General features: G+C 52.7%; 5 protein-coding genes and 1 non-coding gene across 8 annotated transcripts; 2 read left to right on the top strand and 4 right to left on the bottom strand.

Moving 5' to 3' along the window:
• Nucleotides 1-7,036: 7,036 nt before the first annotated feature.
• On the bottom strand, nt 7,037-14,277 carry LOC127059792 (C-type lectin domain family 2 member H-like). 2 transcript variants are annotated; one of them, XM_050976563.1, is made up of 6 exons: nt 13,729-14,277; nt 8,879-9,265; nt 8,404-8,502; nt 8,117-8,301; nt 7,816-7,916; nt 7,037-7,725 (listed from the first exon to the last, which is right to left on the bottom strand). In XM_050976563.1, the coding sequence occupies exons 2-6, from the start codon at nt 9,195-9,197 to the stop codon at nt 7,608-7,610; spliced, it is 822 nt and encodes a 273-aa protein (XP_050832520.1). In that variant the 5' UTR covers nt 9,198-9,265; nt 13,729-14,277; the 3' UTR covers nt 7,037-7,607. The 2 variants fall into 2 exon arrangements, with proteins under 2 accessions (XP_050832520.1, XP_050832519.1); XM_050976562.1 differs by lacking the exon at nt 13,729-14,277 and adding an exon at nt 10,101-11,664.
• A 1,348-nt stretch (nt 14,278-15,625) lies between these two features.
• LOC103823743 (microsomal triglyceride transfer protein-like) lies at nt 15,626-35,324 on the top strand. The gene is made up of 20 exons (XM_050976426.1): nt 15,626-15,666; nt 23,736-23,800; nt 24,972-24,974; nt 25,758-25,936; nt 27,233-27,376; nt 27,848-27,955; nt 28,482-28,598; nt 29,416-29,555; nt 29,633-29,786; nt 29,950-30,107; nt 30,318-30,483; nt 30,858-30,965; nt 31,080-31,292; nt 31,390-31,604; nt 32,178-32,275; nt 32,972-33,093; nt 33,411-33,638; nt 33,935-34,059; nt 34,259-34,429; nt 34,982-35,324. Exons 1-20 carry the CDS (start codon nt 15,626-15,628, stop codon nt 35,127-35,129), a joined length of 2,703 nt encoding a protein of 900 aa, XP_050832383.1. The 3' UTR covers nt 35,130-35,324.
• A 3,948-nt stretch (nt 35,325-39,272) lies between these two features.
• Nucleotides 39,273-71,910, bottom strand: ADAMTS14 (ADAM metallopeptidase with thrombospondin type 1 motif 14). Of its 2 annotated transcripts, XM_030241340.2 has the most exons (22): nt 71,798-71,910; nt 70,999-71,417; nt 64,197-64,353; nt 63,330-63,526; nt 55,941-56,024; nt 53,774-53,930; nt 50,802-50,907; nt 50,551-50,694; nt 49,841-49,973; nt 49,606-49,719; nt 49,283-49,431; nt 48,492-48,667; nt 47,165-47,298; nt 46,183-46,306; nt 45,993-46,073; nt 45,676-45,839; nt 45,100-45,265; nt 44,277-44,409; nt 43,927-44,134; nt 43,260-43,386; nt 42,732-42,842; nt 39,273-42,232 (listed from the first exon to the last, which is right to left on the bottom strand). In XM_030241340.2, exons 1-22 carry the CDS (start codon nt 71,868-71,870, stop codon nt 41,907-41,909), a joined length of 3,483 nt encoding a protein of 1,160 aa, XP_030097200.2. In that variant the 5' UTR covers nt 71,871-71,910; the 3' UTR covers nt 39,273-41,906. The 2 variants fall into 2 exon arrangements, with proteins under 2 accessions (XP_030097200.2, XP_050832517.1); XM_050976560.1 differs by lacking the exon at nt 71,798-71,910 and having other exon boundaries at nt 70,999-71,710.
• A 13,130-nt stretch (nt 71,911-85,040) lies between these two features.
• PALD1 (phosphatase domain containing paladin 1) lies at nt 85,041-108,263 on the bottom strand. Its single transcript, XM_050976561.1, has 20 exons — nt 108,140-108,263; nt 101,103-101,302; nt 100,871-100,973; nt 100,500-100,679; nt 100,256-100,420; nt 100,007-100,167; nt 99,791-99,866; nt 99,038-99,186; nt 98,857-98,953; nt 98,630-98,734; nt 96,182-96,277; nt 95,495-95,629; nt 93,804-93,920; nt 93,109-93,288; nt 92,425-92,622; nt 92,014-92,154; nt 91,363-91,434; nt 91,114-91,254; nt 87,467-87,622; nt 85,041-85,339 (listed from the first exon to the last, which is right to left on the bottom strand). The coding sequence occupies exons 2-20, from the start codon at nt 101,288-101,290 to the stop codon at nt 85,190-85,192; spliced, it is 2,610 nt and encodes an 869-aa protein (XP_050832518.1). The 5' UTR covers nt 101,291-101,302; nt 108,140-108,263; the 3' UTR covers nt 85,041-85,189.
• Nucleotides 108,264-110,717: 2,454 nt separating this feature from the next.
• On the bottom strand, nt 110,718-114,057 carry EIF4EBP2 (eukaryotic translation initiation factor 4E binding protein 2). Its single transcript, XM_050976422.1, has 3 exons — nt 113,870-114,057; nt 113,024-113,200; nt 110,718-112,941 (listed from the first exon to the last, which is right to left on the bottom strand). The coding sequence occupies exons 1-3, from the start codon at nt 114,006-114,008 to the stop codon at nt 112,910-112,912; spliced, it is 348 nt and encodes a 115-aa protein (XP_050832379.1). The 5' UTR covers nt 114,009-114,057; the 3' UTR covers nt 110,718-112,909.
• Nucleotides 114,058-114,143: 86 nt separating this feature from the next.
• On the top strand, nt 114,144-114,215 carry TRNAE-UUC (transfer RNA glutamic acid (anticodon UUC)). The gene has a single exon. It is a non-coding gene; the product is annotated as a tRNA-Glu (tRNA).
• The last annotated feature ends 516 nt before the right edge of the window (nt 114,216-114,731 follow it).

Here is a 114,731-nt window from a genome sequence, read left to right on the forward strand (position 1 = left end):
GTAGTAGTAGTAGTAGTTGTTGTTGCTATTATAGATATTGATTTTTAAATTAATATTGATATTAATATTTATAATAATATTTATATTGATATCAATATTTATATTGATCAATATTGATATTATATTGATATTAATATTGATATTGATATATAATTAATATCATTAAATACTGAATCAATATTACTATTAATTATAGTAATTTTCACATATCAATAATATATAATTAATATATTACTATATCATACTCTATTACTCTGTTAATATTATATTTTAAATTATATTACTATTATATATTGATTATTTATGTTAATATTGATAGTATTAAATATAATAATAGTAATAGTAATAAAAAGTCGCTGGTTATTGTTGTTGTTGTTGTTATTGCTATTATTGATATTGATAACAATATTGATATTGATCTAGATATTGATACATGTATATAATTAATATTATTAAATATTGGATCACTATTACTATTAATTACTAATTATTATTACGGAAAAATTAATGTATTAATAATAATTTAATAATATATTATTAATATATTAATATAGAATAATAGATTACTATATTAATATCATATTTTAAATTATATTACTATTTAACGTTGATTAATTATTTATGTTAATATCGACATTATTAAATATAATAATAGTAATAGTACTCATAAGTCGCTGGTAATTATTAATCATAATTATAATTATAATTATAATCATAATCATAACCACCCCCTCCCAACTTCCTTCCCGCAGGGTCCCCAGCCATGCCCCATTCCCCTCCAAACCCTTCTGGGACCCCCAAAATCCCCCCAGTGCCACCCTGGACTCTTCCAGAGCCACTTTGCGACCCCCACCCAGTGTCAGGCCACGCCCGCACCCCCAAATATCGGGGGGGGGCCCAGCGGACGCGACCCCCCAGTCCCTGCACCCTCCGATCCCAGCTTGTCCCCTCGCTCCAGGACCTCATAGCCGGTGGTGGCACTGGCTTGGGGACACGGGGGAGGCGACAGGAAGAAGCCAAAGCATCTCTGCCCGCTGGGGCTGGCCCGGTGTACCACCCGAGCTTCCTGCCCCCGCCACAGCCCGACAGCACCGGGGGAGCCACCCCGGGGAGGGGACCGAGGGGACCTGGGGACAGCGGGGGTTTGTTTCCTCTGCTCTGGCTTCCTCTCCAGACCATGGAAAAGCGGCTGCTGCCCGCGGGGGAAAAGACAGGGAGGACTGAGAGAGGGAAAAACAAAACTGTCAGCCGCTTAAAATGGAAAAAATTAAAGATCAGAATGCTCGTCCTGATCTCTGAGAGATGAGAGACAATAAATTGCTGCTGAAAGAGGCATAAAAGGCCGGGAATCGATCCATGAAGTGATGTGGGGACCTCTCCAAAAGGTGGGGGAAACCCCCAAAAGTGGGGAGACCCTCTGGAAAAAAGTGGGAATCCCCCAAAAAGTTTGGGGACCCCCTCAAGCTGGGGACTCCCACCCCAAAGCAGCAGGGTTGTCGTAGCATCCCTCGGGACTGGACTCCACGGAGAGCAGCAGGTGGGAAAATCCTCGGGCTTGGCTCCCCGGAGGGGTCTGGACAAGTATTTAATTAATTTTCGGACAGGTTCTAGAATTTTGGAAGGATTTTTGGGGGGTGTTTGGCATCTTCGAGTGAGAATTGGGGGGTGCCAAGGTGAGGATGGAGTCAGAGCTCGGGGGAACGGCGACAGTCTGGGGTGAAATTTGTTAAAATTTAAGGGATTCGTGAAATGGATCAATCGGTACATTTCCAGATGTATCTGAAAACGGACACATCGTTTTGCAGAGCTCACGGCCCGGCTCTCCCAGCCCTGTGCATGGAGTGGCACCACCTCAGAGAGAAGCCCTGGGGCCTCACCTCTCCTCCCTGCTAATTAGGAGGCGTTTATTAAGCTAATTAATCGCTGTGTCGTCGTCCTTGGTCCTCTGCACAGGCCAGCACGGGCTCAGAGGCTGCGGGTGCCAAAGGGGGGATAACGCCTCCTAAAATTGGGAATATCCGAGGATTTCTCCCAGACAAAAGCTGCCAGGACCGAAGGCTGTGGCTGGCCTTGAACTCCCGGGGACCGTCTCTAAAGTGCCACAGGGGACATTACAGGGACACGGGGAGACACGGGGGGGAGCACAGGGGACGTGGGCAGGGTCACTGGGGACCATCAGTCTCAAGTTCCACCCCTCCGGCTGGATCTCGGTTCACCCCGGCACCAAAACACCCCTTAAAATACAACGTTTCTCCCTCCCTCTTCCCAAGGTTCGCCCCAAAAGTGCAATTCCCCAAGTTATTTTTAGGTTTTATTTGGTTTTTTTAGGTCGATTTCTCTCCTACATCGCCCGCCTCGGGGAGACTTTCACGGCCTGCGGCTCTGCCCATCCCCGGGAGATGCTGGATCCACGGGAATTGGGATTTTTTTCCTGTATTAACGCTGGTTTTGGGGTGCAACGGAGGCTCAGATCTGGATTGATTCTTTCTGGCAGATCCACTGCAGCCTCGTGTTGCAGCCCTGAGGGCTGATCCCATTTCCCTTGAGCGTTCCACAGGATCCCTTCCCGAGCTCCAGGCTGATACTGCGGGTGGTAGGAAGGAGCCCGTGTCACCCCTCGGGGGGCCCTCGGGAACAGTGGGGTGCCCTTGGGGACAATGAGGTGCCCTGGGGACAATGGGGTGCCCCTGGGGACAATGGGGTGCCCTCCCGACCCCCAGCGCTCACTGCTCCTGGTTGAGGTCGGAGCCGTTCTCCCACGTCCAGTCCGTCCCGGCCACAGGCACCGAGAGACCGATCCAGAAGTGCCGAGTGGGATTCTGCAGGCTTTCATTTAAGAATTCCTGGCCCGGGAAAGGAGAAGTGATGGCGCTGTTTTGGTCACCCCAAAACTGGCTCTGTCCTCAGCCCGGATCTGAGCCCCACCCGTGTCCCCCGCACTCTGCCACGGGCAGCCGGGTAGGCTGAGTTCAGGATTTTGGGAAGCCCCTCACCCTTCCATGGGTGTCTCCAGCCCCTCCGGCAGCAGCAGCCCCCCGGGGGCAGCTCCATCCCACATCCCCAGCGCCATCATTCCCTTCACCAGCTCATCCTGATCCCAGGGCATCAGCAGCTCGGACCCCCGATCCCTGCAGTCCTCCCGGCTCCTGTTCCAAGGGTTCATTCATCCCGTCGGAAATCCAGTAGCACTTGGCCCCGAGCAGCCTCCAGCCCACGGCGCACAGCCGGCACCCCTCGCTCTCTGCGGGCACACGGGCGGGTCCCGGCGGCTGAGGCAGCGCTGCAGGACCGGAGGGCATCTCCGGCTTCTCTTTCTCGGGGGGAGGCCCTAAGGAGCCCCTCGGGGGCTGCGTTACCTCGGGGAGGGCACAGGACCCTCCGCATCTCCCTGAGGATGCCGTCCCAGTGAGAACGGGCAATTCCCAGAGAGGCGTCCTCGTAACCTGCGGTCTCCTTGGACTGCAACAGCTGTACCACACACCAGGACACTGCGGGAGGGGGATGCCGAGACCGGTCAGGGAAACCGGGGGATGGAAGGGGTGCCCGGAGCCCTCTGCCACCCCGCAGACTCACGGCAGAGCACGAGGGACAATGCTAGGGCAGCCGACAGGACCACGAGGAGGCGGCGGGGACAGCAGGGGGATGCTGCGGGGATCCTCTGGGATCCTTGATAGCCAGATCCTGCTGCTGGGGAAGGGATATGGAAAAAAAGAGCGGGCTCGGGAGCACCCGTCGCCTCCCCGAATCACCAGAACTCCAGGCAGGAAGTCCTGGGGCAAAGCAACTCAGTGAGACCCCCCTGCACAGAGGAACGAGGAGTTGGGTGACTCCAAAGACCCCCTCTGCTCCATCTTTTGGGGTCACAGCTCGAGGGGATGGGACAGCAGACAACCGCAGCATCAAGAAAAGCCCCCCAGACCTACCTCCCTCGAGCTGTGCCTCAGTTTCCCCCCCCGGGCAGCTCTTGGCGATTCCTGGGTGCCTTCAGCTCGCACCCGCCTCTCTCCAGTTCCTCTCCCCCAAAGATCGGGGGGCCCAGCGGACACGACCCCCCAGTACCTGCACCCTGCCGGGGTGGGCATCTCCCCGCAGAGCCCCTCTTGTCCCCTCGCTCTAAGATCACGTAGCCGTTCTCGTCCTCCATGCGACGGCAAAGCCCGGGGGACACAGGATGGGGACACGGGGGTGGTGGCACTGGGTTGGGGACACGGGGGAGGGGACAGGAAGCCAAAACATCTCTGCCCGCTGCCGCTGGCCCGGTGTGGTGCGAGCTGGCGGCGGGGCCGGAGCTTCCTGTCCCCACCACAGCCTGACAGCGACTGGGGGGACTCACCTCGGGGAGGGGACCGAGGGGCTGGGGACAGCGGGGTTCGTCTCCAGAAGCAGGAAAATCGACATACGGGGCTGCTGCCCACGGGGGAAAGGACAAGGAGCTACTGCGAGAGAAAAAAAACCCTCAGGCCCCTAAAATGGTAAAAATAAGAGATGAAAATGTTCGTCCTGTGCCGCGCCCGCCGGATCCAGCAGGGCTGGAAGCTCTTTCAGTGTCGCGAGGCAGCGGCCACTGCTGGTGCAGGATCTTTGTGACATTTTACACCATTCTCTGTGTAATGCCAGCCTTTCCCGTGCCGCTCCTTCAGCGCCACGACGGTCCCTCGGTGCGGCTCTTCCAGTGACACGGAGACCCTCTCTAGGCGCGGCTCGTCTGTCGCACTCCATCCTGTCCTATTTAATTTCGTTCCCCACGGGTGCGTTCCTCACTCGGGGCCATGGGTGGCTTCCCCAGCTCCCCGGCGCCTCCCTGCTGCCCTCCCCGCTGCCCTCCGGAGGTCGGACACCGCAGCCAGGCCAAGCCCCGTCTTCCCAACTTGGAGATTGCCCCCCCGGAGATTTTCACACTCCTTCCCGGCACTAAATGGAGCTTCCCCCCACCCTCTAAGGGGTGTACAGCAGCCCCAGGGGTGACCAGTGAGGAGGGGGAAGTGCCCCCAGTCTCTCCCTAGTGCCCCCAAAAAAGGGGGGTTACAAGGAGAAAAGGGAATTAAATTGAGGAAAACGCCTTTTCCGTAATTGTCTGGGGTTGAATTGTGGAGGATCCCCCTTCACCTACGATTTGAGGGGTCTCATTTGAAGCAAAACACACCTTCATGATTTTCAGTGTCTCAGTTGACTGGGAAACACAGTTTTCCAGTATTTTCATGTTTAAATGGAAGGAGAAACCTTTAGGGTGCTGTTCCATGGGTTTGAACTGAGGGAAAGAGCCCCATTTTCATCATCTCAAGGTTAAAATTGAGGGCAAACACTGCTGTCCCTGGTCTGAAAGGGCTTCCCTTGAGAGGAACCTCCTGATGTGCCTGTGTTAAGATCCCACTGCAATATGCAGATCACTTCCAGAATGAAACATGAAGTGCCCCCCTCTTCCACCCCCCATTCTTTTCAGCAAAAAGCCTTCCCAGGACCCTGAGCTGCATCACCACCCCTTACTGTGCTGTCTTTAGAAAACAAGCTCAGCAATCAGAAGGTTCATGCACTAATAAAAATACTGTATGGTTAGTGGGCCAAGGGATGTAGAGATGGGTTTCCCAAGCCCTTTCCCGTTTCTTTCTGGGGGAAGCCGTGCTCCACCTCCCCTCCTGCATGGCCCTTTAAGTAACTTGAGCCTCCAGGCTGCAAATCCCAGTCTACAACCAAAAGGATGGAGAAGCTGTTTCCTCCCTTCCCCCTTCTGGGTCTTTTCTTTTGAAAGCAACTGTCTTCTATCCTGTGATGGGACAAGAGAGATCTCGGTAAGACAGAGCAGCGCTCTGAGCATCCCCCTCCCGTATCAGGACAAATGAGCAGTTTCTCCTCCCCTCGGTGCTTCTGGCTGCTCTTTTCCTTCCAGCTTTCCTCTCCTCCCGCCGGCCTTTGGCGAACCTCAGCTGATTTCCAAACCCTCCGTGGCTGCTGGGGGTTGGTACGAAGGTTTAATTATTTGCATTCCCTTGGGTAAGGCGGGGACAGGGAGAAGGTCGGGCCCCACTGCCCGGCACTGCTGACCTTGGCACTTTTGCTGTGCAGTCCCTTCTCTCCCACCCCCTCCCTTCCCTGCCTCCTGCCCGGCTCCCGGAGCCCACCATGGATCCACAGGCACTTTGGGGATGCTTCTGCCTGCTTTGCTTTTCCCTCCTGAGAGCAGCAAAAGGTAAGAGAGGCTTTGGGCTGGTTCAGGTCCAATGACTCCACGGGGTCTGGATGCCCAGAGAGGTGAGATGCTCATCCCAGCATCTGTCCTCCGAGTCTGCAGCCGAGGGAACAGGGACTGGCAAACTGTCAGGGCATTTGGGGATGGCTGGCTCATTACCAGGAGGGGCACAGGACAACACCTGAGCTCCACCAGTGGAGGGCAGAGAAGGAGCTGACTGACAAAACTTCGGGAGGGGCTGAGGGTAGAGCATCCATTTTGTAATCGAGCACGTGGCTGATAGTTCCAGAGACGCTCGGTGCTGTAATTTTTCCTTATTCAGTCCATTGCTGTATTTTTTTGTTAAGGTTTAATAAACCTTTAAAATTTTAAAACTGAGGGTTATTTCTTTCAAGGACAGTACAAAATTCTCACCTTCAGACCAGTTTGTGATGATTTCTAAGAGTCCAGGACAATTTGGATTTCCAATTGAGCTTGTTGTAGAATGTTATAAATAACAAATATAGCTATTGGCTTCTGCATTAATGTATTAACTTTTGTTTTGCACGTTATTACTGATCACAGAAATCCTGATACAGTACAAATTGTAATTACTGCTTTTGATATAGTATAACCTGCCAGTTTACGAATGCACCATATAGCTTTTATAAACAGAGGTGTAATAGACACTACCTTAGACTGTAGCACAATAGAGAATGGAATGTTGAAATGATTGTTTCATGTAACTAACTCAGAAAATGGTGTAAAATAATTGATTTCCCATATTTGGGGACAGTCTTATCTAGAAGACAAGATCACAGAAACATAAACAAGAGAACTGAGAAAAAATAATTTATTAACCCTCATTATCAGGGAAAGAAAATAAAAGAAGACAGAACCACAAGGAAAACTAAAATGTATTAGTTTAACTGAGAAGATGGCATGAAGACAAGTCAAAGGTTAAAACAAAAAAAAAGAACATATTAAAGCAATCTTTGTTTATGTATAAGCTCTTTGAATGTTTGAATATGTATGTTTGAATATGTATAAACTCTATCAGTATGTATGTAGCCCTATAATGAAACAGTATTTGAAGAACATAGTTTAGCTAATTATACGCAAATAGCCAAGCATCACATTGCAGGATTTTATCCCTGCGCTGTGATGCTTGCTATTTTATCAAATTTTAAATAATGAGCTGTGTTTCTCAAATATAAGAAGTACAATGCCCTCACTCCAGGCAGCATCGGTGGCAGGATGGATTGCAGAGACTTTTCCTTTGCAGCCCCAGCCCAGCGCTGGCACTGGGGATGAAGAGGCACTGAGGTGACCCTGAGAGGAAGTGCAAGGCACAGGGTGCAGCTGAGGAAGGGCAGCCCGGTGCTGGGCTCAGAGGTGAAGCTGGCACTGCCCAGCGTGGAGAAGGTCCTTTCTGCAGCCCCTGTTACAGGGGAGCTTGGGCCTTGCTGCAGACATACGGCCGCTCAGTGGAGCAGAACTCACTCCTGAATCTTTTCCTGTCAGCCAGGTACACACAGTCGGAATTGCCGAGGACAGGAACCCTGCAGGGAGGAGCAGAGCCAGCGCCGGTTGCCAGGGGAACACCTTGTGTCCCTGTCCCCCCAGGCCCTGCCCGGCTCCCCGGCACTCACCGGGAGCTGTAGCTGCTGCCGTCCTCCCACTGCAGGCGCTCGCCCCGTCTGCGCAGCCCGAGCCAGAAATCGCCGTTCCCGCGGAGGCGGAAGAGCAAATCCTGCCCAGGAGAGAGGAGTGGGAGCTGCCCCGGCCCCTCGGGGGGACACGTGCCCGGGGCTGCCCCCGCCCGCCGAGGCTCCTTCCCTGCAAGGCCCCGGCCCGGGGCTGCAGCCCCGGCCCTACGAGCACCGAGCCCGGCCCCGGAGCACCCCCAGGCTCCCCTCAGCCACCCCACACCGCCCACAGCCCCTCACTCACCATGGCCTCCTCATCCTTGGCAATGGCCAGGGAGGCATTGAGCTGGGAGCAGCGTTCCTGAGCCTGCTCCCAGGTGCTGTAATCCCTTGAGAAGTAGTAGCAGACCCCATTGTGCCCAAGCCAGCCATGGGGACAGCCCAGAACACACTGTGGAGTCTCAGGTGTAACTGGAACCTGTGGTGCTGCTGCAGGGGAAAGAGGAGAAGGTCTGAGCATTCCCCTCTGCAGGGAGCAGGGAGCCCGCTCTGCCCCGAGGGGCTGGGCCCAGGCTGCTGCCCCTCCCTTACCTGACTGCACAGCCAAGGCCACCCCCAAAGCCAGCACGAGCACCAGGAGCAGCAGAATCAGCCCCGCCGTGCCCACGGGATGGGACCTGAACCATTCACCTGGAGCAGGAAAGAGCTGCTGGCTGCCAGAAACAGAGCCAGCCCTGCAATCTGCTCAGCCCATGGCCAGAGAGCAGAGCAGGGAGCCCTGAGCCAGCGTGGCCCTCACTCAGCTGGCAGCCAGAGAGCCAAGAGCCTGGACACAGGCAGGGACATAGCTGTGGGGACAGCCAGGGACACAGCTGTGGGGACAGGCTGCAGCAGAACTGCACAGCCTTGGGGGCAGCTGGGGCTCTTGCTTCCAGCCACTGATGGGGCCCAGCAGAGCACGAGGCTTCTTCCAGACATCGGGAAACAGCCACACACCTGCAGACCCTGTCCTTGGGAGGGGACACTGTTTCCACCCTAGAGGCCACAGGGGTGGGCCTGCACTCACCCAGCAATCTTCTTAGCTTCCTTTTGTGTTTATTGTTGGTTGCTGATGTGCCCTGAGGACCCAGGGGCTCCTTCACACTCCCATCCCTGGTGCAGAACCCATTCTCCAAATCTGCACTCACTGCACGCTCACAAGGGGCATCCCCCTGCTTATGCCAAGAGGCTTCTTGTGACCCATGCAAGTGTGGAACCCCGGCTGTTGGTCCCTCCTGGAGATGCTGGGGCTCATTTTCAGCTCTGGGAATGGAGCATAATTCACTCTCCTGCTCAGAGCCGGCATCTCTCTGCCTGGAACAATCATCTCCTTGGTGCGGAGACATCAGGAGTGCTGGCAAAGCCTTTGGGAGCTCGGCCTCGGGAACAGCTTTACCCCGGCACTGATGGCACCCTGAAAGGGACACGATGAGAGGTCACTGCCGGTGCCGGCCCTGCGGGACGCCGAGGCTCAGGAGGGCGGTGCCAGCTCTGGCTGCGCTCTCCCCGCTGCCCAGAGGTGCGGCAGCAGCTGCGGAGACAAGCGCAACCTCCGGCAGCTCTGCGGTGCCCGCAGCCGCGGCCCCTGGGGCTCTGCAGCCGCTGCAGCCCAGCTCCGTGCCGGGACGGGCGCTGAGAGCGCCTGCGAGCTGCCGGCTGCTGCCGGCCCGGGGCAGCTGCGGCTCGGAGTCCGCCTGCAGAGGGGCAAGAACCAGCGGCCCCGGGCTGCTCACCACTGTGCCCCGCATTCCCTGCCCCGGCGCCTTGGAGCCCGGGGACACCGAGCGCCGGCACGGCCGCTGGGGCTCCCTCCCTGCCTGTGAGCACGGAGCGGCTCCTGGCACACAGGGCAGCGCCGAGAAGCCTCGGCCCCGCAGCAGCCACGATGCGGCGCTTTCTGCCCGCACTCAGCGCCTGCAGCGCTTCGGGCTCTGAGGCACGTTCAAGTTCATCCCGTGCCAGCCCACACACGGGTGGCACCGACACCTCCCGCCCGAGCACCGGCCCCCAGCCCGGTGCCGCACGGCCGGGAACTGTCCCGGGCACGGAGCAGCCGCCTCCGTCCTACCGAGAGCAGCCGGGATGAGCCATCGCTGCCGCTGCACCGGCTCGTCCCCAGCGATCTCAGCGCAGGGGGGACATGGGGGAAGTGGGCACAAGGAACTCGCCAGAACCCCCCCGGCCCTCACCGCGGCCCCTTCCGCCCGCAGCGAGTCCTGAGCTGGGGCAGCACCGACCGCGGGTCCCACCTGGGCTGGAGCCGCCTCCGAGCTCCGCCGCTCTTCTCCGGGCTCCGGGCGCCGCCGCTGCTCCGCTCCTGGCCAGATACAGCGGGCACGGCGCAACAGGAGAGAGAAAATGTCTGGAGCGGGAGGGATTCTGGCCCTTTTGAGCAATCAGCGTGCGGGAAAAGCAGCGGGGGGCGAGGAAGAGAGGGGAGTAGGAGAGAAGTCAAATCGCTCCTTTCTCCGAACAAAACCGTTCTAAGAAAAAGAACCCCGCTCTGCTGGAGCTGGTGAAGAACTGCAGCCCCGGGGATGCCGCTTCTGGAGGTCTCAACAGTGAATTCTCGCAGGGATTCTTGGGCTGGGCTGGGCCTGGCCAGGTGCCCGGGGCCAGCAAACGCGCTCTGTGACTCTCCTGCTGCCCCTGGGCCGGCAACAGAACACAGCAGGAAAGGCTCGAGGATCGGGAAAAGGCCAGGGAGAGATCACTCACCAGTCACCGGTATGAGAGACGCGACTGAGGGGAATTACTTGGATTTATTATAACACAAACCATGGCAAGAGAACGAGAGGTAAAGCAGCAGGGCTCCAGCCTCGGAACCAGGACTGTGCCCTCAGCCCCTGGCAGCGGCAGCAGGGGGATAAAGGATCCCCGGCCCCGAGCAGCGGCTCTGCCCCACCGCGGGGATGTGTCCAGAGCCCCGCTCCGTGCCGGGCTCGGAGGGCCGAGCGCGGAGCGGGCGCTGAGCTGCTCCATGGAGCTTCCAGCCCTGCTGGAGCCGGCGGGAGCGGCACAGGCTCTGTCAAACACTCCAGATCCTGCACCTCGGGAAATAACAAGCGGCCTCTAAGAAGTGACTTTGATGTCAGTGAACAGGTTATTATGGATTATTCTCACACTGGAAAGCAGGCTTCACACCCTACTGCTCTCTGCATCACCCAGAGAGTTTGGAGGCTGCTGCCCAGCGAGCTCCTGAGTTGTTTCTTCCTTGTCAATCTTATCACCCTCTTGTTTAATTGTAAAAACATAAATAAAATGCAGGGAGCATTGGCCCAGGGTCTCAGGACTTGCATATTTCGACCAAAGAAAGGAAAAAAAGAGTGTTTGTCTCAACACACAGCGTTTAAAAGTTCATTTTATCTACATATATTTTTAAAAGGAAAAGAGGGAGAGTAAAATAGCAATTATTGTTCCAGTGTTGCTCCAGCCCATTTCTGTTCTCTTCTTGCAATTGTAGCATATCCAAGAATACTTAAAAAAAAAACAAGGAAAAATACCCAAAAACCACAAAACCAAAAATACTCATTGAATTTAAGCTGAAGGAGAAGCAATCTGGCTGCAGGCTTGTGGCACTCCAGTGCCTGAGTTCCAGTAAGGGAGCTCATCCCCTCTGCAGTTACAAGCCAGATCCCAAAGTCCTGAGCATCACCTTTTAGCTTTTGGAACACTGAACTGTAAGAAAAGCTGCTGGGGAGGGCCATGCTCCAGGCACATCTGTGGCATTTCCTCCTTCCAGCTCTCTGAGCTCAGCTCATGTCTTTTCCTCTCCTGGCTGGCTTTGGCTCATGCATTTCTTGAGGGGCTGGCCCTGCACTGATCAGAGCATGCACTGACCATCAGACAGCTTCTGGCGCTGTGGGTCTGTCCTAAATGGAGCATTTCCCAAAGGAATTCCAGTGCCTTAATTTCACTGACTCCAGATGGCTTTTAAAGGAACCTGGTTTAATGCACTCCATTAAACAGGGAGTGCACAACGCTCCTGCACTCCCTGTCAGGGTCATTCTTTGAGCCTTGCAGAAAGGTTTTAAAGCAGCACAGAGCTTGCAAAGCACCAACAACTTCATCCAAAATCCAAATCCATAGCCTGGGCAGAGCCTGACTTAAAGCCTACTTAAAAACTGACCTAAAGAGCAGGTGCATTGGCAATTGACAAGACAAGAAAGGTTTCCTGAGTAGTTGCTGAGATGACAAAGTAAGGGAGAGGAGGAAGCCTGGAGTGGGGAAAAGAAGGGTAAAACCTTCATTTGCACAGTGGGGTTTTAACCATCATGCTCACACCTCAAGGACTTGCAGAAAGCATTCTAACCTCAAGAAATAAAAGGTCCCAGGATATTTCTGATTTCTACAAGAGCCTAAGGAAGCCCTCAGCAGCAGGAGAGTGGGATAACTGCAAGGCTGGTTTCTGGAGCAGAGGGAGCAGAGTGTGCTCCTCACTGCCAGACCCTCACCCACAGCAGCCAGAAGGCAGAAAAACAAGGATCCAAAAAAGCCTGAAGTGGGGAACGGGTTATCAAGGGTTTTATAAGGGAAGAACAAGGCCTGGGAAACAGGACCTGGAAGGTGAGAGAGGAAAGAAACAGGGAGGCAGCTGAGGCCTCTTCAGATTTGGAATCAAAAAAGGAGGAAAGAAAATGGAGGAGGCAAGAAAAGGCTGGCACTAAATTCTACTGCAGCCGGCACGGCCGCTGGGGCTCCCTCCCTGCCTGTGAGCACGGAGCGGCTCCTGGCACTGAGGGCAGCGCCGAGAAGCCTCGGCCCCGCAGCAGCCACGATGCGGCGCTTTCTGCCCGCACTCAGCGCCTGCAGCGCTCTGGCCTCTGAGACACGTTCAAGTTCATCCCGTGCCAGCCCACACACGGGTGGCACCGACACCTCCCGCCCGAGCAGCGTCCCCCAGCCCGGTGCCGCACGGCCGGGAACTGTCCCGGGCACGGAGCAGCCGCCTCCGTCCTACCGAGAGCAGCCGGGATGAGCCATCGCTGCCGCCGCACCGGCTCGTCCCCGGCGATCCGGGCACGGGGGAGACCGCGGGCACCCGCTCCCTCGGCGATCTCAGCGAAGCGGGGGACACGGGGGAAGCCGGCACAAGGAACTCGACAGAACCCCCCGCCCCTCAGCGCGACCCCCTCCGCCCGCAGCGAGCCCTGAGCGTGTACACCACTGACCGCGGGTCCCACCTGGGCTGCAACCGCCTCTGAGGTCCGCCGCCGGCTCGCCCGGCTCCGGGTGCCGCCGCCGTTGCGGAATGAGCCGAAAGCGCCGCCCGCCGTCTCTCCCATCCCGGCCTGATTCCGCTGGCACCCGGGCGGGTGCCGCTCTGCGATCGGACTCCGCGAGCACTCGGGCTGGTGCCCGTCTCCGATCGGACTCCGCGGGCACTCGGGCTGGTGCCGCCGCAGCTCGGTTCTGTCGGTGTGGGAGGATTTCGGCTCATCAGCGTGCGGCAATGATACCTAGAAGCAGGAGAGCAGCGAGCGGGGCGGCAAAGCGAGTAGCGCGCCGCGGGGGCACCGACGTTCGTGTCTCGAAAAAAGCGTGCTGAGAAAAAGGGCCCCACTCGGTTGGAGCCAGTGAAGAAGCGCAGCCCCGGGGAAGCCGCTTCTGGGGCTCTCAACAGTGAATTCTCGCAGGGATTCTTGGGCTGGGCTGGGGGAGGCCAGGTGCCCGGGGCCAGCAAAAGCGCTCTGTGCCTCTCCTGCTGCCCCTGGGCAGGCAACAGAACACAGCAGGAAAGGTCATGGGGACGCAATAAAGGCAGCGAGAGATCTCTCAGCCATCATCGGCAGAACAGGCCTGGGGAAATTCATAGAATTCACTATCAAACAAATCATAGCAAGGGAATGAGTAGGCTGCCGAAACCTATAAACGCACCTTCTCTCCTTCCTGGTCTTCACTTGATCCCCATTCCCTTCTTCCCTCCTTCCAGAACAGTGGCACAGCGGGATGGGGGCTGGGGTAGGGGGCAGTGCTGCCGCCTTGTGGGCAGGGGGCGGTACTGCAGCCCGCCGAGTGTAGTTCAAGAACAGAAAATAGACGATAACAGCCCAAGAGCCGAATATGACCGAGTTCAGACGAACCGTGCCGAGTTCAGCCCAAGAGCCGAAACAGCCCAATTTAGCCGAGTTTAATTGAACAGAACCGAACGACGCCGCCCTCGGCCGAATCGAACCAGCTCAGCCGAACCAAGGCGAGACCAGCCCAACCTTGCGACCTCGACAGAACCGAGGCGAAGCTTACGAGGCTGCCTGAACCAAAGCGAGCTCCGCCCAAACACGCCGCCTGCTCGCGTGCCCGCTAATTAGCGCCATTGCGGTCACAGCCTAATGAGCTCCTGCCCAGCCCCGCGCTGCCGCCCGTGTCCGTGCGATGGCCGGGCCGCCCGCGGGACACGGCAGCAGGAGAGCCCCGAGCTGGGCGAGTTTAACGTGAGGCGGCGCCGCTTTCCCGACCTCAGGGAGCCGAACCGAACCGAACCGAACCGAACCGAGCTGAGCCGAGCCGAACGCACAGAGCAGCTCCGAGTTCGGCCGAAGCGAGCCCAGCGTTGCCGAACAGGCGAATCCAGCTGAATGCAGCCGACAATAGCCGAGTTTAGCAAAACACAGCTGAATGTAGCCCAAGAGCCGACTCTAGCAGAGTGTCGGCTAACCGAGCTGAGCTCCGCCGAGCGCAGCATCCCGGGCAGGGCGGGGCGCCGGGGCGGAGCCAGGGCTGTGGGAGGCTTCCCCGCCTGTGCTTCTCTCTATCCCTCCTTCCTGATCCCCTCCTTCTTTTCTCTCGTTCCCTTTACCCCATTCGCTCGTCCACGCATGCCCGGCTCCTTTCTGTCCTGTCCCTACGCCTCTACTCCGTTCTATTCCCCCTCTCTCCCTCCTCTGCCCACCCTCCCTCTACCCCCCTCCCGGGCTTTCCCTTCCCCTCCCGCTTTCCTCCACAGCCCTCCCTCCCTGCCCTTTCTCATCCCCTGCTCTCGCTCCTCTCTTCCCCTTCTCCCTTTCCTTCTTTCCCCCGCAGCCGCGGGGCTCGGGGTGCCGGAGAATAAAGCCCAGAGGGCCGGAGCCCGGCGCCCCTCGGGCCCTGCAGGAGTCCCCGCCCGGGGCCGGAGGCTCTCGGCGGATCCCCCCGTGCGGCTCAAACAGCCCGCCCGACACCGCCGCACCTGCGGCTTTCCCGACATCCCGCTGATGAGAGCGGCCCCGCTCTGTGCCGTGCCGTCCCCGCCGTCTCTGTCACTCCCTCTCGCTGCCCCTCGCCCGTGACAGCGAGCCCGGGGAGGAACCTCAGCCCTGCCGGGGGCTGCCCCGCCTTTCTTGTTGCGGCAGAATCCCTTTCTGGGGGGATGTACCTGTGGAAAGGGCTTGACGGAAGCGCTGCGCTGCTGTCCAGGGCAGCTGGACTCGTTCTGTGCCTTCTTTGGGGGTGAGGAAAAAAGGGGTGAAGGCTCGGGGCTCTGATGCCATTTGAGGCACCCCAAGGTGCCTGGGAGAGGGAGCCACGCTGCAGTGGAGGAGCAGGCGGGTGGCAGGCGAGGGGGGGTCCTGCTGGGTGCCGTCCCCCAGAGGGACCCAAAGCTGCCACCAAATTCACAGGGAGGGGTGGGTGTAGAATGCTAAAACCTGTCAAGTTACTCGTTTACAAAGGTAATGGTAAAGAATAGAAATTTGTCTCTAAATTCGTTTCGGAAGAAACCCTCTCTCTATCCACTCTCTCCCCAGGAATGTAGGAAACTCTGACTAGAGATGGGGAGTAGTTTTAAAATATCGCCGTAATGTTTTTATCTAGGAATGAACGAAGCCCTGCCCTGAAACCGTAAGAGCAGCTGCAGGGGCTGAAGGGAATAGAAAGGGCTCTCTGGCACCTTTTGCCTCTGTTCTCTGCCAGTCCCCAAATCGTGTCACTGTCCGAGAAGAGGCATTTGTCATCCAGAGTGCCAAAAGGAGGAAGACCTGTAAAATCCTAGCTCTGCCTTGTGTTTCATGTGGGTGTTTTTACTTCATATTGATGTCATCACAGAAAGCAAGGAAAGAAGAAATGTGGCTGGTTCCCACTATTACATTGCGAAGGCTTTTTTTGAAGGCTGGTGTCCTTGTATTCTCTTTTTCCACTCCAAGCTTGACTTTTCCCCTCCTTTTTCGAGGTCTCCTGCATTGGGTGTCCCAAGGAGGGCTGGGTTCCTCAGGAGGGGTCTTAGGAGTTGGTGCCGATTCTGCTTTTTCTGAAGGTGTATCCAAGTGTGCTACCAGAATGACAGTGCTCTCCACTGGAAAGCTTTCCCTCAATTCCATCAGGGCATGTACATGTTTTTATTGTGGAACCAGACAGACTGAGAAAAGCCAAGACCCGCAGCAGGTTTCTGTTTGCTCTGTGTCTGTGAGAAGTGGGCTGTGTGCTGGACAGGGAGAGGCGCTGTTGGAGCGTGGCACCAGCGCCAGGTGTGAGTGTGAGGATGATGGGGGCTCGGAGCAGCCCCAGGTGTGAATGTGAGGATGATGGGGGCTCGGAGCAGCCCCAGGTGTGAATGTGAGGATGATGAGGGCTTGGAGCAGCCCCAGGTGTGAGTGTGAGGATGATGGGGGGCTCGGAGAAGCCCCAGGTGTGAGTGTGAGGATGATGGGGGGCTCGGAGCAGCCCCAGGTGTGAGCTGTGAGGATGATGAGGGCTTGGAGCAGCCCCAGGTGTGAGCTGTGAGGATGATGCGGGGCCGGCTCCTGCCGGAGGGAGGCTGTTTTAGGGGGAGGGTTTACCGCAGCTCCCTTTTGCATGGAGCTGCTGAGACGAGAGGTTTATGGGGGGCTCCCTGGGCTGTCTCATAGAAGGACGGTGAGAGCTTCTCCCAGGGTCCAGGAGAACACCAGGATAGGCGCTTGGATACGTGGAGCTTTGCTTAAAGGAGGTGCCGAGGGACAAAGCTTTGTGCCAGGAAGCAGCAGCCGAACGGGTGAGCTTGTGTGGATTTGGAGCGGGGATTTTGTCCTTTCCCTTTTCTGTTTCGACTTGCCAATCCCTCCCAGGTGTCCCTAGGGAAAAAAAAAAAAAAAAAATTGAGCTTATGAGGACAAAAGAAATTAAGGAGAGGGAAGCAGCTACTCCTCTGTTGTTGTCTGTGTTTGAACCGGAGGGGATCCCCCTTCACTCGTGGTTTTAAGGGTGTTGATTGAAGGAAAACCTGCTTTTCCCAGGCTGTTAGGGATATCACAGGGGTGAAAGGGAATCCCTGCGTTCCATTTTAAAGGGAATGGGAAAAATATTGTTGTCATATTTTATGGGTTTGATTTCGAAATAGCCACCCCATTCTCATCCCCCTAAGGTTTAAATTGAAGGGACAACCCTGGTGTCCCTCCTTTTCAAGGGTTTGAATCGAGGTCAAAATCCCCCTTTCTCCATCATTTGAAATATTTCATTTGAGGAACTCCCCTTCTTTTCTGCTGTTACTGGGGATGAAATTGAAGGGGAGAACACATTTATTTGCCCTTCTTGAAGCGAGGTGAGCCCCGCCTGCGGCGTCAGTTTCGGAGTTCAATTGCAGGAACCCCTAGCTCTGGCAGCGTTCGCAGGGTTGCAATCGGGCTGTGCCGCTGCATTTGCGGGCGCTGCTTCTGCCCGTGGCCCGGCACCGAACGTTCCCGCTCGGGAGCCCTCCCGGCACCGCCCGGGCACCGCTGAGGCGGACGGGGAATTTGGCGCGGCCGGGCTGCCGCGGTGGTGCCGGAGCCGCGCCGGTGCGAGCCGTGCGGAGCCGAGCGGAGCTGCGCCGGGCCGGCGGGCGGGAGGGGCGGCCCGGGCGCTGCGCTGGCCCGGCCGGTGCCGGCCGCTCTGCCCGCTCCGGGCGCGGGGCTCGGGAGCCGCCGGGACCCCCTGGGCCCGGTGCCGGCCCCACCGGGCAGGGGGAGCGGGCGGGGGTCTCCGGGGCGGCGCCGCCCGTGCGTGCCAAAGGAGCCCCTGGAGGAGCCGCTTTCCTGTCGGGAGCCGCGCTCCGTCCGGTGCCGGGAGCGCGGGCTTCGATTTCTGAAAATTCTCTGATGTTGTGGTTTTAAAGTGATTTTTGGCACTCTATTGTATCGTTTTGTTCTGTTTGCACTTGGTGGATGCTTAGGGATAGAGTGTTCTTCCTGAATGCTATGGCTCTCGGTTCAGGTGGTGATAATAAAGGTTTGCTTTGAATTGAGTTTTGTTGTGGGATATATTTTTTTGCCGGAGTGTGCAGTGGTTTTTAATGGTGTGCGATGGTTTTTATGAGTCGTAGCGTGATGTAGAGGTTAAGTTTTGAATTGTGTGCTGGTGGCTTTTATTAGCGTGAGTAGAGTTTGTTTTGGTGGGTTTGATGTAGCATCGTGTAGTTAATAGGTGAGGGCTTTTTAACGGCTGGTTTGAAGATGCCAAGTACCTCCTGCAACCTGACACCAATAACCTGCCCTGGTGACTTTTGTTTGTAAGAGAAAAGAGCCGGCGTTCGGGGGCCTGTGGGCCAGAGTGGCTCCTGAAATTACGCCTTGCATAGAATCCCTCCCAGATCCAAGCTTACTCTACTGCCTTTTGCTTTTTATAGCAGCAGTATTAAATTTCGTTTCTTTGTAGGCAGTACTTTTAAGGATATTGATTGTTATTTCACTTCTGTTTTTTAATATAGTTTTAGTGTTTTATAGTTTAGTGTTGGTAAAATTAAGCAAAGTTAGATTTGAGTTATGTTTGTTTATGTTTGATTATTCTATTGAGGTAATTTTTTTACTTATCATTTTTGTCTAGGTGTGTTTCTTTCACGTGTGAGTGCTGCTGCGTTTGGACAAGGTAAAGTTTCAGTCTTCCTTAGTTAATTGGCTCGGCCCCACTTCCCAGCGCCCTGCTCAGAGCTCACACGGCTGGGGGGCAGTGCAGATTAAATCATTGATGCTCCTGGGCACTGCTTTCGCTCTGACCTACACACTGTCCCACAGGAACAAAACCCCTAACGAGGATGGGTTTCTCTTGCTGGCACAGGAAGGGAAGGAGAAATCTGACTGGAATGTTCTTCATCATTCTGCCCAGGCTCTGTCAAACACTCCAGCTCCTGCACCTCGGGAAATAACAAGTGGCTTCTAAGAAGTGACTTTGATGTCAGTGAACAGGTTATTATGGATTAATCTCACACTGGAAAGCAGGCTTCACACCCTACTGCTCTTTGCATCACCCAGAGAGTTTGGAGGCTGCTGCCCAGCGAGCTCCTGAGTTGCATCTTCCTTGTCAATCTTATCACCCTCTTGTTTAATTGTGAAAACATAAATAAAATGAAGGGAGCATTGGCCCAGGGTCTCAGGGGCCAATATCTCTTGCATATCTCTTCCAAAGAAAGGGAAAAAAGAGTGTTTCTCCCAAACCACAGAGCTTAAAAGTACATATTACCAACATATATTTTTAAAAGGAAAAGAAGAAGAATAAAATACCAATTACTGTGCCAGTCGGGCTCCAGCCCATTTCTGTTCTCTTCTTTCACTTGTAGCATCTCCAAGAATACTTAAAAAATATAAAAGAAAAAAAAGAAATGAATGTTTAATTTAAGCTGAAGGAGAAGCAATCTGTCTGCAGGCCTGTGGCACTCCAGTGCCTGAGTTCCAGTAAGGGAGCTCATCCCCTCTGCAATTACAAGCCAGATCCCAAAGTCCTGAGCATCAGCTTTTAGCTTTTGGAACACTGAACTGTAAGAAAAGCTGCTGGGGAGGGCCATGCTCCAGGCACATCTGTGGGAATTCCACTGGCCAGCTCTCTGAGCTCAGCTCATGTCTTTTCCTCTCCTGGCTGGCTTTGGCTCATGCATTTCTTGAGGGGCTGGCCCTGCACTGATCAGAGCATGCACTGACCATCAGACAAACAGCTTCTGGCACTGTGGGTCTGTCCTAAATGGAGCATTTCCCAAAGGAATTCCAGTGCCTTAATTTCACTGACTCCAAATGGCTTTCAAAGGAACCTGGTTTAATGCACTCCATTAAACAGGGAGTGCACAACTCCCTGTCAGGGTCATTCTTTGAGCCTTGCAGAAAGGTTTTAAAGCAGCACAGAGCTTGCAAAGCACCAACAACTTCATCCAAAATCCAAATCCATAGCCTGGGCAGAGCCTGACTTAAAGCCTACTTAAAAACTGACCTAAAGAGCAGGTGCATTGGCAATTGACAAGACAAGAAAGGTTTCCTTAGCAGTTGCTGAGAGGACAAAATAACGGAGAGGACGGAGCCTGGAGTGGGGAAAAGAAGGGTAAAACCTTCATTTGCACAGTGGGGTTTTAATCATTATGGTCACACCACAAGGACTTGCAGAAACCAGTCCAATCCCAAGAAAGGAAACGCTTCCTGAATATTTTTCATTTCTACAAGAGCCTAAGGAAGCCCTCAGCAGCAGGAGAGTGGGATAACTGCAAGGCTGGTTTCTGGAGCAGAGGGAGCAGGGTGTGCTCCTCACAGCCACACCCTCACCAACAGCAGCCAGAAGGCAGAAAAACAAGGTTCCAACAAAGCCTGAAGTGGGGAAGGGGTTATCAAGGGTTTTATAAGGGAAGAACAAGGCCTGGGAAACAGGACCTGGAAAGTGAGAGAGGAAGGAAACAGGGAGGCAGCTGAGGCCTCTTCAGATTCGAAAAGAGAAGAGAAGGGAGGAGGAAAGAAAAGGCTGGGACTGAATTCTAACTCTGCTGGGGCTGGGTTAAAGGTAATAGAGGGAAGCTGTAGAAAGAGGAGACTTCTTTATAGTAACAAAGTACTGGGATAAAGTCACAACAGAAACTGAGAAATCTCTATCAGCAGCAGCTCTCTGCTCAGGTATCCATTCCCCATGCCAAAGCCAGGCTCAGGAACTGGGCCAGACATCCCCAGGTTGATCCCAGCCCTATTTTCCAAAAATTGCTCAGAAATATAATTGTGCATTAACACAGCAACGTCTTTTTTTCACTTATCAGGCTTTGAGATGCTTCATATTGAGATGCAAACCCAGCTCCCACCACTTTGCTGGGCTCAGACTTTTCCCCTTTCCCTGACCCAATCTCTTTAGAAGGCAACAGCTGGTAGGGAGACAGGCCAGGGGCTTTTTCACAGCTTGTTTCAGGCAGAGGGAAGGAGAAAAATAAAGAAAAAGGCAGACAAAAAGGAGGCTGTCCTGGAAAGTGCAGCCTGGCAACCTTCAGACAATGAAACACAAAGCACTCAGACAGCTCCTTGCAAGTGGGGGGCTCACAAGCCTCTCCACAGGGCTGGGAGGGAGTGGCTCTTTTCATACATCTCACCACAGCCTCATCCCTGGTGTGGGATGTTCTCCTCCACAAAATCCATGGGTGTGTGCTTGCATAGGAAATTGCTAAACAACTGCCTAAAAAAAAGCACAGGTGGGAAAGGGGGCATTTCTGTCTTACAGACCAGATTAGGTGAGCTGGCTTAAAAAATACATATACATACACACACACACATACACATATATATGTCTGATCCAAAACCAGGACTCTAAATATATATTTATAAAGCTCCAAACCTTTCAGACCCCAAAATTACCTGAGCAGAATCGATTTTTTTTTCTTTAAATTAAATTGTCTGGTTTTTAAGCATTTCACACAAGCACCAGTCACACACTCCCCTTGCTCACAGGGCAGGTGATTTATTTGCTGCTCTGCAGGAATTGAAATCATCTCCTAAGGAGACCACAGCTGAGGCTCATTAGGGTCATTAAAGCTCATTAGGGCCCTCAGGTGCTCATTGGACACACCTGGGGCCTCTTGACCCACGCATCCCCAGGAAATCTCTCTCTTCAGGGATTTTGGAGACTTTTGAGTGCCACCAGTACAATCATGTGGGAACTGCTTCCTCCCCTCCAGTTTTTCTCTTAGAGGGAAGGATTGATGGAGCTTGTCGGTAGTCAGGGCTTTCCCTGCCACTGCAATGGCAAAAAGGGAGGGGACAAGGCAGGGAAAGATGCTGGGGATGGGGTGGGGGGACTTTTGGAGCTGAAGGTCATTTAGAAGAGAAGGAAATTGAGGTTTGCAGGCTGTGGTGCAGCAGCCCCTGTCGCTTCCATCCAGGAGAGTGCAGCCTGGCCACCCTTTGCCAAAGTCCACCCTGATGTCACAGCTCAGGGTGGTGAGGTCCCTGTGTGCCTCTCTGACCTGGGCATGGTGACCTGGGCACTCTGACTGCCCCTGCTCTGCTCTGCCCATGGGTTTCAGAGCTGCCACAGCAGGTCCTGCAGCCAGAATCCCCCCTGGTGATCCAGCAGCCAGGTCCCTTCCCTGGACAGAAGTGGGAGCTCACATTTCCCTGGGGTGGTACACGAGGGTCTGGGGGAGCACCCAGGATTCCAGCAGCACTGATTTTAGGACCATCCATCTGCCCATAGGTGTCCAAAGTTCCATAAGGCACCTTCCCAAGAGCATGGCAACCCCAGATGGATTTGAGAAGAATGCTTCACAAAGCTTTTAACTCCCTCTGGGCTCTTCTGCTTTATTCTTTTTCACAGATTCTCTCCGTGACAGAAGGAAGAAGCAGGTTTGGAGAAAGAAAAACCAGGTTTTCTCCCAGTTTTTCACATCCTAATCCTGGAAAACCTTGGCAGCCAGACCTAAACAACCAACCTGCCAAAGTTCAGCTCCACTCTGAGGCCTCCTTATCAGCAGTTTTTTTTCACAGGCTATTTCTGTTTGCCTTTCCTCTCCAGGTATTTTATTGAGCTGCAGCCAGCAAACATTCTGGGACCTCACCTTCAGGCTGAGACCCTCCACCACCACCTCACCCTGAAATGCTTCCTTTTCCCCCACGCTGGATAAAGAACTAAAACTTCCTGTGTTCAGCAGGACTTTCAGGCTCTGAAAAGTGTGCTGTGCTCTCACACTGCCCTGCAGAGCACAAATTCCCCAGAGCCATAGCACAGTTTGTGTTGGAAGGAACCTTAAAAATCACCCAGTTCCAAACCCCTGCCATGGGCAGGGACACTTTCCACTGTCCCAGGCTGCTCCAAGCCCCTCTCAGCCTGGCCTTGGACACTTCCAGGGCTGCAGGGGCAGCCACAGCTTCCCTGTGGGGTTCTCAGCCCATGCCAGGGGGTTAAGAGAAAATGGTCTTTAAGGTCCCTCCCACCTGAAACCATTCTATGATTCTAGAAAAGCTAAATGAAAATACAGAAGAGAAGGATATTTTTCTAGCTAAATAAGGGGTATTTGCCCATAAAGACCACCAGAAGACCAAGTGAAGACACCACATATGGGAAACCCATAACTGGAATTTTCCCAGGTTTCTCTCAGCTGGATCTGCTCTGAATTTCTGATCACAGTAGTGGCCCAAAAGCCCAGTGGTGAGGTAGAGAGATGGGAGATGTGCCCTTGAAAATGCCGAAACACCAAAGTCCTGGGGTTTTGATCCCACTGCAATATGCAGAGCACTTCCAGAATGAAACATGAAGTGCCCCCCTCTTCCACCCCCCATTCTTTTTAGCAAAAAGCCTTCCCAGGACCCTGAGCTGCATCACCACCCCTTACTGTGCTGTCTTTAGAAAACAAGCTCAGCAATCAGAAGGTTCATGCACTAATAAAAATACTGTATGGTTAGTGGGCCAAGGGATGTAGAGATGGGTTTCCCAAGCCCTTTCCCGTTTCTTTCTGGGGGAAGCCGTGCTCCACCTCCCCTCCTGCATGGCCCTTTAAGTAACTTGAGCCTCCAGGCTGCAAATCCCAGTCTACAACCAAAAGGATGGAGAAGCTGTTTCCTCCCTTCCCCCTTCTGGGTCTTTTCTTTTGAAAGCAACTGTCTTCTATCCTGTGATGGGACAAGAGAGATCTCCGTAAGACAGAGCAGCGCTCTGAGCATCCCCCTCCCGTATCAGGACAAATGAGCAGTTTCTCCTCCCCTCGGTGCTTCTGGCTGCTCTTTTCCTTCCAGCTTTCCTCTCCTCCCGCCGGCCTTTGGCGAACCTCAGCTGATTTCCAAACCCTCCGTGGCTGCTGGTGTTGGCACAAAGGTTTAATTATTTGCATTCCCTTGGGTAAGGCGGGGACAGGGAGAAGGTCGGGCCCCACTGCCCGGCACTGCTGACCTTGGCACTTTTGCTGTGCAGTCCCTTCTCTCCCACCCCCTCCCTTCCCTGCCTCCTGCCCGGCTCCCGGAGCCCACCATGGATCCACAGGCACTTTGGGGATGCTTCTGCCTGCTTTGCTTTTCCCTCCTGAGAGCAGCAAAAGGTAAGAGAGGCTTTGGGCTGGTTCAGGTCCAATGACTCCACGGGGTCTGGATGCCCAGAGAGGTGAGATGCTCATCCCAGCATCTGTCCTCCCAGTCTGCAGCCGAGGGAACAGGGACTGGCAAACTGCAGACAGCATGAGCATCTCCTGAGGCCAGGAAATTCTGGGGATTGTGGAAGTCCTTTCTGGGGTGGGGCGAGGAAAACCAGAGAGTTTGAGCTTTTTAAACTGCACACAGTGCAGAACTGTAAAAACTCCTCAGTCTGTCTCACAGAGGAAAGCCCCAGGGACTGAGCTGGACTTCCACTGATTCATTTGTTGTTAGAAGCAGCAAAGCTGTAAAACATTTCAGAAGTCCAGCAAGTGCATTAAATTTGCAAGAGAATTTCAAGTGACAGATTGAAAACAGATTTGACTGCTTTTGTCATGGCAAAGGCAACCCTCCCCCCTTCAATCACTCTTGTACATGAGCAAGAGAAGGGACTTCAAATAAATCTAGAGAAATAAGATTAAATCAGAGAGTTTTGATCTAAAGCTGTCCCACCAACTCCATTTTGCCTTAGCACAGAGACAGTGATTTAATTAGGAGTTAGAAGTTCCAATGGAAAACTCATAATATGAAGGATTCAGCTTCTTTTCTCCCCTAAAAGTGTTGATTGTGTCCCAGTTAATGCCCAGTGCTGAAAAGGCACTGGAGGTATCCCTCCTGTCCGTGGGCATGCTCAGGAAACTTCCCTTCAGGATTAAAGTGTGTTTCTTTGGCATTTCTAAAAGTCCTGAAGTGCCCATGCAGAGCTTGGCCATTCTTTCTAAGGCAGGGCTGGAAACACGAGCAGGAATCAGCTGTCAGCCTGGAGATCATCCAAATGCCCAAACCACAAGCACAAATAATTGCCAGGAAAACCTTTCCAGCAGCTCAGCTAGCCTTCCCTCCCAGGGGGTGGAGTGACCCAGGTCATCAGCACCCCTGCAAGGCTGGATGCCCTCTGGGATGGAGGTGATCCATTGTCACCATTGAGTCAGGAACAGAAATGGAAGTGACACAACTCCAGGAGGCAAAAAAATTACTTTATTACACTCTCTCACAATATTTATAACCAACATAATTCATCCAGAACCTGACTGGTGCTTAATAACACCTGTCACCCAATTGGTTAATTAAGGAACTGCTGTTGTTGGGGTTTCTCTGATGTGGGTGTAATTAGTATTGACTCTGAGATGTAGAAGGTTGAACTATTGTTTTATCTTTTTATACTATATTGTTATTATATTTTTAAGAAACTTGTAACTTTTTTTTAGTTTGTTTGATACAGCTTTGACCTTATTGGTTAACAGATTAAAACACTATTACTCTTTGGTAAATAAATCTCTATAACACAGTCTATATTTGCTTGGTAACAGGTGTAGAAAGTGGAGATAGGAATTGTTTCAATTCTTTCTCTGAGCTTTCTTGCAGCCTTCCCAGGGAAAAATGCCTGGGAAGGCCTGTGCCTGCTCTCTGTGGCCAGAGAGCTGCTGCCACAAGGAACCACCCTTCTAAACACCTTATGGAAAACAACTGTTCAAAACCCCAGCTGCAAACCTTAAGATAAGAATTGTTTTAATTCCTTCCTCTGGCTTCTCACAGCTTTTCCCAGAACGATGCCTGGGGAACGATCAGTTTCTCTCTCTCAGCATCCAAAATCCACGACTGCTTACCTTCAACACTTCCATCTTTCCCCAGGGAATTTGCTGCCTTCTTTCCAGCCCAGAAGCCTGTATCAGTACCAGTACTCCCTGGCTGTCCAGCTGCAGCACACCTCCACCCCATCCCCGTGGGGAGTCTGGCTGCAGGCTGAGGCACTGATCCATCTGCAGCAGCTCTGGAGGGACCCGGGCGGGGAGGAGCTGCTCCAGCTGCAGGTGTGTGCAGGGTGTACAGCCTTCCCAGCCGGGGTTCCTGCTGGGAACACCCCAGGAACTGTAACCCTGTCAGTTTCTGTGGGTCTGGATTGAAGGCACTTGAGACAGTAGCTCATATTTGGACTCAGGTGTTTATTATTCCTTATCAGTAAAACAGCCTCACTGCTGTGAGTTTGGCCAATGTGGTCACCAACTGTTGTGGTGTTGTCGGTACCCAGGATGAGGTGAGAGATGAGAATCTGACTCCAAGTTCTTAGAAGGCTGATTTATTATTCTATTCTATTCTATTCTATTCTATTCTATTCTATTCTATTCTATTCTATTCTATTCTATTCTATTCTATTCTATTCTATTCTATTCTATTCTATTCTATTCTATTCTATTCTATTCTATTCTATTCTATTCTATAAAACTATACCAAAGAAAGAGAGAAAGGAGACATCAGAAGGCTAGACAGGAATGAATAATAAAAACTCGTGACAGACTCAGAGAGTCTGACACAGCTGGACTGGGATTGGTCACTATTTAAAACAATTCACATGGAACCACTGAAAGATGCACCTGTTGGTAAGCAACCTCCAAACCACATCCCAAGCAATCAGATAATTATTGTTTAAATTTCTTTTCTGAGGCTTCTCAGCTTCTCAGGAGAAAAATCCTGGCAAGGGGACTTTTCAGAAAATATCACAGTGACAGGCAGCTTTTCATTAGAAGGCACCAAATGGCCAACAATCTCTTGGTACAAAGTCTTTTAAAGCTAAACTGTCCAATTAAGAACTGACACCTGGATTATTTTCCCTTTTAAACCCAATAACTGAACCCAAAGAGCTGCAATGGGGACTTTTCTGCCCAATTACAAAATGCCACCCAAACCCATGGAGAAGAAGGAAGAAGCAGCATGAAGAAGAAACCCAGGACAACACCCCATGTCCTCCATCCTGCTTCCATCCACAACACACTAAAAATCCCAAACCCTCAATTTCTCACCCAGTGACACGCCCACACTGCTCTCTATAATCTATTTCACACTTTTGTGGGTTCCAGTCTATCTTGAAGTCCAGGAAACTTCCTCCATGAATGAGGGTCAGAGTCAGTGCTCCCCTGGGGGTCAGGGCACCCCAGGGCAGAGAGAGAAATATTCCCAGTGCCCTGGGTTTCCACACAACCCATTGCATTTCTAGCCCATGCCAGCTGAAAGTTGTCTCTCTGCCCAAATCCATTGCCTGCAGGGGAAATGCACACCAGCTTTAGAGCAGACACCTGGTCACTGCTTTCTGCCATCTTCTGCTGTTGTAGATCCATCACCTGAAGGCCCAACACCAGCCAGGAGAGGAGAGGAGCCAGGACAGCACCAGAGGTTCCCCTGTAGAGATTGCACTGAGCCCAGAGGCACAGACAGAGCTCCAGCAGCCAGTGTTCATCTCCTGGAACAGTGGGAAGGTCAGCTGGGCACCTTCTGGGCTTGTTCATGCCCTCTGCAAAGCATTCTTCATCCTAAATTTTCTGTGCTATGAAGCCCATAGGAGCTCCTGCTCCACCTCTGATTTCAGAGCAGAAGGAACTGGACAGAGTGGCCAGTGTTGGAGCCTACATGGAGTCCCATGCTCCAGAAGGACTCAGCTGGAGCTGCAGAACCCCATGTTAAAGCTCTTCAGTCCTAACCATGGGATATAAGCTCCTTTCTGGCCTTCTCCTCTAAGGCTATGGAACCCCAGGGGGGGAAGGAAAGGGAAATTTTGTGTTCTTGCATTCACAGACCTCACGCTATTGAGGGATAAGGGCCTCCTTGAGAAAATTCTTCAGCTGCCTACAGGGTGTTCTCAGGTTCCCTCTTGCCAGGAAAGGCAGCAGGGAGCCTGCAGGCACCCCAGAGAAGTCTCCTCAGCCAGGCACCACCTCCTGCCCTCCCAGGTCAAAGCCTTCTACGGGAATGAAGCAGAAAACATCCTGATCTCCAACCTGAAACGAGGCATCATCAGTCTGTTCCAGCTTCAGCCCCATGCCGGCACCACAGTGGAGGTAGGTCCAGAGCTGGGACCAAAAATCAGAGATGCACCAGGAGAGCTGGCCCTGGAGCCCAGCCAGCCCACAAGCTTCAGCAGAGGGGGCAAAATTCAGGATAAATAACATTGGCTCTGCTGCTCCAACCAGGCTCTTGGAAAGGCAGAAAACTTAACTTAATTTTCAGCAATTGGCACCCCTTACAAAATCACAGCCTTTCCCTGGACAGTAGGAACAGCAGAGGAAAAACTCCACAAGCATTCCTGCCAACAGGATTTGCTTTGCCAGCAGCCAGCTGGAATGACCTGTGAACAACACGAAATAACCTCAGAACCCCAAATGCAGTCACAGAGATGCTTAATTAAATCTTAATTTAGAGCCCAAATTTGCAAAGATACCTGGATGGACTTGGAGTTTTCCAACCACCCCCTGATTTGTCCCACTTTCTACATTTTAGCTGCTGCTCTCTTTGCTGGGATGGCCTTTGTGTCTGTCCTCTCCACAGAGTGTTTAATACCCGTGGTCACTCCCCTTTGTGTTTCAGGAAGATGCCTCTGGAAGCTGCCAGGTCACCTACACCGTGTCCAACCATTCCATCACCAAGGCCAAAGATCTCCTCAGCTGCTCGAAGCCAAAGTCTGGATTCACCTCCATGAACAAAGCAAGTCCATTGCTCTCACTGTGGGGGGCTCAGCTCACGCTGTTTCAGCAGGGCCATCCCCAAAATCCTTTTGCAGCTGGGCTTAGATTCCCATTCCCAGCTGGCTTCAGCCTTCTGCACCAGCTTGGGATGGGACTCAGACCCATCCCCAAAGTGGGATGCACCAACACCCCCCAGGAGGATTTTGAGGTGGGAAGGAGCAGTAAAGGTGCTCTGGGTCACCCCATCCCCACCCTTGTTATCAGTTCTGAGCTGTCAGGTGATCCTGCTTGGGAAGCTGGAGATGCAGGGATGCTTTCTGGGTCTGAATCTCATTCCATGGGGGATTACTTTGACAGGATTCTGTTTTGCTGAAAGCAGTAGCAGTGTTCAGCCCTGACATAAACAGATGAAATCCCGTGGGCCTTAATGCAGGCATACCTGCCATAACCAAAATTTAATGGTTTTTTTGAAAATGTACAAATTCTGCTGAATTCAGTATAAAAATGGACATTCCCATGGAAACCCCAGGGGCCTGGCAGGGGTCTCAACACCTCCTTGTTGTGCAAGTCCCTGTGGTGTCACCCCTCTGTCTACCTGCATCAGCCATGGGTGGGAGCATCCCCTTGCTGGTCCTCACCTGGTGCTGCCTTCTCCCATATTTGGGAAGAAGGCAGGCTCTTATGGATTTTCCTTTCCTACATTTTGCAAGTGAAATAGGTGACTTGGTGGACTGGAAAAGTTCTTTCTCCACTAATGTAAAGAGAGAAATCTCCTGGGGAAAGGGCAAAGGGAAAAAAAGGTTGCTTTTTTTTCTCGTTGCCTCTCCTTTCCCAAGATTTTTGGAGTGAAGTGGCAGCCCTCCAGCAGAAGCCAGTACGTGGTGAGGGACAGCCTGCTCCAGTCAGTCCTGGCAGAGGAAAGCCACGTGGTGGCTCCAGCCCTGAGATCCCGCTCCGGCATCAAAATCAGCTCAAGGTGAGGGATGATCCCAACCACTGGCCGTGGAGGGTGGAATTCACAAAACTTTCCATTGACTGTTTCTCCTTTCACAGGCAGCAGCTCCAGCTGGTGTCTCCTGCAATGCCTGGGCTGGCAGAGGTGTCTGGACAAAGCCTTAAGGATGTGCTGGCTGGCACAGGGGCACGGCCCCAGCCCCTGGGCATGGCCAGCCTGCCCTTCAGGAGGGTCTGCACCCACTGCCCCTCGGTCAGTGATGCTACTGACCCCCAAAACTCTCCCTCAAGCTCTCCCTCAACTTGTGGGGCTTGGGGTTAAACCCCAGTGGTGCTGTTGGAGGGGCTGCTTTGGTGTAAACGTTATCCTGTGATAAAAGAGGCTAAATCGCCCCTAACAAACCTCACCTTTGCAGCTGAGAGCCTTCCTGAAGGCTTCTGACAGGCAGAGAGTCAGAACAGACACCTCGAAGGTGGCGACAGCCTGGCAGTTCCAGAGGTTCATCCAGATGCTGCGCAGTGCCAAGAAGAGGGATGTCCTGCAGCTGCTGAGGAGAGCCCCCGAGGAGACACGGTGAGAACCCCTGGAGCTGTCTCTCCAAAATTCCAAGTGCTGGACAAGGCAGCCAGGATATGTTGGTGCTGCTCCATGCAGCATCCCTGCTCCAGGCAGCCACCCTGGCTAGTGGCAGTGTCCTCTGGCTTCTCCCAATGCCTGTCCTGTCCAAGCACTGCATGGTTTTTGTGGGCTGTGCCACTGCTGACTTCCCTCTTCTTGCCCCAGCCCTTTCTTGGTGGAGGCAGCAGTGGCCACACAGTCGGTGGCTTCCTTGGCAGCGCTCTCAGATTTCCTGGATTTCAGCCAGGAGCCCAAGTCCCTCCTGGAGAAGTTTCTCTACACTGCAGCTTTCTCTCCCCGGCCCTCAGGAGAGCTTCTCCACCTTGTCCTGGTGAGTATGGACATCTCCCTCTCTTCTCCATCCTGGGATGGATCCACACACCATGGAACAAGGGAAATGTTTCTGTAGAAATTGGTTTTCCTGCTTATGGGATTGTTTCATGTGCATTTAACGGGATGGGAGTAGATGCTCCCCAGAGGAAGAGAATCCAGCAGAAGATGCTTTGTATCAGTGCATTAGAGATAATAAAATCTTAATTTAGAGCCACAGGATTTTATCCAATTAAATCATGCATGGCCTCCTTCCAGGTAGGTAAGAGCTAGTTTTCCCTTACTTGCTTGAGACAAGGGGTAAAGCATACTCCTTCTCTTTTTTTCCCTAATTTCTTCTTTCCTGCTTCCTGTTACCCCTTTCCTGATGCCCAGGACAAGCTGGATGGGAAGCAGCTGGCACCTGAGATCTGGGAGACAGGAATAGTTGCTGTGGGCTCCCTGGTGGGCAAGCTGTGCCAGCAGAAGCTCTGTGGGCTGCAGGTGGGTCCCCTCCAACCCCTCACACTCAGCTTTTTGGGACACCCCCCAAATTCCAGGGGTGCCCAGAATATCTCCTGTCCCTCACCTCCCTCTCCTCCTGCAAATCCCGAGCAGGTGGTGGAGCGTGGGGTGGAAACCATCCTCAGGGGGCTCAGAGATGCTGAGGAGGAGCCCAAGGTGGTCATTTCCCTGCTGGCCCTGGGGAATGCAAGGCTCCCTGAGACCATCCCCACCCTCCTGGAGCACGCTGAGGACGGTCCCACGGCTGTCACCACCGCAGCCACCTCTGCCCTGCAGCGATTCCCCGCTGCCCACATCTCCAGCAAGGTAGGAGAGGAGGTTGTGAGGCTTGGTGCTCCCCTCCGCACTCCAAGCCAAGCTGCTGGGGTGCACTTGCACTTTTTTAATTACCCCTTCTCATCAGGTGAAGCAAGTGATGAGGAGGATTTTCCACCAGAAGAGGAAGAGTTATGACAAAACCTGTCGCCTGGCTGCTGCAGAAATCCTCCTGGACAACCACCCCCTGCCCATGGATGTCATCAACATCCTGCTGGCCACCAGTGAGATGGAGGCAGAGGTGGCCACGTTCCTGCTGATGAAAGTGCAGAACAGCCTGCGTGACCACCACCACCTGGCAAGGTGGGGCTTGGGGGCACAGGGGCATTTTCCCTCTGCTCTGCATCACCTTTTCCTCCTCCTCCTCCTCCACAATCCAGCTGTGGGGTTTGGACCAACATGTCTTTAAAATGTGCTAGCATCACTTCATGGGGGCTGCCTGGACATTCCTGGAGTAACAAGAGGGATGCAGATGCCACATAGCTAGGCAGAACCTGATGTTCCTTGTCATCCTGCCCCGTGGCAGCAAGACCCAGGCTCGTGGTTTCAGCAGAGTCCTTGGAGGCTGAAGTTCTGGCTTCCAGGGCAGTGCACAATTTGTGCCTGCATTAATCTTCCTGTCTGCACAGAACAAACCAAGCACTCACATTTTTCAGAGCTAAGCAAAAATATCTGCCTGGTTTATCCTAATAAACCAGGAAAAGGGAATTCCAGGGTAGCCCACATCTAATGCTTTCATTTTTTACTCACGCTGCTCTGGGCAGTCAGCAACCATGAGGAATTCTTTGGCAAATTATATTTCCTTCTGTAGTGACCACTGACCTCTTGCCTTCCCTCCCTCCCAGTGCTGACATATCCTTTCCCTCTCTTTTCCAGGAAGGTCATGAAAGACATCATGGGAGACCCACGGATAAACAATTACAACTTCTTCTCTAAAGCTGGCATCTCCTCTTCTTTCTCAGGACCTCTGACAGGTGACAGCACAGAGGACACCATGGTCCCCTCAGAGGGTTAAAGGAGGGGTGGTGGGAAAAGGCAGCTTCCAGAGGAGGATTCAGGTCTGTAGAATGCCCCAAAATCTCAGGGAGGTTTCTGAGAATGTCCCCCAGCACCAGCTGGCAGTACAATGCGTATCTCACCACCTGAGCTAGGAACATGCCCTTCTCTAACACAAACTTTTCCCAAATCCTGCTGGTTTGAAAGAGGAGCTTCAGCTGGAGGTGAAACCAACAGCAGATTGCTGGAGGGAGTTTCTGTGCATTCCCTGACAAGATATTTCACTCCACTCCTCAGTTCCTTCAGGATTTTAATAAGATCTTCATAGGGGAGGATTCTTGTAGTGAGATTTAAGAGAAAAAAAAATCCAACTTCAGAGACTGCAAAAAGAAGCACTTGCTAAATATCTGCTGAATTCTTCACCCCTCATTTTTGCCCCTCTTCAAATTAGCTCAGTCTGGCCTTGCAGAGGGTCAGTGAAGGTGGAATAGCCAGGGAGTAAAATAAAAAACAACCTTGCAAAGCTGAATCATTTGAGTGTTGCAAGAACGAAAGGAGAAGATACAGAGTGGTACCACAGGTTTGGGTTGGAGGGGACCTTAAAGATCATCCTGTTACCATCCCCCTTCCACCAGACACCCAGGGGTGCTCATGGGCATCTCTCTGCCCTTCAGTCACACAGGACCTGACTTCCACTTTTGGGCTGGACCTGCTGTTTCTGGAGGGTGGATTCCTGAGGAAGAGCGTCTCCGACTTCTCCCTGCTCGGCCACGGCCAGCGGCTTCGTGCAGCTCAGGTGCCACTGAGGGAGGGTTGGGGGTTGGAGGGGGGGTGACAACACCAACCCAGGGGTGTCACTGCTGTCCCTGTGTCCCCTCTTAAGCCCCTTGTGGTGCTTCACCTCTGCGCTCAGCACGTCCTCTATCAAAAGAGGCAAATTCCCAAATCACCGGTGTGAAACCACAAACTCCTGCTCTGGAGAAGGGAGCCCCTGCCACCCCAAAAACCAGAGGATGCATCACTGGTACCTCAGGGTGCTCAGGGATGGCTTGGATGCCTCACCCAAGTCACTCCATCACTGATGTCCTGCTCCTGTCCACTTCTGTCCTCCAGGTGACCTTTGAAGCACAAGGGATGGAGTCAATGATGGGAGAAAACCTCTCAGAAGGGGAAGAGCAGCCAGAGCTCATGGCTGGGATGGCAGCCACCTTCTTTGACGTCCAGCTGCGGCCAGTTGTCTTCTTCCAGGGATACACAGACCTGATGGCCAAGGTCCTGCTGAGCAGTGGAGAGCCCACCAGTGTGGTCAGGGGGAACCTCCTGCTGCTGGACCATCACCAGGTACAGGATGGGGAGGAAGCAGTGGCCTCTCTCCACACCACATCCCAGTGAATCCAGTGAAATGAGCCTGTGCATGTTGCACAGCACAGACACAGATCCAAGAGTGAGGTGGCACTGCCAGGTGTGTCTTGGGGTTGGTAAAGCAGCGGGATGTCTTGTTCTGTCATGGGAGACCTGTGGCTGGAGTTGCAGGGTTGGGATGGACATTCCCAGCAGCCACAAGGCCATGCTGGTGTCAGCCACCCATCCAAGAGCAGTGCCTGGTCACTGGAAGCTCTACCTTTTCCATCTTCCAGGTCATTCCTCTGCAGTCTGGCCTCCAAGTGACCATCAAACTGCAGGGTGGGCTGGGGCTGGACGTTTCAGCCAACATGGACGTGAGCATTTGGGAGCAGGAGCTGAAAACCAGCGTCAATGCCAGGTCAGCTTGGCTCTGGGAATGGGGGACAAGGGTGGGTTTCCACAGCTCCCTGAGCTTCTCCTGTTGGGTCCAGCCTTTCCTGATGTTTACACAGACATTTTCCATGGCCAGATCTCTAACTGGGGTGTTTATGGAGTTGTTTGGTGCCCAGCTCAGGCCATTGCTCTGAGAGCAGACCCTACATGCTTCTCTCTTCCAGGGGAAGCCTTGCCATGGATTTCCAGGCAGATCTAGATTCCCCTTTGCTCCAAGCCACCCTGAGGAGCCAGACAGAGGTGGAGACCTCCATCCACTTCGACACCAAGCTGAGGTTTTCCAGCAGCCCTGTGCTCATGTGCCTGCAGCTGAGAGAGGAACAGGTCCCATACAGGTAGCACCAGATCCTGTAGAAACCTCCTGGTGGGCTTGAGAGAAAGGAGGGAAGAGGAGAGGATTAATGGTTGCACTTACTGGGTGGGAATTGGTGGGGATGAGGGAAGGGCACCGCAAGTTCCTGATATGGGTGGAAGCACCATCCATAAGTGTTGCTCTGATTTTTTAAAGTTTTTTTAAGCCTTCTGATGTTTATATTCTTGTAGCAAACTTTCTCACACGCTTTCTGTAAATAACTTATTGTTTTGCATTCTTTTATAGAGGAGGAGAAATTTGATAGACTGTTGGTTTGTCCAGTGTCGTTGGAGAGGTGGCACTGCCACCCTCCAATCCACTGTCACTTTTAGAAAACTATAAATGTTGGAGTCAGAAAATAAACTTCCCTTTTCTTCACCCTGAGAGCAGCGGTGTGTGCGCTCCTGTTGTTTCATGTCCTATGGCAACGCACAAGACCATCAGGAGATGGTGACTGGGCTGGTCTGGAAGGAGAAGGATGAGATCCACCACCACCACACACTCCTGACCATGCTGCTGTCCCTCTGTCCCACAGAGAAGTCCTCACAGTGTCCCAGTCTGCCGGGAGCCGGAGCAGCACCGCTCGGAGAGGCCGGCGCGGCGCCGTGCCCGGGAGGGAATTTGCCTTGCACCAAACCAACTCCAAGGTCTGCAACCTCCTGCTGTCTGCAGAAAAAGAATAAGGAGCCAGAGCACCTTGGGATTCTCCTCCACATCCACCTCCGAATGAGGAAAATGCTGCAATAAGGACATCAGAAGGGACCACAGGAGGAGCTGCTGAAGAACAGACACACCCCGTGCCTCCAAACCTGCCCTCACACCCCCAAGGCTCAGATTTCCCCCTCCTGGATTCCTCCCCTTCATAAGGCAGGGCCTTGCTGGAAGCCAAGCCAAAACCAGCCTTGTTTTGCAAGTGGATGAGTTTCTGAGAGCCCAAGAAACCCTCCTGGAGGACTGCATCCCAAAATGTTGTGTTTTCTCCCTGTTCATCAAAGCTATCAGGAGGGGACACATCTGCAGCCAGCTGGGAGTCTCCAGTGGAGGGAATAAATGACCTTCCTTGCCTGGGAGGTTGGCCTCCCAAGCTGAATTTTCATCATCTACCACCACCCAACATCTCCAGCACCAGAGGGAGGCTGGTGAGTAAAAAGCAGCATTTCTCCATTCCTTCCTGGTAATAATGTGCCTTGGAAGTATTTTTATCCCTTTTTTTTGTGATCTGTGTGCTACATAACAAGCTTCTTAGGAAAGAAAAGAGGGATATGGAGTATATATTCTTTTTTTTAATTATGAGCCTGAAATGTTAGCACTGAGTCTCCTGGTACAGGGGAGGAATCTTGCCTGGTTTTCTATCTGGAGACACCAATGACAAGTGCTTTGGTTATTTACAGAAATAAATGCCCTGTATTTTCACATTGTGTCTATTTGACTCTTAACTTTCCTGGACACATGGAAGGGCAGAAGGGAGAGGCACTTCCAGCAAGAACCTGCTTTCTAGGTCTGGATTTAGGGTGCTCCCTTTCCTCTTCCTCCTCCTCTAGAGATTGACAAAGGCAGATTTGTCATCCAGCTGAAGTCCTAGTCCCAAAGGATACCTGTCCTGCCAGAGGGACCAGGTCCTGTAGCTGGGATTGGAGTTGGGAATGTGTTTCCAGACCCTTTGGAAGGGCTGAGGACAATTGGATATGGATTTTACCAGTCTGCATTGCTGCTGGAAGCTTTGCTGTGCTGCTGAGCCACTGAATCCCAACATTTTCCAAGCCCTCCCAAGGGTTGGGGTTTTTTTTCCCAGTCCTGGTTAGTTGCTCAAACAGCAATGAAGGACCATGGGCCTTTTGGTAAAGTCACCCATTTCCTTGGCAATGGCTCCAAACCCTCCCAGAAGGGACCTTTCAGCCCCAGGTCCCCAGTAAAGGTGACATTGTGCCCACAGAGCTGGATGGAGTCACCTCACTTTAGGTGGGCAGAAAGGGACCTGGATGTGAATTTATTTCATCCAGCCTGTTCCAGAGCTTCACAGCCCTCTCCATGAAGAAACTTTTCTTAATTTCCAGCCTCCCCTGGCCCAGCCTGAGGCCCTTTCCCTTTGTCCTGTCCCTGTTCCCTGGCAGCACAGCCCGACCCCCCCTGGCTGTCCCCTCCTGGCAGGGAGTTGTGCAGAGCCACAAGGTCCCCCCTGAGCCTCCTTTGCTCCAGGCTCAGCCCCTTTCCCAGCTCCCTCAGCCTCCCAAAGAGTCACTCCATCCAGCAGCAAGGGAAAGGGACAATCGGGCAGGGTTGGAGTGACTCCTGGTGAGGACCCCCCAGGACATCCCTGTCCATCCATCTCCCAGGAATGTCGCAGGGGGAGCAGCGCTCCTGTCACCTCTCCAGGAGCCGCTTTCCCCGCAGAGCAGCAGCGGCTCCAGCGGCTGCAGCCGGATTCCCAAACCCTCCCTGCGGCTCCCAGGGATGTCCCACAAGCGGCCCACGAGCTCAGGGATCTCTGCCATGAACCAGGGGCAGCCCTCACCCCTCTGAGCCGGGTTTGGGGTGGCAGTGCCGTCCCTTCCTGGCCTCCAGGTGTCACCGTTCGGTCGGGTGCGACAGACACACACGAGATTAGGGTCTAAAGAATAAAGTTTTTCATTCTGCGTGTTCTCCAGCTTATATCCTCTTAACAAAGTGTGATCTTAAGTCATTACCTACATCACAATAACTTATTATATTCATTGGTGCAAAGCAATCAGCATCAATATCATTGGCAAAAGTTTTACAGAAATTTAAGAAGGCACGTATGCCCATCTCCTTGGGCACGTAGTCTAGCTTACAAAAATGTTCATGTATCTTTTCTGTTTCCATGCTGACGGCCTTGTCTTCTTCCTTGCTATGGATACACTCAAAAATCCTTAATTGGTATTTCTTCTATTAACTCAGCTTTGCTTGTAGGCCAGCTGTCAAGCCCCTCCACATCCAGGCTTGCCAGCACAAGCAGTTTTCTGTGATTTCCCTCCCCCTGCAAGTCACTCTTATTGCCAGGAGATCCCCTCCAGCCCTCAGGAGAGCACATGGACACCACCCACCAAATGGGGCAATAAAACATTGCCTGCCTGTCTGCTCCAGCTGGCTGCAGAGACAAAACTACCACGAGAAAGAGTGAGGGAATGCATCTGAAAGAATGGTGAGGATCAGCTCTTCTTGGGAATTTAGTGGAGAGGCAGCTCTGAAGTGCTGGACAGAGCTCTCTCTGATCAGCCACTGCTCTCTCCTTCCTAGGAAATACAGAGAATTGTATTTCCTGACTGCTGGGCCCCAGACACTCCCAAAACTCCACAAAAAAGGAACATTTTTTAAAAATAATCCCATCACTGAACTGTGGCAATAGCAAACCTCCCATGAAGCTGCAGCTGCACATCCCAAACCTCCACTGCAGGGCTAGCAGCTGCCTTGGGACATGCACATCCCACCAGGATCCCTGCAGGGCATTCCTGGGACATGCACAGCTTCTCTGACAGCCACAGGGGAATCAGTCTGGAGCATCCCAGGAGCAGCAGCTGGCAGGGTGCTGTTATAACCTGCCCAGCAATCAGGAGTGCAGGGAGAAGCTGGGAAGCTGCCATGGGACACAGCAGCTGTGCCATGAGCAGATCCCTGCAGGAAAAGCTGGGGAGTGAAGCTCAGGGCCAGGGCTGGTGAGTCAGGCAGGGAAGTGGCTGAGCTGAGCCAACAAGGCTCCGGGGCTGAGATGAAATCCTTTGGCAAAAGCCACGGGAAAGAAAGCTGAAACTTTCCTAGAAAACTGTTCCACCCGCTCCAACCCTGGCCAAGAGTGTGAGTTCTGAAGGGATGCAATGGCTGCTGTGGGAAAATGAGCAGTGGAGGTGTTTGGAGACACAGCCATGATTCCAGTTCTGGTGGGAACAAGCACCTGCTCTGCCCCATCTCACAGAACCCAAATCCCTGGCTGGTTTGGGTTGGAAGGGACTTGAAATCTCATCTCATTCCACCTCCTGCCGTGGGCAGGGCATCCTCCACCAGACCAAGCTGCTCCGAGACCCATCCAGGTTTCTCCAAGATCCATTTTTACCTGGCCTGGCCTGGCCATGCCAGCAAGAAAAGCCACAACCACACCAGTTGCAAGCCTTGAAGTCTCTCCTATCCCTCATAAACCCAAAAATCCCTCCTTGCCCAAATCTTGTGGCTGCTGCAGCCTAAAAAGCTGAAGATGTGACGAGCTGTAGTGATGCTGTGTGGGAGGGAAGCACCCAACAGACAGCTGGAAGAGTTTTTCCATGGTAAAATCCAAGCAGGGTTTGCAAAGCACTTGTAAAAGCAGGCACTGCAAAGATCCAGAGGAATCCAGTGTGGCTGGGATTTAAGGAATGACCTGGTTTGGGGTTCACCTTTTGGCAGGGGCCATGAAAAACACAAGGGGAAGGACAGAGTGACTTCATTACACCAAAAGATGCAGCAGTTCCACCACGACTCTGAGAACCAGAGGTCTGCAGGAGACATTTCAAAGGGTGTGAAGCAGGGAAGAGGAAAATAAAGCCTTTTCTGAGGGATTACAGCAGCACCAAAGGCCACCAATGAAGTAAATTGTCAGTCACAGTGAAGTCAATCAATATTTATTCTTGCACTGGTTTAACTATTTATCTGTGTGTATCTGTATATGTGAAAATCTGTAGAGATTTTCTTCCTCCTCAAAACAGCAGTGTGAAAAAGGCTGATGAAGAGGAAGGACTGGGTTGAAGTAACACAAAGTAAATCTATTTCAACAACCACACATATTGCTCGTATTTCCCCCTCCACACACACATCCCCCCCAAAACAGATCAACAGCAAGAGATTTTTATGTGGATTTATTTTTTTTTTTTTTTACATTATGTTAGAGTTCAAAAAAAAAAAAAAAAAAAGAAGAACCCAACAAATTAATAAATATTAAAAGTTTAAAAGCTCTGAATCTCGTATGTACAAAACTTTATACATCATGGTAACACTGGACAAGGTTACAGCACAGGAAGGACTCCATGCACCCACCTGGCTTAGGAGGGTGCAGGGGATCAGAGTCATCCTCTCCTCCTGGAGACAGGACCAGAGACAGGACAAAGCCACCCAAGCTCAGCCTGCCTTCAGCTGGAATAAATCCCCCATGATCCCTGGAAGTGCTCAAGGCCAGGGTGGAGCAGCCTGGTGTAGTGGAAGATGTCCCTGCCCACGGCAGGAGGGCTGGAACTAGATGAGCTTCCCAGCTCCTTCCAACCCAAACCACTCCAGGATCCATGAGACATGCAGTGCTGGGTGCCAGCCCTGCAGCATCACCACCCCAGAGCACCCACAGCTCCTGGGGAGAGGTCATCCCAGCCTGCTTTAGATCTCCCCCAGCTCTCAGGTGGTCCTGAGGTCAGGATCAGCACCTGCAGTGCAGCCCCCCTGCCCAAACACCCCCAGGGACTGTGGGTGCCAGGAGCTGGGGCAGTGCCCAGCCCCAGCTCTGCCCTGAGGTGCAGGGAGGAACCACTGCAAATATTCCTAAAGCAATAAAGCACCAAAGCCTAGGCCAGCAAGGAAGGGAGGGGAGCAGCTGGGAATTTCAGAGGAAGGACATCACAGCCCATTTGTGAGGGGAAAGAAGATCTTTTTGTTATGCTCCTTGGAGAGCAAACAAAGCGTTATCTTTGGCACAATAAATAAATGCTGGCACTCCCGTGGAGGGGCTGGAAAGGGGCATGGCAGGGGTGGAGGCATCCCAACCCCAGCCTGGCATCCCCACAGGATCCCCTGTGTGTGCCAGTACCTGCATGCCCTGGGTCTGGGCACTCCGTGTGCCCACTCCCACGAGGTGTGCCAGTTTTGTGGCTCAGACAGATGGGGGGGCTTTGTTCCAGGTTTTGGGATGCCCACCTAAGGCCAAAGGGCAGCACCCAGGAGCCAGGGACCTCCAGCCTGAGGTGCTTTGAGAGGAGTTGGAAAAATGCTCGTCCAGCTGTGCCTTGGCAGCAGGAGGGTGTGGGGAAGCTCTGGGGGAGCAATGCAGAGTCCAATGCTTAAAACATCCAGAATGCAGAGGGGTCTCCATCCATTTCAGGCAAAGCAAGCACCTCAACCCTGTCACAATCCATGGGAAAATCACCCCAGGCCACCTCACCAGCAAGGCCTGGCTCCCTGCAGAGCTCACCAGCACTGTCCCTAGGGATGCCACATCCTACTCCTTGGACACCAGGGAAGCAGGAGCCTCAAGGCCACGCAGGTGCTCCCAAGGACATCCCACTTTGCAATGCCAAACTGGTCTGTCTGCCAAGCCTTGCCTTCCTGGGACTCCACCTCCCCATTCCCAAAACTTCCTCCCCCACCTACCCCTGCTGCACCCAGAGGTGCCCCAAGTACCAAAACCATGGAAGCCCCCTCAGGGACACCATTTTTGGGAGGTTTTTGAGGACTGAAACTTGTCAAGGCAAACCCTGTGCCCAGAGCTGGCCCAACACCCAGCAAGGAGAGGGCAGCCCAAGGCTCCTAAAGTGCTGTGCAAACGTTTAGTACTTGGCACAATAATTTGTGACAGCATTAATCACCCCCTCTCCATCCCTTCCCAAGAAAGGAGACACACAGATGAATCCTTGGCTCTCTCCTCTCCTTGTGACTGCCCCTAAAATCCACTCCTGGCTTCCCAGTCACTCCCATTTCCCCCTGGAAGGGATGAGGCTGGTGATCCTGGTGATCCTGGGCATTGTTATTAGCTCAAGGCTGGCCAAGGGCAGTACTGGCTGAAAAAAAAGTCACCCCCCAGGTGACAGGCATTTTTAACATCAATTTTTGGTCTTTGACCTGTGGTTCTTATTGCTCACTTTGGAATCTCCTGGACCATCTCTTGCCTCCAGGACAGAAGCAGCTCTATGCTTATCACATTCCACCTTCCCCCAAACATGTTTCCCAAACTCTCTACCCCACCAAGGACAGCCCAAAGCAGCAGTTTGGGATTTCCCCACATTTGCCCTCTCCTCATCTCAGCACCTCCCCTCCAGTTTTCCCCACCAGATTCCCAGGATCCTCCCATTGCTATCCCCAAGCTCCAGGGCTGAACCACCAAGCCAGGACCCTCCTGTCCAGCACATCCTGTGCTGCTGCTTGGAGCAGGGGGAAGGAAAATGCAACATTAGAGCCATCCCCCTCCCACATCTTTTTAGCACCTTGGGAGGAAGCAGCCTGTGTGCCCACAGCTTTTTTTGCTCTTTTCCACCTTTTTTTTTTTCCCACAGCACTGTCAAAAAGGGCCATGGCACAGCTGGGAGGACAAGCAGGACTATGGGAAATGAGTGGTTTTCCCAGGAATTTCTGGGTGTGGAGCCAGGTCATTCCCACACCTGGCGGTGCCACCCATGAAAACCATCGCTGGAAGTTGGGGGAGAGGAAAAAGATGGAGAGAACGGGAGGGAAGAGGAGAAAGGCTTTCCCAGCCCCACAGGGAGGTGGTTCTGAGCAGGTTACCTGGCCCCCTGGCCTCTTTCCTGCTCCCTGGGGGCTGGCAGCTCCCCTGGAAAAGCACCGCTGCTGGATACTCCAGGTGCCAGCGTGGGGTCCCCACCAGGCTCCCCCTGAGCAGAGGTAGTGGGGTAGGGGAGGAGCTCCAGAGCAGGGCTGGGAGTGGTGGTTCCCGGGGGAATGCTGGTGACAGGAGCTGAGCCGGTGGTGGAGGAGGCTTTCTTCCCACAGGATTCACAGCAGAGCTTGTTGTATCCAGGGATGGAGCAGTAGCGAGCCAGCACCTCCATCTGGCAGAAGATGGACTTGTCCCCGAGGCAAGGCTCCCCTGGAGAGGGACAGAGCAGCACAAAATCAGCTGGCATTGGGCTCCCAGCCCTGCACCCCTCCCACGGGATTCCCAAAGGGAACAAGGTACCCTGTCAGGGTGCTGCCTATCCACATAGGAAGCAGACAAGAGGGACCTGGAAAATTAAGCCAAAGCACTGAAGGATTCTGTGCATGGAGAAAAAACAGAGAGCAAGGGATGCTCCAAACCAAGATGCACTGAGCCCCAGCTGTGAAGGACTCCAAGGGGGAAAAACCAGAAGCCATTTCCCTGCTTAAAAAATTCCAAAGTAAAAAGGAAAGGGCATGAAAACCGGGAGGCAAAAGGAGCTCAGCACAGAAACTGCAGGACCTCGCAGACCACAAGATGGCAATGGAGCAACGCGCTCTGGAGCAGAGGGGGCAGAAGAGGCTGGAACTCCCCAGGAGCACGGCTGGGGAGCTGCACAAGTCCTCGGGAGGGTTATCCTGGGAAGCACCGCCCTTACACGAGCACTTACTGGAGGAGATCTTGCTCACGGGGTTTTTGGCTCCCTCCTGGGGCACCCGCTGCCCTTTGGTCGTGCCGTGGTCACCGGCATCGGCACTGGCAGTGATGCCAGAGAGCTTCCCTGCAGAGAGAGCACCACGATGCCCAGCAGCCACACGAGGCTGAGGGCACTCAAATACCTCGGAGGTTGTTTGGTTTGTTTTACGGGATCTCCTTAAAAATTAAATCCCTTAAGCACCCAGCATTTAAGCCATTCAAACCCCACCAAAGATAAACTCCAGGGTGCCCATCTCCACCAGCTCATCACAAAAACCCAAAACCAGCCAATGCCAGGGCTAAGAGCAGAGAAGGGAAATATTTTGGCTGGATTTAAAATTTTTTACTGCCAGCCACATCAGGGACGTTCAACCCAACCTTGTCCTCTGGCATCCCCTGAAGCCTCAACGGGCTGGTGGCATTCCTGGGGGTTGATCCCCACCATCACATGCCCCATCCCAGTGCCACCTCCTCCTCCTCCTCCTCCTCCTCCTCCTCTCACCCGGGCAGACGGCCACATGGCAGCCCTGGATGGCCTCTGGCTTGTCACCCTCGCAGCGTGTGCCACTGTCACTGCCCTTGCACACCACCTGCCGCTGCTGGACGCCTTCCCCGCAGGTCACCGAGCACTGTGCCCAGACAGACAGACAGACAGACAGTCAGTGACAGCCCCCACACCCCCACAGCCCACCCAGGATGTGCTGCTGACTGTTGCTCAGGTGGATTTTGCTTTCTGATGTGCGGGTTCCCTCCCTGTCTCCCAAACCTCCACACTCTCTGCACAGGGATGCTCTCCCCTCTCTCATTTTCCCCTGTACCCTTATCCATGGAAGTTTTCGAAGCCAGGCTTGGAGCAGCCTGGTCTCGTGGAAGGTGATCTGACTGAGGCAAGGGGTTGGAACAAGATGGGCTTGAAGGTCCCTTCCAACCCAAACCATTCCAGGATTCTGTGAAAACATCACTGTCTCTTGTACCCTTACCTCCACCAAGGCCAGGCTGAGTGGGACTCTGAGCAACCTGGTCTCATGGAAAGTGTCCCTGTCCATGGCAGGGGGGTTGGACTAGATGACCTTTTGAACCAAACCATTCCAGGATTCTACTCCGTCACCCCTACAAGCACCTGACCTTCACACCCACCTCCCACACCCTCCTTCCAGGGGTTTCCTCACCTCGGACCAGGCTCCTGTCCTCCACTGTGCGGGGCAGGGCAGGCGGCCGCAGGGCCGGCGCGTCTCGGGGCGCTGCCCGGGGCAGTACTTGCTGTGCAGGGTGCGGTTGGTGCCGTCCTGCAGGCGCTGCATGCACTGCACCGCCCGCACCTGCACCCCCAGCTTCCCGCAGGAGCGGCTGCAGGCACCCCACTCCTCGGCCACCCACCTGCCAGGGGGGGGAAGATGGACAGGGAGAAGGCGTTTGAGGTGACGCTTGTGCTGGGAAGCGGCTGGAAGTGCTCCCAATCCAACCCCAAACTGCCCCCACGAGGAGTGGGAGCACCCTGGGCCACACAGAGAGGACTTACATGGGCTGGGAGCATTCCTGGAGGTTACAGCGCCTCCGGATTGGCTTTGGCTTCTTGCTGTTGTCACAGAAGTTCCTATGCACCATCCGGTTGTCGCTTTTCCGACGGCAGCCGTACTTGGTGTACTGGATGCCTGAGGGGGCAGAGCGTGGGCAGTGAGGTGGTGGGTGTGGGAGTCTCTCCAAGTTCCCCCAGGTCCCTCTCCTGCATCATATCCTGCTGGGATATCCAGCACATCCCATGTATCCTGGTGGGATATGTGCTCTCAGATGTCACCACTCAGGTGGAAGCCAAGGTTTGCTGAGGATGCTCGTGGGGCTGCTGGACCCACCCCCAGTGGAGTGCACACAGCTCTCGGAAAACGTCCCAGCCCGTGGCAGGGGTTTGGACTAGGTGGCCTTTAAAGGTTCCTTCCAACCCGAACCACTCTGATTCCCAGAGCACAAGGTGCTCCCCACGACCTGAGGGTCAGATCCCAGTGGCTGTATGGAAAAGAGGCTTTCACCAGCAAACCTCACGCCTACTGCTGTGTAAACTTTAGTATTGGTCATCTTCAAAATCACTGTTTCTTGGCTCTAATCCAGTTAAAAACAGAACAGCCAAGGAATTCAAAAATCCTAGCAGGTCCATGGATAGACAGACAAAGGTACACACACACAATCATGCAAGCCTGTTTCTCTAAGAAATCCAGCTAAAATGCTCACTTGAACTGCTTTGCAACAACTTCTCCACGACAGAGATGCCCCAAGAGGTTCACACACCCTCTACCATATCCAAGCAGCCCCCAAGCATTCCCTGTGGGCTGTTATGAAGAGCAAGTCACCTCCTCCACACGCCTTGGAGCACTGGGACCAGCTCTTGAGGGCCCACTCGTAGGAATCCATCTCCTCCAGCAGGACATTGTTATTTCCAATCATGGGCAGCAGGTCTTCGTGGATGATGTACCTGTACATGAGGCTGCTCCTCACCTCCTCCTCCTGAGGGATGACCTGCAGGCACAGAGGGAGCAGAGAGAGAGGGGGAAAGAATGATGCCGTGGGAAAGGGACCACATGGCAAGGTGGCCTATGCCCAAAACTGGGACACAGGGATGGATGGGAGCACAGACCTGCCACTCCTCACAAGTCCAGGGAACCCAATCTCTAATTCCCCACACACCAGCATAACTAAAATTGGGTTTGGAGTCAAAAGCAATTGCTGCAGAGCAAAATGCAGCTGGACTCAAAGGCAAATGCCTGAGCAACATGTGGCTTTTGGCTGGCTCATTCCCTGGATTTAATGACATGCCCTCCTCCTCTACCCACATCCTTCCATCACCTGCCCCATCACACCTCAGACCAGCTCCCCTGTCTGTGACAGACGTCCCCAAGCCCCCCAGAGCCCATGCCAGCCAGGCTTACCAAAACACTGATGGCCTCATGCAGGGGACCACTGGTTTTCAGGCTCTCCTTGCCTTGTTCCACAGTGTATTCCCACTCCAAGCCCATCTCAATGAACACTTGGCTTTTGGCTTCTTGGCCCTTGGCATTCAGGATGAAGTTCCCTGTGGCTTGATTCTTAACAGCTGGAGGAGGAGAAAGGGGATATTTTCAATATCATTCCCTCTGGTCACTTGCTTTGGAGGATGGGAATGACCTAAACAAGACCCTCTTTGGTGGGAATTATGAGACAAGGGTTGAGAAAGGGTGAAGGGAGAGGTGCACCAGGGCATGCTCACCAATGCTGTGGGATGCTGGCTCCATCTCCTCTATCTGAAGGTGCCTTGCTCCAGCTGGGATCTCAAACATCTTCAAAACACCTGAAAGGGAGGGAAGAAGGATGGAGGGAAGAGAAAGAGCAGGTTTGCTCCAACTGGACACACGAATCCAGCTCGTGAATCTGCTTCCAAGCCCATCCACCCGTCTAACCTGGCTGCTTGGGAGTCTTGGCCAAGGTGCCCTTCACCGTCCGGCAGTGGGAATTGTCCCCTCCACAGACCCCACACTTGTCATCCTGCTTCAGGGAGCCAACCTCCTTGTCACAGCCGACGTGCTGGCACCCAGGGGATGAGAGGACAAGACTGGGGTTACATGCCTGAGGTCCAGACTGGGATTACAGCCCTGCAGCCCAGCCCAAGTTACAGCCCTGTGCCCTGTGGAAACCCAGGGCACTGGGAATATTTCTCTGTCTGCCCTGGGGTGCCCTGAGCCCCAGCCTTTGACCCTCATTCATGGAGAAATTTCCTAAACTCCAGAATAGACTAGAATCCACTAGGTTGTGAAGTAGATTGTAGAGAGTAGTGCAGGTGTATCACTTAGTGGGAAATTTAGGTTTTGGGATTTTTACTATGTTGTGGATGGAAGCAGGATGGAGGGCACAGGGTGTTGTCCTGGGTTTCTTCTTCATGCTGCTTCTTCCTTCTTCTCCATGGGTTTGGGTGGCATTTTGTAATTGGGCAGAAAAGTCCCTATTGGGGCTCTTTGGGATCAGTTATTGGGTTAAAAGGGAAAATATTCCAGGTGTCAGTTCTTAATTGGACAGTTTAGCTTTAAAAGACCTTGTAACGAGGTGTTGGCCATTTTTGCGGTGCTTTTTCAGCACGCTGAGCCCAGTGTGGACAGCGTACAAAACTCTAGATAAGATAACAATAAACAAGAACCTGAAGACCGAAAAGATCCAGTGGGTCTCTCTTTCCTGACACAAGACCACTCCAGGAGGGTCTCCCCAGACAGGGGAGCCCCAGCCAGAGTCCCAAAAGTCGGGGAATCAGCAACAGCCCCCCCAACAGCTCTGCCATCCCCTTTGATGCACACAGGCTTGGTCCCCAGGGGCAAAAACCCGTGCCCCCAAAGGGCTGAGCTCTCTCCTGGCCAGGGAAAGGACAGGGACAGCCCCACAGGAGCCCCTCACCAGGCACTCGCCCCGGACGCAGACGCTGTAGGGGTCTCGGTAGCTGCAGCGGGTCCCGTCGTGAACGACCTGGTTCATGAACACCACGTCTCCCGTGCCCTCGGACTGGCAGATCAGCTCACACTTCTGAGCATCTGGGGCAAAGGAAAAGGGAAGGGGCAGAAAAAGAGAGGTGGGGGAAAAACAAGTTGTGGAAATTCATTAGGGCGAGTGAAGGCAAAGACTCGTCTCAGCTTGAGCACAGCCACAATTCCAAAGGCCAGGATATTCTTGGGCTGATCTCCCAAGGCCATTTGCAGCTCTAGAGCCTGCACTTTTGCCTGGTACACTCAGGAAATTAGGGGAAGGACAGGACGTGCTACATGAGGCTGCAATGCAAGTAGGCAGCTCTGCTCTGGAAACAGGCTGGGAGAGCTGGGGGTGTTCAGCCTGGAGAACTGAAGGCTCCAGGAAGAACTTAGAGCCCCTTCCAGACCCTAAAGAAGCTCCAAGAAAGCTGGAGAGGGACTTTGGACAAGGAGAAAGGTGACACACATTAAACCCCATATTGGGGTTTAACCACAGAGTAATAAATCCAGCCCTGGATAAATCATTTGAAAAGATTTTTTTTTTACCCCCATGAAACTTTCTGCAAGAAAGAATAAAGTTGTGGCAAGCTTTCTCTGCAAGGGAAAGGCAAATTTATTTTGTCCAGGATGAATTCCCAACCAAAGAAGCTGCGGATGGGAGATGGGAAAAAGGAATATGAAAAGGTGGATGGTCACAAAGGCAGGTTTCTGTAAGGGAGACTCCAGTAAGAACTGGAAGGAGTACAAAAGGTTCTCCACAGGAGAATGATGGTGAGAAGCAACTACCTGGAAAATATTTAATGCTGAGCACAAGCATCCTTGTGCTCAGAAGACTGGGTATGACTTGAAACTGACAGAAGGCAGGGTTAGATGGGATATTGGGAAGAAATTCTGTATTGTGCAGGCGGGGAGGCCTTGGCACAGGTTGCCCAGAGAAGCTGTGGCTGCCCCTGGATCGCGGGAAGTGTTCTTCCAACTGTGAGTAACCTGGCCTAGTCCCTGCCCTTGGCTGCAGGGTTGGAATGAGATCATCTTTAAGGTCCCTTTCAACCCAAACCACTCTGTGATTCTGTGCTTTTAAAAAGGTGCCTGCTTGATCTTGGCTTATTGCACAACAGTTTCCAGCTCAGGAGCTTCCCACCCCCCACCATCTGTGCAGCTGGCACAGTCTCCATCCCAGGGTGACGGCCATCAGGGCAGAGGAATTCCTCTGGAGGAACCTGGCTGCTGCTCCTTTGCCAGGACCCGCCACCACTCACCGTCATGGTGCTCGTAGGGAAGCCAGGAATGTTTGCTGTTCTGGTGGGTGTAGTAGGAGTTGCGCTTGGAGCACTGCTGGGCACGGAAATCCTGGAAGGGCCCCGGGCACTCCTCGGCATTGCACACCTGGTACTCGTAGGTGGCTCCTGGGCACGGGCGCCCTCCGTAAGCTGGGCTGGAAAACAAACCCAGTGGTTTGTGAGAGGGCTGGAGAGGGGATGGTGTTCAACCCCAGCTCAGTGCCCGAACACACGGCACAGTGTGGCATTCGTATTTCCTGGGAAATCCCTTTGCCCAGGATTTTTCTCCTGGGAAGCTGAGAAGCCTCAGAGAAAAAGGAAAACAATAATTATCTCATTTGCTTCTCCTGGGTTTTGCTGCTTTGGAATGTGTTTGGAGATGGTTTATCCAACAGGTGGTTGTTTCATTGGTTTCTGCTGTGAATTGTTTTGACTTACTGGCCAATTAGTGCCAAGCTGTGTTGGGACTCTGGAGAGAGAGTCACGAGTTTTCATTATTATCTTTTTAGCCTTCTGTCTGTATCCTTTCTGTATTCTTTAGTATAGTTTAGCATTCTTTAATATAATATCATAAATAATAAATTAGCCTTCTGAGAACATGGAGCCAGATTTATCCTTCCTGCCTTCCTCGGGGCACCCCGCAAATACAATAGCACAGCTCCCGCAGGTACAGATGTCCCCATCCCTGCCAACAAGGGGAGGAGCCAGGAACCCCTGGCTGGTGGCCACTTCCAGCTGGGAAGAGGGAGGGAGGCAGAGCCCAGACGTACGGCGGGTTGTCGCAGCTCCGGCTGCGGGACCGCACGCCTCCCCCGCAGGTCCTGGAGCACGAGCCGAACTTGGACCAGGAGCTCCAGCTGCCATCCTGGCTGTAAGGCTGCTCCGACGTCTTCCAGATGCAGTGGCCCTTGAAGCACCACTGGAAGGAAGGAGAAGGAATGAGTTCCAGACCGACCTCTTCCAAAGCGCTCAGCACCAGCGGAGAGCCCTCCTGCACCCACAGCACTACAGGAAGGGTACAGCACGGGAGGAAGGGGCTCTTCATGGTGCCCTCGGACACATCCCTCCCACAGGAAGCAGGACCAGCCCCTACCTTGCCAGGAGAGCACTCGGTACCATCCAAGGGCGGCCCCTTCTTGGTCTTGCAGAAGTAGGGGTTGTCCGGGTGGCTGCACCACAGCTGCTTGCAGGGGTCGAAGGTGCGGAACTGGGGAGCACAGAGGAGCTGGGCTGGGACAGCAGCGGCGAGTGCCAGCGGGCTGGTGGCACCCGGGCTGGCTGGGGACCCCGGGGAGGGGGGACAGCGTGGCCATGCAGCCCCTACTCACCGCCGTGCAGGTCTTGTAGCCCACGCCGAAGTCGAAGCGGCACTGCTCGTCCATGGAATAATTAATTCCCGGCAGCTCAGGTAGCGTGGGCCACTGGTGCTCGAAGGGGTCATCCAGGAGGCAGTCATAGGAGCTGCAGAGTCAGACAGAGGATTTCCTTCCATCATCCCATCCCTCAGCTCCAGGCCGCTCTCCAAATGCAGTGACTGAGAAATCTGAGTTATCATGGAATCCCAGACTGGCTTGGGTCGGAATGGTCCTTCAAGGCCATGGAGTTCCACCCCCCTGCCATGGGGCAGGGACACCTTCCATTAAACCAGGTTGCTCCAAGCCCCAGTGTCCAACCTGGCCTTGGACACTGCCAGGGATCCAGGGGCAGCCACAGCTTCTCTGGGCACCCTGTGCCAGGGCCTGCCCACCCTCTCAGGAAAGAACTTTTCCCTAATATCCCATCTAACCCTACTCTCTGGACATGGGGGAAAGGCTTCCCACTGACAAGGTCCCCCTCCAGCTCTCTGGGAACGCCTTTGGGCACTGCAAGAGTCTCCAAGGCCTCCTTGCATCCTTCTGTTCTCCAGGCCGCACAGCTGGGGGTGTTCCAGCCTGTCTCCAGAGGCCCTCCAGCCCTGGGAGCACCTCTGGCTACCAAAAGCCACCGGTGGGTGGGGGTCTGCAGGGAGGCCGTGCCTTCCCAGCTGGAAGGGGCGTACTGGATGTAGCGGCTGAGCTCCTGCTTGCTGCAGCGGGACCAGTGGTAGCGGTGGAAGGCGGCCTGCACCAGCGGCGCCATGATGCTCCCCATGCTGGTCTCGTCGGCGCAGCGGTTGCCCTGCCCGTCGTGCTCCATGCCCAACCTGGAGGGAAGATCCCAAGGGATTCACGGCTGCAGCAGCAGCAGAAAGAAAGCAAGCCCCCTTTTTGACAGGCCATGGCCAGCTCTGTCCCCTGCTCCAGGACTTACACGTGCCCGGTCTCGTGGGCCACCACGAAGGCCGAGGAGAAGCCGTCCTCGTGGTTGAGGGTGCAGCTGCGGAGAGGGTGGCACATCCCCGTCACCGGAGCATAGCCTGGGGCAAAGACAGGAGGGAAGGACAGAGGAGGAGAGGAGAGAGAAAACCTTAGAGAGAGGAGGGGGAAAAAATGAACGGTTAAGGAAAAAAAAAAAAAGGAACCCGCAAATGCATAACCTGGCTTCACTGCAAGGGAAGAGTAAACGGAGGGGAAGGCGCTGGAGAGGAGGGGCTGCCCAGGTCACTTGGATGGCATGGCTCACCAGCGTGTGCCAAAAGCCAGCAGAGGTTGCTGTGGGACTTGCTGGCACTGCTGTGCCCTTGTGCCAACACACCTGGGCAGGCAGGAGGGCAGGAACAGCACCCACAGCACCCCGCCAGCGTGGGTGGCCATCGCCTCCCAGCCCAGGAATGGCCTCCCCCGCATTCTTCTTCATTTAAAACAAATAAAGAAGGAAAAAGAGAGAGAAGAAAAGGTGTGAGGCTCTCCCCAGAGACCTGCCAAAACCACAGTCCTGCTCCCCATGGGGTGCCCCCAGACATGCACCCGCCCCGGCCCCAGGACCCCAGCCCTCGATCAAGTGCAGTGCAGTGGGGCAGCTGTGGGCAGAGGAATCTTCCCCCGCCCAGGCAGCAACACATCACCTCCATTTTGGTCGCTTTTCCTTTCTTTTTCACTTTATTTCTGCCCAATTCCATTAACTTGCTGGCGCACTCCAGAATTTAATCCCCCAAGTTTTTTTGTGTGTGTTGGTTTCTTTTAAGGCTGACCCTTTTTGGCATCAAGGGAGTTAGAGAAGGAAGGACTTACAGGTCAGAGAGGCAAAAGCAGGGCAGGACCATGCTGGATAACTGTGCCCTGGGGACTGGGATGCTGGAAGGGGAGAGCTCAGTCAGCCAGGAGTGGGCACTAGCAGGAGAGGGGTGCTGCTGATGAGCTGAGGGAGATACACATCCCTACACCCACCCTGGCCAAACCACGAGGTCCACAGAGCCCCCCATCCTTGTGGGATACTTGATCCACACCAAGTCACTCCCATAATGGGGTTTAACCACAGAGTAATAAATCCAGCCCTGGATAAATCATTTGAAAATAATTTTTTTACCCCCATGAAACTTTCCACAAGAAAGAATAAAGTTGTGGCAAGCTTTCTCTACAAGGGGAAGGCAAATTTATTTTGTCCAGGATGAAAATTGGATAAATTCCAACCAAAGAAGCTGCGGATGGGAGATGGGAAAAAGGAACATGAAAAGGTGGATGCTCACAAAGGCAAGTTTCTGTAAGGGAGACTCCAGTAAGAACTGGAAGGAGTACAAAAGGTTCTCCACAGGAGAATGATGGTGAGAAGCAACTACCTGGAAAATATATAATTCTGAGCACAAGCATCCTTCAGCCCAGGCCAGAAAACCCCTCTGTGCCACCCACTGCAGAGGGACGTGACCTCTACAGCAGCAATTGAAATTTACAGCCCATCTGTCCACTGCTCTTCTCTTCAAAGGGCATATTTGGGATAATTTGGTGCCACACTCTGGTCCTTCATTCCACACATCCCTGAGCTTAACAGGGTGTTGGGTGGGAATGTTCCACAAGGACTTTGTTTTGGGGAAAAGAGGCAAGAGCAAGACTATTCCAGCAGCCCAATCAGAGGGAAATTCCCAGTGGATGAGGAGCTCCTTGTGCCATGCAGCACAGCCAGGCAAGGACACGGGGATTCTGCAGAAAGGCCTGGAGATGTGTGACAAGCAGAGAGCCAGATCCCTAGAGAAAAGGGGAAGGAGCAGCTGGAAAGGGCACCCCCAAAGCAGGGCTACTCCAGGGATGTCACAACTCCTTCCCAGCAAGGGGCAGCCCAGGGAGCCCCCCCCACCCCATCTGCCAAAAAAGGTCCTCTCACCAATGCCTTTGGACACAGTCACTTTGCCAGGAAGGGTCTAGAAAAACGAAACAAAAGCTGGTATTGCACCCGTGTGACTCTGGACAAGGAGAGCAGGGCAGGCCACCGGCTTGGCACAACCCAAGGTCTGCTCCTTGGTGGCCACAGGACCACTGGCACACTCGGGAGGGTTTCCAGCTGGATATCTGCTGAGGTTCATCTCCTGGTGAAGGGAATCCTTCTCAGGGAGGTCATCCAAGTTAGGACAGGTTTCCTTCTCCACCTTTCCTTCCTCCTGTGCACACCAGGAGGACCTGTGCTACAGATCAGGGTGACAATATCCACCCCACCCACGGCATCAAATGGAGCCTCCTGACAGGAATCCAGACCTGGCCACCAGCATGGAAAGGAGGAGATGGGAATTTGGAAGCAGCAGGCTCCGAAGTGGGAAAAGTCACCTCTCCTGGTAACAACAAAGCACCTGTTTTCCTAATGGAGCCATGAAACATCAGAAGGTTTTCCTGAGAATTTTTATTAGCAAGGCCTCCAGCTTTTCAGACCACACCAGCACAATCTCTGCACCAAGAGGGTGAGAGATTCCTGCAGCAGAACTTCCTCTTTGGCCCAGGGTTTATTGAATGCTCCCATGTCCAAGAAATAAATCCATATAAAAACAGGTTTTAAAGGACAGAATAAATTGATTGTCCCCATGGAGCTTCCTGTAGTATTTCATTTTTTTTTTTATCTTATTTTTATATTTTTAAGGTATTTTGGGCCGAGGGGAGGACTGGTAAATGAAATCAAAGAGCAGGGGAATAAATAAATAAAGATATTTTATCCATTCAGGTTGATGCTCTGGATAAATTCTCTGTCTCTCTCTTCCTCATCAAGTGAAGGAAAAAAAAAAAAAAAAAAAAAAGATTTTTATAACCTTTTTCTGGACCTCGCTGGCCAAGAAACACACAGTGCTCGCAAGAAAATCCTCTCACCCCTCTCTGGCTTTTCCCCCCGGGCAGACTGCACATACCTGACCGAGACAAATACAGTACCTTGCATACCTGCAGGCCCAAAATCTTGCCTGGTGAGGAAGACGGCGTGGTCGTGGTACTCGGCGTGCGCGGGGTCGGGGCGCTGCTGCGAGTGCGCCCAGCGGCACACCTGCTCCAGGCTGCGCGACGGATTGCCCCGCTCGATCAGGCTCACCGACTGCAGGGACAAGGGGAAACCCACTGCTGGGCAGAGCAGGAACAGCTGCTGCCCTTCCCCTGGAAGCCGAGGAGGTGGTGTCCCAAGTGGGGTGGTTTGGGGAAGAAGACAGGGAACACAACCATTTCCTTCACTCTCCCAAATGTTCACGCATTCTCCTTCACCCCCAGCAGCTGTCAGGAGCTGGAGCTCCAAACTGAGAGAGGGTAGGATTATCTCCCTCTCCTTCTCTCTCCTTCTCCACCCTCTCCTTTTTATCTCCCAAGTGGGAGATAAGAAGCTTGTCCTGGATGGCCAAGCAGGTTGTATTCTGTTTGCCATCTGGATGGCAGTTGTCTTTTGTCCCACGTAGGCAGTTTCTCTTATCTCTTTCACAACCACTCCTCCCTCTGGGGGGACACCTGCTGATAACAGGCTACTGAATGTCCCTGCATGGCTGATAAGAACTGCAGCATCCCATTGGGAGATGTGAGCCCAGAGGGAGGAGCCAAGCATTCCTACCCAGATATAATCTGGAGATTCTGGAACACCAGCACGGCTTCTCCACTGGATTTCCCAGAGGAACAGCAGCTGCCTCTTCCACCGGATCTTCAGAGAAAGACTACACCCTTTTCCACAGGATCCCTGCTCCAGCAGAACCAACCTGACACTGCAGGAGCACTGCAGCCACAATTCCAATGGGACTGCTGCCACCACCCTGACCCACAGGGTGTCAGGTTGTGTTCTGACACTGTCAATGTTGTTTTGGTTCACTGCATTGTTTATTTTATCTTTTTATTTTCTTCCCTATTAAAGAACTGTTATTCCTGCTCCCATATCTGTGCCTGAGAGCCCCTTAGTTTTAAATTTATAACAATTTGGAGGGAGGGGGTTTACATTTTTCCATTTCAGGGGAGGCTCCTGCCTTCCTTAGCAGACACCTGTCTTTCCAAACTAAGACAAAGCTGCAGGAGGACTCACTCGGGAAGCATCAGATCCAAACAGTGAGCTGAGATCTCTCCTGGATTCAAACATCCACTCCTTATTTTCTACATCATCCCCTGAACCTGAGAAGTGATGTAGCTGGACAAAGCAGCTGCCTCCAGAGCTGGCTTTGGGGAGGATAAATCATCCCTAACAGAGCCTGGCAGTTCCCACCCCATTGTATCACCACAGCTCCAAATCCTTTCACCTCCTCAGATCAACCTCCAGCCCAGAGCACAAACTTTGTCACTGGGACGAAGCCAAATGGATTGCTGGCTTTCTCAGCTAGAGATGATGTTCCTGGTCCCATGGAAGCCTCCAAAAATGGGCCAGCCTCCATCCTTATCCCTGCTCCTCAGAACCATCCCTGCATCTCCAGGATGTGTTGGGTTTCTGCCAGCCAAGCATACTTCCATAATAACGAAGTTTTTTTCCAAGACCTAACCAGTCTTATTTGTGGATCACACACACATAGACACATCACTGTGTTGAATCATTAACACCCTTGCTAGAACACTTCCTGTGGGACAGGGGCTTGCCCCAAAAAAAGTACAGAAAATCACATTGTTTCAAAGAAAAATCTGGCTGCTGTGCTTGAACAAGCCTTAAAAAATAAGTGCAGCCTGAGAAACCACACAAAAACTTCTAAGGAAACCTTCCCAAGCCACACGAGAGCTACAGGACAGCCAGGGAGCCAAATCAAGGAGATCCCAACCTCAGCTTCTCCTCACTAATGTCCAGCTCCTCTCAATGTGGGAAGCCACCTCTACCCCATCACCTTCAGAGCCTCTGTGGTTTTCCCCACATCCCAGAGCAAGCAGGTACCAGCAGATCACAGCCACCCACCCACCACCTCCCTCGTAGCCCAGGGGGCTATCCAGACCCTCAGCCCCCCAAAACCAGGCTAAGGAAGGTTCAAATTCACCCCTGCTCAGCACAGCTGTCATCTGGGCTCTGACAACTGCCACGTTTTCCCAAGGCTGGGCTTACCTAAGTGCTAAACAAACATTAGAGCATCTCCTGCTCGTGCGCCCGAGCTGGATTTACCTGGCGATATCCCACCATGATCATCCTGACCAGCACGATGTTGATGTGCACACCCAGCGACTCGTCGTGATAAATCTCATCCACCTGAGGAAGGGAGTGTGGGAAACAGATACTCACTTTTCATAGTTTAGGAAGGTTTATTAAACCTTATAAAAAATACAACAGAAGGCTGAATAAAGAAAAAAAGGTTACGGAGCTGGCAGCAAAAGGTTTTCCCCGCCATGTGCTCAGCCCCTTCACAATGGAGGTTTTACCCTTTTTAACCCTTTACCCCCTCCCAAAGTTCTGTCCATCAACCCCTTCCTCACTGTCCAGTGGTGGAGATCTCTTCCTCAAATCCTGATTGGAGTCAGATGTCACCATAGTGACAAGCCAACCCTCCCAGATGTCCCAACTCCCGTTGTTGTCCCTTGATAACCACACGAGGGGGTACAACATAACTATAAATCTATAAACTTTTCTTAACCTATATACATGATATTTGTCCATGAATTGTGAGAGTCAATCATGGCATTACTCATCTATCACAGGAGGGAAATCCAGCTCTCAAGCCCCTCCTGTCCTCCACGCTCCCACGTTCCACACCCCTGCAGGCTTTCCAAGACCAGGTGCAAAGATGTCATCCCCCTCCTCCCACTGTGAGGAGGGTTTTTTTTTCCCATTTTCCCACGTGTAACAAGCACAAAGCCAAAAAGCCAAGCTGGAATAAGCCAAAATTTCCTCAGGAATGGCTCAGATGGTCAATGACATCACCCATTTCCATCAAGGGCTGCGTTTCCTCCACCGCATTTCTCACCGAGCCGTTAGCCCTTTGGAATATGAATCCCTCAGAGGGATGGAAATGCTCCAGACTCCAGCACCCAAAGGAAAAACAGCTTTTTGACACAATCCTTGGCCTCTCCCCAAAGCCAGGGCTTTCCTCAGTTGAGTCAAACCTGACCTATGGCTCCAGGAATCCCAGGAGAAGGCAACACAATGGAGAGAACAGGGAGGGCTCATGAGTCAATGAGATCTGTACCATCCTCGGCTATTAAAAATGACCTTGCAAAGGAAATAACCAGCTACAACCTCCTCCTTCTGCGTTTCCAGGATGAATAAACAAGTTCCCCCTCCCAAATGCTACCAAGAGAGTAGGACACCCAGATGGGAAATGTCCCTGAGAGCTGAGCCCAGTGGCATGGAGAGAGGCACGGAGTGGGCAACCACAGACCGACGTGAGACCCTGCACCTCCTGCAAAGCACGTGGGGAAACAAAGCCCGGGGAAGAAAAACACCCTGATTTTTGAGAATGGGGACTTCTTTTTCCCAAAAGGCCTCTCAAATGAACAGTTCCACAAATTGGGTTTCACTGCAGAAGTCAAAGAGACTGAATTAAGACAATTTTTAATACTGACTAGAATTCACGTTTTAATTAAAATATTTTTTTTTTGTTTTACCCAAGGGTGGGCTAATTTCTCTCAGCTCTATCATGGCCTTCCAGACTAGATGAAGGTTATAAAGACAGATTTATGGATCTTTTCTACTTTGTCCTTCATTCCTTTGGGGTTTTGCAATTTTACATGAAGGGTTGGATGACAACTACCCTCTTACTGCTGCCCAAGTCCATGTCAGCCACTCCCCAGTCTTTTACAAGCCCCCCATTTTCCAGCCTGGGATTCCATTTGAAATACCCACTCAGGCCATTTTAAACCCAAAAACCCAGCGCTAACCTTTTCCCCATGACAAACAACACTCCCATGGGGTGCCTCTGAGCCATGCAGAGAGGTAATGCAGATCCTGGGCCTTGAATGCAGCAAAATCGATTATAAAAAATTAAAATTAATCAATGAACAGCCAGTCCATCCCCATTAATGCATCCCTTTGGATGCAGAAGCTGCAAGAGCCGCGGGGTATTTTATCCATCAGTGTGGAAAGATAATGCTGGTCAACCTACCCTCAGCTCATCCCTACTTTCTGTGGGTGGAATGCTCCTTCGACCTCCCCCTTTTGTAAGAATTATGAGGATATGATTGATTTTTTCTGATCCCACCCCTATTTTTTGGGGGATGTGAACAGAAGGGTGGAAGGTCATGCAGTGCTGCAGCTGCAAACATTACTCAGACCTCCAGACCCACTGAGGTGTGAAAGATCCAGCCCAGCAAGGAGCTGCAGCTCCCCGGGGATGTCAGGGTAGGTTTTAGCATGTAGGAGGCTTTGGCATCCCACATTCCAAGTTTGATCCCTTACAAAAATATTGGCAATATGGCAGGGTGGGAAAGCGGGGAGAGAGGGAGAAATTAAAAGCATGATTGAAGAAATGCAGAGCTGGAGCTGGGGAGTGATTTGGGGAACAGGACAGGAAACACAACCATTTCCTTCACTTTCCCAAATCTTTACGCCTTTTCTTTCACCCCCAGCAGCTGTCAGGAGCTGGAGCTCCAAACTGGGAGAGGGGAGGGTTAGATGGGATATTGGGAAGGAACTGAGAGATGTGAGGTTGTGGCAGAGGCTGCCCAGAGAAGCTGAGTCTGCCCCATCCCTGGAAGCATTCAAGGTCAGGTTTAATTGGGCTTGGACCAGCCTGGGATGGTGGAAGGTGTCCCTGCCTATGGCAGAGGGTAGGAATGGAATGAGCTTTCACCTCCCTTCCAAACCACTCCATGATTTTAAGATTCTGTGGTGGTCCACCAGCGCTCTGCTGCTTGCTGCCTGCTCCTGAGGACCCCTCAATCCATCAGGATGAGCCATGTTCCTGCCTTAGGGACCTCTCTACCAGCCACAACCTGACCTGGCTGTGACTGGGAGCATCACGTGGAGCAGCACAGACCTCTCCTTTCCCAGCTGCACAGGGTATTTTGGCAGGATGCTCAGTAGATCCTGCTGTATTATTCCAAGATGGGATTTAATTCCATAAATCTTCCTTATAAAGCAGGGCTAAATCCCAATCTCCTCCAGCTCACAGGGGCCTGGTACTCCCTCAGTATGGTCCTCCATTTCAGCTCTCCCTGGTGCTCCATTTCAGCCTCTGAAATGAAGAGTTAACTTAAAGCCCAGCCCCTGTTTAGTCCAGGGTTTAGGCAGGGATCTGCACCTAACAGATACCAGCTCAGCAGTGACCTTTAGGGTCAATTCAGAAAGCAGATGTGGAACCAGACTGCCCAAGGCTACAGACTTCCCTTCACAGCCAGATATAAATAATTGATTGAGGGGGGGAGAAAGAATCATACCAAAAGGGCTTGGTGCTGGCTCCTGCAAGGGCTGCGACCCACAGGCCCCAAATTTTGGGGTGGGGGGAAACATCAGCAGGGCCAGCTTCCCCCATGTGCTCCAGTGCCTGTGGAAGAAGTGGGGATGGAGCTGGAGGGGCCAAGCATCACCTTGGAAATGGGAATTCACCTGGAGAGCAGTTTGCAGGCTTGGCAAAACTCCCCCTGCCCTCTGCAGATGCCAGTGTCTTCAGAGAAAGCCCCTTCTCCCAAAAAAAACTGTTCAGCAAAGGGCTCCAGTAAAAAATACCAATTTTTATAACCCACATCCCTGAAGCCATGGGATAAAGATCTTCTTATCCCTCTCATCCATGCTCAGCCTGTTTCACACCATCACCTGGCAAGAAATGCTCTCCTCTTTCACCTAAAATGGAATTTTCCCACCCATAAACAGCCCAGCCCTTAAGGCTCGCTGTGAGTTAAGGGCAAACCAGCAGGAACAACCACCCCGCAGGACTCCCCCCAAACCCTGCAACACCGAGGAGGCAGTGGCACTGCTTCACAGTGACAGGAACACTACAACCTGAGAGCAGGGCAGGCTGCCTCCCCAAATCCCTGCAAAGCCTGGCCAGCCCCGAGCCTGCAGCCCCAGACGCGAGATCCCGACAGCAAAACCGCACTGGCAACGAGGTCTAGACCTCGCTGTTCTTCAGGGAAGGAAAACAAAGGGAGAGACACGAGAAGAATTTGCCAAAGCAGCAGAATAGCTGACATTTCAAAACGCCAGGATCGCTTACTCGGAACGGCCAAGTCATCTTTAAACTCCTTTCTTTTATTCCCTCGCTCGGTTTTTGTGCCTGTGGATTCACCCTGAGCATCTCTGCTGGGGTTGGGGGGTGAGGAAGGGAGAGGAAAGTCCCCCTCACCCCATTTTTGGGCTTGTATAATACATAGTGTCACCTCTGTGAGGGCTGACCCACATTATCTGTGGGGAGGAACAGAGGAAGGGGAGAATTGTTCTGTGAGGGCAAGACTAGATTTGATCAGAGCTCTCTACAGAACAAAGCATGCTGTCCCAAAAAAATAGCAACAAACATGTAAGCCTGTACAGAGGGTAGGGAAAATTGCATGGACACATGAGAGACATCAGAGGTATTTTTGTTATTATCAGTTACCAAGGAAGTGGCTCATAAACCCTCACCTAAGAAAAAACCATACACAGGTTAAAATTAAAGCTGAAGGTTTGATTTTTGCTCCCAAACCACCTCTTCTGTGGGGTCTCAGTAGCACTCTTTGTTGCTCTGCCCTTGGGAACAATAATTTCAGCTGGAGCCAGGCAAGTCCCAGCCTGGAGAGGGCTCTGACTCATGGGGTTTCCCTAGTAACCCAAAACAATGGGAAAACACCAAGAACCTTTGCATCCTTAACCAAATCATGGGCAGTATCATGGACAAAAGCCCAGGAACCCAGTTGAGGCCAGGGCCAGGTTTAACACAGCCACAGCTTGGCTTCTCCCCTCCAAGTGGAGCCACCCCCAGACCTGAAAGAATCAGGGATGAACAGTGGGAAGTCTGGTGGAGAAAACCAAGAAGCCCAACTCCCTGAAGGCAAGAGCTGAGCATTGAATATTTCCTCTCCTCTTCCTTTTCCAAGGTGCTGGATCGCCTCCTGGTTCCCAGCCCTTGATCTCAGCAGCCACCATGGCTGGGGGATCCCAAATTTCCTTCTGTAGCATCACAAGCCCTGCCACAGGCAGCAAGCAAGAGAGGGGGATGGCTTTCCAGAGGCACCACATCACCACACATTCATCCCAAGAGCCCAACAGACCAGGTTTGGTTAGGTGGACACAGCAACGCTCGGCAGCTGATGGCAGAGGAGGGATGTGCCTTTCCCACTCATCCCAACCTGACCCCAAATTTCTGGGCAGCATCTGAGCCAAGAAGGGAAGGGCAGGCTGGGAATGCAGGCTGGGAGCTAGCAGGGAAGGCAGCCTGCCTGCAGGGAAGCTCTTAGGTGCACAAAAGGAGCAGTCATCCTCATGTCAGCCTCCCGGGATGGACGCAGCGCCCTTCACTGAAAAGCATCCACATTTCTGGCAATGAAATAAGGGCTGTGGGGTTTGTTTCTTTTCATAAAAAACCTCCTCCGTGACAAATCATTTATCACCAAGCTCCAGCCAACACAGAGTTCCTAATAAAGGGTTTTGTGTCTTGGGAAGAGCCCCGGGACCCTACCTACAGCAGCGCCTGGAAGGGATCTGTGTCCCCCTGCTCCCTCAGCACTCAGTGGAGACCCAGGGGAGTTTATCACTACTTCCAAACTCGTTGCCCCCTTTCCTTGGGATATATCTTGATAGGAGAGCTCCTAGACAGGAAAACTTTCCCAGTTGGCTCCCTGATGTACTCCAGCCCAGCTCATTAAGTCCTTTCCTCGTTAGAGGGCTGGCCAAGCCTCTTATCCTCCTTCCCTTTGCCTCCAACTAATGGGATTAATGTACAGCTGTGTGGTCCCAGCAGGCTCCTCCTCTCTCCCTCGCTCTGCCACCCAGGCCAGAAAGCAGGACTCTCTTTTTTCTGCTGAATCGGGTGTTTTCAGGCAATCTGAGCCGGTAAGGAAACGAGGCGGCGCCAAGGGAAGAGGAGGCGGACGGAGGTCACGGCAAAGCTGGAAAGAAAACTCACTAAAAACCAGAAAGAAAGAAGGGGAAGGGGGTGGGGGGGGCGAATATATAGAAGGAAATAATACTTGGGGGGAAGTATTTGTTGCCTGTATTATCCTGGAGCTTTCCCCCCCTCATTAAAGTCTCCAGCGCCGCCTTTTATTGAATAGGCAGCGGGTCCTCCCTTCTCCCAGCGCAGCATCCCGCGCATTCACTCCCTGAAAAGTCCTGCCCGCGGGGTAGGAACCATGAAATGCGCCTGAAAACCGACCTTTTGATTAGAGCTGACAATCCCCGGGCGCTCAAACTGGTCATCCCGACCCCCCCCCTTCCCGGGGATCGGAAAGGAAAAATGACATCATCTCCGACCCCTGTAACGTGGGAAGAGCCGGAGGGCAGAGCAGGGAAGCCAGTGGCTTCCCCCTGGCAGGAGGATTTAATGTTTGGAAAGTGAATTTAAGTGATGCTGATTGCATCGGGATAATGTGCCAGAGAATAAAACACTGTGATGAAGGTGTTTGCTTCTTCAACATTTTCCCTGTTCAGGACCAGCCACTTCACTCATCCTTCACCTCATCACCCCCTAATCCCACAAATCCTCCCCCATCCCGTTGATAATTTCCCCCTTCGTTGCCAGCCATGTGGCAGAAATAATGTCCAAACCAACAACCAAGCACCCAAAAGCATCTTTATAACTTGGCCACTCCAGAGCTGGTTGAGCCTTCTGAACATTTTCCACCACTATGGCAAGGAACACTTAAAGAAAAGTAAATAAATAGAGGTGAGAACAAAGCATGGAAAACAAAACAAAACAGGGAGAGAGAAAGAGATCCTTGAGCATAGACCTTATTCACAGACATTCAGGTGCTGGAGGAGCAAACCTCCCTCAAGATGACTGGATGAATAAATACTGATCCTTCCACATCTCTCAGGACTCAGGGATTTATCTTAGAAAGGAATGAAAGGGGGTGTAAAGAACCAGCACAGGCCTCAGAGTGAGGAAGGGTGCAAAGCTGCTCTAAACTCCTTTTCAAACATATCCTGAATGGTTATCAAGGTGTACGGGTTTCCAAAAAGCTCCTGAAAACCTATAAAAATATTTCCTCTACCCACAAACAGTTGTCAGAACAAACCATGAACATCATCACTGCAAAACAAATTACAGATATCGTAATTTCCAACTAAGTAAGCCACGACCATTCTCTTTTCTAGCATTTGTGGAGACTTCAGTGATGAGAAGGAAACGTTCTCCGCCAGGAGAAACTTTTGGACTCGGGTGACAGACAGTGACAGCACCAACACGCCAGGCCCTGCCATTGGCAAGGGGAAGGTGATGGAGATGAACATCAAAGGTGATGGAGATGAACATCATTCCATCCCTCCAATTCCCACAGCTATTAAACACCAGAGCTGGCAGTGCGAAGGCACAGCCCTTCCTGCAGTACTGCTCCCCTTTCTTTCCCTAGGATAACAGATTTGCAGCATCAGAAGAGCACTAAAACCCAGGGAAGGGCGGGATCCACATCCCCCAGAGCCGAGCCTTACTATGTTCATGAGGGTGAGGACATAGTTCTGGACGTGCTCCTTGCCATGGAAGCGCACCACGGAGTCATCCACGGCCAGCAGCACCTCGATGTTGTAGTCATCCTTCCTGGCGTGGCGCCGCTTGCGCTCCGTGTCCCCCAGCCGCTCCGCCATCAGCTCCAGGGAATTCGGGAGCTCACCCACCTGCACGCCGGGCCCTGGGCAGGAAAAGAAAGAGCCTTTGAGGTGACCTGACACCACGGTGACACTCCACAGAAGTAGAAACTCAGTAGGGAAAGTAGATATGAGATTTAACTCTAACGGGATATTGAGGTCCTGCTGGTTGCTGGTCCAGCTCGCTGTGTGGCAGGGAAATGGCTCTGAATGGGGAAGACCAGTACTAAAAGACATGTTAATGATTGGACTTGAGAACCTTAAAGGTTTTTTCCATCCTAAATGATTCTGTGATCTGGGAAAAAGTCAAATCGAGGCCACATTTCATAGAATCGTCGCAGAATGGTTTGGGTTGGAAGGGACCTTAGAGCTCATCCTCTTCCAGCCCCTGCCATGGGCAGGGACACCTTCCACCTATCCCAGGCTGCTCCAAGCCCCATCCAGCCTGGCCTTGGACACTTCCAGGGATCCAGGGGCAGCCCCAGCTTCTCTGGACAACAACTTCCAGTACCTCAATGCTCTCACAACACAGGTGATCAAAGCAAGGCTGCAGCACCTCCAGCCCAGCCTTTCCTTCTTCTTGACTTCAGCAGTTAAACTGAGCCTGAAGCCACATGGTGAGATACACAAGGGCTCATGGAAGGAGAAATCCTCTCCCCAGGTGAAATATTTATTACCAATTGCCGGGATAGACTGGATTCCAGCAGCCCCTACCTTCGGGGTGGAGGTCGTGGGGCGGCTCGGCGCCATCCTGCCGGATGGCCGAGCGCCGATAGACCACGTGGGCCCTGCCGTGCTCCTCTGTGTCCTGCTGGCCCCTCTCCAGGGGCTCGATGAAAAACTCGTTGCTGTCTGTCCGAATCAGGCCAGCCTGGACTCCACAAAGAAACAAGGAAAAGGGGGGAAAAACGGTGTGGTTTTGTATAAGTGTAGGGAGACATACACGCTCAGCATGCTCATTAAAGATCGATGCAGAGCACGCACAAAGGGCTAAGGCATCCCAAATAATCTTGTTTTGATCCTACTCCATGACACCAGGATGGTTCTAATGCCATGTTCATCTATGACAACCCTTAATTTCTCCTGTAGATGGGGAAAAAAAAAAGTAAGGAAAAACCAAGCAACAAAAAAACCCCCAACCTGGCTGCAATTCAATTTGTGTCTTTATATGGCTACAAAACTCCGTTCTGCCTCCTCTATGAGTTGTGCTGGACCCTGAACTCAGGGATACAAGGCTGAAGGGGCTCTCAAGACGCTCCTGAGACTCCCTGAACCCTCCCCATTCCATTCCCACAGTGCCTTTAGGATATCTGCCTTTTCACTGACACAACGAGCTGCAACAAGAAGAAGGAAAGAGAAACCATCCTCTCTGCCCCATGAAGTACTCGGGAATTAACAGAGGGGAATCCCGTTGGGGCAGAAGCTGGAAAGCATTACAACTCCACCTCCCAAACACAGGGAAGATGAATGACAGGGCAAACATCGCTGGAAATGTTGTCCTGGCTACCGACCTGCTCCTAATTAACACCAAGCTCCCATCAAATCCCCCTTACATCAGCCTGAGCGCTCACACCCCGCAGCGCCGGCCGGCTCAGACCTCGGGCAAGGAAAAGGATCACCAGGATTTGGCTTCTCTCCCACGGGCAGCCCTCCCCAGCTCGGCATTTTTCCCAGCTCCCTCCATGGCGCACGCGTGCGTTCCTTCCTCCAGCGCTGCCCGCTGCTGAAGAGCTGCCTGGAAAGCACCAGCAGAACATTTGGATCTGTTCTTGGAGCAAAGCCTTCAGCAGCGTGGACCTACTGGAGTCCTCGTAAGGATGTTGGGGTGTTGGAATGGTCCTCATCAAATAAAATAAAATAAAAGTAAAATAGATACAGAGATGTATTTTGGACAGAGGCTGGGGCTGTTCCAAACCCTCCTGGCTCTTTGGGTCCCCTTCGTGTTCACATCTCATTGGATTCATCAGGCAATGGCCAACCTGGCTCTGCTGGATTCCACCAAATTTCCTGCTCCTCCTGGGTTTCATTAACTGCTTAACTCTGCTGCAAAGCGGGGTTTTGGCTGGTTTTGTTTTACCTCCTTCCTGAGGAATCCAAGTCCTTGCCTGACACACGTATCTCAGGTTCTTCCCACAGGAGACATCCAGGTCAAACCAGGGCAGCCAGGGATTATGCGCCCCACCCTCAACCAAGGAGATGAAGAACACAGCCAGGTTTAACCAGGGGCAGCAGGCAGGGTGGTGGTGATGAGGCAGGGAACAAGCCAGGGAGTTAAACCACCAGTCAGGTTCAGTGATGGCTGGGCGAGGCCATGATGATGGGGCAGGGCACAGAATCACGGAATCCTTTAGGTTGGAAAAGCTCTCCAAGATCACCGAGTCCAACCATGGACCCAGCACTGCCAAGGCCACCACTAAAACACATCTTCAAGAGCTACATTTACACATCTTTCAAATCCCTCCAGGGATGGGGAACACAATCCTGTGCCTGGGCCTGGCAACCCTTTCCATGAAGAAATTCTCCTCATTCCCAGCTCCGAAACATTGCTCTTCATTATACAATAAGAGAAGGAGCAGAAGCAGCCCCTGCCCCAGGAGGAGCTCATCTGGGACACCACTACCCCTCCCAGCTCTGCCACGGGGCGTTTCACTCGGGGCCAGGCACCCCAAAGCCGGTTTATGGGTTTAGGGCCAAAGCTGGGACTTGCTGAGTCAGGCGGCCGGAGGAAAGCCGTGCCGCTGCACCGGGGCAAGGCTGGATTAAAACGTGAAAGAGCCTGGTCCCAAGCCACAGCCCACTTGGGTTGGAGCTGCTCTACAGCTCGTGACTAATTATATCTGGCTCAAGGAATAAAGCAGCCCAGACATTCTCCCAAAGGAGATGCAACGCGCCGCCGACTCCGGGGATGACCGAGGGCAAAGGGGACAACGCAGGGATTTTTGTGTCCATCTGATCAGAGCAGCCCAAGAAATGGAAGAGAAGCTGCAGTGGTCACCCTGGCACTCACAAAAATAAATTAAAAGACCAAAACAATCCGAAAAACATCATTGCAAGAGGCAGGCACCACCCTGCCTGCTGCTCACAAAGAGGAGCAGCTCAGGTTGTGTTCCAGCATTTTGGGAGGGTTGTAACAGTAGAGAGGCAGCAGAAAAGGTCAGCTGCCACCCAAAAAGTCCCACTCAACTTTTCTTGGGCTTTTTCCAAGAGTTCAATCCTACCTCAGTGATCAATTAGCCATATGCTTCCCACCCTTGACTTTAATTTGGTTTAATAATACCAAATCGAATTAAATCAACTGGCGAGACTATTACCACTGCTTTTCCTAACATGAGATGCTGTCTGCAGCTCTCAGTGAAGGTACTCCCCAACTAGAAAATGGCCCTTTAAAGACAATTCCACTGGAAAGAGGGAAAATATACACCAAACTCACTCCTGCCAGCTCACGGAGGGTGAAGTGTCTTCTCTAGCACTCCCGTGCCTCCCCAGGCTGAGGGAGAGATGAACTCCTGCCTCACTAAGGGGACCCTGAGTAAGAAACTCTTCCTCCACTGGTGGGTAAAAAGCTCCAAGTCCCACAGGAATTCAGGAAATTCTGACACTTCACACAGCTGAGATGTGGAAAAATTAATAAAGCTGCTGCACTCGACCAGGGAAGCTAACAGCAGGGGGAAATCCAGCTGCGTGCACAGTATGTATTTTTCCTGTAAGATTCACACATAATTTGGACAAAAAGCCCCGGAAAACCAGGCAGAGTGAACACAGACACCACGGATAGCAGCGCTCCCCTTCCATCCAGAGGGCATCAGGCATGGTCCAGAGGTGCTCCATCACTATTTTCATGCCTCTCTGCAGCACAGGCTTTGCAGCCCATCAAACACAACACTTTGCCTTCCTTGACTCCCTTTCCCTGCTCTTCGTGCCCAGGTGAGAGGGTTTTGGGGTGGCTACAGACCAGGCTTTGCCAGCTGACCTGAGCTCAAATGTAGCTCCTGGTGGAGTGAGGACATGAAGACATGCTCGGCACTAATTAATTAATTGGGTTTTCAGCCCAAACAGGGCCTGGTTTGCATCTCAATGCCAGGAACTTGGGATTATCACCTGGGAGAAAAGCCCTCATATCCATATAACACCCACACCAGCTGAGGCCAGTGGGATCTATGTGACCAAAGGGACATCTTGCACCCTTTTCCTCCCCAAAATTAACCCTACAGCTCAGGAACTGCAAGGGAAATCCTGGAAGACCAAGCCACGCTTTTTTCAGTGGGGCATCATTTTGGGGGGCTGTTTCTCCCTCCGTTCCCCATTAATTGCTGTTCCTGAGGGCTTTTGTGTTCTGCTTATCTGCTGCCACCCATCTGAGGCAAGCCAGGGCCACGGGGATGGAAAACGCTGGCTCTACAGTTTGCAGCACTGCGGCAAATCACCCCAGGGCAAAGCCAGGCATACAAATATGGTGTCTGTGGGTGATAATCCTTCACCCATCCCTGCAAACCAGCGAAGCAGGAAGGAAGCAAGGTCGACCACACGCTGCTGAAGCCGGCGGGGAATAATCTGGGATGCCTCCATGCAGCGAGACGCGTCCGCCGGCGGAGATTCCTGCCTAACGCTGCTTTACCAGTCAGGAATTTGGTGGCTTAGGTCAGCTTTGAAATTATGTTATGGGCCAGGGCACCTTCCCACCCTGGTATGAGACACCCTTGCAAAATATGCAAGGCCAGATTCTCACGCCTGGGTGCCTGCAGAGAATGAAGCCATGGAAGGTGCCAGGGCTTTGGCATCTGGGAAGAGCATCGGCTCACTCGCATGGCTAAATAGGGATTTAGGAAAGACTTTGGGTGGACTCTCTTTTTCAAGAGCTGGGATTGGGTTTTGGGGTTTTTTTCTCTTCCTCCCCTGCACTCCCCCCCCTGTTATTTATAATCTCAGTCTCCGTTTATACACGGCCTAATCTCTCTGTGTACACAGCCCTCACCCACAGCGTCCCGGAGCGCTTCCTCTGGCCGGGAAGCGGCGGCCAAGCGCGGCCCCGCGCCTCCCACGCGCGCTATACCGGGATGCAAAAGCCACAACCCCCTTCCAAAGGTCATGGACAACCCCCAGATAAAGTTCACTGCAATTCCAGGGTCCTTGCTCATGGAAGAGTTTCTTCCAGCCCATCAGCAACATTCCTGACCACGTACATCCCTCCCAGATGCTCTGCTGCTTCTCAGGTCAGCAACATCATCCTCCCATCCCATCCACACCTAGAACCAGGTTTTGGTTCTGTTTCTTGCTCCGTTTCCTAAATCAAGCTCTTTTCACTGCTTTTAGGGAATCCTCTTGATCTCCTCACTCCTCCAAAGCTGAGATCCTGAGCAGACTGAAGATGTCGGACTCACCTAAGCCAGAGGGCCATACAGCCAGAAAACCCATGGAAAAGAGAAACCAACTGTGATGTTGGATGTATCACAAGGGCAAGGGAGCTGAGCACCTGCTTGTCCCCTCAGCCTTGTGTCCTTCACCAGACCAGCTCTGGAAATTCCTGGTGGAAGCCAGGATGTTGATTTGTTGGCCACCCAGCAATAAATTAATCGTAGGAAACAGAAAAAAACAAAAGTCCTTATCATGGGGGAAAAGCCACTTCTTCCTTTACATGTGCTTAAAAGGGTGAGCTTATCCATGGGTGGCAGGATATGGCTGCATAAATCCACATGGAAAAGCATCCTGTGGTACAAGCTACACTCTAACCCAGCTGGAACAAGGGCAAAAAGAATGACAACCAACAAGGTGTGCAAAGGGCTGAGACGGGAAAACGTGGGGCTAAAGCCTAGGAAAACCTGGAAAAATTAAATTAAAACCTGCTTGGGGTTGACACTAAGAATAGAGTGGGCTCTGGGGAAGGAAACTCCCAGAGTTGTGCTGCAGCAGGACATGGATCAGCTGCCGATGGCCTCCAGCATCCTTTAGCTCGTGATGCCAAAGGGAATGAGATCTGCCAGGGAACCTGCACGCTCCAAACCCTGCTCTCTGCTCCAGACTCGGCACTATTCGCTGGCTCTGTAGGAAATGCCTTTAAAGCTTCCAAGCCTGCCCACACTGTCCAGCCCCAGCACAATCTGTGTCCCAGAGAAATGCCTGCAAGTCCACAGCCTCAGCCCATTCCCAAAAGGATGCTTCAAAAGGTGTGGATTACGTGCTAAAAAAATTTAATTCCTGTATGTAGGCGAAGTACGTATTTCTAGCTGTGCTGCTCTATCATTTCTGCTTCTACAGTAGCATCAGGCACTGTATAAAAAGAAAGGAATGCCAAATTGTTTGTGCTGGTGGCCAAAATTGGCTCAAAGAGCTCCCAGAATAAAGCAACTAAAAAAGAAATATATAAATTTTTTTTTTTTTTTAAGAAGGCACAAAATAAGGCATTTCTTCCAACCCAGCAGTAAGTTTAAGTGGTGCCAGGAGAAAACAGCAAACTCTGGCACCTAAAACAAGATTTAAATTGGCTCAAAGGAAATCTGAAGGGCAACGGGCCAAGGGTATTAAAAAATAAGCGCTTCCCCAAGCGTATCAAAGGTAGGGAACCCACAGGCAGAGCAGATGCTGGGGATAATGAGGTAACAGAGCCATTTACAGGAATTAAAGCGCTGTGGCAGCAAGTTACTGATGCTGAACTGGGCTCAGAAAGCCAAGAGCCTCTGAGCCCTTGAGTGATTAGGGGAAAACAAAAAAGAAAAAAGAAAAAAGAAAAAGACATCCTCCTGCAAAAAGATGCTTGGTGGGAGCCAGACTGCAGCTCACGGTGATTTCAGGAGGTGCTCGAGCTCACACAGCATCATTTAAGAGATGGGGAATGCAGAGGAAAAGTTCCTGGAGCAGTCCCAAGGTAAAACACAGGGGGGCAAGGATGGAACAGCATCACCCTGGTGTGGGTCCCTGTCCCAGAGGCTGGGCACAGCCCATGGAGGCAACAGCATCTGGGCAGGAGGCACTTCAGGCACAGGACTGGCAATTTTTCCAAGCCTTTTAAATAAATATTGGTGCACAGACCACCCTGATGGAGCAGGCAAGTAACACCCAGGGGAAAGGGGACCTGCTGCTGTCAAGGCCTAAAGGGCAACATATGGCACAGACACCTAAAGCATCACCAAAAAATTGGGTTTCAGGACACCAGGATTGATGTCTTAAGAGGAAACTGCACCAAAACACAGGTAGCACACACAAAGCACCTGTGGTGGTTTTGCATGGGAGGCATTTAGGGAAGTGATAATTTTATGTTTTGTTTCTTTACATTGTCAGCGAGAAGGAAAGTATTCTGAAGGGTTTGTTCTGATTTTTATTACTCTTTCTTTTAGTTACTGTTAATAAATTTTTCTTTATACTCTAAAAAAGTTTTAAGCCTACATTGCCTTTCTCCTAATCCTACCTCACAGCAAAAAGGTAAGTACACCAGCGATTATCCAGCACTAAAACCCACCACACCCACGGTTAGCACACGAACCAGAAAAACCTCAAAAACCAAAACCACTAGCCCCCAGCTTACCAGCCCATCGCAGTTGCTGATGGCCACGGCAGCTCCGGGCATCCCGGAGATGTCGCCGGTGAAAAGGCACCGCTGCTGGAGGGGTTCCCGGAAAAGCACCTCGAAATCCTCCTGCCACTCTGCCACGGCTCCCGGCGGCACCAGCCGGCGGTTGGGGCTCAGCCGGAGGTGCAGCTCCTTCCCAAAAACCGTGACGTTGAAATAGAGCAGGCGGCGCTGGGGGGGCTCCTCCGGGGGGCTGCGGGGGACGCGGCGGCGGGACGGGGACGGGGACGGGGCTGGCTCCGGGGGACAGGCGGGCTGGCCGAGCCCCGCCGCCGCGTCGCCGGACACCACGTGCGACAGGAAGCGCCCCCGGCAGTCGGTGCTGAAGGGGACGATCACTCCATACTCGCTGAGTTTGCCGGACAGCAGGAGCTCTGCGGAGACAGCAGCGAGGCAAAGGGCCGTGGGCAGGCACGGAGCATCCCGCCGGGACCGCGGGGGCCACCCCAGCCGGGGGAGCCTCTGGCGAGCACCGCCGGAGCCCGACGAAGCCGACAGCAGCTTTTCCGTCCCGACCCAGCTCCGCTTTGTAGTTTTAAGCGGGTGCGTCCAACGTAGCAGAAGGAACTCGGGCTGACGTCCCCTCGCACGCCAAGCACGCCAACTATTTCTCGCCCAGCCTCCATCTCCCCCAATTCCCATTGAAACCTAACCCCCCAGCAGCGGGTTCCTTCTCCCCATCCTGCAGCCACCTGTCAGCCCCCCCAGCCCCCGCTCCACGCCGGGCCCCCCGCCCGCGGGGCAGCCGCCGTACCTGGGGCGCTGCCGGCGGCCAGGCAGCCGTGCAGGGGGACGAGGCAGGAGAGCACCAGCCGCAGATAATCCATTTGGGGCCGGCGGCGGGATGCGGGGCCGGCGGGATGCGGGATGCGGGGCGGGCGGCGCCCGGCGACCGCCTCCCCCCGCCGCCGCCGCCGCCGCCGGGGCCACCGGCGCTCCCGCCGCCGCCGCTGCCGCTTCTGCCGCCTCCCGGGCGGCGTGGGGCGGGCCGGGGGCCGGGTCTGGGCCAGGGGGTGGGAGGTCGGGCTCGTTTTAATTTAATTTCTTTGAATTTTTAAAAAAAATTTTTAAACATAGTTTTCTTATTAAAGACAAGGGGGGGAAGGGGGGGGAGTGGGGGGGAAAGTTCTCGCGTTGCCTGTGGATCGCTCTTTTCTTGGAGATTTAAAAAAGGAAAAAAAAAAAAAAAAAGCCTTTTCGGGCAGCCCTCCCTCCTTTCCTTTCCTCCCTCCCACCATCCCGCCTCCCCATCCCTCCCCGCCCCGCGGCCGCCCGGCTCCAGCGCTGCCCGAACAAAGGCGAGACGCTCCAGGAGCCGGGGAGCGCCCCCAGCTCTGCCCCTGTCCCCAAATCCCGCAGTCCCACCTCCCTGCCCCTCGCTGCAGCGGGAGGGAGATGCTCCGCAGGGAGAGTCAAATCGTCTCCCAGCTTAGGGCGCTGCCGCCGCGTGAGCTGGAGGTAAACATCCCGTTTGGAAACATCTGGGATGTCTTCCAGATGTGGAAACATCCCTAACAGAGAAACTGAAGATGCCCCTGGATCCCTGGCAGTGTCCAAGGGCAGGTTGGATGGGGCTTGGAGCAACCTGGGATAGTGGAAGGTGTGGCTGGCCATGGCAGGAGGTTGAAAAACAATGAGTTTTAAGGTCCCTTCCAGCCCACACTATTCCATGATCCCATTTAATTTTCCTTTCTTCCCTCTCCTCCTGTTTTTGGGGGGAAACAGACAGAAGGAGGTGCTGGCCTAGCTCCTGGATGACGTCTTGCTGGCTCCCCAAGGAAAACCCACACTCCTTGGGTTTTCCAAAGGGCATCACCACAGCTCCAGAGCAGGACCCCGCAGTTCAATATGCGCTGTGCTTCCTCAGGCTCCTCCTCCTCACCACCCTGACCAGGGGCAAATAAACCCAGTACTCCCCTAGAAAACCTCAACAGGACTCAACAAACCCAGAACCATGCTAAAAGGGCTTCCCACATCATAGAACCATGGAATGGTTTGGGTTGGAAGATCAAGATCATCCTGCTCCACCCCTTTTCCATGGGCAGGGACACCTTCCACTATCCCAAGTTGCTCCAAGCTCTGTCCAACCTGGCCCTGGACACTTTCAGGGATCCAGGGGCATCCATCAGCACAGAGCAACAAACCTCCTGGCACTGTTTCCATTTGCTGTGTCCAGCTATTTTTTTCTTCTTGATGGGCCTCCAAGGCCAGCTCCAGGGAGGGGGCTGTGCTGAGCACCAGTAACACCAGTTGTGCTGGTCATGCTGGGATTTTACTGCCCTGGGGGGGGTTACACTGACCAACCCAAAACCTTTCCCAAGAGGTGATTCCTGCCTTGAGGAACTTGTCATCCAAGCTGCCACACAGGCCAGAGCATGAAGGAAAAGGAAAGCAGGGAAAACAACGTGCCAGCCTGCAAGCTTCCCATCAGGAATTAGGATTCTGAGTTTGGATTTCTTTGGTAGGACGCCAGCTGAAGCTTTGTTCCCAACCCATCAGCACAACAATGCCCAAAATGGTAGGAAAGGATCACCATTTGGGAAAATACCCTGCTGACCTCTGCTGCAGGTGGGGGAGCATGGTGGGGCTGCTGGGATCCAGAGGTGGAGATGGGGAACCCCTTGGAGGTGCTCCTGCTGCAGCCATTTCTGCTGAGGCACCACTCTCCTGTGTTCTGCTGCCAGAGCATCCCTCCAGAGGAGGGTGGAGAGCCTTGCCTTCCAGCTGGGTGATTGGGTTGGGTTTTGGGGCAAAGAGGAGAGGCTGAGGCTGCAGTGATCAAAATCCAATCCAAAATTCCCTGTAGCTAAAGCCACAGGATGCCTCAAAAGGAGAGAGGAATACACTCACTTCAAGTAGAGAATTTCAAGCTGGAAGAAAAACAGATTTTAATTCCCAGCCTAAGTCTTTTCATGCTTCTGTTGCTTCGTGCAATCTATAATTAAAGAGGAGAAATGATCTGCAAGAGATTCTTTGCAGAAGAGATAGAAAAAGAATTTGTGCTCCGAGCATTTCGGATGATTTCAGAAGATACGCACCCGCTGGAGCATCAAAGCTGGAATGAGCCCTTAGTTTGGCTGAACAGATTTATGAGGAAACATGCAATAAAGGGCATACTTTACTTGTGAAGAACAGCTCTGGAAAGCATCATTTAATTACTGTTTTTCGGAGGCAAAGAACTATTTCTTCATCCACAAGATCTGTGAATTCATCCAGTTCCCTCTAGACCTTTATGCCTCCCCTGATGTTACCAAATCTCTGGCTTTGGCAGCAAAAGCTTGGCTGAATGACAGTGGCAATGACCTGACACACAACTTGCCTCATTTATTACCTTCTAGAGGTAATAATTAAACATGCTGGGGTACCTGTGACATGCTGGTGAAAAGACAACTTCCAAGGGGATCCCTCGGGCTCACAGATGACAAGATGTTTGTTTGTCACCCACACTGTGACCCTAAGTGTTGGTCTTATCTGCCTGAAATATTCATGTAATAATATTAGTGTGGATTTTGGTGTTACCTCTATCGATACACCATCATTTAAGTCAGAAAAATTTGTTTATTCCAGGCTTTTTCTTCCCAGTTCTTGTCATAGAGGATGGAAAAAGGAGCAGCAAGGCAACTTTTCCTTGTCCTTTCCTTCTCCTTTGGCCCCTCCATTCTCCTCTTTGTCTCCTGACTTTGCCTTTCCCAGCCTTTAACTCTGTCCAACCCCTCTCCTTGACTTTAGGCTTAACCTTTTCCTTTCCATTTTGGAGTCCAAATGGCTCCTTTTCCTGTTTTTCCCCTCCTCAGGTGCTGTTTTATCTCATGCCCCCATTTCCTCCATGGATAATGCACTCTGGAATCCTTTATGATTCAAGGCTTCCCTCTGCAGCCTGGACATTTACCAGTGACATGGGTTTGGGGACTTTCCCATTTTTTAGGTGACCTCTAGGCCTGGGGAGGAGCAGGTTTTCCTTCCAGCTTCCAGAGAAAAAAGCTGACAACAGCTGCTGTTTCCAAAACCCCAAATCAGGCTCCTTTCCCTGCAGGAAGCTCCAGCCAGTATTCCCAAAGCCTGATTTTCATCTGGCAGTGCCAATTCCTGGCTATCCTGGAGTGCTCCAGTGTCCAAGCCCTGCCTGTCCCACCAGGAACCACTCAGAGCCAGGGCTCAGGTGAAACATTCCAAATCCCCTTCACCAGCAGTAGATGCAGCTATTGGCCCCCAGATACAATTAATCTTGATTTTGAGGGCTGGAAAAACCTTCACAAAAGGCTGGAAGGATTTCTTACAAGGAAAAAAAAAACAATCAAACAAAACAAAAACAAAAACAAAAAAACCCCTAACAAACCCGTTTAATTTGGTCTATTTTTGTGCCTTTATGGGCACTGATTGTTTTGCTCAGCTGTGCAAACCTCCTGCAGGGAAGGGCATCAGGGCTAATAAAATTGTAGCAATCTCCACCAATTACCTAAACTGGCTTTTCTGCCCATAATATCGTGAGTTTGGGAGCCAGGAGCTGGGGTTGTACCAGAGTGAGAGGACAAGGCTGTATTTCCAGCTCTAGCTCACCACATGCCTTCTTCCCAGAGATTTAAACCTTCCGTTTGTTAATCCATAAGGCTCTGAAACAGCTGCCCCTGTGCTCAGGCTGTGCAACCACCTCCTCGCCACGGGCTGATTTCTGGCAAGAAGTGGTCAAAAATCACCAAAAAAAAAAAAAATTAAAGGAGAAGAAGGGGAGAAAAAGTGTTTTGCAGCTGTCTGAGGTTTTAAAAGCAGCTGGAAGAAGCACTGGGAGGGATGGCTCAGCATCCTAGGCACAGGTAAGATGGGCAGGGGGCACAGCCAGGGATTTTACCTGATGCTTATCCCCTCCCAGGTGCAACACATCGATCATTGTCACTGCTAGAGATGAAGGGATGGGACTGTTTTCAGGCTCAGAAGGATTTATTGCTGAGATAAACATCAGTCTCAGAGGCTGTGAGGTTTTAGAGGAGCAAGCACTCGGCCACAGCACAAAGTCACAAGTTCTTTTTTACAAGGCAATATAGAACTTTCTAAACCAATATGCAGTTGCCACAGGATTTATTTTACTTTTCTAACCTACCACCTTTACTAACTTCTACTGCACTGTGGATATCTTTATGTAATGGGCCTCTCACTCATGTGAACATGTAAGCTTCTATTATAACTTTTAAATTCTCAGCTTATTCCATACAACCACACCCCTACATTACAAACCCTTCACCATCTTACCAATGCAGTTTCTCACTTAAGGCATATTCTTCCTTACAACTAAACAAACATAAACTTATGGGTTATCTGCTTAATATCTGTGTGTTTTATTTTTACATCAATCCAAGCTTCTCCCAAGGCTGCAGATCAAACCCTTCACTGTCTGTGGCAGTTTCTGTTTTCCCAATCCCCGCACGCATCCACGCTCAGAGCAAGGCATTGTTTGGCGAGGGAAGCATCCCAAACCCACCGTGCGGGGACCTGGAGCCTCAGCAGGCTCCAATCGCACCCTGCCTTGCGGAGGGAGGGAGGGAGGGAGGGAGGGAGGGAGGGAGGGATGGAAGCAGGAGCACGGCGGGCTCTGGGTGAGCGAGCATGACCTCATCCCTCAGCCACGCGGAGCTGCCCCGGGATTAGAGCAGGGAGCAGCCGCTGCCGCAGCACCGGGGCAGGAGGGGAGCGAAAACCCCCCTGAGCATCTTCCCCTCCCTCTCCACAGCCGCCCCTGGCCGAAACCATCCCTTTTCCAGGATTTCGGGTCTTTCCGGGGGGGATTTTTAGGAGTCCTGCTGGAAGAGCACGGAGGGGAGTCACGAAGATGTTTGTGCTGGTCCAGGAGAGGAGCAGGAGAAGCACGAGCCCGGATTTTGGAGGCAGCCAGGGAGGGAGGGAGGGAGCTGACAGACACATCATCTGGTCTCCGGCTGCCCCGAGGCACGATCATTCCTGGCAGATCTCTCCCTAATCCCTACTTTGAGACCTCCAAAGATGGAGGGAGCCTCCACAAGCGAACATTTCTTTTTTTCTTTTTTTCTTTTTTCTTTTGTTTTTTGGCCATGTCTTGCTTTTCTTATCCTGGAAAGTTTTCCCCCCTGGTTAATCTGTACATCGGCAAGTTTAGCCCGGGTAAAACACTAATCCTGGCATGTCCTGCCACCAAACTCTTCCTGCCAGCATGCCAAAGATTCTGGGTGCTGTCCCAGAACCAAGTGACAATGGCAGCCACTGGCAAAGCTCTTCCATGAGGCCCCAAACCCACTGGAATCAGCACAGCACTTTAAAGGTGAGGCTTCCCTGGAGCTGGAAAAATGAAGGATTTAGCACACAGTGCTGTGAATTTCTGAGAGGACCCAAGTTCCCCATGCCTTTTTCCAGCACCCAGAGGAGAGAGCTGGGTGTGCCGAGCAGCTGATCCAGCCGAGGTGGGAAACCATCCCTTCCAACCCTCTCCCCATGGCCAGCTGCTCTGCATCCCACGTCTCTAAAGGCTGCCATCCTCCCAGCATCCCGAGGCCATTCCCCTGCAGCCAAACAATGGGACAGCAAAGATGACACCGAGTTACCACAGGAGTTTGCAAGGGTGACAGCAAGAAACCTCTGGAGAGGAGCAAACTCCTGTTTAGGCACATCATGGCGGGAGCAGAGCTCAAATCTTACCAAGGCTCATCTCCTGATGGCACCTTGGCAGTGTTTTTTGGGATCAGAGCCCCGTGTTCAGCCCAATCCAAACAGAAGCATCTTTCCCTCATCCCACCAAACCGCATCGCGCCGCACCTCCGAGCATCGCTTCTCCTCAGCTACGGCTGCATCTGCAAATTCCTGCAAGATGTTTGCCTTGGCAGCCCTGCTGGGAGGTTTTCTAGGGGCTGGGAGTCGCCCCTCGCTGCCTTGCCCACCCAGGGATGGGCAGACAAGCTCAGGAACCCAAACTGTAAAGCTGGAAAAGGGATAAGTGAGCCAGAAAGTGGAAGCTGACGCCGGTCCCGGCTGAGCTGCGAGTTAAGGGATGGTGAAACAAGGTCAGTGAGATTTATACCGACAGCCTTGGATGGCTTCCAGCCCCTACTGTCAGCAGCAGAGCCTTGGAAAAGAGGAGGGAAAAACTTGCTCTCCTTCTAGGAACCACGCCGCAGAGAGAGCTGAGCTGGCGTGGCTGCGTCCCCGCCGTGGGGAAGCAGAAAAGATCCCCAAAATCTCTGTTTTTCCAAGCACAGCTGCAGCAGATGCTGAACTCCAGGTCAGCAGCACTGAGGTGGTCACTGGGGTGAGGGGCTCCTGCTGCCATGGGTGGGAAATCCACGGATCCTTCCTTGCCAAAAGCACAGAGCCTTAAAACTCCCTGGTGGCCGTGGCATCAGAGGGAAACATTTTTGTATTTGTGGGGTGCCTGTGGCAGGAAGGAATGATCAATGTGATTCCAGGTTCTCAGAAGGATAATTTATTATTTTGTGATACTGTATTATATTAAAGAATGCTATACTAACTATACTAAAGAATGCAGGAAGGATACAGACAGAAGGTTAAAAAGAGAATAATGGAAACTCCTGACTCTTTCCAGAGTCCTGACACAGCTTGGCCCTGATTGGCCAAAGAGTGAAAACAACTCCCAGCAGAATGCAATGGAACAATCACCTGTGGGTGAACAATCTCCAAACACATTCCACATGTGAGCACAACACAGGAGAAGCAAATGAGACAAGAATTGTTTTCTTTTTTCTCTGAGCATTCTCAGCTTCACAGGAAAAAAATCCTGGGCCAAGAGATTTTCCAGAAAATGTGAATGTGACAAAACCTGTGCACCCTATCCATGGGATCCAGCAGGCTGTTAAAGGCTCTCTTTAAGACCAAAGTCCCACCAGCATCCCCTCAGCTCTGGGGCTTGGCACAGGCCTGGCTCCTGGGAGACATCCATCCCTGCTGCCTCGGCATTCCCAGCCCTTCCCTTTCCCTTCTCCCTGCTGATGCTCAATACAAACTAGGTTACCCTTGCCCAGCACCCCCCCAAGAACAGCCTTTCCCTCTCCACACATTGACCACCTCATTCATTTTTCATCATCCTCCTGCTAAAATTAAGCTTACTGCCATGCAAACCCCAAATCCTTCTTTTTTTTTTTTTTTTTTTTTTTTTTTTCATTTTTGACCTCTTAAATCGAACTCCTGAGCATTTCCCAGTCCCCAGGGCCTTGCTCATCCCCTCATCCCACAGATATTTTTTCAGCATGAGAGTGCTTTCATTGAGCCCCATCTCCTCTTTTAGCTCGAGCTGGGGAAAATTAATTTTTCATTTGCTTGGGGCCAGCAGCACCCTGAGGTGGTGGAGGGCTGGAAAACAGCTGCTTTTTTTTTCCCCCCCTTCCCCTGCAATATTCATGTCAGAAAAGTGAGGAATAGAAGGAAAAAGTCATTCCAAGCCTGGGGTCCGTGGTTTATGCACGTTTTGCTGCAATAAAAAAAGCCAAGGCTGATTCTTTGCCCGATGTCCATAGGTTTTGGAGCTTTGGGAATCCTCCCCTTGCTGCCACTCTCTGCACAGGTGAGTGTTGCCATTGCTCTTCTGGGTTTTCAGCCAAAAATCCCATTTCTCTGCACCATCCCCTCTCAACCCATGAGTTATTCCTGCTCCTGCTCCACCAGGCCATGCCTGGGTGTCCAGTGGAGCTGGGAGGGTGAAAACAGGGGGGAAAAAGGGAATTTCTGGTGCTTGGAGGTCTGGTATTGTGCCTGTTTGGCTTTTATTTTTAGTTTTTCAAGCCCTGGCTCTGCAGAAGCAGCTTAATTACTATTCTTCAGCTGTAAAAATGAATCCCAGATGTGCTCCCTTTGGGGTTCTGCTGGAGGGGGACACCCCAGCAAGGAAAACATGGAAATTATTATTATTATTATTAATATTATTTGAAGAGCTCTCATGTCCAGAGCTATTTGTGGTGGCCCCGAGCCAGCACATGCCTCTTGCCTGCTGCTGTAAATAGAAATGATATCACCCCCAGCCCCAAACACCCTCAGTTTTCACCAGAATTAAAGGGAAACACTCCTGAGCTGGGCCTTGAAAAGCTGATGGCTGTGGGGCTTTGGATGCAGTTGGCAGAGCTGGGCAGAAAAACTGGGAAAAATGGGATTTTTTTTTTTTTTTTTTTTTGGAAAAACACAGCCCTGAAGCCTCTGATAGCTGCAGAGATTTGGCTGGGGCTGGGGCAGGTTTCCCCTTGCAGCCCCATGTGCCAGTGGAATATTGGCTCCTCGGCACATTTTCCCTTTTGGATGGATAAAATCCAGCAAGACACGTGAATTCAGCTCCCAGGGATTGCTACTCGCCCCTGAGAGGAGGAGGAGGAGGAATAAAATCCCTGGCTGAGGTCAGAGCAGTTCCTTTTACCTCTGTGAAGCCCAAGGTCCCTTTGCCAGGGCCCCTGTCTGAGGCAAAGCTGCAGGAAGGGAGAATCTGGCCAAGAGCAGCTGTATTTTTGTGCTTTTAATAAAAGTAATAAAAAAAATTAGAATAAAATAAAAAAATATAAATAAAAAATAAAATTAAAAAATAAATTAAACAAATTAAAGTTAAATAAAATAAGTAAACATTTTAAAATAAAATTAAAATAACATAAATAACAACTTAAAAATAAAATAAGACAAAAATAAAATAGATAACATAAATAAAAAGTTTAAAATTAAATAAATAAAATAAATAAAAACTTAAAAATAAAATAAATAAAATAAATAAAAATTTTACAATAAAATAAAAATAACATAAATAAATAAAAACTTAAAAATAAATAACATCTTAAAAATAAATAACAACATAAAAATAAATAAGACAAAAATAAAATAAATAACATAAATAAAAACTTAAAATAAAATAAATAAAATAAATTAAAAAATTAAAATAAAATAAGAACATAAATAAATAAAAACATAAAAATAAATAAAACAAAAATAAAATAAATAAGACTTTTAAAATAAAATAAATAACATAAATAAAAACTTAAAAGTAAAAATATTAAAGAAATAAAAATTTTTAAATGAAATAAAAATAACATAAATAAATAACCTCTTAAAAATAAATAACAACTTAAAAATAAAATAAATAAGACATAAAAATAAAATAAATAACATAAATAAAAACTTTAAAAAAATTAAAGAAATAAAAAATTTTAAATGAAATAAAAATAACATAAATAACATCTTAAAAATAAATAACAACTTAAAAATAAAATAAATAAGACATAAAAATAAAATAAATAACATTAATAAAAACTTAAAAATAAAATAAATCAAAATAATATAAATAAATACTAAAAAATAAAATAATAAATTAATTTTAAATAAAAAATTAAAATATTTATAGTCTTGAAAGAAATGTGATCTCCCGGGCCCATTTATCTGGGAGAGTTTCACAGAGAGGTGGTAGGGTTGGGATAAAGTTTCCTGTCACTTTGTCACCACCCACACAGCAGATTTATATATTTATTTTTTATCTATATTATTGTTCTCCCTAAAAAAAAAAATTAAAAAAAATGTTTCTGGCAGAAAGCTTTGCTTTCTCTGGAAGGAGGCAGCCTTCCAGCCAAGGGTACACGTGGTGCAAAGCTCCAGTGAAATATTCCTCACACCAAACAAGCTCCACCCAAAGGCCAAGGCTGAGCAGAGAGAAAGCTCCTCTGTACCCTCCTCCTCACAGGGGGAAGAAATCTGGGGATGCCTCCACTTCCAAGGCAGGTTTTCTCCCCGTGGATTGAGTCACTGGGGTTTTATTCTGTTCCAAAAAGCTTTTCTTCTTTCTTTCTAGGGAAGCGTTTTATATTAAAACATGTTTTAATAGGGATTTAAAAGAGAGGTTTTGTCCCTGTGTGAACAGCAAATACCATTCAGCCAGTGCTTACAGGCTAATCATGCCTCAATTTATAAAATGTTTTAATTACTCCCTCAGACATGACCTTTGCTGTGGGACAGGAGCAGAGAAAAGCCTGGAGAGGACATGTCAGCATAGCACAAACCCTCAGGGATGGGCAGGGCAAGCAGGAGCATTAACAATCCATTAATTAATTACCCATGTCAAAGATCATCTCCTTAGGCAGCAGCACAGCTACAAACGTTACCCCACAGTGCAGCTAGGAAAAAAAAGGGGAAAAAAGGCATTAAACCCCTCAGTGCTTTCATGCCAGGGGAGCCAAACTGGCCCCAAAATCCTCTCTGATGATGCTCCAGGGTGTTCTAGTGTGGAGGGAGGAGCATCCCTCCTTTGCTCTGTGCTTTCCTGAGCAGCAAAGGGGGGAAACTCAAAGGAAACTTTGGGGGGAGGGAGGGTAGAGGTGCCCCAGGGATGGCTCAGGGCAGGTCCCACCCGAGGACAATTTGTCCTCACTGCCCTGAAGGCTGCAGCATCCTGGGGAAATGATCCTGGCTCCTCTCTGGCCACGTATGCAAATGTTATTTAAATCAAGTCTCCCTCCTCCTCTCTGCCACAGGTAAGAGAGGCACTGGCACTGACACTGGGCCCCTTTTCAGTGCTCTCCAGCTCCACATTTCACCTCTTCTAAGCTCCAGCAGCCCCAATGCCACGAATAACTTTTTCCATGGGTGGAATAAGGGGTAGATTGGGGTTTTTTCAAGGGATATTCAGAGTTTCCATGACCCAGCCCAGGCTGTGTGTACAACCAAGAGTGCAGTGGGGTGATTTTGGGCTGGGGCTTCCCCTTGGCTGCTCTTTCCCATTTCCCTGGGAGGCTGCAGGTTTGGGAAAAAGGAGACAAAACAAAGCCCCAGAAATGGGTGATGGCACCCAGAGCTGTAGGGATGCCCTGTGTCCCCATGGAAATGAGCTGCAGACCTGGGATCAGCACCAAGGGAGCAGGCAACCAGGCACAGACCCATGTTTCCTGCCCTGAACTCAATCCCTTAGCACTGCAGGCTGGGATTTAACATTTAACTCCCTACCCCAAAATAACCTCAGACCCCCTTGGCTGTACTCCCACACTCCAAGGTGAGGGAAGTGGAGAATTAGGAGTTAACTGAGGGTCAGGAACCTGCAGAAACTCAGTTTCCATGAAAATCAATGAAATTGATCAACGAGCTCTTGGTGTTTTAGTGTAAAAGTGTAAAAACACACTTTGAGCTTCTTTTTTTTCAGTATTTTAGTCCACACAGCCTCTTGCTGGTGCTTCCCTGGGAAGAGCTGCTGCTCCTCCAGGGAACATACCCCAGTGAGGTTGGAGGTCAGCTCATTAACACCATCCAATTAATAGCTGCTTTTTACCCTCCTGCCATGGGACACCCTCCACTAGCCCAGGTTGCCCCAGGCTGTTATTATATAGAACTTAAAATGTTTCATGTAATCAATATTTCTAGAATTTACATTGTATAGAATACTTCTAGAATGTGTATTTTCTATCACTATATGTAATAAAATGGGTGCTATGGACATAATATAGAGCATTTAAAATTCACAATATGCACTCAATAATGATTTTAGATTTTAGGTATATCATCTATGATACATAACCCCTTGTTTGCTTTGCCTCTGGCTGAACCCTTTCAGAATTGCCAATCCTTTTCCCTCAGAGCAGAAAATCCAGGCCATTCAGAGCCAGGTTTTAACTCCTCATCCAGGAGAGGCATCTGGGTTTCTGCCTCCCCAGCCTAGGCAAAAGAAGGAATAAACACAGCACGGTTGATTTTTCACATTCAAACACATTCCCATCTCCCAGGATAATTTTTTTTTTTAATTATGGTTTTTTTCCCAGGCAACTGCTGTAGCCCTGCTTTGGAAATCCCTTGTTAGGATGGTGGGAAAGCAGAAAGGAGCCTTTGAGCCCCTCAGACCAGGTGATGCAAAGCTGCAGCCTTCATTACCAAGATTAAAAGAGGCTGGGATTTCCTAAGCAATTAAAAACTCTGCCTAATTAAGACAGGGCTAATAGGCAGGACTTCCAAGGGCTGCTGCTGGGGCAGGAGAAGGATTTGCAGCAAAAGAGCCTGCAGGTAATTGCTTCAGTAAGGCAGAATAAATGGGGGTGTGAGGATAGAGAGGATGTGCTCTGTTAAAAACCAAACTAAGAGGGGGAAAAAAAAGGGGGAAAACAGAATCAACAGCCTCTTGAAATTACTCCATCAACTGTCTGACTGCATCAGCAGCAAGTTATCCAAACACTGCAACACTCTGGGAGGGGGAAAACACTCAGGCAGGTATTTCTGCCTGAAGAAAGAGAAGAAAAAATTAAAAGCACACCCCCAAATGTGCAGCTAAGCCAAGAAATAAAAGAAAATGAGGGACCCCTCGGGACCTGGGTCTGTCACAGCCAAGGCTGAAGAAAAAGCAGCACTTTGCTATTTTAAAACGTTGTTTTTCTTTCCAGCCTCCACCTTTGAATTTCTGCCACCTCCCGCCACTGGCAGCGGATGAAAGCGGCGGCTGGGACAGACGGACAGACAGCGTGCTCCTGCTTTTGTGCTTCCCATCCCACTCTCTCCTCCCTCCAAAGCCTTCCCCCTGAGCCCCTCTCACCCCACTGTGAGGCCAGCAGGGCACTGGGACCCCTCTTTATATCATCTCCTTTGGATTCGCTTCATTTTTCAGCCTTTCCTTAAAAAACAAAGGAACCCCCCCGGCATTAATTTTGCTTTTATGCCTTTGCTGAGCAGCTCAGCCCCCTCAGCACCACCCTGGCACTCAACCTGCTGGAGGCACCCCAAAACTGGGTGCCACAGCTAAAAGGAGTTGGGAAGAATCAACAAATATGCCCGAGCCCTAAAAATACCCAGGCTTGAAGTGACTGGGATTTCTGCGAGTCCTAATTCTGGCTGCTGGTGTTTATGGCTCCATGTATACATGGAGCCATAAAAATATAACCATATATATTTATGTGTATATAGACATGTACATGTGTGTGTTAATGCACATAAACACACCTCTGTGTGTACAAATATATAAATTTGTGTAAATGCTGCACTGCCTCGGGGAGAAAAAGGGAGGAAGGCATCGACTTTTAATTTACAACGTTTTTATTGCGTCCAAAAGAACCCCAGAAACCCTCCCATCCTAAGGCAGCTTCGAGGCTCGCCCCTCCCTCCCCACACCCTCAGATTTGGGGAAAACAGTCTTTTTTTCTTCGCTCCTCCCCACCCCAGAGAAAGCAGCAGGGGCCCCGTCCTACACGAAGTCCCCGCGGAAGGGCCGGGACGTGGCCCCCTGTGCCTGCCAGCGGCCCCGCAGCGTGCACAGGGCTTTGCCCTCCAGGCTCTCCAGCTCCGGGAATCCCAGCTGGTTCAGCACCTCGTAGACCCCAGCCACTGCTGCCACCTGGAAACAGAGGGACAAGGGACATTGGATCCCCCTCCCACCCCGGGGATGCTTTTGCCACCCTTTGGGGTGAAGATCCTCCCCCATCCCAGGAGCACCCCGTTCGCCTCCCCCAGCCCCTTTCCAGCCCCAGTTTATCCATTTTCTAAGCCTCTTCCTTGCTGCTGGGGTCAGCCATCGCAGGGTTTGTTGGCTTTGGCACCCTCCTGCCAAAAAGCTACAATGGCGCCTTGTTTTTGCTAAAAACGCAGGGATTATGCAGCGGGAAGGGGCGCCCCGGGGGTCAAAGGCTCCTTGTATCCACAGGTTGGGTGTTTTTCCCTCCCCTCCAGCAGACAGGGGGAGTGGGGAGGGGAGGATGGAAACCCCACACGCAGGAGATGTGGTATTAAAAGGGGCAGCACCTTTCGGGGGTGCACTCAAAAAAGATGCGGCACTAAAAGATGCTCCAGCAAAGGCGGGGACAGAGGGCAGATGTAAATCCACGGGCTGGAAATGCAGCCCCAAAAGGTGCAACCCCAAAAGGTGCAGCATGAAAAGATGCAGCTCCAAAAGGTGCAGAAGTAAAGGATGCAGCCCTAAAGGATGCAGCCCTAAAAGGTGTGACACTAAAGGGGCAGCATGAAAGGATGCAGCCCCAAAAGATGCAGGACTAAAGGATGCAGCCCCAAAAGGATGAAGCCCCAAAAGGTGCAGCACTAAAGGATTCACCACTAAGGGATGCAGCCCCAAAAGGTGCAACCCTAAAAAGTGCTGCATTAAAGGTGCAGCCCCAAAAGGTGCAGCACTAAAGGATGCAGCCCCAAAAGGTGCTACCCCAAAAGGTGCAGCATTAAAGGTGCAGCCCCAAAAGGAGAAGCACTAAAGGATGCAGCCCCAAAAGGATGCAGCCCCAAAAGGGTGCAGCCCCAAAAAGCGCCCCAGTAAACCCTGCTGCACTCAGCCTCAGGCCTCCCGCATCCAGCCACCAGCAAACATCCCAAATCTCCACAGGAGCTGCTCCAGCCCCAGCGGCGGCCGCCGGGCAATGCAAACTCCGGCATAACCGGGATGCCCTGGGGATGCCAGGGCGGGGCGGGCACCGGCGGCTCCGCTCCGGCCCCAGCTCCGCCCCTCCATCCCCGCCCGGCCGGCGGATCAAAGATGCCAAAAGGAATTAGCAGCGCCGGCCGGGAAGGGGGAGAAAAACTCTCTGCACCGTAATAGGAGCAAGAGATGGAAATGACAGAATAAATTAAAAAAAAACAAGTGGAATCATAGGGTACATCGATAGAAGTAATACAATAAAAGAACAAAAATTAGCATGGAAAATAGTAAGATACAGTCGTGCAATAATAAAATTTAAATAAATAAAAATAATTAAATGTAATAATAATGATGATGATGATGATAATAATAATAATAATAATAGATAATAGATAATAGATAATAATAGCAGCAGCACCAATATTAAAATTGCCACGTCCCCATCTTCCCCTTCTCCCCCCAACTCTCCTTTCATGCAGAAGAACCCCCCCAGGCACCAGCACACACACCTATGCCCCCCACAGCACTTGTACCACCTCCAAAGTCCCTTTTCCAGGGAAATTTACAGACCATCCCCAACATTCCCATTCAAATCAATGAATCCTAAATAAAGCTGGCACCTACATCCCCCCCCAAGCAGGAAATATGGGTAATTTAGGGTCTCTTACCCAACCCCCCATTCCATAAGGATCATTTAGGGTCTCTCACTCACCACCCATTGCATTTTTCCAGCTGGTTCCCAATCCCCTTGGATATCCAATGCCACCATCCCACCCTCCCATCCCTGTGCCACCTGTCCTGGCCAGGCAGGTTTGGCTGGTGGCCCCCCCAGACCCAGATGCTGCAACCACAACAAAAACTCAAACCTGGGGAAAAGAGCAGGTTTGGGGTGGGAGAGCTTCCCCTCCATGTGGTGGGATGCCAGTGCCAGTGGGATCTCCAGTGGCTTTCCATGAGAGCCACCAAGCCAGGGAGCAAAGGGACACAGATGATGCCCCAACCAGCCCGGAAATCAGGTGAGAGTTAAGGATGGGTGCCTGCTTCCCAGTAAACTCCCGTATTCCCCCATAAACACCAGGTGGCAGCCTGGGAAAGCCTCACCTCACGCATCCAGAGGCTGAAGGGCCTCTGCCAGGAGTCCTTCTTCTCCAGGTGCAGGTAGGTGTTGAAGAGGATGAGGAAGATGTAGCGCTCCAGGTACTGCAGGCTCCTCAGCTGCAGCGTCCGCGCCTCCCGCTCATCCTTGCTCGACTTTCCCTGGAAGGAACAAAGCCTGCCTGAGGCACCTGTGGCACCCCCAGGCGAGCTCCTGCATCCCACCCTCAGGCACAGCCCTGGGAGAAGCCTGGGAAGGGCACAGGAAGAGGGAGGAACATTTTGGGGACAAAAATGAGCGCATCCGTCGAGCCCGCTCCTGCCGGAGGCTTGGCATTCCAGGCTCTCATTTCCTTGTGGTTTCCAGTGGGTAACAACATTCCCAGAGCTCAAAAATAGGTGAGGGATGGCTAAACCTGGAGGGCAGGAGCAGGAATAGATAGGCAGGTGCAAACTGTACCCCACACCATGAATTTTTGGACTGTAAAGCACTACCCCAGGGAAAAACATCTCCCGGGATTCAGCCGAGGAGAAGGAGAAGGAGAAGGAGAAGGAGAAGGAGAAAAGGAGAAGGAGAAGGAGAAGGAGAAGGAGAAGGAGAAGGAGAAGGAGAAGGAGAAGGAGAAGGAGAAGGAGAAGGAGAAGGAGAAGGAGAAGGAGAAAAGGAGAAGGAGAAGAGTTGGTGGCCATCACATCTCCCAGTACTACTTTATATATATAAATTATAAATATATGTTATGTTTTATATATATTCTAGTGCTCATGCATTTATTATTTCTACTTATTGCTTTATTAGATATTGTGTGTAATTATACAGTAATTTTTATTAGCATTATTATTGCCATTTTCTAAGCCCTGCAGGCTGCCCTTTCTAGGAATTAATAAATACTAATAAATCAGAGCCCTGATCCCACAGGCCACCCCAAAAAGCAGCAATTCCTCACTCCAGCTCTGCCTTTGGGAAAAGGTGTCTCCTCCACTTGTGTGTGCCAGTATTTGTAGAAAGCAAATCCTATAATCCTGTTATTTATCCTGGTACTGTATTACCCTATTTATTTTTCATTCTATTATCCTATTATTTACCATGTTGTTATATTATCCTACTTATTTTTATCCTATTATTTATTGTTTTATTCCATTATGTTTATTTTTCTTTTGTTACTTCTCATTTCATTCTATTATCCCACTTAATTTTCTTCTATTATCCAATTTTCTTCTGTTACCCTATTATTTCTCATTTTATTCTATTATCCTATTTAATTTTCTTCTATTACTCTATTACTTATCCTAGTTAATTTTCTTCTATTACTCCTCATTTTATTCTATTATTCTTTTTAATTTTTCTTCTATTATCTATTATCATCTTATCTTTTGTCCCATTATTTATATTTTCTTACATTTTCCTATTTTTTCCTCCCAGTTAGGGGTGGGAAGAGGTCTGAACAAACCAAACCAAGCCCCCCAAACACCTTTCCCTTCCCTTCTGTTTGCCCTAACCCTGAAAAGCATCTCCCAGCAGGCTCCCAAAACCCCAACAATTCCCACCCTTCTCTTCTCCAAGCTGCACATCACTGAGGAAAAAAAAAACCAACCAAAAAATAAATTAAAATTAAAGCATTTGCTCAGGGCCAAGCCAAATCAAATGGGATGGATGGAGCAGCCAGGAGGCTCTTCCTTGAGCAGAGGGAGTGGATGAAGCCCTCCTTATCTTGCCTTCCCACCAGGATGCCAGCCTGGAAATGGGATACAGCCCTGACAGCCAAGCAGGTGAAACTCCTCACATGGCCACGTGCCCATTGTAAAGGAGGGAAAGCCAAAATTAAATTAAATTATTTATCCTGAATAAAGAGAAATTAATGAAAAAATAAATGTGACTATAAATAATTAATAATCCCTACATCTGCAAATAGTTAGGTCTCCAGAGGTTTTCTCTCCCAGCTCCTCAAAAAACGCAGAGAATCTCAGGAAGCAAATCCCCAGGGAGCTGCAGATGTTCCTGGGTGATTTTGGTTTTTCTTCCCTCCATGGATCGTTGGCAGCCATTAATTGCAAACACAGATCAGTGGCAGCTGGAGCAAGAGCTGCAGTGAGGAATTCCCAGTGGGATGTGGCACAAACAGCTCCAGGAATAACACCAGGCCCTGGGCTCTGCCCTTCCAGGGCCCCGTGATTCAGCTGCACAGATTTGAAACCTCCCAAATCTGGTTAAAATAATCCTTCTTGCTTCCTCAGCAGCTCCAGAGTGAAACAGGGCTGTGGAGCACAGGCTCAGCTGGCCATGGATGAGTCCATTCCCAGGGGCAGCTCCCTTTCCCAAAGCTGAATCTCCTTCCCAAACTCTGAGGAGCCAGAGGAGCCTCTGGGGCTGGGAGTGGAGCGGGACAGAGCAGCCCTGCCCTCTGCAGGCTGTGCCTCGGGATGGGATAGTGGGATAATGGGATGCAGGCTGGACTCTGGGTGGGATGCAGGACAGCAAGGGACAGCACAGGATGTGAGGGTGACCGTGACCACAAGAGCCCTGATGTCACTAAGATATTTTCTGAAAAATCTCCTCATGGGAAGCTGAGAGGCCTCAGAAAAGAAATGTAAACAATCATTATCAGATTGCTTGGAATGTGGTCTGGAGATCTTTTACCAACAGGTGCATCTTTGATTGGTTCCATGTGGATTGTTTTTAATTAATGACCAATCACCATCATGAGGAGTCAGTCACCAGCTTTCAGGATCATTCTTGTTTAGCCTTCTGATCTCTCTCTTTCTTTAGTATAGTTTTTAGTGTAACATTTCTTTTAATAGAATAGGATATCATAAAATAATAAATCAGCCTTCTGAGAGCATGGAGTCAAATTCTCATCTCTCACCTCGTCCAGGGGACCCTCACAAACACCACACCCTGGCACCTCTCTGGTGACACACCAGGGACCTGCAGCCTGAGAAATGACCCCTGTTCCAGATTGCAAGATGTGTTCTGTTTGCCATCTGGATGGCAGTTGGCTTTTGTCCCACGTGGGCAGTTTTCCTTATCTCTTCCACACCCACTCCTCCCTCTGGGGGGACCCCTGCTGATAACAGGCTACTGAATGTCCCTGCATGGCTGATAAGAACTGCAGCATCCCATTGGGAGATGTGAGCCCAGGGGGAGGAGCCAAGCATTCCTACCCAGATATAATCTGGAGGTTCTGGAACACCAGCACAGCTTCTCCATGGGATTTCCCAGAGGAACAGCAGCTGCCTCTTCCACTGGATCTTCAGAGAAAGACTACACCCTTTTCCACAGGATCCCTGCTCCAGCAGAACCAACCTGACACTCCAGGAGCACTGCAGCCACAATTCCAATGGGACTGCTGCCAGCACCCTGACCCACAGGGTGTCAGGTTGTGTTCTGACTCTGCCAGTGTTGGTTTAGTTCACTGCATTGTTTATTTTATCCTTTTATTTCCTTCCCTAGTAAAGAACTGTTATTTCCTGCTCCCATATTTTTTGCCTGAGAGCCCCTTAATTTTAAATTCATAGCAATTCGGAGGGGGGGGGGTTTGCATTCTCCATTTCAGGGGAGGCTCCTGCCTTCCTTAGCAGACTCCTGTCTTTCCAAACCATCCCAGAGCCCGGGTGCAGCCCCTGGGGTTGCCCAGTGCCCAGGGGAGGGGGCTGACCTGGCGGAAGGTGCAGATGATGATCTCCCGCAGGTGGTAGTGCATGGGGGTCATGGTCTCGCTGACCGTGTCCAGGGCCATGTCCACCTCCTTCTTCATCTGGTGACCATCAGGCAGGAGCTGGACCACCTTCATCACCACCTGGAGCACAGGCAGGAGCTTCACCAGGAGCCTCCCTGCCTTGTCCCACTGCCCCTCCCAAGAGGCAGCTGGGGCTTGAGGGAGCAGAGGGAGAGCGCCAGGACTCACCTCGAACTCCCCCTTGGTGTACTTGGCGTCGGGCACACTCACGATTTCCTCCTCACTCATCTCAGGGATGCCCTGGGGTGGCCAGAGGGGAATGGGTCATTATGGGCTGCACAAAAATGCAGAGCCTGTGCCCAGCCCAGCAGGACCCCCAGCATCCCCCAGACACAGAAAATTTTACTCCTGCCCAAGGAGGGAGCCATATGTCTGGATAGACAGAGGACTGTTCCACATAGGGTGCCCAGAGCAGCTGTGGCTGCCCCTGGATCCCTGGAAGTGTCCAAGGCCAGGTTGGACAGGATTTGGAGCCACCTGGGATAGTGGAAGGTGTCCCTGCCCATGGCAAAGGGGTGGAACGAGATGAGTTTTAAGGTTCCTTTCAACCCAAACCATTCCACAATTCCATTCTCTCCCCTGCCCTTAACCCTTCACCCTGGGCAGGCAGCTCTCAGGAAGAAGGTAAACGCTCACCAGGGATCCACCCAGACTTCTGCTGCTCACTGGGAGCTAGGCACAGCAAATGACAACATACAGATGGCCACCCTGACCCTGCCCACACTCCTTCCAACCCTCTGGCTGTGACATAGCTGCCATGGGCTCTCCAGAGCTTTCCCAGGAAGCCCAGCAGGGGTTGTTGCAGGGCCCTGTACTCACGTTGAAGTGCCACAGGGTGAGGACAGCAATGACCATGGCCGTGGTGGTCCTGCCCCGGCCACTGGAGCAGTTGAACACAAAGGCTGCCCGCGAGTCCTCGGCCAGGGCGCTCTTCATGGCCTCCAGCAGCTGGTCAAAGTCCTGCCAGGATGAAACCAGAGGGTTTTTACGGATGCAGGGCTTCCTCACCTTGGGGTCCCCTTCGTCCTACAGCCTCCAAGTTGAACTCCCTGTTTCCTTGCTGCCAGATCCATCCTTGCCCACCTGAAGGCACTCAGCCTCTGCATGCAGCACCTCCTGGGGATACCCCCTGCCCTGGCAAGCACCCCACCAGCACTGAGCACCCAAGGGACATTCCTGCACAGCATCAGGGCTGGGATGGAGGCAGCAGCACCATCCCTCCCTAGGTACCTGCTCCCTGGGAGCACAGAAGTCAGGGATGGGGATGCGGCGGTAGGTGAGTCCCTGGCAGGAATTCTTCTGCTGGCTGAATATCTCCTGCGTGGTCAGGCAGCTCTTGAACATCCTCATCTGCTTCTCTGACTCCAGGTACACCTCCAGCCACTTCTGGCACTTCAGCAGGTCCCCCTTCAGGGCAGCCTCCAGTTTCTGCAGAGGAACCAGAAACCCTCACTGTAACACCCGCCCCTCCTAATTTTTAATTAGGATTTTAATCAATCTTTTTAGCGGCAGGTGAACACCCCAAACCCCACACCAGGTCCTGGCCACCAGTTCTGCCCAGGTGCCTCTGTGTTTGATGGGAGCCCCAGGAGCATCATTTCCCACCACGCCAGGCAGCTCCTCCATGCAGCCACGCTGCTGCTGGCAGCCAAGCTCCCCCCTGCCTGTCTCCCCTGGAAATCCAGCTGGGAACATCCGCTCCCCTTTCCCCAGATGCCTTTTACCCTTGCTCTCAAGGCATGCTATAAATTCTTCCAGGGTAGATCTCTGCTTTGCTCCCTTGTTCCCAAAGGAAAACAAAACCAGCAGCACCAGAGGGCGAGGAACTATGAAAGCAGGAACTATGAAAACCTGCAGGAATCCCCTCTGAGGGTTCCTGGGAACCTCCACAGCACCCCACCTCCCAGAGCTCACCTCCAGCTGCTGGGGCGAGGCAGCAGGCACGGGGATCAGCTCCTCCAGGAGCCCAGGCTCCCTCAGGGTATAGATCTGCTCGTTGCCCTCCAGCACCGCTTCCTCCCGCAGGTTGATCCAGACAATGCGCGAGTGCTTCCTCTTGGCATCCGTCAGGTACCTCAGCACGCTGCCCAGGCTCTGGGAGAAGGGTGGGCAAGGGTGATGGGAGGGCTGGGAGCCACCATCAGGACCCTGCCTGTCACATTCACATTTTCTGGAAAAATCCCTTTGCCCAGGATTTTTCTCCTGGGAAGCTGAGAAGCCTCAGAGAAAAAGGAAAACAATTCTCATCTCATTCGCTTCTGCTGTGTTTTGCTGCTTTGGAATGTGTTTGGAGATTTTTTATCCAACAGGTGGCTGTTTCATTGGTTTCTGCTGAGAATTGTTTTGTCTCATGGGCCAATCAGTGCCAAGCAGTGTTGAGGCTCTGGAGAGAGTCAGGAGTTTTCATCATTATCTTTTTAGCTTTCTGTCTGTATCGTTCCTGTATTCTTCAGTATAGTTTAGTATAGCATTCTTTAATATAATACAGTACCATAAAATAATAAATGATCCTTCTAAGAACATAGAGTCAGATTCCTCATTCCTTCCTGCCATGGGGAACCCCAGAAATACAACACCTGCCCGACGTGGGATGGGGTGGTGTCCCTCACCTTGGAGCTGGGCTGTGCCGTGCCATAGACGGGCATTTTGGGCACCCTTCGGAAGTTGGCCACGCTCATCTCCTTGGCAGTGCTCAGCACATCCGGGCAGAAGCGCTCATCCGCCACCTGGAACAGAGCAATGCCCAGGCAAGGGGTGCCCCTTCCCACCCTCAGCTCTGCAGCACACCACAACCCATGGGCCCTGCTCAGGACAGCCCCCAGACCTCTTTCCAAGAGCAGCATCCCGGGCTCAAAGCTGCATTTCCAAGGTGGGACAGGCTCTTTATGGAGCTGGCTGAGTTGAATTAATTTGCCCAGAAGAAGCCAGCTTGTACTGTGATGTAATGTGGCAACATGTCCTCCTTTTTTTCCTTTATTAACATTGCAACCTGCTCTCTGTCATCCATCTGCAAGGGCGTTGCAGTAAAGTGGAAAAATTATAAGAAAAAGGCTTCAAAAATCAGGCCTGCTCTGGCTGGCCTGTCATTTCTTTTAAGTCAAGCTAGCTAGCCCTTTGCAAGTTCCCATTGAAAGCAAGGGAGCAGTTAATTACCATAACAATCTATCCCTGGGTAAAAAACAACCAGCACCTGTATAAGCTGTTTTTACACAGTTAGATAGAAAAATTAAAATTACCTCTCACAAAAAACTTTTCCTGCATGTAGACATCAGGGGTTTGAGTGACCAATCAATATAGGGTGACAACTTGTTAATAACCAATAAAATAATTGGCAAGAAAGCTCCTGACCAACTGGAGTCACACACAAGGTCTGTAAAACTATATAAAAAGGAGCTATGTGACTAAAGAAAGGGCTTTTTCCCCCCATGAAGAAAATGGAGTCTGCACGATTTATTCCCAGACAAGGGCCCTTTGCAAACTGGCTGACAGAAGACAGCACGGGTTCAATCTGCATGAGACCACAGATCACTGGAGCTGCCAGCACTCACCTCCAGGAGTTGGTGACAACTCAGGCTAGCACATCACAGGCTTAGTGGGCTTTTAAAGGGGTTCTCCCAGCCCTCCACACCTCTGTGAGGGAGAGCACCCCAGGAAGGTGCTGCTCCCACTTGTGCAGTGCCCGCTTGTCGGAACTCAGGACATCCCTCTGGCTGCCCTGGATGGCTCCAGCCCCTGCCAGGGGACTCAGAGACCTTGGCACAGAGCCTGGGGCACCTGTGACTTTGATTTTGACCCATGGAACAAAACCCCAAGTTTATATGAAGAATTACAAGTCAAGAGAGTTTAAGTAGAATAATAGGTTGTCATGGGGTGAAAAACAGATTTTTGGGGTTTTTAGAATGGGGGATCAGGGTCCCAAGATGGAGGGATTTGGGTGTGCCCTGTCCTTCTTTCTTCTTCTTGGCCTCCATCTTCTGGGTGATGGTGGCACTTTTGGATTGGTTGAAGGAAGGAACTCACTGTCTAGCATAGGTGATGGGTATTGGGAAGTTATGGTAAATAATGCACAGGTAGTTTTTAGTATAAGAAGATAACACTGCCCTGAGTGTGCCTCAACCCCACCTGCCAGACAGACCTGCGGTGGGTCGGAGAAAGAATGTCACAGACAACAAAAAAATAAACAACCCTGAGAACGAGACCAGAAGAGCTCTGACTCCTCCTTCAACCACCAGGCTGGGAAAAGAGACTTTCTAACACCCCTGGGGTCCCTGTGAGCAGCAGCAGCCCCGGGAGCACTCACCAGCACGCGGGCGCCCTTGGTGACGAGCTCGGCGCCGACGGTGAGCTCGGAGCGGTTCAGGTCGGCCTGCAGCCGGTACAGCTCCGGGCGCCGGCACATCCACCTGCTGAAGCTGAGGGCAAAGCCCAGGGGGTACTGCCGGCAGGGGAGGCACCATCAGCCTGGGCTCTCATCCCCCTGCCCGCTGCCCCACCGGGAGAAGCTGCTGGGAGAACTCCAAGGGGGATGTTGGGGTTCGTTTGGAGGGGTCCCCTAAGCTCGGGGTTGGCTGGCAAAGAGATCCCCCAGGTCTTCTGAGGATGCTAATTAGGTGAGGGTTTATTGGGGGTCCCACCCCCGGGAGCAGCGTGGTTTCTGAGGGAGAAGGGAGGGAGGGGGAGAGAAGGAAAACTTGGGGAGAAAAGCGCCAAGAGCGTGCCTGGTCTCCCTCGCACAGCTTAACAGGGAGATTCAAGGTGGGTGCAGAATAAGACTTGGGCCAGTGGGATTACAGATACACAAAACTTCAGGGGAGGATCACAGGCTGGGAATAAACCCTACATTTTCCTTTTTGAGGGGTGAGACAGAGCACGCCATTTAAATAAATCGTAACACCACCGGGGGAAGCCCCTGCCCACCCGAGATGCAAGGGAGACAAAAAAAAAACAGAGGGCAAGGAAGGTTTTGGGTTGTTCTGGCGATTTCTACCTGCTCATGAAGGTAGTAGTTGAAGGCAATCAAGTAGAAATAGCGTTCGAGGCTCTGCAGAGTCCTCTGGAGGAAATACTCTTTGGTGCTGCTCCCCTGGAAGCAAAGACAAGGAACCTGTGATGCTCAGTGCTGACCAGCCCTGCAGCTCCCAGCAGAGCAGGAGGCTGGGAGAAAGCCCTACAGACACTTTGGAAAAATTTGTTTGATTTTTTTTTTAAAGAAATGTTTCCAGTTTCCCATAGTAAATGATGCCCAAAGGCATAAATTCACATTTCAGCTCAAAACAAAAGCTTTCCCTTAGCACAAAGACACACCTGGAGCAGTTCCAACCAGTCCATGCTGTCACAGAGACACACTGTCCAGCTGGGACATTCAAGCCCAAGGGGATGGGTCTGGAAAAGGCAAGGTCCTGCCCCCATTCCAGCCATCTCCATGGCCTTTGGATGAAATGCTCAGGCAGTGGCATCCCTGGGCAGAGAGGGCCCCATGCCAGCCACACACCCTGCAATATCCTTCAATACCAAGTGTCTCCCTTTCCCATGTCCAGAAGCATCCTGATACCTGTTTCCAGCAAGTTCTCCTCCTCTTTATCATCACCTCCACAACCCAGCATATTCTCCACCACAGCTATCCCCTTCCAGGGGGGAAACTCAAACCCTCGGGATTTTCCGTAATTCAAAAGCCTCATGGTGGCGGGGGGGATGTTTGTACCTCTGAGCATCCCATCCAACAAACCAACCTGGCACCAGGTAAGGAACACCCAGCATGGCATCCACAAGCATTTTTCCTTCCCAGGCCAGGATGGAAAACCCTGTAAGATGGGGCTGTGTCCGGGCTCAGCTCGGCGACATCCCTGACACTACGTGGCTGACTCATGAATATTTACTTGTTCTCCACAAGAGAAATCCGGCCTGCAGTCATTTATCAAGAGGAAAGGCAGTGGGATTTGCTCTGGAAACTCAAAACAAAGCCTGTGGGGATGGAGACGTGCCAGGTTTGCCGGCAGCACCGACAGCAGAGCGGTGCTGCTTCCCCAGCACTTGGATTCCTGAGAAAAAATCCCCCCCAGTGCTCCCAGCCAAGGCAAACCTCCCAACATTCCCCTTGAACACCCCGTGGGTGGAAGGGGGAACGATCCACTCGTGCTTCAGGTATCATGTGAGTCTGGCTGCTCAGCATCCCACGCCAGGATTCACCTGCACCCCCATCACTTGAGGGCTTAAATCTCCATTTTTGCCCCCAAAACCCAGGCAAAAACCCACAGACATCATTCCTCCGTGCCCAGAAAAGCCCTTTTTCCCCCCAGAACCAACCAGCTCACCCAGTACCACTCCAACACAAAGAAGTCCAGGCTGGTTTTCCGATGACTGAGCATTATCCCCTCTCCCCTCCTCACCCTCCATGTGCCCCCAGCACATTTTCCTGGCCCCTTGCCACTGTTTAAACCTGCTCTTGCTCCACAAAGACTTCAAATAAACACTTCTTGAGGCTTATTTACGGCAGTCCCCAGCCATTTGTTTTCCAGGAGTCCAGGATGACACAGAGCAGCTTTCCCCAGCAGGGAAAAGTCAGGGAAAGGCTTCAACGCAATGGGAAAATCCCCTGTCCCATGCCCAACCTTCCCCTGCTGTACAACAGAACCTGCCAACACACAAACAGCACACAACCCACCCTAAAAGGGAAGAGGGGAGTATAAAATTTGGGATTTACCACCAAAAAAGTGACAGTAAATGCCTTCTTTTCCTGTTGCTTAATCATTTTTATGGGTTTTTTTTTGCCACAGGGCACCTGGTTTAATACTGCTCTTTACAACCAGCTCTGGCACTTCCACTTCATGTTCAACATTTAAATGGGAAAATTAATCTCCAAAGAAACTGGGATCAGGGCAGCACTTCTACCTGAGCATCCAGCCTCCTTCCATCACCTGGTGAGGAGCCCCCTGGTTGGGCAGGGAAGACTCCAGCTTTCCAGCATGGAAAGCCACCCTGATGGCTCTTCAAAACAGCAGGAAAAAACATAAGTACACAACCAGAAAAGCCTGACCTTGGGTGACTGTATTTGCAATGATCCCTCCCAGCTCCCAAGGACTTTTACCATCCAGGCTGATATCGATTTTCCAATTTTAGAGCTGATGAAATCAGGGCACAGGATATTATTTGCCCCCAAGGTCATCTACCAGAAGCAGTAGCAAAGCCCAAACCAGTCTGTTTTCCCCCAGTCCCAGCCTGCTCCATTTTATGGCTTTTAAAACAACTGAGGGGGGAAAAAAAAAAAAAAAAAAGAAAGAGACACACCACAACCTTCCAGGTTTCATATCTCTGGGAAATCTCCAGCTCACAGGAAGCTTTGGGTTTCCAGAATTTACATTCTTCTCATCCCGGCGCAAAAACAGCTCAATAAATTTCCCAGCGCCGATGGCTCGCATCCGAGCACTCCTCTAATTACCTGGATCTGATAGTCCTCCCCAATCCCTTCCAGCTTCTTCTTGTACTCGTAGATGGCTTCCTTCATGTCGTGCATCTCCGAGCAGGAGGCGATGGCACCGTCCACCTCGGGAGGAGCAAGAGGGAAATTGCTCCATAAGCCTCGGATCTGGGGGTGAAACTCCATCCATCCCTCCCTCCCTCCCTCCCAACCACCCCCTTCTGGAGGGTTCACCAGCACCCCCTTACCTCCTCCACTATCTGCTGGCCTTTGGGGACCATCTCCATGAAGGTCTGGATGACCCGGAGCCTGTCCCTAGGAGATGTCTTGGGCAAGGGAGGGAAGCTGCGGTGGGAGAAGGAGGAAATCAAACCAGCCCCAGGGGGAATGGGCATGGCCCCAGTATCCCCCGGGGGCTGCTCCACTTACTCAGGCTTCTGGGCAGCTCCTCGGTGGTGGTGGAGGACCAGGGTGCCCATGGCCATGGCCAGGTTGGTCCTGCCCACGCCAGTCTGGCAGCCAAAGAGCAGCGCGGGCGGGGGTCTGCCGGGGTCCCGCAGCAGCAGGCTGGGGCTCTCCTAGGAGGGAGGGACACAGGGATGGAGGCATGGAGACCCCAGCGGCCTCCAGGAGAGCCAGGTCTGCCCCATCAGTGGCTGGGGTGGAGGCCATGCCCAGGCATGGAGGGGTGGGTGGCACCTCCCTTTTGCTCAGGGGATGGGGTGGATGGAAAAGAGGACAATGGGTGGCCCACCCACTGCATTCCCCTGGCCAGTGCCCTCTCCATCCACCAGCCTGTCCACCCCACTGGAGATGTTCCCACAACTCTTCCCCAGCCCACTGAGATTTCATCTTCCATTAAAAAAAAAGCAGCTCTGACGTGGAAAACCTTTGCACCAAAGGCAGATCATTCCTGCCAAAGCCACTTAGGAAAGAGCTGCCTGGAGGTGGCCAGGGATGGTCATTTCTAGCCAGGGGTAGGGATGAACTTCTGGACAACATGAACTTCTCCAGTAGGATCCTACAGCAAAGGGAATGGGATCTGCAGGCACAGGCACCCTCTAACAGGCAGAGTTAAGGAAAACCAGAAGATGCTCTCAGGCAGTCGTGGTCTCCACACAGCACAGGAGCAAACCCCACCCCAAGGAGGCCCCAAGGACCAGGCGCTTTCCCTCTGCTCACCCTGAGGCAGCGGATGAAAGCATCAAACTGCTCCTCCAAAGGGGCTCCCTCGGCGGGCAGGGGCAGCCGGTGGTACCTGCCGGGATGGGGACAGCCCTCGTGAGGACGGCACCACGGAGGGGCTCCATCCCCACCACCACCACGGGCGATAAGGGGTGCCAAGAGCCCGCACCATGCGTGAGGAGGAGGAGGAGGAGGATGAGGAGAAGGAAGGACCTGTAGGAGGGCTGCAGGAAGACAGGCCTGCGATAGACCTCGTCGGTGACCTGGATGTCCTCGTCGCAGTGCACGCGCACGGCGTGGGGCTCGTCCCGCAGCCGCTCGAGGTCGTTGTACACGTAGTAGACGCTCTCGCTCAGCTGCGCGAAGTCGCGGATCTAGGGCAGACGGGAAGAGCCCCGGTCACAAGCCCTCCTCTGGCCTCTGAGCCCCCTGGGATGTGCAGCCATTCCCGTGCCAGCTCACCTCCTTGCGGATGGCCAGCTCCAGGCTCTCCGCCCGCACGCCCCGCTGCAGGCGCTGCAGGTTCTCGTGGAGGTTCTCCTTGCCCCGGGGCGTGTAGGACACAAAGTCCCCCTCCAGCCGCAGGAACACCACGGGCTCCTCGCGGACACAGAAGAAGACACATTCCTGCAAGCAGCGAGGGAGAGGCTGTCTAAAAGCTCTGCTGGCTTTTTTTCTCGCCCAGTTCCCACCCCTCCCCACCAACCTTGTGGCCTTCTCTCTGCAGCTTCTGCAGCACGAGCTTGAAGCCGTTGAGGCTGGGCTGCCCCATCCCGAACACGGAGTAACCTCCCTTGGCCTGCCGGAAGTTGGGAGCGCCGCAGCTGCCAGTAGTGTTCAAAACATCTAATTTTCCATACACATCCCTGACCATGAAGTATTTCCCCTGCAAAACATCAGAACAGAGAAGGTGGGGCACCGGTGGATCTGAGCGAGGTGGGGCTTCCAACACAGCTGAGTGTAAAAGCGGCTTTTTCCATGTGATCTTCAAAATGAGCCCCCCTATAAAACTCCTGAGGTCCCCAAAGCCCAGGCTGAAATGAGCTGGGTGATGAAATCGGTGGCAGAGATGCTCACCTGCACCAGGTAGTGCTCCAGCGTGGCCTCAGAAATGCGTCCCACCGTGTAGTTGGCCTTCAGCAGGTCATCGTGGATCTGGAACTCCTCCCTGCAGTTGTACCTGCAAGAGCCACACGCACGCAGGTGGGTAAAGGGAAAAAAAACAATGGCATAGGTCAAGATCGAAACAAACCCCAATATTTAAAGAAGGTGGAGAAACCCAGAATTCTGGAGGCTGCTGGGGACTTACGTGATGACCACGGGCGCCACTTTGTTGGTGATGATGGACTTGGCCTTGCTGTTGTGGAGCCCCAGGGTCTGGAAGGAGTGGATGCTGAGGGAGTGCTGGTCCTCCATGCTGCCGTCTCCCGGCGCCCGGCTCTCCAGGGGGGATGCCGAGACCGCCTGCTGTGCCGCGCTGGCCGTCGTACCCATCATCCGTGGGCAGCTCTGCCGGGACGGGCAGAGAGCACAGGGAGGGAAGGGGGGAAAGCAAAACGAAAAACAAGGAGGTGGGGGAAGAAATAAAAGGGAGGAGGAATTTATTTCTCCGCCGCTCCTGATTTAGGATGGGAAAATCCCAGGCAGGCACAGGGCAACCCCCTGCTGGCAGCCGGCCAGGGAGGGAGTGCTAAGCCAGCCCTTTCCCTCCCGCTCCCACAAAAGGCTTCCTTCCTGCCTGCCATGCAGCTTGCTCCATCGGGGAGGTGAAAGTAGGGCTGAGGAGGGAGGGGGGGAATTGAGGGCAAAACGCTGGATCCGGGTCCCTAAAATCTGCTGAGTCAGCACATGGCACAGCACAGAGCCTGGTCCCCTGCTTTCCCAGCACCCACAAACCACTCCCGAGTCTCTCCCCACATGGAAAACTCTGGAACAGAGAGCACATGTTACTGGGTGTTTTCGGGTGTGTGCCAGCCTGGAAGCTGCCTGCAAAGCAGCCGGTTATCCCCATCCCGGGGGAGCACCCAGGGCAGGCAGGGACCCCAAAAGCAGCCCCCGCTCCATCCCCAGGGAGCTCATCCCTGAACAGGGATGGAATGAAAAGGGCCAGGCCTGGCGGCGGCCAGGAGGATCCCGCCACACTCCAGCGGGCTGGGACAATGAGCCGACTGTCTGCGCCAGCCAGGGCCGGATCCCGGCTTCCCAACAAAGCCAGAGATGGCAAAGGGGTAGCCTGGAAAAGACAAGAACTCTGCCCACTCCTAACGAGACAGTCCCCAGTAAAACCTCCTTTGTGCTGCATGGGAATAACCCTGGCAGCACCCAAAAGGGGATGGTACCTGCTCCGAGGCGATGCTCAGCGCCGGGAATACCGGGAATGGCTTTAACCCAGCCCTACAAACCCTTCTGCAGCTGCTGCTCCTGCCTCACAGGCAGCTCAGGATCAACCCCTCGCTGCAATCCCTGCGAATGTGATGCCCCCAGCAGCTGCAAATGCTTCAAGTGGGGGGAAAAGCCTGCGGAAAATGTGCTATTTCTAGACCGCTGTGCCCAGGCACACATTTTCCCCTCCTCCCCATCTTCCTTCCCTGCTCCACGGAGAACTTGTTGCTCTACTGTGAATTTTCTACACCATTAGGCAGCCTGGTTTCTTTTACACACAAGAGCAGAGGCGGAGTGGGGGGGGGAAATAAAAACAGCTGTTTCAGGTCACTGCCATTTCTCCAAAGTTGTCTTGAGTGTTTCTTTCATGGAAACACTGTGAGGGCAAAAATAAAGCAAGAGAAAACAAAAAAAAAATAGGGAGGTTTTGAGAGTTTCAGAGCAAGTGCTCGAGGCTTTGGAGAGCTCAGGCAGCAAGCAGCAACGGGGCATCCAGCCAGGATGCTTTTTTTCCCTAATCTTGCTCAGAATGGGTGCATCTTTTCAACAGAGGGCTGGATCGATCCCTCTGGGTTTGCTCCAGCCATCCCCATGCTGCAGGATGGAGATTCCACCCCCCAGTTCCAAAGCAGGCAGCCCCTGGATGTCTTTTGTCTTTCTCCCCTCCCCAGGGGCACCTACTTTCACCCTAAAACCCCCAGGGATATTTTCTTTTCCCGACAAACCACACCAAGAAATAACAGGCACAAAAGACGCCGGGCAGATTTGGAAATTGCCTTCCAAGCCACAACATGAACAGAGAGAGGAAATCACATCTCAGCTTCTTCCCCTACTCCCTGCTTAGGCTGGGCAGGCAAAACCAAGCAAGAAAAGTACCGAAATTACCCAAAGTGGGTGCTGAGGGAAGCCAAGGGCTGCTCTAAAAAGCCACGGGAAGAGGGAAGAGCTGGTGTTATCCAAATGGGAGCAGCTATTTACTGGTATTGCTGCATCTGTTGGGAGCAGGATGATTTACACCCCTCCAGTGCCCACTCTGCAAGCTGGGACACAAACTGGGATGGGCAGGGAAGCAAAACCCTACCCCAGGAAAACAGATAAAATTATCTTGGCTGAAAACTTTACCAAATATTGCTGGTGGCTGCAATGGGAAGAGATGCAATGAAGCCACCATCACAGGCCAGCCAAGGGAAGCAGGAGCCCAGAGCCCATCCTGGCTGGGACCAGCCCACCAAAGGGCTCTGGATTAGCCCAAATATCATTGTTTTCCCCATTGCTGACCACAGATGGCAAACACCAGGAGATGTTCCTGCACTGGAACAGGACGCCCAGAGAAGTTGTCGATGCCTCTCAAAGTGTTCAAGGCTGGATGGAGCTTGGAGCAACCTGGTCTAGTGGAAGGTGTCCCTGCTGATGGCAGGGGGGGTGGAACGAGATGATCTCTAAGGTCCTTCCCACCCCAAACCATTCTGGGATTCTGTGATTCCAGGTTAGGAGGCTGGGAAGCAAGCCACCTGGATTTTACAATGTCATTAGCCATCAGCTGGCATGGGCTGGTTTTGGGCAGACCTTCCCTTTCACCACACTGTATTTGGGGGTTTCCTTCCTAGGAGAGAGAGGACTCAGAGACAGCATCCCCCTGCACAGCATCCTGGCCTCCTGTCTGCACCTTGTCCTTCTTTTTTGGGGACAAACCCCAGAAACGTTCCCTCAGCCAGCAGCTCATCCCTTCACAGACCCCAAAGCCAAGCCTAAGATCAATCACGGCCAAGGCTCCTGAACAAAGAGCCCATTTTCTCCCCAGCTGCCAAAAGAGCCAACACCCTGCACGAGGGCATCCCACCAAACAAACCAGCAGTGTTCCTCTCCAGGTGTTTTCCCTAAATTCAAAGCGCTGCCCGTTAATTATTCTTGCTGCCTAACGAGAAAGCAAAGCCTCCGGGTGGGTAGGGCAGAAGTGCATCCCTTCCCCTCCAGACCCTGCTTCAAACCACCCAGCTCTGCCAAGCCTGGACAGGGAATACCAGAGGAGCCACCGGGAGCATCCCAAGAATTCCACTCGAACACGCCAAGGGATCCTGTGCGTGCGGATGCCGCAGCCTCTCCCACAGGAGCCACGACGCTGTAACAGCGCTCTGCCCTCCTCTTCCCACCTCTCCCACCCTCCACCCTGCCCAGGGGTTATTCCCACACCCGAGGACCTGGAGAGGACTCAAAGCTGGAGCAAACAATGGACTAAATATAGTGGGAGGTGGTCAGGCTGCAGCTGCAGGATGCATCTGCCCCGGCCACCGCGCCGAGGAGGAAGCGTGCACTTGCCTGGCCGCCTCATTGTCAGCAGGAAATAAATCAAATAAATCTCCTTCCGTGCATCCTCGAGATATTTTATAGCTTTTAAAGCTCCTTTAAATGAAAAGCAAAGCCCTTTGGGAAGAAGCAGCAGCAATGGCAGCATCCTCCTAATGAATCCATCCTTCCTCGGCGTGGGGCAGCCCCTGTGGCTCTTCAGCGTGGAGTCGGTGTGGATGCATCCTCAAGGGATCCAGGGGCACCCCTGGAGCACTGCTGAGCCAAGCAGAGAGGCAGGAAACACCTCAGGCCAGCAGGAAGCTCTGGTGTGTAGCCAGAGGGGCATCACTGGAGGCTGGAGGAAGCAGAGCTGGAGCTGAGCCCCCCGCCCCGGCGTGCTCTTTAACCCTCTTCTTCAGAAAAACAGCAAAAATGAAATCACACACCAACAGCTTCTCTGGGACAGCCTGGAGATATCCCAGAGCAAAGGCTGCATGGGAACCAGGCTCCTGTTGTTCCAGGTGATGCCGGAAGGAAGCGGCTTGGCCTCTTAAAAGCACAGAACAAAACAAAAAATAAAGGTGAGAAATAGCACATTAAGCTGCAGATGACTTGGATTGTCTTGTCCACCCACTGAGCTGTGAGGGTAAAACAAGGCAAAAAACCAAAATGCCTCAAATCAACCTAAAAGCACTTTTCCTGCATCCAGGGGCAGGAAAAGGCCCTGGAAAGGCAACTTTGCAGCAGACAGCTCTGTTTTTACAAGCCTTGACTGATTTATTAACATCTTTAAAGGAGCAAAAGCGACTGCCCTCCATCCTCATGAGCTCCTCGGAGAGCTGGTGGTGATGGCCAAAAATATAACAAAAAAGCAGCATTTCCTAGAAAGTCCAGAGGTATTTCCCAGTCAGGCTGGGATCTGTGCTGCCAATCCCCCCACCAGCATCTGCTGAGTACCACGGGAAAGCATCAGTGGGATGTCTGCCCCCAAATCCAAGCAGGAGCATCCAGAATAATGAGGATCAGGCATTTCACCCCCCCCCCCACCAATATGCTCCTGGTTTTTGGCAGAAAACCGAGTGCCACATCCCCATCCTCCATGTGAGGACTTGCCTTTAGTTACTTAAAACCCCCCCACCCTGAAGCCAGATAAGCTGTAGGAAACAGGGAATGGAGGAGAAAAAAAGTCACCCAAAAACAGGGATGCCAGTCTGCTCCCCCCCACGAGGAGGATGCTAGTATCCATTGGGAATGGTATCCAGGCTGCAGCCCCTCTTCACAAACCTGGATTGCATTATTAATCAGCACAACTAACCTGCCTTGCTAAGCACAGCCTGGGAGGAATTACATTCCTGGAAGAAGCGTTGGATGGGGCTTGGAGCAACCTGATCTGGTGGAAGGTGTCCCTTCCCTGGTGGAATGGGATGACCTTTAAGGTCCCTTCCAAACCATTCAGTGGCTCCAGGGTTTTGCAAAGAGCCCACCTGTAACTGCTGCCTCACACCCCACAGCTCTCAAGGCCCGCTGGCAGGTTCCATCTGTCCCTGGGGTGCTGCTGTTTGGGCAGGCAGGAGATGCTTGGGCTGCCTGCTGTTGAGGCGAGGGGTTTCATCAAGGAGCAGCGATGGAAAGAGGAACAAAGCACCAGCGCTGCCAGCTGTGCCGTCAGCTCGCTGCCACTTGTTTCAAGGTCTGCCTGAAGGGTTTCCTTCCAGTAGCACAAAGCAAAAAACAAAACAAAAAAGCCGTAAAACGTGAAGATAAAGGCTGGGGGCATCTCCAAAGAGACCAGCGACCCGTGGGCAAAGCTTTTGTCCAGCGCCAAACAGTCCCCAGCCTGCCAGGAAGCTCCACAGCCCCACACCCAAACCAGACCTGCCAACCTTCTCTCTGTGGTGTGACCCCGCTCTGGCTGCCAGGGGGGAGCGGGGTGTCCCCAAGGCTGGGGAGCTCAGCCTGTCCTCCCCAGCACAACCCCGGCATGGCCAGTGCCACGCGGAGCCGGCCGGGGCGTTTTGGGAAGGCCAGGGCTGTGATTTTGTGCTATTCATAGCAAACCACGGCTCCCCTCCCAACGCGGGGAAGGCAGCCGGAGCAATGGGACGGCTCCTTGTGCACGGGGCCGCTTTTCCACGCCGGGAAGCGCTGCAGACCACACCTTTGCCAGGACAAGCAGCACCTTATGCGCGCCAGCAGCGTGCGGTGGGATGCAGCAGGACTCGGAGCTCACAGACCTCCTCTCCCCCCGCCCCGCTCTCTTAATAAATAAAGCAAAAATCAAGCAGATCCCAGGGGAGTTTTGCTCGCAGCAGAGACCTGCCCGTTATTTTTAGGCTCCGTGCAAAGACATAATCACTTCCTGCCTTCCAGGAAGGAAATGTCCCACCACCGCTGCCTGGCTGCCTCCTCCTCAGGCAGTGCCTGCCTGCTCCCAGCCCAGCCACCCCAAAACCCGCTGTTTTCTTCCATCCAGGGCAGAAAAAACAAGCTCGGGACGTGAGGGGTGCCACGGCCGGGAGCGCTGCGGGAAGACGAGGGGGTGTCGTCTCCCCCAGCACTGAGAGGATGCACCGGGCAAAGGGCAGGGAAGCAGGTCCGGAAAAGTCCGGCAGCCATCGGAAACGCAGCCTGGATGAGTTTTCTGGAAGTTTTCAGCCCCGAGGAGCTGGGCAGGAGCTCAGCGGGTGTCCCAGCCTTGCTCCCGGGACATGCTCTCGGGTGACTCGGTGCCACAGGGGCCGGGAGCCCACCGGGCTCTGCGCCATCCATCCCCCCACGTGCCAGCGGGAAGGAAGCCCATCCCAGCCTTCCCGCTCCCGACATGGGAGGCTGCCCTGCCAAACCCCAGCCCTCGGCTACATCTGCTCCTCTTCCTCCTCCATCTTCATCCCCCGGTCATCCCGCCCTTCCCCGCTTCCAGAGCCTGCTCCCCGGGCGGCTTTGGGGGTGCGAGGGAGGCACAGCCCAGAGATGCAAATCCCAAACCTCACTCTGGAGCCGCAGCAGGCACAGCCGGCACCGGCCGACAGCCGTGCTGGGCTCCCAGCCCGGCGGGGCTAGCTTCCAGGCCAAAAGAAGGAGAGAAAAGCCCCTTTTAAATAGGAAACGCAACTCAAAGGCAGGAGAGATGGGAGGATGCCATGCACGGGGCGCATGCTGGGCCTCAGAACTAGCGATCCATCTATTTTCCAGAGGTTTGAAGCCCAGCCCTGGCTCCGGATAAACCCTCCTCGCCATGGCTGGGGAACCTCATGGCCACGCTGTGGGGTCTCTGCTCCGGGGGCAAAACAAACCTTCCCCCATTGTCCCGCCTGCCTTGGCTTGGGGGGCGCGGCCCGCCCAAGAAGCCCCCCGGGTGCCCACCACAAACCCCCCGGAGGGTGGGGGGCACCCTCGAGGGCTGCTACCGTCCCCTCCATCCCCTTCCCACCGCACCGGGCCGGGAAACGAACCCCCAGCAGCCCGGGGAGGGCATGAGAGGGGCAGCCGGTCCCGGGGTGGGGGGCGGATGCGCGGTCCGGGGGTGGCGGGAGGCTGCCCGGGATCGGCATGGGGCGCGGAGCGGGGCAGGATGCCCGGTGCCGGGGCTGGAGCGGGGGAACACCCAGTCCCGGGGCTCAGGGGGAGAATGCCCGGCTGGGAGAGGGGGGATGCCCGGTCTGGACGGGGATACGGTACCTGGGGGGCTCCGGGTTCAGCTGCCGCGCCGGGCCGGCCGCGCCGTCGGGCGCCCCATGGGGGCGGCGGGAGCGGTGGCGGGAGCGCAGCCCCGCGGCCGCGCCGACCGCCGGCGCCTCGGCGGGGGAGGGACCGGGGCGGGCACCGGGACGGGGCCGAGGGGCGTCCGGAACCGCCCCCGCCTCGGGAACACGCCCCCTGCACCGCCCCCTGCCCCGCCGGGACACCCCCGGGCCGCGACACCGGCACCGCGGGGACACCCGGCAGGCAGCACCCCCAAACACAGCCACTGTCCCCTTAGGGACCCCTAGCATGCATCCCCCATCACCGCGGGGACACCCGGCAGGCAGCACCCCCAAACACAGCCGCTGTCCCCTTAGGGACCCCTGGCACACAGCCCCATCACCGCGGGGACACCCGGCCCGCAGCACCCCCGTCACGCTGATCCTTCCGTCATCTCCTGGTGACAAACCAAAGAGGGGTTGGGACAGAGGGGGGACCGTCAGATGCCACCACTCCAGCCAGGTTTGCAGGTTTGGGGGCATCAAGGCACTGCCGGCACTTCTCAAAGCCAAAAAGTGCTTTTCCTTCCCAGACATGGGAGACATGGAAGGCCAATATCCCATCCAGCTCTGCCCTCTGGCAGTTCAGAACCACTGCCCCTTGTCCTGGCACTCCACACCCTTATCTAAAATCCCTCTCCAGCTCTTTTGGAGCCCCTTTGGGCACTGAAAGGGGCTCTAAAGTGCCCCTGGAGCCTTCTCTACATGAACACGCCCTGCTCTCCCATCCTGGCTTCATAGGAAACATCAGGGCACTCCCAGCTCCCAGAGCCATCCTTCCTTGCTCAGGCCACTCAGACTCCTGGGAAATAAGGCTGCTGCCCACCCACCCCGCTGCTTCCCATCACCCTACAGGGTGCACCGTGGTGGGCTCTTGCCACGGCTTCACCAGTACCAGCAGGTCCAGCTCCCAGCTCTGCTCGGAGTCCACCACAGCACAGAGTGAATCCATCAGCTCAGGCTGATGGATTCACCCTTCAGGCTCCCCTCGGTACCACACAAAGATGCTATCTCAGCTAATCCACAAAACCCCAATCCTTTCAGCTCCTACCTGCCTTCCCACATTCCATTTGGGTTAGAACAGTGGCTCTCAGAGCCCCCCAGGTAGGACCCCAACCCCACCTCTCCCTGAGCCACCCCAGCGTTGCAGCCCTGCCCACACCCAGCACCATCCAGGGCTGCAGTGCTGCTCCAAATCAGTGCTTGTAGGACACCAGCAGGGCGAAGGAGAAGGAGAAAAACGGCATTAACACGTTCACTGGCACTGGGAAGGAGGGCCAGGAATGTAAACGCAGCCCAGAGCTAGTCCGAAAATGGTAACAGCTGGAAAGGAGGGCTGGAAAGTTTGTTCCTCAGGATCCAAGATCCTAGCCAGGCTCCCAGCATCCAGCTCAGCCAAAATACCCTGCCCTCAGCTGCTCTGCTGCATTTATAGTCCTGGATTGAAATTTTAAAACTTTTGAAATTGATTTTATTTCTCTGTTTTAAGATCCCAAACCAGTATCTAGAAGCTCCTTAGGAAGGAGGGCACCAAAACCCAGGGATTCAGGCACACACATTCCCCTCACTACAGGGGCTTTGGTAGCTGGGATTAACACATAAAAACCACCCCAAAATTCGGGAGGGAAGCAGTTGTCACTAGCATTGCACGGCCTAAACCAGATTCTGGGAAGAGCAGCTCCCAAAAGCCTCGTCAGCAATTTTCCTCTCGGTACGCACGCTCCAGATTTCCCTGACACTGCAGAATTAAAGTGCTGCAATATGAGCACAATCCACGGGAGGTCATGGCAGGACCACTCCGAGCGCAGCCAAAGCAGGGTGCTCCAGGAGGTCTCCCAAACCCTTGGAAAGACCCCCCCAGCTTCACCCCCGGGATCTGAATGCTTTGGGAATGTGATGTGCTGCTGTGGTATTTCACACACACAGCTGAGGTGTCCTCCAGGCATGCATCCCCAAGTGATGCTGGTGGTTTTGCTGAGGCACCCACAAAAATTTGGGGGCACCGTTTGTAGTCAGAGGGAGAGGACAGACATCCCCTTGCTGCCCCTCCCTCAGCACCCTAGTGGGGGAAAAGGATTTTGCTGCTCAGACCCCTCCCCAGTTACAGTGGATGGCATTAAAGAGACTGATCTGGTTTAAAAAAAAATTTAAAATATATCACAATGCAATATATTAACATTTATTAATGTGTTAATTAAGGCTTCAAGGCCAAGGTTGGTGGACACCTTCTGCCAGACCAGGCTGCTCCAAGTCCCATCCAACCTGGCCTTGAAGACTTCCAGGGATGAGATGAGGACAAATGATCAGTTTGGGGCAGTTTTGCACGTGGGAGACCTATGGGAAAATCAGGTTTCTCTGTGTGGGACATTTTGTAATTTAACCCTCAGCTGCTGGTTTTGGCTTTGAACCTTCCCTGCTCTCTGGGCATGTCTGGGAGAGAGCCCATGAGGGGAGTTTGCTCCAAAGGGAAGGGAAAATCCTCCCCATCCCCTGAATCAGAGTCCAAATCACCTTGATTTAGTAGAACCAAAATCTTTATTGATCTCACTGTAACAGCAACCACTGGCGAGAGCTTTTCTCCTCCCAAACACCTGCTTGAAGAGACGGTACAAAACAAGAGAAATCCCAAAGGGACCCCCTGACTAGCAGAGGAACACCCCGGCAAGGCCAGGCACTCCCTCCCTGCTCAGCCCCCAGCCCGCTTACAAAACAGAACCTTTGGGCAGAAAAGTTGCTGGGATGGGGAACAGAGACACAGGGAAGTTGGGAAAGGGGGCATTTAGAGGAAAAAAAAAAAAAACAGAAAACCAAACTACAACAAAGGTTTCCCTCTAGCTCCTGTCCATTAAGTCACGTTGTCCTTGGATATGGTCTGATTGTTTTTTGGCTAGCAGAGCAGGTTTTTCCCAAAAGGAGCAGCTGTGCTGAGGGCGCCAGCTCCCTGCATCCTCTGCCAAGGATGTCCTCGCCCCCTGCCCCTCCCTCGATCCGAGGGCCTAACCGACCTCCTAGGATCTTTGCTTCAAGGAAAATATATTTCTTTATATATAATATATATATTTGTGTGTGTCTCAGCACCACCCACCCACACCTACACGTACTGCTACTCGCACTCACTCACTCGTGCGCCCACGGCGGCCGGGCTGCCGCGCTCACCTCACCTCCCATGCCAGGGAAAGCATGGCAAAGGCAACCCATTCCCTGGGGCTCTGCTTTTGCTTCTTCCTCCCTCACCCCCAAAACGAGGGGCAGACACCCCCCCCCTTGAGAAAAGCAGCTGGAAGATGGGAGCTCGCCACCAGCGCCGTGCCAAACACACCTAGAGAAATAAATTACGGGATGGAAAGTGCACAAAGCCTGTGGGGTGTCCTCCTCCCCAGCATGGGTAACCAGGTGGGGGGCAACCCCAGCGAGGGAGGGACAATGGATGGAGCAGGCACTCAGGTGGGGGCTGATAAAACGGCACTTGAGAAGGCTGCAGAGCTGGTGATGGCTCCCAACAGGCAGTAAAAAAATCAGAACTGGGGGGGCTGGTGGGATTGGGGGCGCAGCCTTGCCCAGCGCTGCTGGTCAGGGCAAGAGTCACACGGAGAGAGGGGGAAAAAGAAACCCCATCTCCAGGGCAGGTTCAGGAAGGCCACGCCATGCCAGGCTGGCACAGGGGAGGTTGATGTGGAAATGCTTTATCCACCACAGCATGATCCGGCTGGGAGAAATGCCATCCTGAGAACCGAGCAGAGGATGGCATCGATGGCAGCGCCCTGCGAGGAGAGCACCCCATCCCTGCGGTGTCTGGCGAGCCCCCAGAGCCCCCAGGGACACCCAGTGATTCCTGAGACATCCAAAGGTGCCAGAGGGATCTCCCCCCTGTAGGATTCACATTTTAAAGGGCTGGGGGGTAAAGAAAACCCGAGCACTACAAAGCACTTTCCCAGAGGCACTCGGCCCCAGCCCAGAAAAAGTCATTGGGGGTGAAGTGCCCCTTTTTAGTACCAAAAATAAAAGCAAGGGGGTTTTATAATATATGGCTACATTGCTGTGAGTCCTGGCTGGTGGGTGGGGGACACAGCCCCTGGCTGGAGAGCCAAGATGGAAGAAATCTACGTAGGAGAGATGTGGACAGGCTGGCTGATTCCATCAGGGACTGCATCGGACCCCTGGAGCACCGAAGGGAAGGGGCTCCCAATGCTGTCCTTTGCTGAATGCCAACACATCCCAGGTAAACTCAAAAAATACCCTCCCCAGGGCACGAGCAGGTGCATGATTTTAGGAGTGATGTTTCCCCCTCCTCCCGACAGGCTGCCCAAATTTTCCAGGAGAAGGGGGTGACACAGCTCCAGAACACCAAGCTGCTGGCAATGGGAGGCTTGGGTAACAAAAGAGGGGAATTTTGTGGGGGCACGAGGCAGCAGGAGAGGCAAAGGGATGTTTTAAAAAGAAGCCTGGTGGAGATCAGGCTGCTGGCAGGTGGAAGAGGAGGAATAGGGCCGGATCCAGAAGGGACGCTCCGTCTGGCGCATGCTGGGACCGCTCACCCACAAAGGGAGAGAAGACAGAGCTGCACTCCCCCCAAAAAAAGAGGGGGGGGGAGGGCGGGGAGGGGACGCTGGTGAGGACCACTGCCACCTCCACCTCGCCGGGACGGATCCTGCTAAGCCGAATGGGGGTGCACAGGTCTGGGGAGTCGCTGCCTCTCCGTGGTTCCCGCTCAGATATCCATCTCGAACTGAGCGTCGTCCCCTGGCAAGAGGCAAGGAGGGCAGCATTAGGGGCATCATCCTCCCCCCCAAATCCCTCCTGTCCCACCCCGGGGGTCCCTTACCCATGGAAGGCTTGCCCTCCTGGTGGTTCAAGCTGTTGGCGTCCGCTTTGGGCTCCTCGCCGGCCTCGCCGGGGCTGGTGACGCCGGGAATATTGGGGAGGTGACAAGGCGGGGTCTTGGCCATGGGGGAGTTGCGGCGGTCCAGCAGGAACTTGCGGTCGTAGATGATCCGGGTGCCTGGGGGGAGGACGGGAGCAGAATGGGGGAATCCGGTTCGGCAGCGCTTGTTTGCCGAAGGAGTTTCCCGCCGGGACGGGCGCCCCGGCCAAGGTTCTCCGCCACAGACCGACGGGGAGGGCTGGGGGGTGCGCGCCGCCGCTCTGCCCGCTCTTATCTGGGCACAACAGGCGATAATTCGGCGCTGGCCAAACACCCCGGCGGCAACCGGGTCCCGGCTGCCCCGGGGCGCTCAACGCTGTCCCGAGCAGAGGGCTGGCAAACTCACGGCAGGGGTGGGAACGCGTCCCGGGGATGCCGATGGAAGCGGCGCCCCGAAACACCACGTGTCGCTCTGCGCCGCACGGGGACAGGGCATGTCACCGCGGAAGGGCCGAGGCACCGAGCCCCCGGTGCCCGCGTCCCACCGGGAGCTTCCTGCCAAACCCGCCCCGGGATCCAGCTGCCGCCCCGCCGGGACCCTCCGAGCTCCGGGTACGTCCCGGAAAAATAACAAACCCCACGCGTGAGCGTCGAGGAGAGCGGGCTGAAAGCGCTACGTATCAACGACACATAGAGGGGATAGAGGCGCGGCAGGCACGGTCCGCCCGCGACACGCGGCGGCGTTCGGGCTGGCGGGCTGGCCCGGGCGCGCTCCCCCGGAGGCCCCGGCGGGCGCGGCGCTTTTACCTCCCGGCGTGGTGGAGAAGAGCGTCCCGCCGGGGGTGGTGCAGTAGTCGGCGGGGAGTTGCGCGGCGTCGCTGATCGTGACGGTGCGGGTGGGGATGGCCCGGCTCTGGCTGGGCTGGCGGCCGCCTGCGGACGACATGGCCCCCGCTCGGCGCCGCGCTTTGTCCCCGCCGAGCGGGCGGGAGGAGCGGCCCAGCCCCGCCCCGGGCCCGCCCCGCCCCGGGCCCGCCGCCGCCAGGGGGCAGGAGTGGCGCGGCGCCCCCCTTTTCGCGCTTCCCACGTGGTCTAGCGGTGAGGATTCCTGGTTTTCACCCAGGCGGCCCGGGTTCGACTCCCGGCGTGGGAAGGTTGAGTGTTTTGGGTTTTCTCTTTTTTCTTTTTTTTTTAAGGAGCGGGGGAAGGAACGGTGGTGGTGTCCTGGTGTCCTGCCGTTCCGTCCCGCCCAGGATGCCTTCGGCCAGAATGTTTTGGCTAGACCGAGCTGAATGATGTCACCGGGAAAAGGAATGCAACCACATATCCCAATCCACATATCCCAAACCAGGAAAGGGGTTCCGTCTCTATATCCCAAACCAGGAAAGGGGTTATATCCTCATATCTCATACCAGGGAAGTGTATCCCCATATCCCATATCAGGAGAGTGATTGTATCCCCATATCCCATACCATGGAATAGCGTTCTGTCCCCATATCTCAAACCAGGTTCTGTCCCCATTTCCCATATCAGGAAAGGGGTTGTATCCCCATATCCCATACCATGGAATAGCATTCATCTCCCTATCCCAAACCTGGAAAAGGGCATGGATCCCTATATCCCAAATAAGGAAATGGGTTGCATCCCCTTATGCCAAACCAGGAAAGGG

The sequence above is a fragment of the Serinus canaria genome, chromosome 6 (genome assembly GCF_022539315.1).
Source record: "Serinus canaria isolate serCan28SL12 chromosome 6, serCan2020, whole genome shotgun sequence".
NCBI classification, from domain to species: domain Eukaryota; kingdom Metazoa; phylum Chordata; class Aves; order Passeriformes; family Fringillidae; genus Serinus; species Serinus canaria.

Bases quoted from the DNA above. Each gene is read 5' to 3' on its own strand.
- LOC127059792 (XM_050976563.1), bottom strand. From the start codon at position 9,197: ATGTCTCCGCACCAAGGAGATGATTGTTCCAGGCAGAGAGATGCCGGC. The intron at 8,503-8,878 runs GTGAGTGCAGGC...TTCCTGCTCCAG, and splicing joins GAAGCTAAGAAGATTGCTGG to GTGAATGGTTCAGGTCCCAT. The intron at 8,302-8,403 runs GTAAGGGAGGGG...TTTCCCCTGCAG, and splicing joins GGCCTTGGCTGTGCAGTCAG to CAGCACCACAGGTTCCAGTT.
- LOC103823743 (XM_050976426.1), top strand. From the start codon at position 15,626: ATGTTTTTATCTAGGAATGAACGAAGCCCTGCCCTGAAACC. The intron at 30,108-30,317 runs GTGAGAACCCCT...TTCTTGCCCCAG, and splicing joins AGAGCCCCCGAGGAGACACG to CCCTTTCTTGGTGGAGGCAG. The intron at 33,639-33,934 runs GTACAGGATGGG...TCCATCTTCCAG, and splicing joins TGCTGCTGGACCATCACCAG to GTCATTCCTCTGCAGTCTGG.
- ADAMTS14 (XM_050976560.1), bottom strand. From the start codon at position 71,685: ATGGGAATTGGGGGAGATGGAGGCTGGGCGAGAAATAGTTGGCGTGCT. The intron at 49,432-49,605 runs GTAGGGGCTGGT...CCTTCCTTCCAG, and splicing joins CCGAGTGCTCTCCTGGCAAG to TGGTGCTTCAAGGGCCACTG. The intron at 45,266-45,675 runs GTAAGCCTGGCT...CTGTGCCTGCAG, and splicing joins ATGAGGCCATCAGTGTTTTG to GTCATCCCTCAGGAGGAGGA.
- PALD1 (XM_050976561.1), bottom strand. From the start codon at position 101,290: ATGATGGGTACGACGGCCAGCGCGGCACAGCAGGCGGTCTCGGCATCC. The intron at 95,630-96,181 runs GTAGAAATCGCC...CCCTGCCGGCAG, and splicing joins ACTACTACCTTCATGAGCAG to TACCCCCTGGGCTTTGCCCT. The intron at 91,435-92,013 runs GTGAGTACAGGG...TGGCCACCCCAG, and splicing joins TCACCCTGTGGCACTTCAAC to GGCATCCCTGAGATGAGTGA.
- EIF4EBP2 (XM_050976422.1), bottom strand. From the start codon at position 114,008: ATGTCGTCCGCAGGCGGCCGCCAGCCCAGCCAGAGCCGGGCCATCCCC. The intron at 113,201-113,869 runs GTAAAAGCGCCG...TCCTCCCCCCAG, and splicing joins CTTCTCCACCACGCCGGGAG to GCACCCGGATCATCTACGAC. The intron at 112,942-113,023 runs GTAAGGGACCCC...GCCTCTTGCCAG, and splicing joins GGAGGGCAAGCCTTCCATGG to GGGACGACGCTCAGTTCGAG.